This window comes from Pocillopora verrucosa, chromosome 14, assembly GCF_036669915.1.
Source record: "Pocillopora verrucosa isolate sample1 chromosome 14, ASM3666991v2, whole genome shotgun sequence".
Taxonomy (NCBI): domain Eukaryota; kingdom Metazoa; phylum Cnidaria; class Anthozoa; order Scleractinia; family Pocilloporidae; genus Pocillopora; species Pocillopora verrucosa.
Genome location: NC_089325.1, coordinates 6,091,598 through 6,224,328, shown reverse-complemented (window position 1 = coordinate 6,224,328; position 132,731 = coordinate 6,091,598). Strand labels below are relative to the sequence as shown.

General features: G+C 37.5%; 8 protein-coding genes and 1 pseudogene across 23 annotated transcripts; 5 read left to right on the top strand and 4 right to left on the bottom strand.

Annotated features, from left to right (window-relative positions):
- Positions 1-3,230: 3,230 nt before the first annotated feature.
- LOC131788533 (vascular endothelial growth factor receptor 2) lies at positions 3,231-25,777 on the bottom strand. The gene is made up of 23 exons (XM_059105616.2): positions 25,520-25,777; positions 20,655-20,951; positions 20,002-20,298; positions 19,074-19,373; positions 17,950-18,261; positions 16,847-16,990; positions 15,778-16,062; positions 14,177-14,509; positions 13,046-13,420; positions 11,862-12,212; positions 11,315-11,605; positions 10,620-10,949; positions 9,654-9,923; positions 8,804-9,088; positions 7,989-8,174; positions 7,629-7,736; positions 6,957-7,156; positions 6,209-6,331; positions 5,876-5,946; positions 5,749-5,789; positions 5,545-5,641; positions 5,257-5,362; positions 3,231-5,022 (listed from the first exon to the last, which is right to left on the bottom strand). Exons 1-23 carry the CDS (start codon positions 25,584-25,586, stop codon positions 4,402-4,404), a joined length of 5,490 nt encoding a protein of 1,829 aa, XP_058961599.2. The 5' UTR covers positions 25,587-25,777; the 3' UTR covers positions 3,231-4,401.
- Positions 25,778-31,805: 6,028 nt separating this feature from the next.
- On the top strand, positions 31,806-33,661 carry LOC131788535 (uncharacterized). The gene has a single exon (XM_059105619.2). The coding sequence runs from the start codon at positions 31,999-32,001 to the stop codon at positions 32,995-32,997; it is 999 nt and encodes a 332-aa protein (XP_058961602.2). The 5' UTR covers positions 31,806-31,998; the 3' UTR covers positions 32,998-33,661.
- Positions 33,662-34,478: 817 nt separating this feature from the next.
- LOC131788534 (zinc metalloproteinase nas-4-like) lies at positions 34,479-48,438 on the top strand. 2 transcript variants are annotated; one of them, XM_059105618.2, is made up of 10 exons: positions 34,479-34,811; positions 39,340-39,393; positions 42,302-42,445; positions 42,747-42,878; positions 43,564-43,680; positions 44,153-44,323; positions 44,763-44,898; positions 45,062-45,237; positions 45,614-45,693; positions 46,696-48,438. In XM_059105618.2, the coding sequence occupies exons 1-10, from the start codon at positions 34,706-34,708 to the stop codon at positions 46,885-46,887; spliced, it is 1,308 nt and encodes a 435-aa protein (XP_058961601.2). In that variant the 5' UTR covers positions 34,479-34,705; the 3' UTR covers positions 46,888-48,438. The 2 variants fall into 2 exon arrangements, with proteins under 2 accessions (XP_058961601.2, XP_058961600.2); XM_059105617.2 differs by lacking the exon at positions 34,479-34,811 and adding an exon at positions 39,037-39,250.
- A 6,437-nt stretch (positions 48,439-54,875) lies between these two features.
- On the top strand, positions 54,876-87,410 carry LOC131778283 (neuropeptide FF receptor 2-like). 9 transcript variants are annotated; one of them, XM_059094684.2, is made up of 3 exons: positions 54,876-55,037; positions 74,597-74,636; positions 86,171-87,410. In XM_059094684.2, the coding sequence occupies exon 3, from the start codon at positions 86,205-86,207 to the stop codon at positions 87,384-87,386; it is 1,182 nt and encodes a 393-aa protein (XP_058950667.2). In that variant the 5' UTR covers positions 54,876-55,037; positions 74,597-74,636; positions 86,171-86,204; the 3' UTR covers positions 87,387-87,410. The 9 variants fall into 9 exon arrangements, with proteins under 9 accessions (XP_058950667.2, XP_058950665.2, XP_058950669.2 ...); XM_059094682.2 differs by lacking the exon at positions 54,876-55,037 and adding an exon at positions 62,890-63,077; XM_059094686.2 differs by lacking the exon at positions 54,876-55,037 and adding an exon at positions 72,853-72,939.
- LOC131778284 (neuromedin-U receptor 2-like) lies at positions 67,893-69,331 on the top strand (annotated as a pseudogene).
- A 617-nt stretch (positions 87,411-88,027) lies between the features above and the next one.
- On the bottom strand, positions 88,028-114,328 carry LOC131778286 (substance-K receptor-like). Of its 7 annotated transcripts, none has more exons than XM_059094695.2 (5): positions 114,185-114,328; positions 105,585-105,673; positions 101,192-101,236; positions 89,240-90,317; positions 88,028-88,365 (listed from the first exon to the last, which is right to left on the bottom strand). In XM_059094695.2, the coding sequence occupies exon 4, from the start codon at positions 90,243-90,245 to the stop codon at positions 89,244-89,246; it is 1,002 nt and encodes a 333-aa protein (XP_058950678.2). In that variant the 5' UTR covers positions 90,246-90,317; positions 101,192-101,236; positions 105,585-105,673; positions 114,185-114,328; the 3' UTR covers positions 88,028-88,365; positions 89,240-89,243. The 7 variants fall into 7 exon arrangements, with proteins under 7 accessions (XP_058950678.2, XP_066017088.1, XP_066017089.1 ...); XM_066160991.1 differs by lacking the exons at positions 101,192-101,236; positions 105,585-105,673; positions 114,185-114,328 and adding exons at positions 93,918-93,995; positions 95,767-95,840; positions 96,194-96,437; XM_066160992.1 differs by lacking the exons at positions 105,585-105,673; positions 114,185-114,328 and adding an exon at positions 93,918-93,995 and having other exon boundaries at positions 101,192-101,210.
- LOC131778285 (MAP kinase-activated protein kinase 2-like) lies at positions 103,701-111,176 on the top strand. Its single transcript, XM_059094691.2, has 10 exons — positions 103,701-104,012; positions 106,265-106,404; positions 107,423-107,487; positions 107,639-107,718; positions 107,836-107,962; positions 108,840-108,915; positions 109,122-109,246; positions 109,865-109,950; positions 110,466-110,546; positions 110,972-111,176. Exons 1-10 carry the CDS (start codon positions 103,845-103,847, stop codon positions 111,080-111,082), a joined length of 1,059 nt encoding a protein of 352 aa, XP_058950674.2. The 5' UTR covers positions 103,701-103,844; the 3' UTR covers positions 111,083-111,176.
- Positions 114,329-114,549: 221 nt separating the features above from the next.
- LOC131778361 (substance-K receptor-like) lies at positions 114,550-115,978 on the bottom strand. The gene has a single exon (XM_059094785.2). It carries the CDS (start codon positions 115,861-115,863, stop codon positions 114,808-114,810), a length of 1,056 nt encoding a protein of 351 aa, XP_058950768.2. The 5' UTR covers positions 115,864-115,978; the 3' UTR covers positions 114,550-114,807.
- An 11,320-nt stretch (positions 115,979-127,298) lies between these two features.
- Positions 127,299-128,299, bottom strand: LOC131778281 (neuropeptide FF receptor 2-like). Its single transcript, XM_059094680.2, has one exon. The coding sequence runs from the start codon at positions 128,223-128,225 to the stop codon at positions 127,299-127,301; it is 927 nt and encodes a 308-aa protein (XP_058950663.1). The 5' UTR covers positions 128,226-128,299.
- Positions 128,300-132,731: the final 4,432 nt, after the last annotated feature.

Below are 132,731 nucleotides of genomic sequence, written 5' to 3'. Positions count from 1 at the left end.
TAACCGTAATTTCCGGCCGATTACCCGTAAGTAAACTGTTAATTTTTTTCTTGTTGCGGTTTATAGGAAGGTGCGGGTAATACGATAATTTTAAAGCTTCTATAAAGTTTTAAAACTCTAGGCAGAAAAAAACAGAGATGATAGGATTCATTGAAGATACTCTTCAAAAATCCTTTGTAATGGCTCATTTATTTCGCACAAATTGCTCATTATTATGATAGACTTTAATGCTCTCGATGAAAGCCGATGCAAATCGAAAACCTCGATAACAAAGCTTTCATCTTGTTTGTACTCTTACTTTCTTGCCTTGTCAATTTCACAGCTTGTTTCTTTGTTAAGTTCAAAAAACAATTCTCTCTTACTCGGAAAGTGAACTTGAAAATGAAAGAATCTAATTGTGAAAAAGCTGGCTTCAGAGCAATTTACGCGGAAAATTAATGATGCCGACATCATTTCGTGGCGCCGCATAGTTAATGCCCGGCAAAATATTCGACGCATCAGTGTAATTTTCTTAGCTAGTACTGCCTTGAGTTAAGGAGTATTTTCCCATTTCAAGCGATTTCTTCGACTCAGTAGACCTCGAGATATCGATTTTTTTTCGAGAACAGATTTTTACAAGTGGTATCGTTCTCAATGAAATAGGGAGGACACTAAATGATATAATGTCAACCACAGGCAGCCAAAGCTCCAGCTGCGAGATGATCATCTTGCGCAATAATAGTCGAAATACCTCACCTTACTTCCACAGCGAATCGCTGTGAAGTATTTTCATTGAGAATTTTATGAACAAACTCTTATAATTCTGCTATGACTGTTATTGCGTAAGATGATCATCTCACAGCTGGAGCTTGGGCCACTAGTGTGTCAACAAAAAAAATGAAGGAACTTTCTTTGAGTCGACGATTTTCTTTCGTTTTTGGGTGGGGGTTATCTGCCGGTGGGGGTAATTTGTTGAAATTTTTTTCTCGTTATTGCAAAAATTGACCGAAGACTGTTATCAGAAAAAAATATTAAACACAACGACTATATAAATACATTATTCAACAACGAACAGATATATCATAAAGTGAAAACTATTAGAAGCGTTAATCGTGAACTTGGTAGTTATGAAGTGATAGTTACTCGCTATCTTGCTTTTGATGACAAGCGTTATATGCATGAAGATGGCGTGACATGTTACGCTTCTGGACACTACTAAACTTTTCGTAAATCACGAGCTGGAGGCGAGAAATTCACATTACAGAATCGCGCCCATTGAAAAACGTCGCACGGGAAAATGCAAATAAGCTAGAAAAGAGAAAGAGAGCATGCGTAACTTCACGCAGGCCTGTCAATCCGACTGTCAATCATGTAATCCCCCGTGTACGCAGTGTTCGAAAGTATTGTTTCTTGTGCAGACAACCGAAACGTAGCGCTTTTCATCGAAGAAGAATAGACGTAATTAGTGGCGTTATCTTGATTAGGTTATATTGTTTAAAAATCGGTCAGATGTAAAATTAAATTACCTTTCAAATGCCGGGTTTTCAATTTGTGTTAAGACTCAAATCCGGCAGATTTGCGAGGTTCGACCATCAATTTCGCCAAGAAAGCAAAACATTACAGAAATATTCCTTTAAGTTAATTCCGTACTGCCCCATACTATCGTAAAACAAATCTGTTTTCCCAATGGTAATGTATTGTTTTTGTCACTCTATCCAAGAACTGAACGTATAATGTAGTGTGGGGCTGTGCGGAATTTTACCTTCCTTTTTGGCCCGTTATTGCCGTCAGTTTCAGATAACACGTCGGTAGTCTATTTACTTTTCGAAAAGCTCAAGTATACGTTGTAGATTCCCGCTCCACGTAGGTGCACGCTCACTTCCAACTCAGCTTTACCATAGCAACACTTCGTTTGCACACGTGACCAAACAAAGCCAATGAGCAACCTCGTTTCGGGATCCTTTACAATTGTTGTTTGGTAGCCATAGCGACAGATAAACAAGTAGAAATCTTGGTTCGTTTATTTATCTCGCTCATTAATCGCGTGTACACGACGACGTAAACTATGGCTTATGAAATCGGAAAAAAATACGAAGGTCTTCATGACGGTCGATGGTATATATGCACCATCTTAAGTCAAAAAGGCGACAGGTACAAGGTTACCTTCGATGGTTGGAGCCGACAGTTTGACACAGTTCTCAGCGCCGACTGTCTTCGCCCCTGTACACTGATTGACGTTCGCTCCAGAAAGCGTTGGAGACCCAGCGTGAATTTCAACAAGTTGCTGCCAGGCGACGAAGTTTTCATCAGCATCGAGGGCATCAGAAAACCGGCCGCGGTCAGAGTGGTGGATCCTTTTCTAGAACTCGTTACAGTGGAGTGCGGGAACGAAGAAATCATTGCTTCTTTCCGCGATGTACTACCACCGCCAGAACCCACTCCTGATACTGTCAAGAGGCAAACCTTTCGAGTTTTAAAGTGGGTTAAGAGGCTGCGGAGTGGGACAAAAAAACCTTTTTACTTCCATAAGTGACTTCCATTCGCTTCGAATTCCTCTCAAGAATATCACGGCTAAATCAAACATAACGAGATGAAAAGAAATGATCGCCTAATCTGTTGACCAAATTCTCCTCGTCAGTACCATAAAAAAAGAATGGAGAACAGTATGAAGAATATGCATACTGATCTGGGGCTGCAAGAGGGGAAAGGCTAGCACAGGGTGATCTCTGTTTCTTTATCTCCTCTTACCTCAGTTTTCTTGGTTATCGCATCAGAAATTTGAGTCCTGATATAATTTCTCTTTTCATATCAATGCAATGCATGTATAAACAAATATTCTTACTGTTTAGGAATGCTACGCGTCCTTAACCCTTTCACCCTAAAGCGTGATTAGCATCTAATTTCTCCTTACAATATCACCCTTGAATCCTAAAAAGGTCATGAGAACAAAGAAAATGATCTCTTACCAAAGAAGCTCTTGATTGCTCAACAACCTCTCCCTGTCAATACGTTTCCTTTCAGTTAAAGGAAATGTTTAGAGAACAGAAAGGAGAATATGCATACTGATATTAGGGTGCAAAGGATTAATTATGAAGCGGTCAGTTCTATCAGGACATAGCGAATCTAACAAACCATTCGTAAGGCCACCTAACCCACGTGAGAAATTGGAGAAGCTTTTCAACTTTGTTGGAAGGCTGGCGCAGTAAACCATTTCAGAGGAATTTTTATGGAGATAATAAAAACAAATAAAATAACAATAAGAACAAAACTTTATTAAGACCATTCACGCAGTGGTCTCGTAAAACTGTGACAAAATGAAATTAGTTCATGTAATAAATACGATATATTACATTATAATTTCTCACTAATTCTATCGTAAATTTTTTCTTGTAGGCCTCAGTTAACTGTAGAAACCTCTACACTTTTATCAGACAAAATCCCCGAGAGCGACATACCTCTTCCATTTTCCCCACCGCGCCTTCTTACTATCACTCCGCTCTCCTACTTTAAGAACTATCCTGGTATGCTACATTAAAAACTGGAGGTCTTTCATAGGATAGGAAGGCCTAAGTAAAACGAAACAAACCTGAAATTGAACAAAATATAGACAGCCTCCGTAAGTGGTCTTTGGTGATCAAAACCACTTTACGCTGCCTGGAGCCTGTCGAGCGAAACCATCTCCCCTTACCCACCACCCTCATGATCTGAGAAGTGATTCTACTAACTAATGCCCACCATATATTTGTTGCCTCTCTCTAACATAGAGTTTTATCAGCATAATTTACCTTCATTGATAATTTCATTTATTCCCATTATCAGTCTGTTTGACAGTGAATTAGAATTGTAAGAACTCAAATGCTGATCATGCCTGTAGCAAAATGTTTAAGCGAATAGATATTTCTGTGACATAATCAGAATAATCGCATTTCCACAGAATACCAAGTTACTCTGTCCAGAAATTTTCTTTTTAAGTCATTCAAATCTCAGAGAAGTAACATTGTATTCTGCAAAAAAGACAGAACTTGTTAATTATCTGTTTATATATTTATTGACTGAATAAATATTTGAATTTGATATAAGCTTTCTATAGCTATCGTAGTTTTTGTCTTTTGGAACAACCGCTAATACTTTGTAAAAGGCCAAAAGATCTGCAAGATCTTTGAACAGAAAACAAACACTTCTTAGACAACTGTGGACGTTTTTGAAATCTCTAATGTCGTCGGAAGTACGATTGTCGCGGTTGTCTCTTTGAAAATTACAAATTTGCTGTCATTCATTCAAAGTATTCTTTTTCTTTCTTAGACAGAGCAAATTTTTGCTGGGTCAAAACCAGTGCAGCTCTGAGTGGACCTACACACACTAGTATTGCTTGATTTCCCAAACATTTCGTGTACAATTATTTTATTTTATTGGTTATTTTCATTATGAATTCACGTATCTGTTGGAGGGTTGCCTTCCTCGAAGGCCAGCTTTTCCTCCTTTATAAGACACATCGTCCGAAGAAGGAATGAATTTCTGCCTTTCGTCTGCGCCTGGCGAGTTCTGGTCGCTGTAGTAGCCATCTTCTTGCATAGAAAGCGGCGAATTTCTCTGTTCGTATTCAGGTGGATACTCGAAAACTCCAGAGTTTCTCTCGCAAACGTCCTTATCTTCATCTTCAGAATGAAGCTGTTCCTTCTGGCTTATGAAGTCGTCATCATTTACCTGGCTCACACTTTCTTTGGGCTTCTCTTTCTCGAGAGTGTCTTTACGAGTTTTTTCCAACTCGCTGTCCTTGCGTCGGGCAACTCTCTCCTTTGGTGGGTCCTGGAGAATAAATTTCTGTTTTTCTTCATCCTTGGGGTTTTCTGGCTCAAAGATTTCCAGCTCAATGTCTTCTGTAGGGAGGGGTGGCAGCGGGGCGTGTTTTTCTTGTTCTGAAGTGGGGCTGCCTGGAAGTCTTATGAGGCTTTCACCTGGATCCAGATATTCATCGTCAAATGTTGGCTCGTTTAAGTCTGGGTCATCTTCTGCATTCTCAAGATCAAGGTAACCTTCGCCAGTCTGAGAGAGAGGTAAAGGGAATCCGTAAGAAAGAGAGTGGATGGAAGAACTCAGTTTGGATAAATTACGATGCAAAATTACCGCAAAGATGACTTGAAATTGGGGTCAAAAGTAAGCAACCAGGCACAGATAATTCCCTAAATAGCTGGAAAGGATTGAGGTCTTATTTTGTCTCTTATTTTGAGTCATGGAACTTGAAATCGCTTTTGAGGTCAAATTTTTAATAAAGCATACCTCTGAAGATCTCTCTTCCAACCGTTTATCAAGCTCAGCAGTAAGGTCCGTGAATGAAGGTCTGTCATCCGGGCTATGCAACCAACAATGGCACATTACTTCGTACCTGTGCAATATATGAATAATTGGATACAAATGTAAATATGACCAACTTCAGGAATAGATGGATAGATTGAATATATGGATGTATGAATGAGTGATGAAAAGTTAGAAATGTTTGGCGAAAAATAAGAATGTGCTCGAAAAAGCCTCATCAAAACTCTTTTCACTGATCAATGAAATACTTACATTTCATTTGGGCAATCCAATGGCTTCTCCATGCGATTTCCTTCCATCAAATACTGATAAACTTCGTTGGCCGGGAGACCTGGGTACGGACATCCACCTTAATGATAAAGAAGTACCCTTAGACGACAATTTTTTCAAAAAGAATTAAATGTAGGCACCGTATCTTTAACATGACATCGCCATCATTAAAACTGAAAAACTTACCAAGTGTAAACAGCTCCCACAACAAAACCCCAAAAGACCATCTACGAGAGAAAGAAACGCGAGACACGTTACCAAAGTTTACAGGGACAAGTAACTTTTAACTTTCACGATTATCTGTGTAACTTACACATCACTCTTATGCGTGTAGACGCGGTCAACCAAGGCTTCGATGGCCATCCATTTCACTGGGAGCAAGCCCTATGGACGAACAAAAAAACGAATGGTTACTTTAAATCAGGAGGAAAAGCGATGTTTTCATTGAGAGCGAGATTGAAAACCCAATAACGAAGGAGTGAGCGAATTGAACAGGGATAAGCTAATAATGAAAACAGCAACAACAAAAACAACAACACAAATCCAGTTTCCTTAAGAGGAAATACGATAGCTTTTGATCCATTTTGCATAAGGAGCCGTAGGACTTTAAAATATCAAATATCAAAAACAGCGGTGAGATTCTTACCGAGGTGGTCTTGACGTAATTCTCTTCTTTATAGATGTCCCTCGCCAATCCAAAGTCAGCCACTTTTAAAACATAATCCTCACCCACTAACACATTCCGAGCAGCAAGATCACGATGAACACACTGAAAAAAGGAATCAAAATTGAAACGTTAGTATTAAAATCTTTGAATGAAAAAGGTGAAGATGATTTCCAATTTTACGGGTGATTAGCCTCAATCGGGTTCTCCTTCAATGAAAGAACCAAAAAAACAAACAGGACGCGCGAATAACAAGGGATGTTGAGCAGATACCACAACTGTCAACCGCTTTCACTTTCGTCTCCGCTGACAGAGATCAGGCAACTACTCTTTCTTTCACGTTGATTGTGATAAAATTCCTTTACGGGAACAAAAAAACCCTCTAGAATTTGTCCCTCTCTCAATATTTGTATCACATAGCTCAGGAGTGACCAGGACAGAATTTCTCCTTACAACATCAATACACTATCAACCAGATGAGTGATGAAAATAAAGAAAAATATCAATTTGAGGATAATTGGGTTGATCCAATACTGAATCCTCTGAACTAACATTAGAGTTGTATGGTCAAAAGTAAGGAGAATTACAAATTTGATCTGGGAGTTATAGGGTTAAGTGCAGCTTACCCGTGAAGACCAATCTTCACTCGTGTTTCATCCGCAGGTCAAAACAATATTTATATCAAGTTATTTCTTTAATTGCTTCGTAGATTTAGGTATACCACACTCACTTTTCTTGAGGTAAGGAATTCCATTGCACGAGCGACTTGCAACGAACAGATGTAAAGATCAATCGTTGTGAATGTAACGTCAGCGTGTTCGGTAGGCGTACTCCATTTTGCTTCGAATATGTCTCGGCGTTTCCGCAAGAAATCCAGTAAGTTACCATGCGGACAATACTCTATTATGACCCAAAGATCTCTCTCGCGACCTAGGGAGAAGAATGTTGTTACTATTTGCTCTGTTTTAGAATAAAAGTAGATGCTACGGTCGATAGGTGAGAATATTAACTAAAGGGAAAAATGTCGTGTATCAGTAAAGCGTTACTCTGGTAAAACGTTTTCTGGCCGTAAATAAGTGACGATGCGGAACGCAATTAAGAAGGATCTTTTGAAAAGGTATTTCTTAATTGCGTTACGTAAAAAGTCTGGAAAATGTTAGGAATTTTTTTTGGACTGAAATATCAACGTTCTTTGAGTTGGTTTTCCAGTCCGCTTTCGCATAATATGAAAGCAACTTTTACATTAAAAGCAAAAATTTGATTACAATTCAGCTTATCCTCTAATAGAATCAGAAGAAGAAAAGAAAATTACCATTAGCGATGAAAATGTTACTAAGTGTTGTACGAAAGGGTGAAGCTAAACAACAAAAGTTGAATGAAGTTAAACCTAGCTTAAACGAACCTTTGGTGCATGCGCCAAGCAAGTTGACAATGTTTTTATGCTCGCCTATATGGATCAGAATCTTCAGTTCAGATGCCAAATCCCTATATTCAGCTTCCGTCGCAGAATCTGTAGAGACAATTGACAGGTTAGTGGAAAAATATTCTTGAAGAAAAGCATTTTTAATTAACAACAATAGTGAAGAACGAATACGAACTGTAAACCAGGGGCGGGTATGATTTTACAGCAGAGAAGGGGATACTGCACATTCGCGTCTGGCTGGGTTTTTATTGACCTACAGGGGTAGTTCTCCCCCTTAACACTGACTTCTTATGAGAAGCCGCTCAGTGTTCCTTTGTAAATACAGAATGATGAAGTTACCTTTAAGACTTTTCACTGCAACTGCTGTTACTCGTTTGTCATTCACATAAGGCCGACTCGTGGATCCAAATCTTGACCGTCTGCGTCCAGACTTCCGCTTGGTGCTACCGCGCGGGTCAAACGCCACGATACCAACCGCATGCGCAAGGAATACTTGGCCAAACGCACCAGATCCAAGGGGCTTCACTGTGAGAGAAAATGTAAGTAGCAAGTCAATTGTTGTGATTGTGTGTAAATGTCATGTTTTTTTTTTCGGTTTAAACTTGTCTCGCAACTGTTTGGGGACACAATTGGATGAAACTTTTCACAATGTGAAGCCAAAGAAATGAGCATTGCTGGCAAAGTTCTTGTGACAGGATTGCACAATCGAAATCAAGTCACATTTTTAGCGACGATTTTGGTAACGTTGCTATAATTGTTTTAACCCGCTGCTCCGTGAATTGTACGGGGAGCTACTCGACGAAGTGTCTCGCAAAACTTTGCCAAATGTTTTGTTGGGAACATAGAAATTGCTGTTCTGCTCTCGGCAAGTGGCTAGATCTTTTGTGCATTTATGCTTACTTTAAACCTAGCGACAAGGCACTACGTTGCGTGTTAACCGAGATAGGATATCAACGATGGCTTATCGTTTAAGAATTCATGCCTCTGAGAGGTGAAAAGTAATCTTCGTCATACTCACAAATGAAAATTCAAACACGAAAGAGGGGAGCAGTTAAATATTCGTTGATCACGTTCTTACGACTGTTATTAATGCTAACTCTAATAAAAATCCGTGCTACGAGTAAACGAAACGGGGATACACACTCTGTACTTACAAATTTCAAGGCGTTCCCTGGGAAATTCCCATTGAGCGTCGTATGGCAGTTTGCTTGTTTGTTCCAACAAGGATCTCTCTGGATCTAACTTCATAATATAATCAGGAGCAGGCGGAAGCGTGAAGATGTAAAATCCGCCGTATCGCTTCTTTCGCCGATAAAGAACCACAATGATAAATAGAAGGAACAAGATCACGAAACTGCTGACAGCGATAACAACGATCAAGGCAACTTTGGAGAACTCGCTTTCGTCCTTAAGGAGTTTGACAGCTCCGACTATGGGTTCTTGTGGAGAAATGAGAAAAAGATAGTGAAACTCACGAGGCCGATCCACTGGGGAGTTCTGGAGGGCCACTCCCTCCCCCCAGGGAAAGTCTGGAAGGCTACCCCCTTCCCCCGTATCATGCCAATGAGATTTTGGATCAGTTTTAGTATATGATCAATTGCGCACCTACCCCTCCCCTAACCCGACATTTCCCCTAACGTGCTATTAGTAGAATTTTATTAGGTTAGGGGAGGGTAGGTGCGCAGTTGCTGGGATGAACCGAATTATTTTACTACTTGCTGACACCAAAATTCTTGCAACAACAGGATTGCATGCTACTACTCGACTTGGGGTCTTTAAAATTTACTCATCTTTAAGTGTTCTTTACCTTATTTAGGCTCTGGCTAAAAAGAAAAAGAAAAGTGATTTTCTGTGTTATTTATACTAAAGTATGGACCATAAATTACTGGGTCCGTCCTTGAAACCTTGTTCAGTCGACATACAGCCTCTGATGAAAATTTGTATTCACTTAAACGCGGCACAAACTGATCTTAATGAGATAGTAATGAATTTAAAACAACTTACTAGAGGGCAAATCGTAAGTCTGATTTTTCCTTCCTTGAGAATTGGTTGCCACACATTGATATGATGCTTCGTCGCTCCCAACCGACACTTCAATGATATACACCGTCTGGTTGGCGAATCTTCTCGTAGCATCAGGTAGCAGCACAATTTGACCTTCGCTGTTGATTCTCTGCCAGGTCACGGTAGGAGGTGGGTTTCCAGTCACAGCACATTGCAGCTGGACATTTTCCTCAAATTGTGAGATCTCTGTCACGGATACAGTTGGCTCCTCTGCATGGACATCAAAATAAAAACATTCGGCTTCAAGTCGCAAGTCTAAACTAAGCTGTCCTCAACCGTCTACTTGAGCCCCTCACCCTTAGTTAGACTAACATCTAACTTCTCCTTACAAAATCAGCACTGAATCAACAAATGAAGGTCACGAGAATAAAGGAAATGATCAGCAAGTTTAGACACTTCTGATTGTTGAACAAATTCTCCTTGTCAGCACCATAGGAAATGTCAGAAGAACAGTAGGAAAAATATACCCAAAATATCTTAATGTATTAAGGCTAAAGAAAATTTTAACGTACCAATCAATCTATAATTCCTTTCCTTTCCCATGATAGGAAAACAAGGCAGAATTTAGACTGTTTTGGGAGGTTTGGATACTAAACTTTAAATGAACTCTTTAATTGTCTATGATCATGAATCATGAGCTAGAAAACCAGGGGTTGCAGTGGGTCAAACTTTTTCCATTGGCGGCTGCCGATGGTGTTAAAGGCGGCTGTACCGCAAGGAGTAACCTAAACACGAAAGCCTGCTCCTAAGCTGAAAAGACGGCGGTGTACCGCCTTTTAGCGAAACCCCTGAAAGCCTGTCATTCACTCATGCAATTGCAATAGGTCGTGTCATGTTTTTCAACACCTTCTGGGTCGAAGTCTTGCATGAATACAGAAATGTGACGAATTTTAGCTCTTTATTTACCCAAGATATTCAAGAACGTATCAGCAGATCCTGGACCTCTGACGTTCTCCACTGCGCACTGATAAACGCCTGTGTGATAAGAGTCGCTGACAGAGCAGATAAATATTCGCCAAACCCCGGGAATCGTTCCTCCACTCATTTCGTAGACACCCCTCTGCAGTTGACCGCAGTCGTCACTCTTGGTTTTCTGAATTTTTATTATTTCTCCGTTTCGTCTCCAAGTGACAGATGCCGGCAGAGGATTTGCAGTGACATTGCAGAATAATTCAACGCCTTGGCCTCCGAGTCTGGTTACATTAGGAGTGATGGAAACACTCGGCTTTGTCAGCTCTGCAAGGAAATTTCAAACGAAAGGAAATGTGAGAACTCCGCCGGTGTAAAGTTATCCTGTGCTGGGTTCTCGATCAGTTGATAATTGCATCTGAAAGTCGGAACGTTATGATTCTTTTATCTCCATTTTCACCATATATTTTGATAATGTTATATAAATTTTATGATATAAAATGGGAGATGGAAGAGACTACCAAAAGCTAAGAAGAGGGAGGGGGGAGGGGAGAAGATAGGAGTCACGATGAAACACGAAAGTAGCGTCAAACTATGTACACCTCTAAAGCTCTCAAATTTAATCTCTAACGTATCGTAACGCAACGTAGCATATTTCGAAGAGAGGAACTCTAACGTAACGTTTCACTCACCCTGCAACACCAAGTCAATGGACTTTGTCATGTTGAATCCATCACTAAGCTTCACGGCTGAACAGATGTAAAGACCAGCATCGTCGAGCGACGCATTAGTTATACGAAGCTCACTTATTTCTTTATCCTTCCTGACTGATCTACTTCTGAGGGTTTGTCCTCCTTTAAACCAGGATGGGAATTCTTTGAAGACACCAATATTGGCCTCACATGTTAATGTGATGTTATCACCAACATTGGCTGTCACAAGAGGATTGGGCTTGACATATAAATCTTGGTAGATTGGCACGTCTGAAACGCAGAAAAGACAATAGTTGAAAATCGAATTTCACATGTTATCTTCTCGCAGAGGGTGGATTCCACTCTGATTGAGCTCCACGAGTGAAGGAGTACTCTCCAGGACTTGGAGTTTTTTTTTTTAAGAACTTGGCTTGAAAAAGCCTAATCCGGCTGTAACAAATCGAAGAGTTCCCTAATTCCACAAAGGTTTCTTAGGTACGAAAGGTCTTAAATTTTCCATCAAATGAACACTGTAGTATTGACTGACCTCTTCGAATAAACGCGTACACCTTCGAGTCTTTCTTTCCACGGTCGGCGGGGTTTGTTGCGGTACACTTGAAAAACTTTCTATCGATGTGGCTTGGTACTATAAGAACGCTGGTATTAAGAGACCGTTGTTCTACCTTTCCAACAAAACTACTCGAGATTCTTATCCATTTTCCCGATGGTTGGCAATCAGAAGGTTCTTTGCATCCGATTTTGATATTCTGATATTTCCACGAGAAATTAGCTGCAGGATTACTGCGTTCGGTTGTGCACTTCAACTCCTCTTTTCTATTTTTGAAGACAGCAGGCTTTTCGAATCCGCTCTTAGTTTCTTTGATTAACTTCGGATGAACTAGAGATTGAAATATGGAACAATAACCGTCCGTTAAAACAAGTTTCAAGGAGGAGTTTTCAAAGGAGGCTGTTAGTATAGGGTGTACATGGCCCCGCTCAGTCAAGAGAATTTGTTAACTCACCACTATGACTAAGTGAATCAAGCGTGCCTTCAAATGCTATAGGGCATTCAAGCAGGACCCCTTGCTAAAAAACCAACACTTAAAATATTCATCAGTATGCATATTGTCCATGGGGTTCCCGGAACATTTCCTAGGGATATGGCATGGAGAATTGGAGAAGAAATGAAACACCTGTCACTCTCAGCATGGCTGTTACTCCGATGTTTGCAGTTCGCATTGGAATTTGAAGTGGTGCATTTTGCAGGGAGGAGAGGGGGGCACAACCCAGACAAAAACTCTCAGAGCAATGAAAGAGAACCAGCAACAAACTCAACCACATGTGACATCAGTTCCGGAAATCGAACTCAGATCACAGCCAGTGCTTACAACGCTGCGCTATCCCTGGTCCCCGCGCCACTGTTACAAGGTTCCACTGGGTAAGGACTACAACACATTGAGCGACAGTTCTATGTGACAAACCTGACAAACCGTTTCGTGCGCGACTCACGTCACCACTTCCATCATGGCACAAATTCAAATCAGATGAAATTTGTGCAACAAAAGCTTTGTCGCAGGGAGGAGGATTTTCACAAAGAAGACCATGCAACAAGAGGTGAATCATAGCAGAGGCTTAAAATAAGTTCAGTGATTTGTCCCTCAGTGCGTACTGCCTTAAGCCATCGATCTTTCGATCCCCCTGACATGAACCTGAATAATTCGTTAAGCTTACCTATAACTTGAAGCCGTGCATGCCGTTTTACTGGTTCATCCAAGTCATTGTTAACTACACAAGTGTAGTTATCGTCATCTTCCGGAAACCGGGTGTCCACGACATTTAACTTACTTAGCCATCTACCGCTTGTTTGGGAACTCCATAGTTGGCTTAAACACCTTCTCTCATCCCCCCACTCTGCTACAAACTTAGTTCCATCGATGGAGGAACAAATTCCAGTTTTTCCTTCGCATGTGGCGACTATTCTGTTCCCCTTCTGCCACTGTACCGTTGGAGGGGGGGAACCACTTACAGTGCAGCGGAATGTGACTCTAGAACGCTCTTCTACAGACCGGTGTTGTGGTGGACCGGCTATCCTTGCTGGTGAGGGAACTATGTAGCAAAAAAGATATCAAAGGAGTTAGCGATGCTATGATAATGAAATCACCTAGATATAAAGCTATATCTGTATGACTATGTGCATGACTTTGTGAAGTAAGAGATATCAAAGGAGTATGCGATGCTATGATAAAGAAATCACCTAGATATAAAGCAGGCAAGACATTTAATTGAAAATCTCTTGGCGACTGTTTTAATACGTTTGAATGCATGAGGAGTTCACCACAGTTTATATGTTAATTTTGAAATCTGTATGACATCTTTCTCAATGCTGTGATACGCTTCGCTTTCACACGCTGTCGTTAAATCTTATGCAGCTATTCGAATTCCACTTTTCTAGCGCTTTAAGTAGAAAAATCCCAGCTCTTGCTTTAACCCTATGTGATTCTAACCCATTGCATTTACAGAGCACGAGAGGGCGCTTTTCGACAGAGAGTCGTAAAACTAAATCCAAAGATATCACAGCGACCAAAGTAAAACTAAGTAAACTACCCAAAACGCGAGAAAACGCGGGTAACCAAGTCACGAAATTTACAGCTGATTGAAGGAGATGGTGGCGCGAGTTTTTTCTCGGACTAATCACAGAATGAAGTGAAGCAAAACCAAAGCAATCTCGGATTATTTTCGACACACAGTTTTGAAATATTGCTCTATCGATACGATCACACAATGACCAGCAGCTTATCTTATCCAATAGTCTTTTTATATTCCACGAAAGAGCGACAGAACCTGGCCACTAGGTTAATTTACCTGCCACATCGATGATGATACTAATGTTGGCGGTAGCATTGTATCCATTGCTTTTCCAGCAGAGATACTCCCCTCTGTCGCTTCGCTTCACATTTTTCAGTTCCAAAGTAACGTTTGTCTCCCAATGACCCGTTTTCAAGGGACGTGACGCTTGACGGATCACCATAGATGTATCTGTTATGTCCTGAGGAACTGTCGATCCTGGATTTATCTTAAACCACTTTACACCACCGTGATGATACCCACTGCAGACTACTGTGACGCTCTCATTTACCTCCAAAGGACCACGAATACAGGGAGGTATGGTTTGAACGTTAACATGTACCTGAAAGTCTGCAAAGAAAATATGAGAAAAAAAATCCATGAGAGTGCAATTACGGTCTGACATTATTCCTTGAATTTTATGATGTAGTTGGAGGAAGGCGTGCGCAGTCAGTTCCCCTTGTAAACCTTAACGGAAAGGAGGAGGATGGGGCTGGGAACAATCACAGACTGTGGGAGGGGTGGTTAGGTTATTGAAAAACGTTAGCTTCTTAACCTTGTTGATCTCTGTCCACCTTTAAAGCTTGGGGGAATATTCTACAAATGAGTTTGGATCCGTTTCTATAGTTACCAAACATAAAATTGCGTTAGATCCCCCATAATAGTCGAATTTAGTACAAAGTAAAAGGGGTACAAATATTTAAGAGTGAAAATTTTCGGGAAGAAGAAGAAGTGGGGGGAGGGGGGGGAGAGAGAGAGAGAGAGAGAAGAGGGATGGGGTTAAGGGGCGGCGGGGACCGAAAGGGATCGTACATTTTGTGTGTGTGAGGGTCAAGAATGCTTCTATCAAATAAATCCACATTTTTAAATTAAAAGCATGAAATTTGTCTGTAGTACATCCAGTCCTACCCAAAATTATCATCAAGGCAAGTCACCACAATATTTCACTTTGCATAAAATGTTGCTTGTTAAATGACACAAGAACCAATATCAATACATTAGCCGTGATTACACACACCTTGGGTTTGGGGCCTTACGGAGGGTAAATAGCTTGGGTTTGGTTAAACTCAGGTTTCATGTTACCCATGGGGATGCGGTTACACTGTAAAAGACTCCCTTCAGGGTCAGATATGATTAGATATGAGTTCACTGACCTGAAAAATTGGCAGGAAAAGTACAGAGCGACATGGATGTTACGAATCGAGAACTATTAAGCTAAATTTCAGTGATTCTCCTGCCTTTTATTCGACAGTCCTCCATAAATATAACAGTCCAGCAGTTTTTTGCGAGAAGACACCGAAGAAGGCGCGAAATTAGCCAAGCGCATCGGAGGTCACTTCAAAACACTGCAGGCGATTTCCTGTATATGCTACATTCTGCTTTATGATTGGTCAAGCAACCTCAGGAAGCAGATAAACCGAACTTTTCAGTTCAGGAACTGTCATGGGAAGTTCTTTTATTCTTTTTGACGTATCCATGGAAATAACCCTAGGGCAGTTTGGGTCTGGGGAAAGCGGTTACACACAAAAACGTCCTTGCCCGTGGGCAAACACTATTTACCCATGGGTAAAAAGGCCAGTGTAACCACGACTATTGTATTTGCTAAACATCATTCCTACCTATTGCCTTCCTAAGTTTCACTTCCTTTGGCTCAGGAACAACTTGTCCATTCTTTCCTAGAGCCTCGCATTTGAATGTCATCTTGTTACCAGTAAAGAGTATTGAGAAATTCTGGCCATCTTGTGTAACAGTTTTGTCTGACTGTGGAATCTCTTGAAAGTCCCCATCCTCTGAATATTTTCTGCTTAGCTTCACCTGTGTATTTCGATCATTGAGTTGGCAGTCCAATTGAAATACTGTTCCTGAGATGACATACGAGAGCCCAGAGCCACGAACAACCCATGCTGCAAAAAGACCAGTAATTTATTGAACCATAATGACATTTTCAACTTTCATCAGCAGATTAACATGTGGTTAACATTACTCACTCATTCAATGTTGCCTTAACTAAGCCAACATTAAATCTGGGAAACATTACTTGATTTTGAAGTTAAGTGTAATGAAAAAACTAAATATTATATGATTGGCATTTGAATGGTGATGAATCTTTTCATCCTGCCTTAATTCCTATGTGAGAAGGGTTGCAAAAATAATTATTATCTTTTACTGTGTCTGCACCTTCCTTCATTCCTCCTTAAAAATTAAATCTCCACAACAAATTGTAAGACTAAAACACTCTCAAATTAATTATATATTTACCAATAAATAAAGCACCAATTTATTTGAAGCTCCAACATTGCCCCCTCCCCCCCCTTTTTTCAGGGCAACCCACTGGCATTTGACCATCATATATGCCTGGGGGTGTGGAATTTGAATAAGGGGGGGGGGGGAGAGTAAGATGTTGATGCTTGGAAATTACTGATGCATAATGAGCTTGAGGTATCTGCTACATTGAAAACCTTGGAACAAGACAGGCCTAAGTTTTCATTTTATTTTTTTCACAGTTGCTCACTGTCCACTATTCACTATTTATCAAGAAATAAATAGAGATTGAATAGCACAGCCAGACCGACTGCTGCATTTGTGATTGAATACTAATACACATATAATGATAACTGCATCCATATGCACTTACATAAAGTCTAGAAACATCTAATGACAAACAACTACAGCAATTGTACAGCTTACACAGATTTGAAGTGCAGCGCTTTTCTTCCAGGCTCCATATCATCCACTGTGGACATAATTCCTTGATAGGGATCCCTTGTTTGCATACAAAGTAGCCACTTGGATCAGTGGGATCACCAAACTTTTCATTGGGCTCAAGACATTCTGGATGTAAAAGAAATGTAAACTATGCACTCAGTTAAAATTTGGCAGAATCTATACTGAAGGCCTTCTCAAAGCTGGTCATCAAAAGTGTTCAAAGCAATTTTTTTTGAGTAAAAACACCTGATAAAACTCTGAGTAATAATCTTTAATAAGTTTATTAGTAGTCCATCCAGGCGCTGACATGCTGCAACAGAAACTAAGAGCAGCTAATCCCAACCTGCCTGGAACATAAGCAGGTAATTTAGTGTTAACAACTGAGTTGAAAATGTAAATTGGCCACTGTAAAGTGTCCGGAGGCTGACATTTCAAGTGTTAGCCCTTTGTCAGAGTGATTGGAGGAATCATGGGTTGTGAGTGGGTTTAAATGCAGAAATGGAGCCACACTATTGGTGGGAATATGGTGACAAGAAAACAAGAATAAATAAGTTGAATGAAAAGCTCTTGTTGATACTGTGGGGATTGAGAGTGCTGATTTAGAAAATAAATTTTTGTTCTAGTGTTTTGCAGCTCTCTGAACTGCCTAGATGTAGGGAAAGGCTGCAAACTGCCATATGCTTTTTAGAATGATTATGGAGATTAAAGTGTCTAGTGAATGGTTTGGATGCATCCCTGTCATTTCTTTCTAAGTCTTGAAGGTGTTCTCAGAATCGGTCACCTAGTTGTCTTCCTGTTTCACCAATTTATAACTTTTTTTTTCTTTAGGAACTTACCCACTTTATTCATTTATAATATAAGCAGTCTGTTACCCATCTTTGCAAAATAAATAGTGATAGGACTGATTACAAACAAACCCAGACCCCTCAACTACAATATGTTCAAAACCCATGATATGCCCAACATCCATGGTACCACATGTTTTTTCCGGAAGCTATGATCAACATCTGAACCTGAACATAGCTGGCGAAGCTGGTCAGGACTTCAGAGAAAGTAAATAACTATAATAGCACTTTTAACAGTACCTTCAACAAATAACTCCCTTGTAATGTTGCTGGAATATCCTGGCTGTTGAGAGATTGTAACTACACAAGTGTAATTTGCTGCATCTACCCATGAAACTGTCTTCAGCATCAGAATATTTTCATTTAAGGGAAGGCCTTTTAGTGTTTTCCTTGATTGTAACTGTGTCTGGTGATTCTGAACTTTCCCCCCATTTTTCAACCATGTGATAGAGACTCCATTACCGGGCACCTGACAGGAGAAATTGAAACTCTGATCTCGAAGGACACTGGAAGTGAATGGGTACACTTGAGGCCAAGGACGTCTTTGATCACCTAACAAAGTGATGAAAATAAATATTTCTGTCTGATAATTTCCTGGTGGAAACATACATGTAATGTGACATCCTAAAAATTTGGAGGACTTTGAAAGGAAGTAATGCTTATCTAGGTATCTGGGTACTGTGATAAATTTGAAATAATTTTCAGAGATTATGATGAATTCTACCACCATTTTGGTTAAAGGAAATTACATAAGTTAAGGGACTTTGATGAAAGAGGGTCAGTAAGAGGTTAACCCCATACAACCTAACATCAGTATGCACTATCTCCATAATTTTCTTCATACTTTCCTATGGTACTGACAAAGAGAATCTGTTAATAATAATAATAATAATAACTTTATTTAAGTGTCAGTGTATTTTTGCACTGCTGTGCTAATTGGGGACACTGTAAATAAGGAAACAAATATCGTAAATGAACAGAAACTCGTTAAAAACCCCAACTGGTAGGAGGCAGACCAGTTGGCTATTTACAAAGCGTGCAGGAGTTGAATTTGGGGCCACCGAAGACAAATCCATCCAGTGGCAGGGAGGAGGACTTGAACCCGGGACCTCCGGCTTACAAGTGCAGCGCCCTAACCACTAGGCCATGCTCACCTCCTCAAAAGCTTTACTTGGGACCATTTCCTTTATTCTCTCATTATTCTCACAACCTTTAATGTTTGATTCAGTGGAGCTACCACTGTAAGGATAAATTAGATGCTTGTCACTCTCAGTGATAAATGGTTAAAATGGAGATCTTTTGTCACACCCTTCATTGTGGTAAAGACCCCCCTGAAATGTAAAATAACAAGATTATTTCATCACCTGTAAAGACAAGCAGGCTAGTAATTTCCTCTTTAATAGTCTTGTTTATACTTGGCAAGGTAGCCTTGCACATGTACAGACCGGCATCATCCAGTGACACACTTTTAAAATAAAATCTGTTTTTCCTTTGTGTTATAGATCTGTTATTTGGAAGAATTTCCTCTGCTGGATTTGTATCATCTTTCTTCTTCCATAAACTAGAGGAAGATGCTGTCTGGTCATTGGTTCTACAGTTGATTGTCAGAGGGTCTCCGACAAATAATCTCTGATACTGTCTCTTCTTTGCCATGAAGTTAAACTCTGAAATACAACCACTACATTAAGTAAATGATTCTCTTTCAACCAGAAACATTTTCATAGTCAGGGACAAAGACAGTAATTGTAACAGTAACATAGTTCATGTGACAACTAGGAGCTATTCAACACAGCACTTAAGTCATGCCAGTCCCTTGAGTGTAAGATCTTGTGTCTTATGAATAAAGGGGGAAGGTTTCTAAAGAAACTGTGGTGCTGTGTCAGTGGGAGAGTATAGCAGGTAATTTAGTGAAAACAACTGAGTTGAAAATGTAAATTGGCCACCATAGAGGGTAAAAAAGCTGATGTTTCAAGTGTTAGCCCTTTGGCTTTTTTTTGTAGAGATTTAGAAATATCACTGGCATGTTTGGAAATAAGAAACTCAAAGTTATCTTTGACAATATTGAACCCCGAGACTCTGTGATTAATACCTTGGATTCTCCTGACAAGTAGGGGAGCTTTAAATGTGCCACAATTAACAAAAGCCAATTCAATTCTGTCCGATTTCCAAAAGGACAAGATAATTGACCTGATTCTTAATAGGAGTAAAACAGTTTGTAACTGATCTGTCCATGGTACTAAATTTCCCCATAAGCTTCATAGTTTATTTTGCTATACAACATGACTTCTCTACCTGTAACTGAGAGCAATCCTGATTTGGCTCTATATCCCTTATATATGCTTAGTCCATGTGCAAACGTTGTACGGCATTCAAACAGGCCAGCTTGAGAAGATGTAACTGGTGACAGCTGAAGAGTGCTCACATATGTATCATTAAAGTTCTGTGATGTACTAGAAACTCTCTTTTTGTTTTTATACCATTCCACATTTTTTATGCCTTTTCCAGTTACAGTGCAAGTGAAGGTGACACTTTCTCCTTCTTTTGCTGTAGTATTTGTTGGAAGTATTGAAAATGAAGAAATGTATTTTCCTATGAAAGAATCAAATAAAAGATTACTGTGATTAACATTTCTTTTGAGGGGTTTTCCAATTGTTGCAGCCATTGTCGTCTTGTCCTTGGAAACAATGTGCATGATTGCGGGTCCCATTTACTGCACAATAATTTTTTATTTATCATGCAATATTTTGATTTTATCATGTGATAAATCTCATTTACTGCATGATAAATTAAACTTAAAAAGTGGATAGCCTGTCCTCTATGGGCCACTGTACCAGACACAGTTCAGCGCAGATTATGCTTCAATCATATGAAGTGCTTAAACTAAACTTTTATGCACATATTTATATTACAATTTGAGCTAGAGTCAAACTCTGAAATGGTTTAACCTGTTGTTGTTCCATTCATCACCCAAACTTTTTCTATCCGCATAGAAGTTGGTCCAACTTTGCAGGAATATTTTCCTTCATCAGTCTTTTCAACATTGTTGATGGTAAATATTTGTCCACTCTGTGTAACTTTGATTCCATCTGCAATCCTGTCAAAATCCTTTTTATCTTTTGTTTGTTTTAGAGAAACACTAACATAAGGATCATTCATTTGACAATCTAGATCAACAGAGTATCCAATTATAGCTACTATGTTGCTTGGTGTGTGACCATTTGCTAGGGAGTACTGGGATCCCCCTGAAAAAATAACAATAAACAATCAACTAAAAACGATCAACTATATAAAGATAACTAGCAGTTTCTTATGGAAAGTGAAGTGCTGCAAGGTTAATTCATTATACTGTGAGCCTGTAAAGTATGGCTTATTAGTTAAGGAAAGGAACCTAGGAATGGTTTAGTTATTATATAATGCTTTGTAAAAATAATTAAATCACAGAAAATATACAAAAGTACAAGAATAAAGTGTAAATATGTCAAAAACGTGTTATTTTCAAAGGATGTTTGTAATTTTTGGGGAAGGGTATGGATTTTTCACTTTCAAATGTTTGGATTCTCTTACCCCCATAGATACTCAAAGGTTTCCTCCACCCCCCACCCCCCCTCCTCCTCGCTCTCTGTAGTAGATAGCATGATAGCCTGAAACTTAGCAGAGAAAATGGGTGCTCCATCTCCACCAAGAACAACATATACACACGCATAGAAAACCCCTCAGCCTTTTTAAAAACAATACATGATACTTACTAATAAAAAAGATTGAAAAATAATGTCTAACAGTTCAAGAATAGGCCTCAAGGCAAAAATAATGATTACATAAACTCAAGCCCAGACCTATGCGCCACAGAAAGCCTCTCAAGATTAGTGTTGCTGCTTGCTCACTGTGGCGCCATTCACAGCAATTGCATAAATAATACTGATATATAAACAATAAGTGAAACTTGAGGAAATCGGTGTGCGTTTTGAGGAACAGATTAAGTCCAAGGACAAATATACAAGCATATTATCACCCAAAATAGAGGTTACAGTAAGGTATGGTATGGTAACTTTACTTATACAAGGTATTTCCTTCAGGTACATTTAAATTCAAGTAGAGAAAACTAACTACCTAACTAAACTAGAATCTAAGATAAAAAACTAAAATAATAAGATGAAAAGAAAACACCTGCTTTTCAAGGAGGCAGTGTGTAAAAATAACATATTGCCGAGTAAATCATTTCACTGAATTGAAATTCAGGTCCCTTAATTTTCCCTTAAATACAGTAGGGGGAGTCAATTGCCACACCTCCAGAGGCAAGCTGTTCCATAACACACTTCCACAATAGGATAGACTTCTTTTATAAAATTCAGTGCAGGGTTCTGGAACAGGAGCTTGTATTCATTCTCTTTAAGGTTATAGCTAGTTAAATCACAGCGACAAACAAAAAGTGAAGTCAGATATTCTGGAGCTGTGTTATTTATAGTGCTATACACCATTATTGCTTTACTAACTACGCGCTGATGGACAAGTTTCGACCACTTTAAACAGTGTTTATTATCTTTCACAAATTTAATCCCAGCCTACTGTTTGCTGCATGAAATGTTTTCTTTTGAGTGTTTTTTGGTTTGACTTAGTGAACAAACAAATATTTTCCTTCTTTTGTAACAGCCATAGAATGCATTTTCATCTTCAGTTAAGATTTTAATGAAGACTTACACTGTATCGTAGAGGATGTAAGGTTTGAAAATTAAGGAATATCACCTAGGTGACATTCTCAGATATCATCCAGTTTTAGCTAGGGGTCACTTGGTCATGTGATGCATTTAGACCAATAGGGCTCAGGCGAAAATATTTGATGGATCATAACAAAAGTTATAATGATGATGATTATGATACCCATGATTACGTCAAAAACCATCCCAGAAGTCTTAAGTAAAGAGGTTGCACTTATTGTAGTGGTTTCTGAAAAGGTGTTTGTTAAGATTAATTCTAATAGTTCATGATATAAAATTGCACTCGCAATGAAGAGTTCACTGGAAGGAGAATTATTTATGAGATCATGGGAGTGAAAGGGTGAAAAGAGTATACTACAGTTTTACCACTGACAAGAGATAAGTTGCAAACAGCTTATACATGTCATGTAGATTATTTGCACATGGTCACAAAATTTCACAACTTCTATTCTCTGGAGGGAACTGTCAAGATCATTCATTCTCCTTCTCTTTCTTCTATGAATAATTGCTGTTGAAATGTTTTTTTGAGCTGATTACATTCACAACTCAGATGTTATGCCGATCATCATGCTCTTACATGTACCACAAAGTAAGGGGTAACATGTTCTTTAGAGTTACCCAGTAATAAAGGAAAAACTTCTGACAGTATTTTTTTCCACAATTCATTAAGGTTCTGCTTGACAATTATGAGGACTGGCAGCTGGTGTGTTCATTATCTTATAAGTGATCCTATGGTTAAAGATAACAATCTCAGATTAATTAATAATGAACTTTTTCAACTCTTTCTGCAAGCAGTTTATTGTTCTGAAGTTAGAACCAGTAAATTAATTTTCTACCTCCAATTAAATTTTAATACCCAGTTCAAAATACAATTCTCACATCTGCATCTGAATTTGCAGAAAAAAATACATGAAACATGATTTTGTCACATGAATAACAGTTTGCCATATGAAAGGAACATATGACCCGGTTTTTAAAAAAATAAAACTGTCTTTTTTCCTAGACCATTACAACTGGGGTAATGTAATTTCATGAATATTTGTTGAAAGTCAATATACTATACATTCATTGCACATGTTTGCTTTGCTTTACAGCAAAAAGAAATTACTATTTGACTTGTTTTCAAAGGAGCTCTCATGAATATTTGCACTGATGACGTTGGTCAAATGCCAAACAATATATTCTAAGTAGCCTCCCCACAGGTACAGTAATTATTAAGAGCAATCTTAATTTCATCATAATTAAAAAAGAAATGTTCAAATTCACATATAAACCTTTATTTCAAAAGACGAAAACTTCTCCCTTTTGAAATTAGTGTTCAGTGTTGGCAATACAAGTGGGATATGAACAATAATTTTCATCCAAATCAGCTTAAATGTATTACTCCATGCTAATCAGAAATCATACTGAAAACCGAAGCAAAATGGTGCCAGGTAACATAAATGAAATTCTTCTTCATCTCCCTCAAACTATGCAGACATTTAAACCATAAGATGGAAAATACTACACTGTAAACCCGAGATTAACGTACTTGACAAATTATCAAAGAACACAAATTCTGTTATCATTAATGTTATTCATTTTCTTTTTTGAAAATACAATCAATAAGAAGTGTCATTAGTATATATGATTAAAATTCATTGAGTATTCTGCTAGCGTAATGCTGACAGGAAAAAAAAATATGTTACTCGAGTTTTGTTTGAATTATATGGGGGATGGAGGAGGAGGAGGAAAAATGAAAAAAACCCTATGGCCAATTGACGTAATTACTTCGAAATATTTGTTTTATTTTGATTAAAATAGAAGAATTCGCAAAAATTATAAATAATTATTGCGTAGTTGTGATATGAAAAGAAAATAACTGCCAGAGGCAGTTTCCTCTTCTCTTATTTTTGCCTTTAATTACTCATTGTAAACATTAGCTAAGAGGACAGGAGGTGCGTGTTTGCTAAGTTGCCATACGAAAATTCCGCGCAAGGGCACTTCATGACGGGTTTCATTTCAAGCGTTGTCGTGGTAATTACCTTCCAAATAGACAAGAACGAGATGTATGACAAGTTCTTAGAAAACATCGAAAAACACAAATAATTTGCTTATGCGTGAGATGTCAAAATCACTCACGTAAAATTTATCATGTGAGGATGTGAGCACGCAGCTACAGTCTCTCGACGTTAATAAAGTACCGCTTATATCTGCTACTGGGATCGTACTTATTTACATATCTTCGTGCTGAATAGTAATAGAAAAGCCGCTTTGTAGGATTTAACACGAGATAAAAATTATTACTGGCTAAAAAAAAAAAAAAAAAACCGACGGAAATATCACAATATTCTGCTACATTTAGAACTGTTAGGGAAATTTGTGTTCAGAATTATTAGTAGTGCTATCTAGGCCAAAGGTTCGTGAAACGTTTTGTGTTATTAGCATGTTATCTGTGCTATAATAATATGAATATGCATGTGTGGAATGTTGTAAAGCGTTGCTCAATTTACGAGGGAAGTGAAAACGTGCAAAGTTTGTCTAGTGCTGTAACGCAGATACTGAAAGTTTCAAAACAATTAATTGCAAATGGTGAGTGGCATTGTGAAATGGCTAGTACTGTCTAGATTCGTAGGAGAATCGAAAGCGGTGATAAAATATCCCTGCAAAAATAATCTATTATGAACTAGAGACAGCTGTGGTGCAGTAATTAGTTCACTGAGTAGATGGATGAATAATTAAAGAAATATGCTGTTATTGACATGAACTATGAAAGTAGCAACCCGTAAAAGTTTTTCCATTAGGCTCGGCATAGCACGACATTTCACGCCGATAGGAAAGTGAAATCGACGGCAAGGTTTGAAAACCAGAAATTAAAGGTAAAAGTGTTATGACGTTTGTAAATCATAATGAACTAACTTTATTCCTTAGTAATTTGCGTTAGCGTGAATAATAATTGCTTTTAATTTGCCGTATTAAACACGCGTTGAAATCCGTGCAGCCTCCGTTCGAATAGCATCAACTGCGGTGTAACCTTTCCATCATTGCATCTTTAACCGGTAACTGCATGTACACAATGCAAACTGCTGGGCAATTGAGCAATCAGCTGAACCACTCACCTCTAAACTGGACAAAGAAGAAAAGGGTAGCTAAATAAGACGCAATCTGCATCCGCAAACGTGCCATCGAGAAAATCGAAGCGAAGACTGAATTGAAACGGTTTTGAGTCCCTAGCTTTGGCGAGAATGAACCCACTAAGGCTTCATGCACTTTACAAGCGTTTTCCCAGTAGCTGAATCGAAATTCTCTCGTTGAACATTAGCGTTAGCGACGGCCAATACAATGTTGCCGCAGATAGAGATAATGACTAAACTTCAATGCACAATGGGAAACCACTCAATGGGCGCGGACGGAAGCAGAAACGTAAGTAAACACGTCACTGATTGCTTGATGTCAAGCATGTCAACGTGTTAGAGAGAGAGAAGAGCAAAGAAAAATGACATATCACAGGCAAGGTCACTTATAAACTTCCATCCTTACTGAATGTGTCTATCAGCATTTTAAAAATTCATGAGGTGAGGATCTTTTCGACTGAGCGATATTCCAGCAGGAACCAAGGAGCACGTATTACTCTTTATTGAACCGAGTGTTAATTTTCACATCTTGTCACGCAATCAGCGTAACGACCACACTCTTTGCCGCCGATTCTTGGAAAGTGTCCAGCAAGCGTGTCAGTGAAGGAAAAAAAATGAATAGTGAACAATCCTTTGAGATTAAAAATTTCACGAGATTGTTCCGCATTTAAAACTAATCTGTTGAGCCAGTGACTCTATCAACAGGAAGAGGGAAGTTCTCGAGGCTTACGTCCTGTATTTGAGGTTTTTCTTTGCCAATGGAAAAAAATCGGCAAACAATATCAGCTAATGCCACTTCCCGACGAAACTGAGAGGGTTAAGATATTACTAATCAATTAATTTTATTCACTTGGAGACTAAAAGAGAGGAAAGGAAAAAAAAAAGAAAGAAAAACAACCACAAATCAGAGTATCTGATCTTTATCGCGAAATGAGAAGTTAAAAACAAAGGATCTAAGTGTAGTTTCAGCGCGTTCAAGGCAATGCTGTTATGAGACTTCTGTTTAAAAATTTCAAAGAAAACAGACGGTAAGAAGGAAATCCGGGCACGTCTTTGAGTTTCAGGTTTCGGGGGCGATAATGGGACACCAAAATATGTCAATTTGATCGATAAAGAGCTGAAGCAAAACCACAGCTACCAAACTTGGTAGTGTGCACCAAAGAGTTTCAATCGAAATCTACGATTCCTTTATCTAGAAAGAGCTTATAATTATGAATTTCTAGCATTTTACTGGTGAGTTTAAGGAGCGGAGATAACAAGTACTGTTAGGCGGCAAGATGACTTTTAAACAACATTCCGATCGTCTGTCACTTGCTGCGCTTCAAGACCGTGGAACTTCTTTTGAAATAAATCAACTGATCAAACAATTTTTTCGGTTAGTCTGAATCAACATTTCGACAGATCTCCCTCTTCCATTTCAGACCAGTGGAAAATCGGTGCATTTTGACTCCTTTGTTCATTTTGGGAGAGGGTTGCTCGATATTAATAAAAGTGCACTTTCTTTATTATTCACAAGGCCCTCTTTCGATTAAAACCTCAAGCCTGGTTCAATGTATTGTGAAATGTTTCCAATTTTTCTTTTTTTCTGATCTGAATTTGCTTGCCCGACATCAGCGAGGTACGTGCAAAAATGTAAACCTCTGCGTCCCTTTAGTTTCAGCCCAGACTGAATCATATGAACACCTCCGCAAAAACTTTGAGACGGGTAGGGCAACACCAAGTGTTAAGACGGCCGCGTGTTGACCATATGGGCATGCTAAAACGGAAGGAGAAAATGTTCGAGATGCAGAAAGGGTCGAAAGAGGATTAATAACAAAACCATAATTAGGTTTATTTTTAAATGGGACCGATATTGACAAAATTTTTATTTTGACCGACCTGGCTTTCGAAACTCCGCCGAGACACTTCCTGTTTTGTATTGAATCGGTTTCGAAACTTGTATGTTTGCTTTGTAAAGATGATAGTTCCACGTGGGAAACTGATGAGGTGGGCTTAGCAATTGTCCATATGATTTAATCCGTTCACAGCTTTTGTTGTCGATTGTCGTATCAGATAAAAGAGAAGGATTACGACTGCTTTGTGACTGACTTTAACAAAGAAACGGAAGTTTTTCCAGAGTTCTTTTGAAAGTCAATCAGGTTGAGGGCTTGTAAACAATAAACACACCTTCTGTTTTTCTGAGAACCTTATTTTTGGACCGGATGAAACTAGCCGCCATTGTTTGAAATCTGTGAAAATTATACTCAAAGCTGAGGTTCTCGTGGGAACACATTTCATTTTGTTATTGGAAAATAACTTACATCATTTTCAGTTTTGATAAACGTCAATTTATCTTCAAAAAGTTGGACGGTCAACTTGGCGTCGATGTTGCCCTATTTCCGGGCTTCGACGTAAATAGGAGACCGTGTGAGTAGCCTACTAATGAGTCGAATTAATAATATTCATTTAAATTTGCCACCCTCATGACCATTTTTACCGTGCTTCTTGATCAGTTGTACATTCTATTTGACAGTGGCGATTGACGAATCCCTTGATCAATAAAGAAAATGAACCACAAAAGGAAACGCTTTTCATGAAAGTTTAATTAGTTACTTCGGCTTTGCTGGAAGACAAAGACTTAACCAAAAGTTCTTCTCACGCAACGAGAGGAAATAGAAGCTGGAATGTCTCGTTAGTGGTCTGTGAAAGATCGTGGCCAGTCACAGTCTCCTTGAGTAGCTCTCTCGCCTGTCTAATGCAGCCAACAGATATAATGCATATGATGTCGTACAACAGGGCCTAGTGGTCTCTGTTTTGGCGATGGCAAAAAAATATCTAAAGCAATAGACATCATTTAAATTGCACGATAAACGTGGATGAGTGGTGGGGGAGGCTATCAGTATTGCCTTACATGCACGTAAGAAGTATTTTCAAGCTCTTTTGCAGATCATTAGACAGACGTGGAATGTAGGACATTTCAGGCAGCTTGAGCCTTGACTTTTCTGAATGACCTAGAAGAAATAAAATACAGCGGAAGGTTGAGTCATATCCATAACTTAGGGATAATATCACCTGAGATATAATCTATGTCTTTTTTAAGAGGGTGTAGTGTAGGTATGTTGAGATAAAACAAACCCATATGGTCTGACAACCTCGTGGGTTGCAGTGTCACTTGGACATCATCTGTTTCTCAGCAGTTTATTAAGAACATGTGGGATGAGACGGCCGTGATATGTTGGGTTGGGCAGCTGAATTTTGTTACTGGCGCAATTTATCTTTAATGTACTGAGAAAATAAAACTTTGTTATTAGCCATGCAGGGTGCTGATAACTAAGAGGCAAAGGTTAGGCAATTAATGTAGTTATCTAATTAGAGTTAATGAAAAATTATGGAGTTTACCGCGTTTACAAAACCAGAGAGCAATTTATAAGTGAGTGCCAAAAGTAATCTTGAATTGCATAACATGTTGGTTTTGCTTTTCTGTGCTCTGTCAGATCAGACCAAACAGTTTAAACTAGCGCATCCTTCTCAATCAACCAGATGAAAAACTAAACCAATCGCAATTTAATCCCTCGCGTTTCACTGTGTTTCAGTACCGCTGTTCTGTCTGTTCTCGTTGGTACCCTGTGACACTTCCTTGTCAGGTCTTTCAGGCGAAATAACTATGCGTTTGGCTCTGCAACCTCGGTCAAAATGCGCTTTTTGGGCCGGCCATGGGGTCGATATTAGTGACTACCACAACAGACTTAGTGGTAAAAAAAAGGGAAGAGAAAGAGAACCACAAATAATCTTTACTTTGAAGAGAAATTGGTTGAATAGGGCAGTTTTCAACTGAGCAACGAAATGCCAAGTCGGAGTAATTACAATGGCCAATATGAACAAAGGTTCAAACAATCTTTAGCCGATGAAAAAAGTGCAACGAAACAAGCAAATTTCCTGAAACGCAGAAAAACGCGGGTGACTAAGTCACTATTGGTTTTCGTTTTGCGTTAGATTGGTTGAAAGAATAGCGCGCGATTTCTGGCACATTCACAGAGCGAGGTAAAGTGAAGGCAAAGCAGCAGCGGATTACACTCATTACTGAATTAAAAATTTCTCTAGGGTTTTTTCATTCGCAAGAGTGATTTATAATCATGTTGAGGGAGTAAAGACTGGCTCCATTACCAGCTGCTGTTCAGGAAATGATCCCGCTTCAAGAGACTCCATGAGCTCACACCCGTCTCCTGAAGAGATATTTTTATCGGAGAGGAACGAAGGACGTATTTGAGTTCAAGGGAATGACGAAAATCGAGCGCAAGGAATAGATGGAGTGCTTTTAAAGCAATATTTCAATGTAAGAGGGTTTTAACTACAAAGGAGACAAGTTATTTCTTTTTTTTTTATTTTTTATTTTTTGCCATCCGTCTCAAGTTTGAAGAATACTTTTCCAGTTCATCTGCTCTTTAGGTCAACTTAAAGCCTCATTGTCGATTGCGAGATTTAAAGGATCCCCAGCTTTGAATACTATTGCTCTAAACAGGAATAGGAAAACGCCACATCACAGTGTGTCAGTCAAATTTCCATGTCTGAACAGGCAGGAAAGCAAAGCCATCAGAATGAGTGCGGTTTAAGAAATTTGGTTTTTAGAAACATCGATATGCGTCAACTGAGTTATTCTTATCAGTTGATTTCCCAGCGACAGACTACCGAAGGCGACGCCCATCCTAAAAATTTCCTGTTCCAGTATAAAACGGAAAACGATTTAATTCATCGTTGTCGATAATGAATAATTATGCTCTATTACCACGGCCAGCCGTCTGGATATTTCAAGCTTTCTTTTTTTTACAAGGAATGAAGTTTAACCATGCTAGTGAAAGGATCTCTGTTGATGGAGACATTTAGAAAGCACTCTGCATTGCTTCCAACTGTGTTCAAACGTGTTGGAAAGTTAGGTTGTTAGTTTTGCCTTCAGCTTCTGAGAAAGATGTGGATTTCTTGATTTCTGACATCCTTCCGTCGAAATATGGGTGAAAAAAAAAAAGAATATATAGATTGATAAATAAACAAATAACAGAGTTATTTTGTCAAAATTGACAAATATCTAAGTTTTGGTGAATGTGATTTGTTAATTTGCTTCTATATTACAAGACGAAGATGTAAACTTGTCTACCAATCGCCCCAACCCCCACACCTGTTAAAAGAAAGTGTGCTAGCCAGACGAACCGTACAATAAAATTCAGAATGACTGGGTCTTTCGGTGTTTGTAGCGATTTAAAGCCGACGCCATAAAATCCAAATCAAACCTCTCCAACGCTCCGAGAGTGGTAAAATTGGACTATGCTACGTGGCTAAGCTGGATCAGCTGATGTTATGTATATTAAGCGTTCTTAGTGTATAATTTTAGACCTTATTGTATAGTCGTCAAGCTGTGGTACTTCAGTCGCGGCGTGACGATTTAAGTTATTACAATAACTCAAGTCCTTAGATCACTTGTACGGGTATCATGAAAGCGCATATCAATATGTTTTCGAGATATTTGGTTGGTTCATTTGCATAATATTTCAGAGGGAAAAAGTCAACGACAAATTAACACAATAAGATAAACAAGATACGTGTTGTGATTAGAATACACAAATGTTGATGTTCAGGTGAATGATGACTTTACCTATTTCAAGTTAACGGTACAGATCTATTTCGTATTAGTTTGAAATACATGACTCCAGTTAATTTTTGTAATAAAGACGAGAATAACTACAGAGTCATTATAAATAAGTCGTATTATATACATAAATTTAATGGATGGCGTCTTTGGGTAATATTTACGTGGCTTTTAACAAGCGCATTGTTCTTTCAAAGAGAGCACGATTGACCTATCGCACCTGTTAATTTTTTCCGGATCAAAATACTTTTTCTTTCAGAATCAATAAAAGATATTTGTCTTCAGAGTTCAAGGATGGAAGGTAGTGGTGATTTTTCGGTTTAAATGAGAAACATTTTATAATTGATATTTGTTTTGTTATATCGAAATAGGAATGGCCATGAATTTAGGTGAGTAGTTATGGAAACGTGAAGCTTTACCTGGAATGCATAGAAATTGTTTGGTTGGTTGATTTAGGTCTTTGAGCAGTTTCGGTTTAACAGATGAGGAAACTAATTCTTTTTGAAAAAAAAATGAATACTAATGATAGGGAAAAAAAATAACATCAAGGGAAATTGTAAGCCACGAAATCATATTTGTTAGCAAAATAAGGTTTCTTAAGCTGAAGAAATCTTTGTCAATCGAAAGGTGTTCAGTATTTTGATTAATGGACAACTGTCGCGTCTTACTGTACTAAAATTGTTCCAAAGGGGCTAAGGTTGCCTGGAAGCATTGGTATGAAAACAATAGATGTGAATTCACCATCAGGATATACTGTCTGAGCTTCGCGGAGTGTGGACTGCATTCGATATCAAACTGGTCTTAGACAGCAATTCTCGCTCGGAGTATATTTCGGTAAATTTATCAGATGGATGAAGTTCGTATGCCTTACCACATCGTTAATTTCTGGCTTTTGGACTTGACAGCAAGTTTCCTTGTATTTGTGAGCGCGTGGTACGGCAAAATAAAACGGCGAAGGATACAAACAGATGAAGTTGGCGATTATGTTATCACTGTAGTCAAAGAAAAGAAAGTAGGCGAAGGAGAAGAAACATCGAAGTCACTTTGTCAGGGATCATTACGTCGGCTTTTTCTGTATACGACGTATTTTGTAATGATGGCTGCCTCTGTTGTTCTCTTTGATTGTTATCCTTATTTTATGATATTTTTCCAACACGTAACAGTGATTTTCTGCATTTTGATAACATTTTTTCAATGGTTTCAACCTCGGTTGGCGATGTTTATTGGAGGGACTTTCTCTACACTCTGGCTTTTGAGCGGGGCCACGACATTTCGTTGGGTCCTAAATGATATTATAATCGCTTTTTTCGGGCTGCTTGTTGGATACTTGCACTTTAAAAATTTCCCATCGCTTCAGATGTTTCTGTGGCTGGCAGTGGTCTATGATGTCTGTCTGGTGAAAAACGTATATCTAGGTGTCCCTTCTCTGTTTAGCGCAGGGAAAGGGGAGACAAACTGTGAAACGGTTTTTTGCAAGGCGTTCGAACTCAGTGAAGCTTGGGAATTGCCAACTATTTTCACATTCAAATTAGGCCCGCGGGAGGAACACGTCTATCTTGGAGCTGGTGATATAATTATCGGCTGCATGGTATCGAACTTCTCTCAGATGTTTTTCAGGTCTTCAAAATACTTGTCTGCAACAGTTTTGACATACGCAGTAGCCATTGCTTCACTGAGCCAAGTCGGCGACGAGCCGTATCCAGCTCTTGTTACAATTGTTCCTCTCTGCAGCCTTCAGTTGGTCTTGTCCGCCATTCTTTCTCACAAAACCAGGATTTTGTTTTCTTTAAAGTGCTTGGATAGCGAAAGAGAGCGAGAAGGACATGACATGAATATTCTTCTTTGAATCTACAAGGTATTAACAGCCTCAGGTACTTACGTCAGAATACTTTGAGAATCGGCTTTCAAATAATACCGAATACGATTATGAAATAATTGCTTGCAAGGGTACGAGGAACTAATTGTGTGAGAATATGCGACAAAAATAAAAAAACACCGCCCAAGGGAAGATTTGAGATGAGTCGTGAAAAGGTTTGCCGCGGGTTTAATAAATGCTAAACCCCTTGCAGACCTCGCGCTGGCTAGCGTTGATCAATTAAGGCATGATACTTTCCCGCGGGCCAGCAGATGCTCCTGCCGAAGCCCTTATAATAGGAGTGTGCTCTCTGGCTAAGAAGAAAAACTTTTACACAAAATGATTAGGTTGTTGTAAACTCACGGTCAATAGGGAGAGAGAGAAAAGGTTACTTGTAGGGAGAACGTTCGTGCGCTCTTTTGCTCGTATTTCATGACGGACTAAAAAGGTTTTTAAAATCTTCAAAGTAAACAACTTGTGGGTTTGACTCTGTGGTAATCTTAATGTGTCACATTTCATTTTCTTCACACAAATTAATTTTTTTAACAGAACACAAACAAATTTGATTTTCCCAGCTTCTCAAGTGACAGCTGATTGATGGGATTTCATACTAATGACGACTTCTGATTTCACGGGACGATTAGCACTTGTAAACTTTCGGAAAATTCAAATAAAACTTTGACAAAGTGGCACGTACTAGTTATATTTATTCAGGGAAAAATTGGGAAAAATTATCTGCAGGTTGAAAAATCACCCAAATGAGAAGAACCTTAGAGTTGTCAAGGATAAACTATGGGGAAATAGTTTTACTTAGGGGTAGAGCGAGTTGAAGTAGCTGCCGCCGTGAAATGAGCAAGCCTTGTCCTTCGCATGTAGTCGTTCTTTGAAATGCCATGAAACGCGCCACTCAACAAAACGCTCACGTCCAAACCACAAGCCACATCTCCTTTCCCGATCATGGCCGGGGTTACATGTTTAAGAAATCCTGAAGTCTCTGGTATGGGAGAGGAGGGAGGGGGGTGATTTGCGTGACATCCCATCAATCACTGGCTACGAAGAAGACCTTTGAAATCTGGTCTCTTTCTCTACCCCAAAATGTTTCACTCCGAAGAAATTCATTCTCCCTTCCAAGCCACATGCTTTTTCGACGTTAACCAATAATTGCTTGGGTTCGATATGCAAGACACCATTTGCGCCAAATTCTTTAATTTCTGGCGGAGCGGAGGGGTGGGGGCGGGGAAGGGAGGTAAGAGTGATTTGATAGACATTTCGAAAAACGGCGGCAAAAAAGACTATCAAAATGGAGGCCTTTCTCATGCATGATTTTGACAGTGCTTGCATTGCTCGCGTGGCTATTTGATCTCTGACACTGTTTCAGCGTATTGCCCTATCGTTCCTGTGGGAGTTAACCTTATTAGGATGTTCGAAAATGAAAGTTATTTGACACCCAGCTGAATACCGTTGATGATTAACTTAGCGCAGAATACATTTCGGTTATACGTGTTTTGAAACCTGTTAGCCAGTAACATAAATCAGCTATGTTCGTCCCCGAAGCAAGATAATTTGTAGACGCAGAATGTCATGCTTTGTGATGTTGTTTTCAAACACACAGTAGGGAACAAATAATCAAGATTTCTGCCTGGATTTCTGTGAACTGAAGGATAAGGATTCTCAGCCATCAAGCTATCGGGCAGAAATTATGAACTCTGTAAACACAATCCTTCTCCTGATCGTGTACTTGATTCAGGTCTCTTTGGCGAATCGGTTTTTGTTGCCGTCTTTATCTTTACGACAGAGAACCCGAGGTAAGATACGATCCTTTTTCTCTTTTTTTAATGGGAAAAATTGTGAATTTAATCATGGCATTTGAAGGCGATTTTGGCGGAAAGTTTAGCATAAAGCCAGCAAAAGATTTGCTCTGCAGTTAAAAGCAAACAATCAGTTTATTGTATATGTATTTTAATTACTTATTCATTAGAATGGAATCATAGAGACTCCACAAAGAAGCTATAAAACGTTGTTATGTGTAGAGCAGTTACAACCTGACATTACTTGCGTGACGTGTAACTTGGGGTAGTGGATTTGCGTCACTCTTACATAATGTCATTCCCTCGTACGTGCGTAGGTGATTAAATTTTGAAAGACGATTATCGTGAGGGAGAGTAAGTAAGGGGCGAGCAAACTTTTCCCCTCTGTTACGTTTCACGCTGATTCTTACATTCACTTATCTTACTAACACCCTAAGTCGCTCTCACCTTGTTGGAACTGCGCGAAGAAGAACGGTAACTTTAGGCTAAATGGGCAACAAAGTCCCGTAGATTGTTAAGGAACAGCTCGAAAATACGACATATCAGAAAACAGAGACAAGACAGGCGATTTGATCGGCTTCACCCTCAGCATGCCGATCGGCCCAGTCATATGATATAAGAGGATACAATCGAATTTCGATTTCTCAGTCCAATCGCTAGTTTCTCGAAACTCCCGTTCCGTACAATTGTCTTTTTCTTCAGAATTTTCACTTAATATATATTCATTTGAAAAGTATACAAAAACTCATTAATATGAAAGTGTTCAATAAACCTGAAAAAAAGAGAAACTCTGGATGAGGTTGTCACAAATTCATCACTTGGTCCTTCCTCAGTTAAAAAAGGCCCTCAATTGAAACAGAATGGGAAGAGAGATTTATTTCCACTGTCGAAAGCCGAGCCTGAAACGTTGCGTTTCGAAACCATGTTTCAAATATGGCATTTTTATTCATACTTCCTGACTATCACGAATCAAATCGCCACTAAGGTCTCGGATATTTGTTCCTCATTACAAAAAGAAAAAGAAAAAGAAAACATACCTTTCAAGTTTTGATCACAAATTGCGTATCACAAAATTATTTAGTGTTTTGTAAGTTGATAAGTTAGTTAATATAGAATTAATTCGTTGATTTGCCTGGATCTTATATCTGTCATTCATCTGTCTTATCTATTTACCCATTTTTTTCTTTTTGGCATAATCGTGATGCAAGATTTTTAGCATTTGCAGCATGAAAATGTTTTTCCTCCTTTTGTGAGCTTTCCTCTTCCTGTGATTGTTGTTCTGGTTATTCTTCTCATTCTTTTCGTTATTATGATTGTTATTGTTATTATAATTATTATTATTATTATTATCGTCACTATTATCATTATTATGGGGATAGTATCACAGATTAGCTGGACAATTTCCAGTGACATCAACTGTTCAACTGTGACATCAATTATTACTTATAGTATTTAATGTTTACACAATATTTAATATTTATATTTAATTGATATCTAAAATAGTTCTATGTATGCATAATGTAAAGTATTTGTAAATTATGACCCGCCTTGTAATTCAGTTTCTACTGCAGAAGGCTGAATAAACGATCATCATCATCATCATCATCATCAAGCCACATCTTATGGACTTTTTTGTCTTAACTCTTTGACTCTTCTTTCTTCTTGTCAGATGTGTTAACATTTTCTTTAGAGTTTTTACCCCAGTAATTACATGTACTAGAGTAATATTTGTTCTCCTCGTAATTTCAAATCCTTCTGTACAGGTTTTGATGCTTCTCTCTTCTTTTCTATCAACATTTTAATTATAATTATTATTATTATTATTATTATCATTATTATTTTTATTATTTTTATTATTATCGTGGGCCTTGTCATTTGTTATTATAATTGCCCTTGTCACCATCATGATTGTAATTTTTCATTATTTTTATTGTTATTGTTATTATTATCATAATTATTATTATTATTATTATTATTATGGGCTTTGTCATTTGTTATTATAATTGCCCTTGTCACCATCATGATTAAAATTTTTCATTCTTTTTATTATTATTATTATTATTATTATTATTATTATTATTATCATCATCATCATCTCGTTCCAATCCTCTAAGGGAGCGCCCCGACAGGAGCCAGAGGACCGCTGACACCTCACTCAATTCATATTACTGATTGTCTGTAAACTGTTAATAAGACAGTTTTCTAGTTGGGCTCCAATTTCCTTTCTTCACAGGGAAAAAACGGCGATAGTAAGTTCATTTGCAGCGCTCGTAGGCTCGATCTTACTGATTATACTGAGTTTCTTAGGAGTGGGAGTAAACAATATAGAAAAGACGAGCAAAATTACTCACCCACGCTCAATTTATTAAGAAAAAAAGGAAAGAGTTCCTTAGGGAGATTTCAGGTAACCATGGATTAGTCCGCGACGTCATCGCAAGGACCTACGGGCATACGTGGGATTTACGAAAACGAGTTTACACCCACGTATGCACAGAGACAATCGTGGGTGGGATAAATTTTGCTATGAACCAGCTGCTAATGGCCTGAATTTCTACTCCTGTGTGGCATGAAAACTTACACACGTTCGATTTTACTGTCCATTCAAGTTACTGACATAGCTAAGTAAGCCACGACTCACTCTAAATTTCACGATTAAAGATTGACCGTAAAGTTGAAATGCTCTTTTTAAATTATAGCTTCGCGTATGTTCATGCACTAATTTACGGTTTCTCTAAATGATCAGGAAAACTTTGTGGTACTGATAATTGTCGTTAATTCAAAGCGGTGTTCGGTCCGCTGGATTTAATCGATCAAATTCCGTAATTTATTACTCAGTTGTGCCATGAAAACTTTCATAAAACCTTCATACGCTATTGATGACGTAATCCAACACCTCGCAAAAACTTGAAAATTAGCAAGTATTATATCTAGCAATTTACCATAATCTTCTTTCATAAGTGTGAAAGTCGAATGATGTCTTTTTTGTGCAGAAAAGAAATAAAACCGTTGCTTGGAAATGTTCGGCTTGTGTAGATTTTTGACCGACCGGTTTTTCCAGTTTTGTTCTTTGTTTGGCGAAGAAGCGTAAATTTACGTTGCTACTTATTAAGTAAGACAGAGAGGTTCTAATGACTTCTCGACATGAAAATGTTTTTCGTGAGAAAACGAGATACCTATAAATATATCTTCGAGATTAAAGGCCAGATTTCTTTGCTTAAGACGAGTATTAATTGCGGAAGTTGAAAATTAAATCGTCTCTTACTTACCACTCTCCAAGCGATGTGGCAACCATTTTTTGTTCGCATGACATCTCTCTCTTTGATTCTTCCGATTTTAAACTTGAGGATATGCTTAAGTATTGCACTCATTTCTTAAACTTTGATATTACTTGAAGTGATTTACATCGAAAATGATTTTTTTGACACCCAACTTCAAGATGAAATGTAAACAATTGGGGCTAAATGAAGAAAAAATGGTTAAAATTGCTTCATCATAGGTTTGCCAATATGAGATTTTACCATAAGATTTACACACACGCTTGTACTATCAACTTAATTTTTGACCAATTTTGATGTGATTTTAATGAACTAAAAGAGTAGATCTGCGAATCTCCCCCTTTTTTCTTTGCTTCTTTTTTCTTTACATGTTTTTTACAACTGATATTTTCCCAGTTGGTTATAAAGACTTCTCCTTCTTCAAAGCTGTTTTTTTTTTACTGAAGGTTTCCAGGCGGTTTTCGGAGAGGATTTTGTCGCAGTGATATTTTATCTTAAATCATTATTCTTTACCCAAATAAAGCAAAAGTTTAACAATATGTTATCGATGAGGAAACGTCACCGCTGATGCAGCTATGAGCAACTGTTTAAACTTTGCGGCATATTTGCACAAATTGTTTTTCCTCGACACATTTTGGACCACTTTTCAAGTATTGATTATAACCAGTCATAATTAATGCAATGTGTCAAATATCAGTGATGGAAAATTTTACGCTGCAATATTGCTAAGTTAGTGTTGTAAGCAGGAGGTGCATTACATTGGTTTTGGAAAAAACCTTGTGAAACGCAGAAGTAAATCCCCTAAGTTTACGCAGATTATTGCCGAAATTTTTTTACTCTCCATCCGCTCCTTCGAAACACGGGCGATTGAATTTACACGCCAAACAAATGGGATTGTTTTCATGTTTTGTTATGCAAATGAATTCGGATCAAAATTAGCATCAAAGAGGGAATTTGTAAATTTGAGGCCTTGTAGGCGCTTCGAGAAGATTCAAACGGAGCAAAGGGTTGTTTTGAAACGTTTTCTCTTGACATTTAATGTCGATGGAATTATGTGGAAAGGTTCTAGGATCTCGCTTGTTTTATTATGTTCATGTTCAATGTTGTTGCCGGTTTTAACGAACGAGGGGCTATTCGGAAAGAAGTCTCCGTTGAAAGCGGGTAAGTTGAGTAAAGGCACAGAAAACTGCCTAAAGACGTTCGTCTACGACTTATTTGAAAGTTCTAATTGTGAACATTCTTGATCTTAGGACAAGGATTTTACGACGAAAACCAGTATGATGATGGGTATGCTGAGTATACAGGTAAGAAATAAATTTTACAGTACATGTTGGATGATATTTGGGATGGAAGAAATAGGCAACAATCAGTAGTTATAACTCAGTGTTCTAATTGCATTCGTGCTCAAGATCAAACCAAGTTGAGATCAATGTATTTCACCTCCCTTCCGTGATCAAAAGATTTGAATAATTCTCGAGACTTTTTATTACATCCCAAATCTTTTGATAGGGAACTGGCTAGCTCTAATAAGAAAGGGAGAATTTGCATTTTACTAATATAAAAGCGAGCGGCTCCAGTGCAAACTTTATGCATGATTTATCCCGTCGCTACATCGTCAGTTCTTGCCCGCCGGATTCGAACTGATCTCCATCCCCTACGGAAACATTAGAGTTGTTAGAAGTACTCTTTGTAAGCTTACGTAGGCCCTTTTGTGAAGCTTCTAAGTTGCCTTACAGTATTTTACCGTAAAGACAGGAAATAGAGGCAAAATGTTTTGAGTTGTCGAGTTCATTTGCATCGGTTTTGTATGCAGCTGCCTTGCTGCGTTTTGTGATGAGAAGAATCGTATTTTGTTAATAATTAAAACATCAACTTTGGTGTTTTTTGCTTTCTCGGTGGTGTATAAAACTATCACAACGAGGCAACTGAATGTGTTTTCTTGCATTTATTCAGGTTGTTTCGAAACCAAAAAAATATGCCTTCGTTTGATTTCGGCGTGTGAAGATCATTTTATCGTAAGGTTGAACGTACGTGTTATTCTGAAAGCGATCGTTTGTTAGAATTGATGGGGCCCAAGTGTGAAATTTCCGAGTATTTTCTTCGTCGAAGGACGAAAATTACAAACAATTCATTCCGCGAATCCCTGCCGGTTGCTCTGAAAACAGTACATCGGAGCGATTCAAAATCAAGATTTTAATTTCCTTCGTGTTTCCATGCCTAACATTTCTCTTTCTTGCTTGTATCCCTCTGGGGCGAAACGCAAATGTTCATAAATTTTCCCTTTGTAAAGCGTAGTATGTTTAGCGACGTCAATGCATATTTTCCGCGTTTTACTTTCACCAATCTAAAGGCGGGTGATGCAAATTATAAGTTTAGACCAAAAGCTAAAATTTTGTACTGTGAATTCTTTTTTTAATTTTTCTCGTCTATTAATTTGATGCTTACAAGTCGTGTGGTCAACATGTTAAATTGTGGAAATTATTCGCTACAATCATGGCTCCAATTTCTATAGTTTTCAAATTCAGTGGTTTGCGTGGTTTTAAGTAATTTTAAGTTCTTAGTTGCATAAGGAACAAAGGAAGTAATCAGTCTGTTTTTTCTTTTATTCATCAACTGAGCAGCTTTTTCTGGAATTCATCTGCAATTCATTCAGACATGAACATCATATTTATGTCATGAAATTCTTAAATTTTAATAAAAGTGCCATTTTTGCCTCCTTTGTATTTCTAAAGACGGGAAACGTTCTCGCTGTATATGTGTATGGACTCATAATTTTGCCCGACCGGATAAAGGATTGCTCAGAATACTACTAATGAAAACGTTTTATAAGTTTTCACCTTTACGAGCGCCGTTTAACTGTTATAAGCATAGGCCAAAGTATGAGTGCCAAAGGTTTATGTTTTTAATAAGTAAGATTTATCAACGTCTTAGACAGAGAAAGCCACGGGCTTGATTTATTTATAAACATGGACTTACAGACAAAATAGTCACCCTCTTGTGTTATGGCAAATAAAGAATTTCGTTTTTCAGTTAATCATTTCAGCCGTCAACCGATCGTTTCCTAACTTTGGCGTCAGATATATCAATCTATATTTCCGGACTCCCTACCTTAAATTTGAGATGAGACGATCTTTTACGATCGGAACTCTCCTTTGTCGGCGGAAAAAGTGTTTAGGCGATTTATCATAGTCGCGCAGGTACAATCTACATAATCAGAGGCGAACTGCTCTTAACACTGCTTAAAAAAAAGTGAAATAAAATGGAAAATAATAATTAATTAGGCTTGCTGTTATCCCAACTACAGTCAAGAAACGCTCTGTACGCTTCATGGTTTCGCTTAAAAGGAAACTGCGCAAAAATATCAACATATTACAACAAAGGTTTTTACCTTTTTACGTCTTCCGTTTTATTTATTACCGCCTCCTTCTTTATCAGAGCACACGACGGTTCCTCTCGCAGATGTTTCAGTTCTGACCGACTTGAACAAAATTTTTTTTAATAGGTCTCGCTAACTAGACATCAAAAGGAATAGAAAGCGCCATGTAAGCTTGCAAAGCTAATAGCATAGTATAGGCGCGAAAAGCCAAATTATCAAAAACAATTTGTTCTGTACGTGCTTTTTTTTATTAGCTATAATGTTGTTTATTTACACGACAAAACTATCTTAGGAAGATCGCGGGTCCTATGGGAATCTAAAACCAGTGTATTCGGAAAAATTTTTAGGGCAAGCAAAGTGTGTTAAAGGTAAATCTCGTTAACACCCAAGCTTTTTTCTATAGTTAATCTAAGAGATCACAGAAGGGTCTGTGAACAGACATTGATTGTGAAGTAAATCTGAGAATACTGAATTACGTTCGAACTGGAGCAACTTTTCTCCTTTTTTATGTTTCTCGATTAAGATATGGATAAGATTTGGGCGTGAAAAGGGGGTTTATGTGATTATTATTTAAACTTCGAGCAGTCACTCTTCTCTGGTGAAGTCCGTGGTAGGAGTTAAAAAAAAAAAATCGGTGAAAAAACAGTGATGCTAGCGCGCCAGACCCGCACGGAGCGCTAACATCATTTTCTGAACCCACAGTTTGAAAATAGCATATTGCATTTTTGTTTTGTTTTAATGGATTTAAAAAACCCCATGACCTTCTTCTACATCTTTAGAGGGTCATGTATCGTGAACTACAACAGTAAATTGAAATTCATGCGTTTAATTCACAGGGGCTGAAAAACGGACTTATTCCGCAATGCAGCGGCGTCGAATGCAGATTCAAAATGTGATGCAAGACGAACCACTAGAGAGGAAGGAAAGCATAGAGGATGTTTTATTACGGGAGTTAACCAGAGGAGAACATGATAATCAGGGTAAATACTATCCTTTATCGCATGGAAATAGACCTGCGTAGATAGTATAATTATCTAGTGAGTCTCCTATTGGGATTTTCTTCCTATTTAAGCGGCTTATTGGTTCAGTATATAGCAACCCGTGAGAGCTGCTTCAGTGGTCCTTGCTCCATCAATCTGATGCCTAGTGTGAAATATGATTACACAAAAGCGAGGCATTCTCAATTTCTCAGCTAAGCTTTTTTTATTGCGAAAACTTTTTCACATGCCGTGATGGACTTTGATTCTTAAACTCTAAAACAGTTTAACTTCCATTTTGCAGAAACTTACGATGAAGAATATGCTAACAAGATAGAGAAGAGCGATAGAAGATTTTCAGACTTTGATAATGAAAGAAGAAAGGAGAGTTTTGATCAATTGCCAAAGAGAACATTCCTGTCTGATGAATTGAAAGGTAAGCGCATGAGTCTGAGTGCAGGCTACGGGTTAAAAAATATATTGAAAAGATCAAACCCATTCTTTGGTTTGTCAAACCACCTATAGGCGACAGCAGTTGAAATCTCATTGCGTCGTTTTGCGGAGCCGCATGTACAGTTTGGCATTCCTTTGTCAAAGCACACTGAGGTGTCCATTCCATTCTTCAAATTCGCTTTTGATTTGTTTATTTTCACTCACCACTGCTCCATTCTTGAAAAGCGATGCAATCAAGGAAATACGGTATATCTATAATTATGATCTATTTTATAAGACATGAGGTTAATCAAAAGCTTGGCAGGGCGTATTGCCCAGAATTAAGCATTTTTTCAGTATTCATGCTCATGTAATCCATTTGCAAAATCCACAAGGACATTTCTAGGGGAGGAGGGGGGGGGGGGTTTGGGGATTGGTGGTCGAAAATATAAGGTTGTATGGTTTCCCATGACAGTACTGTAGAACTGATCAGAATCTGCTTAACTGAGAAGTCAATTTGATAATATAAACAAATAGTTTACCAATGTGTGAAGTAATTACTGTATGTTGTTGATTTGCGGTTTGATGGAACCATCTATGGTAAATATATATGAAGTACGTTTCCATTTCCTTCACTCGTTATTCCGTACCTTTGTTAAATCCTTACCGGATCTTTTTTTTTTTAACAGAGCAAATTGAAGAAGGGGTTGGAGACGCCATTGATGATTTGGCTTTAAAGAGAGAAGAGGAGAAACTTAAAAAAGGACAGAAGAAGAGAAACTTTGATCATTTACCAGCTAATGGAGGTGGGCATTCATTGTAATTTTTGCAACATTTCATGTTCAAATACAAATTAGTTAGAATTGTTTTGCTAGTTTTCAGAAAGACTCTGCTTTGTCGCTTACTCGTTTTGGAAATGGTGCAAATCGATGTAACTTTAGAGGTGCCACTTTCAGCTAAAAAGTGGGCAAAGAATGTCGAAAAGACGACTTGTTTCCAGTTATGCAGATTGTTTAAATTTCAAATTTCTGTCCTCTCTTGTGTAATATCAAATATTTTACCAAAGGTCTAAAGTAATAATCCTATTGCCACTGTCGATGTTCACAGTCGGTGTTTAGCGATTATTTCAGATACCGAAAGGGGCAGCATTTATTGCAACATATGACATGCATGCAACATAGGAAATGGAAAGTCATCTTGTGATGGCTTTGCCCACTGTCTCACTTTTCAGTCACTGTTAGCGATTTCTTCACGGATTTTTCCCGTGTTTTCTCGCAGACCTTTTCGAAGAGGACATCGTCATGGATCGTCGCTTGCGTTCATGGGTGACTGGTCAGGTTGACAAGAGAGACGCCATCAATGACGTGTTTTATTTGTGGCCTACAACTATACAGGGTGGTAAAAGAATCGTCAGAGTACCCTACATGAAATCAGAAGAATTTAGCCTAGGTAAGAACAAAGTTTGGAGCCTTTTTGTGAATTAGTGAATTGACAGTTGATGCTTGGAGACCGCAGTTTTAAGGTTTAGCTGTAATTAGTAAGGACTATGTGGTGTCTGTCATAAAAACATTCTCCCCCTTTCATCACGGAGGTTTTGAAAAAAATAAAAAGTGCTTGCTGGTGAAATTTGGAACGTTGTTGGAGATTTCGGGCAACCCTTCGTGTTACTCTCGAGATAAAACCTGCAATTCTCTCAAACGATTTTAATCAGTCAGTCTCGAAGAGGCGATCTATACTTACAACTGTATGCTGCGCATCAGCGCTGAATTTTTCTTGAAGGTTCGTTAAAGAAATTAATTGTAGCTGTAAGTCATTATTTTCAAACTATTCGAATACAGTCTATACGTGCCTCATTTTTACTTTAAAAATGTTTTTTTTAATTTCGCAGACCCTACCAAGATGGAATGCTTAAATAAGGCAATTAATTCTTTCAACAAGTACACTTGTATACGTTACGAACCTCTGGCAGAGGACGCAAATGCAGACGAAGTGGATCACGCGCATTTTATAATAAATCAGACCATGTAAGTTAACTTATTCTTAAACTTAAACGTATCTATACAATAACTTCGTTTCATCGAGAAATTTCGATTCAATTTTGTGAAGGTCTCAATAATTATCTGTTAACATCTCAAAGATTGTTGACTGGGCTGAGAGTGACAGACGTTATTCTCTTTCTCTCTTCAGGTGTTACTCAAGTGTTGGAAGGCAAGGCGGGAGGCAGGACATATCCATTGGAAACGGATGCGAACGGGTCGGAACTTGCATTCACGAGATGATGCACACGATAGGCTTCATTCACGAACAGTCTCGACCCGACAGAGATAAATATGTCAGGGTCTACTATGACCACATAAAGCCAGGTGAGTGCGTTGACTATATCGACTAAGTTGAGGTGACGTAATGTTTGCCGCGCCGGGTTCTGAATTGGGAGGTCTGGGCAGGAGCGCTGAGCAGATCGCTGTGTCGCTTTCATACGTAATAAATACAATGACACACACTTTCCACCAAAGATTATATAAATGGGTACCAGCGAACTGCTGGGTTAACGTGGTAAGAATCTTCACCAGAAATTGCTATCAAGTGTTCACTAGCTTGTACTCAGCTGGCGGAGATTTCGAGTGGGAAATAGAAGTTATTTTGAGGGTTCCTGTTCTACCTTATGCATCCTTTTCAAGAAAAAGTATTACTTTACTGAGAGAATCTTTGGCTGAACATCGGCACTGTTTTCCTTACTAGGTTTAGAACATAACTTTGAGAAGTATACAGTAAGGGAAGTGAGAACGTTGCCTACAAATAGAGATTACTACGACTATGATGTAAGTTGAGTAATTTTATATCATCAGCTGAGTTGATAACGTAAATTGGCCACCTTTAAGAGTTCCAAAGCTGACGTTTAGAGCGTTAGCCCTTCGTCAGAGCAAAAAGCAAAGGGCCCTTCGCCCTGAAGAAGGGCTAACGCTCGAAACGTCAGCTTTCAAACTCTTAACAGTGGCCAATTTACGAAATCAACTTAGTTGATAATATCATATTACCTTGTTTTAGTCTCCTACCGACCCAGCGCCATCTAAGGATCTTTAGAAACTTACCCCCTTTATGTTGTAAATTGGTTTTAACATTGTTCCAGCCAATTAAGGTTTTGTTTGTTTTTGGATTAAGCTCTATCATGTGCTTTGATTTTGAGCTATGCTGGAAAATTTTCTGAGTTCATAACACTGATGATGCGTATGATGCGCGTACAATGTGTATGATGCGCGTACAATACGAATTGACCTTGATAAAAGTCCCAAAATCTGCGAGTAAACTTCATTCAGACTAATTAAGTTTACTCCAGAGAAATTTCTGTCACGATTTGGTACCAGAAGCGTCTTTCGGTTTACACAACAGTAGAATAAGCTATTAAAAAGATCTCAATTTAAACAGTGGGTTTAAAATTTTCGGAAACGAGAAAACCAGAACATTCTTATTATAATAATAAGAATTATAATAATAAGAATGTTCTGGTTTTCTAGTTTCCGAAAATTTTAAACCCACTATTTAAATTGAGATCTTTGTATCCGAATATCTTGAACGGTTTTTTTCTTTAATTTTTTATGTGTACACTCTTGTGATGCAGATCAAGTTCAAGGAAATATTTTGAAAACTGTTTTGGCATAGTTGTCGCCGAATTTTTCGATCTGTGTCACCGTTTGAGAAGTCAAACTTTTCAAGAATGATTGATGAGTGAACGATTAAACATTTTGTTTGTTTTGAAGTCAGGCCAAGGTAGTCAGTTAAGTGTCATTCACGTTTTATATTACTCGCTTTTTTTTTTCTTTCAGTCTGTTCTGCATTACAATAATCACGCATTTTCTAAGGACTACCATGATACGATTGAATCGAAAAAGAACCCAAACAGGAGGTTTGGTCAACGGGAAAGCTTCAGCAGACATGATATAAAACAAATTAATCAGTTGTATGGATGCGACGTTGAAAATCTTAACAATCTTCTCCAAGATGTTCCATTTAATTAGACAACTACTTCCGCAAAACGATCCTTCAAGTTCTTGATAACCTTGTAACTTTCAAGGTTTCACAAGTTATTCTCTTCTTTCACTCTCCTACAATTTTCCTTAATGTAGTTGAGCCAATTTAGTGCTGGACATCCACCATGCGTTTTTCTATTCTTATAACCTGTGCGCTGGATATTGCATTACAAATTCGAAGCTGTTAGAGCAGTTTTTAATTACAATTTAGTGTCGAAACCGCAGAAGCAATGTAACTACAACTACCAATGAGAACTCAAAACAAGCAACTTGATTGAAGCGCGGGAAAATGCGAGTGACCAAGTTGTTTGTTTTGCGTTTGATTGGTTGAGAAGTTGGCGCGAGTTTTCTAGACCAATCACAGAGTGAATTAAAGCAAAACCAAAGCAAAATCAGGATCACCTTTGATGCTTCATTGAAAACTGGTCTAACATGTTCATGATTTATGGGAGTCAAAAGTTTAAACAGGTCAGATGTTGCAATTTTCATGTGCTTAACTTAAATAACAATTGGGGTCGACCCAGTTAATAAAGTTTAAATCATTTACTCAATCTTTTAACTTAACAACTCAAATTTTTACTTTGGTCAAAGTGCAACGTACAAATACAAATCTAATAAATTGAACAGATATTCGGCACATGGAAAGTTCGACGTTTGAATCAAAGTCGCTCCACGGTCGAACTTCCCGTGAGCACATGTCAAGCTAGAAGCTTGAGCTGGGCCTTAAACGACTTGAAGGACCGTTTTTGCTCTTGTAGAAACCCAGGCCCGATACACATACTAATCGATCATGTGACTCTGTAACGCTTGTCACGCAATTTTAAATTTATTTTCAGAGTAAAGGGAATTTAGATAATAGTTTTTTACGGCTAACGAATGTTAAGCTACTGGTTATGTATGTAGAAGGTACATTGGATTTTTGTTACCGGTGCTCGGTATCCTTGCGTAGTGTTTTCTTTATTTCCAGATTTAAACGTCAATAATCACTGCAAAATGTGATCATTTGTACTCGAAAGGCGATTGAGAATTTATGAAGATTTACGGAAACTTTCGTATGGTACAAAGGTTGCATTTTGTTTATTTGTTATTGTTTTTTGTGGTGCTAGGTTAACACTCTCCAATACGTTCCCTCTAATTAATACGGTAAATGTTAGCAGCCAGCAACAATCGATTCTCCTTAAATGCTAATGAAAATCAGACAAGAAAAGAAAAAGAAAAAAATGAAATGCAAGTGGCAATGTCTAATTGCTACTAATGTAGTCACAAAGACGTTTTTTTGTGGCTTTGTTGGCTTTATTTTCAAACAAGAGTTAGTTGCTAGGAGTATATCACCCTGAGGGTAAAATGATATTTCATCGAATTCACTGGCTCATAAAAAAGTCTTTCACAAACGGGTTATCTAAATGTGACACACCAATATGGCTGACGTTTCACTGTTGAGGTCAATCAATGTAGATATGTGATAATTCAGTAATGGCTAATTTTGTCCGTCTTTGCTGCTGTGTTCAGATAGATAATAAAGACAGAGTTTCTTCATTACTCAGTCTTACATCATTGCTTACTTTTTACATTTCCCGCGAAAGAACAATTTCTCCGGCAAATTTTCTTTACAAAACCTCCTTGAAAATGGAGATAAAAAAAAAAAACAGAACAAGTTGAGCCAGTTTTCTAGCAAAGCATACTGCAATTTGCGATTCATGGTAGTAATACGCCCACCAAACTAATTTCAGTTTGAATTATCATTGATATAAATTTCTCTAATTATGTCCAAAACCTGCTTTTGTGTGTGTTGTTGATAAAGATCGGGTAAACCTGTGCTTTTAGGAAATATAATGTTTTTTTTCTTTCAGTTTCTGCTGATGTCATACAACATCACAAACATTACGCCCTCAATTCTTTGTTTTGTAACTATTTTCTCTGTTGGTGGGCGGTGGGCACATAAACTTGCGTTCGTACAAGCAGTTGGTAACATAGGAACGTAGCACGTAGCACGTTTGAAGTTTCTCAAGCGAAGAGACCCGAACGCACGTTTCTGCATGACTGCAGCCTTGAAATTCCAGCTCTGAGTTTGACTTCCGATTGTTTCCTGTCAGAAATACTGTCATAAAAATATTGTGGAAGTACACAATTGTTCGTTGATGGATGTGTTTGATTTCCGACTGTTGCATAGTAACAAAGATAACCCTACTCTCATACTGGCAGTATAAGAACAGAAAACTTCTTAAATTAGAGAAGATAACATTATGATAAAAGCTAAAACGGATTATTTGCACATTGCTACTCGAACTCTCAGTGTTCAAATGGATAACATTAAGCTTGGAGATTTTCATAGAACACCCCGCATATCTGAGTGAACAGTTCTCTTAAATTGTTCTTTTAACGATCACGAAATAGCATGTTGAAGACCTCGGTTGACTGAGAACTTCCCAAAGTGAAGCTCTGCGCAATTATACTGATCGAGCACAAAAACACTTCAGCTGAACCAGGTACCACTTTTCAGTCTCTGTAAGCCTGTTTAAATTGTTATAATTACAAAGAGATGTTTTTTCAAGAAACTCCATTTTTGTTCGCAGCCTGTAGTAGCACATATATTGAAAATTCTTTTGGGCTTTCGTGAACGGATTGAGCAAGTTGATTCATCATTTATTGTTCTCGCTTACTGCAACCTGGTGTTTTATACAGAAGTAAAATAATTCATTGGGGCCTCTGAGTTTTAGTATATTCTTAAACGGTTTGATCAGTGCAACCATAATTGACATAAGATAATTATTTCAGGCGGTCTCTATCGATCGAACTATTGTATTGTGTAAATTCCGATAAAAAGGTTGCCTCTGATCTTTGGAATGACAAGTAAACGTAAATTTCGTCGATTACAGAGTTCCCGTCTACCGCCCTTACTGTTAAAAGTAAGTTTTTTTTTTCCTGCTTGGTCCGTCATTTCCAAGCGTTCGTTTGTAAACATTCAATACATTTACTGCCTCCTTAGTACACAGAACTACAGCTTGAAGTTACGTAGATCATTAGCCACCAGCTTATGAAAACTGTACTTTGAAAGACAAAGTCCACTTAAACGAAAGGCATTTCATTCGCCCGCACATTATCAGTGAGCGTCATCCATCATTAGGCCATCGGCATGATCGCCATTTTATGGACTGTCCGAAAGTTCTTCCTCGGTTTGTAAGACCCTCAGGGTGTAATCAGGACACTGTATTATACAAGGATAATATCTCTCGTTACTTTGAAAATGAATACTACCTCAGAAGAACTGTCTTCAGAATCAAAATTAACTTAAAACCTTGTCCAAGCGAGTGAAACTAAACTATAGTGTTAAAAAAGAATTCCAATTTGGTCTGTTGCCATTTTTTACTGTTGAAGAAAAGTGCACGGTGCTGATTGGGTGGAGTTTTTGACGCTATTATCAAACCTTGATAGCGGATCAGCTGAAAGCTGAGCAGGCTTTGTTTAACGATTAACAATGACCTTATATGGCTAATTTGGAACAATGGCGGAAACAGTTTTAAAATACACGCGGGATTTTTCAAATTTCCGATTATCATACGAGCGGCAGATTTAAACCATCGGCAAAACTGATGATACGACAAATCCTCCCCGTGGGGGTGATTATGGTAGATTTTTTAGGATGCAAATAGTCACGGTGGGGTGGATGGCGGGCGACTGTAGCCTTCGTATCTGAAGTAAAGAAATGTCACCGTTTTTTCCTTTACATTGCTTAAAACTGGCGAAAGATATATTCAATTAGAAGCTCACTGTGCGATAAAAAGGTGATGAGAGCATGTGTAACCTGGTATTAACGTCCGAAGCCTACCACGCCGTTGAATCATGTAGAAGACTATCGTCATTTGCTCGATTGTTTAATGTGCGGGTATTCAAATTTCGCGCTGCGTGAATGAGATTTTGTTCCTGATGTGCACAAAGAGGTTCATATTCTCCTTCCTGTAACGTTTGAATTAAACCTGGTAATAACGACCGAAGCCTCGCGCGTCGTTAATTCATGTAGTTTTACGGGTATCTTTCTCTTTCCGTATTTCAATTCAACGAAAGGAATTAAAAACACAATGGCGAGTGGAAATAGTCGCACACGCTCGTCAATTTCTCCCATTCGACTCGACTGTTCAATCTGAGTATATTTAAATTTCGCGCTTCGTAAGCAAGAAAAACTGAATAATGTCCTCCCACGATTTTTTTGTGTTTACGACAAACCGACATCAAATTGATACCGCCGCCTGGTTAGCTCAATTGGGAGAGCGCCGGACTGCTGTGCGGGAGGTCGAGAGTTCAATACCGGCCGGACCAACACTCAGGGTCTTAAAATTAACTGAGAAGAATATGCTTCCTTTCTCAACATCAAGAAATGGTTAGATATTCTAGTCTTCTCGGATAGGGACGAATAAATGGAGGTCCCGTCTCCTGCAGGGTTAGGGGTAGGAGACGTTAATTTCCCACGCACGAGATTACTGTGTGATGGATGTCCTCCCCTGGGGTGGGATGGGGGGGAAAAGGTGAGGTCGTTACATGGACTAAAGCGGCTGCCAGAGGCGCCTGATTATGCTGACGTCCGATCTCAACCTTAGTAAAAATTGTAAGCGCATTGAGATTCTTAAATGCGTATTAAAGAACGTTCATTATTATTATTATTATTATTATACCTATTCATCCTTTTGTGTGATAGCAGGAGGTGAGATTTTTTTTCGCATAGTCATGTTCTGCTAGTTTCTTCCTTTTTTTTTTGCTCAACGGGTTACGTGTATTCAATCACATCACTGACGCTGTCAGATTCATCTACCAAATTTCAGGGCAATCGAATTTCCCGCTACGAGAGTTATCCTATTTTCTTAGTTTGCATAAAGCGCTGCGCAATCGCCTCCCATAGTTTGCTTACCGTAGCGTAAATGCATAAGCCCAGCAAAAACTTAACACGCGAAAAAAATCACATCCCTTGATTCGTTAAATGCCGCCTCGGTTGATTGAGAACAAACATAAAGTCCTAACGTCCGCTTTCTACAAAGGGAATATTTGGGAAAACTGTTGATAGCTTTATAATTTTCATAAAGATTGTTTGAATCTTTCGTAAAACTATGTAATCTCTCTCAAGCACGTCCTTTTTTTTCCTCCGAAAGAGAATATAGAACAAACGAGAAACAAAAAATTCGCAACTTCTCCATCGTGAGACTTGTGAGTAAAATATCACACTCTCGTCTTGCGTTTGACTGAAAACGAGAATAACTCTAAATAGATGACCTCTCAAAAACTAAAGATAATTTCCTCGATCAGTACATCTTGTGTCATCAACATAGTTGCAAGAATTCTGTGCTTTTGTGAAACAGGGATCCTCTTCTTTGGTAGACTTGTTGGTTCCAGAAAGTAAGCACTTCGTTAGAAAACAGCTGTGCGCCAGCGCCTGCCCCCTACGAAAATTTGGAGAAGCTGTTGACAGCTCCTTACTTTTAACAAAGATTGTTAAAATCCGCTGAAAAACTCTGACAGTTTTTAATGAGAGAGACCTACTTTTAAATAGGACCTGCTTTTTTTTGCAAAAGATAAATAAAAAAAACTCGCACCTTCTTCATTGTGAGACTTGTGAGAGAAAAATATCACACCCTCATCTTGCCACGCGTTTGATTGAAAACGAAAATAACTCAAATACATGCTCTCGCAAAAACTAGAAATCATTCCTTTGATCATTATATCTTGTATCATCAACATAGTTACACGAATTCGGCGCTTTTGCAAAGAAGGATCCTCGTGTTAGGTAAACATGCTGGTTCTAAAAATGATGAGCGCCTCGTTTGAAAACAGCTGTGCGCCAGAAACAAGGTCTTTAATCGCCTCGAGGCTCTCCACAGAAAACCGTCACTTTCGATTGTATTTAACACCAGTAGAGGCGACTTGACTTACATATAGAGAGAGGTCGTTTAAATGAGTCACTGCAACAGGGATAAATTTAATTATTTTTGAATTTGCGAACCTTTGGCTCGATGCGCTAAACTAGGGTCAAGTCTAACCCTGGGTACACCGATGGAGATTGATTTTACTAGTGCATATTTACACTACCCACTCCCACAGTGCAGCAAAATTGTCACTCCAATAATTTTCTCGATCAGTTACGAGCTTTTCCGCCTCCCTTCGGCCAAAGTCCCTCAGGACTACCAATTTCTCAGGACTTTTTGTTTGGAAAGTTGACCCGGAACAATGGGCCATTTCTTCTAGGAGAACCGGACATGACATTAAGAGAAAAAATCCATTTTGATTATTTGCAACCAACGGCCGAATTGATACGGTGCTATTGTTTGCCACAGGAAAAACTACACTAAAATTTTGAGGAAAAGAAGAAAGGAGATTTGAATGGAGCATTTTGATGAAAGGAAAAATAACCCAACGTCCGTCATCGCAGACGGACGCAAACAGTTCCTTTACAATCTCACTAAACAACCCTAGGGCGTATGTCTCACAATGAAAACTTTATTAATAGATTGGTTGGAGTGACATAGTCCTCAAAATTTCAAGCCTAGCAAGTGCAACTTTTGGTCACGGCCATTTCAGCCCAATTTTTTAGCGAAAACACAATGATTTTACTGCCTCTACACTAAGGAAAGAAGTTTCTATATCTGGATCTCACCTATCCTGGTGTGTGCTTGGTCTACCACAGCGTGGAGCCCCAGTCTCTAGTGGGTTTGTTTAACTATAACGCATCAGGCAATATTGCCTAAGAACACCTGTTTAACCAGACTTTAAACGCCGTACGCACATAGGCAATATTGATAATCACTTCTAGTGCATGGGCAGCCGTTCAAATCTTTATTATTTTATCTTTGTATTATTTTATAAACTGATTGTAGAAAATAAGATAAAGAATCATACAAGGAAAATCATCACGTTTCAGAAAATTATGGATGACAGAAAGAAAACGTCTGTCTTTCCAGTCTCATTAACACAGATTAACTATATACACACTGTAATCAACTTAATAAAATTTATCAAGCTAAGGAGTACGAAGTGCAAAATTTTCCTCTTTATCTATGTTTGTGTGAGTCTCAAAACCATTTTCGCTGGACTTGCCTTTAATTCTTAATAAAGTCTCTCGTTTCTTCTCTCAAATTCACCTGCATTGCGTTTGTTTGACATGAATTACTAAAGACGATCTATAATTATAATGCCTTTGCACCTGACGTGACGTGCGACACTTTCAAGGAATTAATAATGACATTTTATAGTCCAAGACACATTACTCCAGTCAATCCGTTGCACTAAGTTAAATTGTATCTGCAGTTTTTGTCGAGGTCGAGTCGTTTTTCACTTCACATTTGGAACCAAAATTTCTGAATAGAGATTTGTAATGCTGGTACATTCCTTTTCGATGTGCAGTTAAAGAACACCTAACGATATAATAGGATTGATTATCAACATCTTCAGACGATTTTAAGAGCGAAGTTTGATTAGAATAACACGTCGGCGTCCAAAAACTGGCAAATTAAAGCGGACCTAAAACGGGAACATGACAGTTCTGTTTGAATAAAATTTTTATTATTACCAAAGTTGCTGAACGTCATATATTAAAAACACGATAAATTTTGCAAGGTGTTTACCTTTTAGTAGGAATGAACGAAAAATATACTGAAAAATATGCTTGATTTTTAAAATTTTGAAAGTTTTTGGATTAAAAACGTACAACTTAACGTCTAAGTATCTGCTTTTCCTAGCGTTTTTCGCCGTCAATTGGACCTAAAAGAATGAATCGAAATTTTTACAATGTAGGTCAAAGGACTCATTTCGGTGTCTAATACGTATGTTAACATGTGAAGATATTCCTAAGAGACCCAATTCTCTCCATCGAGCGAAGCGGATAACATCCATTTGCGTCATTTGCATTAATTTCCACATGGAACTGACAGCTGCAAGCATTTTTTTAAAATTTATTTTCATAATAAGGTTTCGTTCATAACGACAGGTCGATTTGGGAAGCTTAATCCATTGCTTGGAGCTAGCGATCAACTTAAAACTTGTGTCATACGCGCGTGGTAGAAACAGAAAACCGTTACCTTGAAGAAGGCATGGAATTTGTTCAATTTTCATGTTCTTAACCTGGACTGCATTGTTGACTAACTTCACTTTTGGAAAAGGTGAGTCGCAGACGGCGAATCATTTTTTATACTTCGATTCACTTATGAGTACAACTTCATTTATATATCTCTCCTATTCTATTTTACTGATACAAAAACAGTTAAAGTTACAACAACTAGCAAAGACTAAGTCAAAATCCGACATTCAATATCTACCCATGATTGGAACTCAGTTTTGAAAAATTAAAGGGTATTTAACGAAAGTTTTTTTAGCGTTTCTTATTCAGAAAATTGGATATTAGATGCAAAACGACCAGAAACTTCGGCAAATACGAATTACTTCATTTAAAATAGTTACATTCCCATCTCTCCTCTCTCAATAACATTTAAGCATGACACTATGTTATGTTCAATTTTTCCGCGTTTTACTAGGCGGAAATTTGATCTTTCTGCATCGTACGGAAGCACATTTTAACCGCTCTCAATCATATCTGAAAAATTATTTTTACAAGAGAACAGTACTGACATATGGTAAAGAATAGTTACAATTTTTTGTTGTATATTCGTCCATAAACATAGCTCATCTATCAAAAGTTAAAATCGCGTATTGTGCAAGTCTAAGAGAAAGTTATTAGCACAAACATGTTCAATGAATAGTTTTAAGGTACTCACCTCAATAGCAGGTGACATCTGTCGACCGTTAAATTGCCGATTATTTCGATATTTGTGGTTTGGGAAATATAGAGTTTGACATTTTTAATCTAAGTTTACTATTTCCTGGAAAAAGTCGAATTGTCCAATGTATACTGAATTTATTCATACATCACCCCATGTATGAATCTGTTGCGTGATGCCAGACAAAGATGGCTTGTCTCAATTGAAATTAGCATAAATTCCCTCTTTCTATAATAATCGGTCTAAATAACCAAAGGCGATCGTGTAAACTCAAGTAGGAAAAATCTGAATTTTCAAGGACTTGTATAATGAAGAAAGAGAAAAAAGGTTTATAGAGAAGAATAAATTTTTTTTTATGACTTATCGATCATGAAATAGAAAAGGAACTTGAGAAAAATTTGCGTATAGCTTTTATTAATGGCTTTTGTTCTCTCCCCTAAAATAATATCGAAATGCTCTCTACAAAAGACAAGTGATGCTCTATGCTACCAATTTTTGATCTTGTTTCCACATTTTTTTAAATTATTTTTTTTTTTAGCGTTTTTGGGAGGGAGAGGCCTGGAGCTATTTATCTAGGGCCTTATTATACAAAAAGTTAGGAATTTAAAATATAACAGCGGTAACAGCGACGTCAACAAAAACAATAAAAAACTTTACTCAAATTTGTCTTGTCCCAAGCATTTTATGTGTTAACCTCCTTTATCTCAGCTGAAATCATGAGGAAATATCTGAGCGCGGAATTGAGAGATATAAAATTATCCTGAATTCCTGTTATCAGATAGGCAAAAATCCGCAAATGAAGGCAGTATTAATTTTCCTCCATTTTCCCTGGGCTAGTTAAGTTACGCGGAACCTATAATTTCTCTTTTTTTTTTTTTTTTTTTTTTTTACAAGAAAGCACACCAAAAGTAGAATTATAGGGAAAAAAGGATCTAGCAACCGTTTCCTCATAGACTCCTGTCCTTAAAAAGACCGTAAAAAATGAAATAGAGGCAATGCATAATTCAAGGCACGAATAAAATTTATTGGATGTCTTACCACCTTGATGTACTACGAGCCTGCTGCTTAATGTTCCTACATGATTTTAAAAACCTAAATGCTGTAATGTTTCCGTGATGGCTAAAAGGTTCCAAGGATTCTGTCATCGATTATAAAACGACGATGTAATGCCACTTTCTGAGTGGCCTTGAGTTGTTTTCCTTCATCGGAAGCAGTATTGCTATGGTTGTCAGCGTTTAACTTCCCGAACTGATTATTTCATGAATGCTTGAGTAAAAACCAGGCAAATCATAATTTACCCTTCGTTAAGTGTAAGATGAAAAGTTCAGGATGAAGACTATAACACACACGATGCTTCGCAAAGGAAGTCTTACAAGTTTCACCACAATATTCTGTATTTTTAGTCTTGCATTTCCTTGATTGTTAATTCCATATTATACATATGCACGTACTTACTTCGTTTCAAGGCGCCAATGAAACACATTTAACGAAAGATGAGTCGTAATCGATAGAAAATAAGTCCACAGGAGCTTTACTCGAACAGTTTGGTCTCTACGTAATTGCAAAAAATAGCACGATTTAATTTATCGCCTGCCTAAATAAAGTACTCTCTACGTCGTTGAAAACGCGAATGAGACCAGTCGACAGTTAAAAGACAACTATCTGATAACAACTCGAATGGTAAACAGGGCCTTAAGAGCGACGCTGAATAAGTTCCCTGAAAAATGCAAGCCTCTTTAACTCAGGCAAAACCCCATCTCTTGAAGCTGTTTTTGAAACAATTTCACTCTTTTTTACTGGAACTTTTTCTTGAATTTATGTTCAGTTCTTCGCCTCAGATACAAAACAAATAGGTAACGACTGTTGAAAATTCGTCCATGCATAAGTTTGCTAACGATTGTTTTGATCGTTTTCAAATTAAACTATCTGTGAATGAAGACTAATACAATTGCATATCTATAACCATAGAGACTTAATGACTCAGAAATGGCCCCTGAATCACACAAACGTTTTTCCGAAGTTTTATTTCTTTAATAATAATGAAGTTAGAAATTACTGAGCTGTTTTTTCAGTGGCATATCATCACCTCAATGAGAACTTAACGAATTTCCCAGTGTCAACCCTGAAAATTCGAGCACCTTTCGAAGAATTAGCACAAGCTGGAAAAATAGAGTGAGATATATTATTAATTAAGTCATTTGGGTCTTATAGAAAGACCCCATAATACAGCTTCTGCGTATCTATCTTGCTGTCATCTTGAACAAAACCATTACTAGGTTAAAATAATGGGGGAAAAATGTATTGTTGTCTTCTGGTCTAAAAGTGCGCATAAATATGTTTTTTAAAACTCCTACGGGGTGCTTGAAGCCATGCTAAATGTTTCCTCGTGCAAAAATTTGTAAGGATGATTTATCATAAGACCGGAAAAACGTTGTACTTTTTGGCTAACTTGTGGTGAACAACAGCCGTAGGAAGAAAAATGAACGATATTACAAGAATAGCAACTTTTCACATAATTTCGAGCCATTATAACTTGTTGATCTAACGGTGCGTGAGACAAGACCAGACGACAGCTCAATAAACTATGAGTAATATGCAAACGGAAGGAAGCACATTTCAGATAGTGTGTATGGCTGAAAACACAAATCTTAGCCATATCTGCAGCACTCCATATATAATTTATTTGAACTACAATGTCGATGAATAATTAACAACTGTCATGTTAAAAATATTTATCAACAAATTTTAAGTATTTGGCATATCAGCGTAAAATTAAATCGCATTTGTTTAATCTGTTGTCCTCATTGTCAACTTCAATTTGTATATTTTAGCTCTGAAGCCCTTGAGGTTTGAGCAGATCGTTGTATTGCGTTTCCTGGACGTCCGTGAATTTTTATGGTCCCTTGTGGCTTTCGCGCAAAGATGGAGCTGTATAAATATTCCTAGTAAAATTCCGAAATGAAAATCGTCCCAGTATTTGCTCAAAGACTTCTCGAGGGCCAGAGCAATCTTTCAAACTAAAATTCCGTGGACAGGTTGATGAAATGAAAGTCCTTTGAAATTAGAGAAATAACTTTCAAAACCACAAACCACAGTTTGCAACATTCCTAACGTACAAAGGAACAAAATCAATTGAAATACTATCTTGATAATTTAACCGTGAGGCGCTTGAACATACTAGACAAAATAAAAAACAGGTAATTAAGTGTTCAAACAACTGAGTTGAAAATGTAAATTGGTCACCGTAACGCGTAAAAAAGATGTAAGTTTCGCGTGTTAGCCTTCTTCGCCACATCTTGAAGCCGGGGACCGAAAAAAATCACACCTTTGTTGGATGCCACGCCCGCGGGAAAAGACAAACGGACCAAAGAAAAAGTGATAACAAACGCGCCTCTGACCTAAAACCTCGAAACAACCTGGCTTTTAGCAGTATTTCATTCTACCCAAAACATTTCCAGATTCTTATGTAGTTTGACATTTTATAATCAAGTCTGGTCCGTAGCAAGATCTGTTTTTCCTTTTTAACTAGTGAATTACGCGCTATGCGCAAGAGCGCGTTCTAGGATACGCGTGGGGAATCGCATCTCGCTCGCTCGATGGGCGATTCCTGTAAATTTTTTTCGCTTTTAGGCCTCTTTGAGTGCATTTCGACCTTAGTTTTGGCGGAGCAATAAACAAACGAATTGGCGACCTTTGTGCTACTAAGAATAGTGGTGGGGTTTGTGAAAGAATGCCAATGACAATCTTAAAAGAGTGTTTTTTTTCGTTTTAGTTTCAACAAGCGGCGCCAGCGACTCCGGAAGGCTGAAAGGCCAAAGATTTCACACTGAAATAACAGAACAACCTTCGTTTTTCATGTAAAATTGCTAATTTACAAGCCTTTAACTGGAAAACCATCCGACCGATTCACTTGAAAAATAGAGTTCCTGCGACCGCGCACGGAGTATACAGATTTTCCAAAGCTTTTTCTGTTATGGCGTGAGATGATGGGAAACAACCGATCATTTGTTTCGTATCGTGTGTTTTCGGTGTGAAGCAACCAAAAGATGGCGGCGACTGAAGAAATGACCAGCTCTAATACGAAAATCAAATAACACTTAAACCCAAACAATTTTAGCTACCGATTTTTAGTGAATTTTATCGAACAATTTTCGTTTTGTGAAGTTTCAAGAGATTTGAAGATTCAAAATACGGATTACCGTCCTAAAAATGCGAACCGTTATACACCACAAAATGATAAATTAGGCCTGAAATGAAATTCTATCTTGTATCTGTTATTGATTATACGTTGCCTCGCCACGTGACTAAAATCTTACCCAGGCGGGATGATCCAATCAATGACGGTGGCAGTCTTGGCTTAGTTATATCACTCAGAAACTCTGCTTTGTAACATGATTAAAATAAAAAAACTCGCACCTTCTTCGTTGCAAGGACTTGTGAGAAGAAAAAATTATCCACACCATCATCTTGCCACGCGTTTCGATTGAAAACGTAAAATAACTCAAATACATTTGCTCTCCGCAAAAACTACGAAATCATTTGCGTTTGATTCAGTATAATCTTGTATCATACAAATAGTTACACGAATTCGGGCGCTTTGCAAAGAAGGACCTCGGGTTAGGTGTGACACCATGCGGTTCCTAAAAAATGATGAGCGGCCTACGTTTTGTGAAAACAGCTGTGCGCCAGAAACAAGGTCTTTAATCGCATCGAGGCTCTCCACAGAAAACCGTCACTTTCGATTGTATTTGACATCAGTAGTAAGACCAAAAATATATTTGTACGTTGACAAAACTGACGGTAAAAACCAGGCGACTGACTTAAATATAGAGAGAGGTGGTTTAAATGAGTCACTGCAATACGGATAATTTAATTAGTTCTGAATTTGGCGAACCTTTGGCTCTATCGATGCGCTAAACGAGGGTCAAGTCTACCCCTGGGTACACCGATGGAGATTGATTTTATAGTCATATTTACACTACCCACTCCCCCAGTGCAGCAAAATTGTCACTCCGATAATTTTCTCGATCAGTTACGAGCTTTTCCGCCTCCCTTCGGCCAAAGTCCTTCAGGATACCAATTACTCAGGACTTTTTTTGGAAAAGTTGACCCGGAACAATGGGCCATTTCTTGATACGAATGAGAACTCAAAAAAGTGGTCAATGAATTGGGTCCAAATAAACATCCAAGTGACGAATGATTTTTTCATGTCCTTTTTACAACTACTCGTTTCAGTAGTGTTCTTAGCTGCGAGGATCTCTTAATTTCGGCTCTCCACCGCAGGCAAATATATGAATTTTCACATATCTAAAATCATCACTGGTAAAACATGTTCATGATGTATGGGAGTCAAAAGTTTAAACAGGGCAGGAGTCGCAATTTTCATGTGCTTAACTTAATAACAATTGGTGTCCACCCAGTTAATAAAGTTTAAATCATTTCAAGTACTCAATCTTTTAACTTAACAACTCAAATTTTTGCTTTGGTCAAAGTGCACGTACAACATACAAATCTAAATTGAACAGATATTCGGCACATGGAAAGTTCGACGTTTGAATCAAAGTCGCTCCACCGGGCGAACTTCCCGTGAGCACATGTCAAGCTAGAAGCTAGAGCTGGGCCTAAACGACTTGAAGTGACCGTTTTTTGCTCTTATAGAAAACCAGGCCTGATACACATACTCATCGATCATGTGACTCTGTAACGCTTGTCAAGCAATTTTAAATTTATTTTCAGAGTAAGGGAATTTAAATAATAGTTTTTTACGGCTAAAGAATATTAAGTACTGGTTATGTATGTAGAAGGTACACTGGATTTTTGTCACCGGTGCTCGGTATCCTTGCGTAGGTTTTTTCTTCGGTTTCCAGATTTAAAACGTGAATAATTACTGCAAAATGTGATCATTTGTACTCGAAAGGCGACTGAGAATTTATGAAGATTTACGGAAACTTTCTTATGGTACAAAGGTTGCATTTTTATATTTTTATTGTTTTTTTTTTTTTGGTGCTAGGTTTGAAAACTCTCCGATACGTTCCGTCTAATTAATACGGTAAATGTTAGCTGCCAGAAACAATCGATTCTCCTTAAATGGAGAATGATGTATCTGATGCTAATGAAAATCAAACAGGAAAAGAGAAGGAAAAATATGAAATGCAAGTGGCAATGTCTAATTGCTACTAATGTAGTCACAAAGACGTTTATTTGCGGCTTTGTTGACTTTATTTTCAAACAAGAGTTAGTTGCTAGGAGTATGTCACCCTGAGGGTAACATGATATTTCATCGAATTCACTGGCTCGTAAAAAAGTCTTTCACAAACGGGTTATCTAAATTTAACACACCAATATGGCTGACGTTTCACTGTTGAGGTCAATCAATATATATATGTGATAATTCAGTAATGGCTGTCTGTCTTTGATGACAGCAGCTGTGTTCAGATAGATAATTAAGACAGAGTTTCTTCAATACTCAGTCTTACATCATTGCTTACTTTTTACATTTCCCGCGAAAGAACAATTTCTCCAGCAAATTTCTTTACAAAACCTCCTTGACAATGGAGATAAAAAAAAAAAAAACAGAACAAGTTGAGCCAGTTTTCTAGCAAAGCATACTGCAATTTGCGATTCATGGTAGTAATACGCCCACCAACCTAATTTCGGTTTGAATTATCATCGATATAAATTTCTCTAATTATGTCCAAAACCTGCTTTTGTGTGTATTGTTGATAAAGATCGGGTAAACCTGTGCTTTTAGGAAATATAATGTTTTTTTTCTTTAAGTTTCTGCTGATGTCATACAACATCACAAACATTACGCCCTCGATTCTTTGTTTTGTAACTATTTTCTCTATTGGTGGGCGATGGGCACATAAACTTGCGTTCGTACAAGCAGTTGGTAACATAGGAACGTAGCACGTAGCACGTTTGAAGTTTCTCAAGCGAAGAAACCCGAACGCACGTTGCTGCATGACCGCAGCCTTGAAATTCCAGCTCTGAGTTTGACTTCCGATTGTTTACTGTCAGAATACTGTCATAAAAATATTGTGGAAGTACACAATTGTTCGTGATGGATAATATGTTTGATTTCCGACTGTTGCATGGTAACAAAGATAACCCTACTCTCATCCTGGCAGTATAAGAACAGAAAACTTCTTAATTAGGGAAGATAACATTATGATAACAACTAAAACGGATTATTTGCACATTGCTACTCGAACTCTCAGTGTTCAAATGGATAACATTAAGCTTCGTGTCACTTTGGAGATTTTCATAGAACACCCCGCATATCTGAGTGAACAGTTCTCTTAAATTGTTCTTTTAACGATCACGAAATAGCATGTTGAAGACCTCGGTTGACTGAGAACTTCCCAAAGTGAAGCTCTGCGCAATTATACTGACTGAGCACAAAAAACACTTCAGCTGAACCAGGTACCACTTTTCAGTCTCTGTAAGCCTGTTTAAATTGTTATAATTACAAAGAGATGTTTTTTCAAGAAACCTCATTTCTGTTCGCAGCCTGTAGTAGCACATATATTGAAAATTCTTTTGGGCTTTCGTGAACGGATTGAGCAAGTTGATTCAACATTTGTTATTCTCGCATACTGCAACCTGGTGTTTTATACAAAAGTAAAATAATTCAATGGTTCCTCCGAGTTTTAGTATATTCTTAAACGGTTTGATCAGTGCAACCATAATTGACATAAGATAATTATGTCAGGCGGTCTCTATCGATCGAACTATTGTATTGTGTAAATTCCGATAAAAAGGTTGGCTCTCCTCTCTTTGGAATGACAAGTAAACGTAAATTTTTTTCGATTACAGAGTTCCCGTCTACCGCTTTTACTGTTAAAAGTAGGTTTTTTTTTTCCTGCTCGGTCCGTCATTTCCAAGCGTTCGTTTGTGAACATTCAATATATTTACTGCCTCCTTAGTACACAGAACTACAGCTTAAAGTTACGTAGATCATTAGCCACCAGCTTATGAAAACTGTCCTTTGAAAGACAAAGTCCACTTAAACGAAAGGCATTTCATGCGCCCGCACATTATCAGTGAGCGTCATCCATCATTAGGCCATCGGCATGATCGCTATTTTATGGACTGTCCGAAAGTTCTTCCTCAGTTTGTCAGACCCTCAGGATGTAATCAGGACACTGTATTATACAAGGATAATGTCTCTCGTTACTTTGAAAATGAATACTACCTTAGAAGAACTGTATTCAGAATTAAAATTAACTTGAAACCTGTCCAAGCGAGTGAAACTAAACTATAGTGTTAAAAAAGAATTCCAATTTGGTCTGTTGCCATTTTTTACTGTTGAAGAAAAGTGCACGGTGCTAATTGGATGGAGTTTTTGACGCTATTATCAAACCGCGAACTATTTGTGTAAACTATCTTTCTGTCAGCTGTAATCACATTGTGACCGTCAGATTCATCTTGATAAGTGCACGACACAAACGGAAATGTTATGATTACGAATTTAAGTTGTATTCGACTCTATAAGAGGCTGAATGATTACCGCGGACTAAAGCTATTTAAAAAAAAAAAAAAAAAAAAAAAAAAATATTTCAGAATTGTGTTTTCCGCTGCACCAGCAGTTTGCTAATATTTTTGCTTCGAATTCCTCGATGTGGAACATTCAACATATTTCTAGGTCTGGCCCGAATTAACCTTGACATCGCTGTGACCTTTACCGATATTCCAACATTTCTATTCTTAACTTTAATATAAAACCAAATTTTAAATCCATGCCTGAATCACATGACTAAATGATCACGATGAATTTCGGCTAAGCGCACGCAACTGCGTCACTTCGTGACAATCTGTTTGCATGTTAAGGGTGATTACGGGATTCTAGACAGTGTGTAATATCTTTACTTATCCGACAGTCAAGATCACATACACGATAGCGAAAGAGATCACGAAATAGCCATTAAGCGATTATGTAAACGTTCACGGCCATTATCAGGATTGCCCATACCTTGTTAGTAGTGACCGCTATCACCTAAATGAATACTTTTACGTCTATCCTCGCCAGGTTGAATCTTCAGGGTCTCTCTCCTCCACGCTCCTGGAAAGAGAGAGAGGGAGGCATTAGGTACGAGTTTGTCTTTGTTCCTCTAACCTGAGCGGAACGGGGATGCAAGTGATCAAAAGAGAATATGTCCCATCATTTTTTCTTCACGTGATACAAATTATCATGCGTGCTGTATTTGCTTGAGAATATAATCACGTCCTCTCCAACGTTAAGGTGATTCCTCGCTTATTGCAACGCGCATCGTGTACTGTGCATACAAACCACGAACTCAGGGGAATGAGCGCGCGCCATTCCAAGAACACGGTATTGTTTTTCAATAAATGGACCAGGTAAAGAGGTACGATGCCCTTTGGCTCTTGAACGAGCACGGTGTCGAACATTTTGTATTGCATAATTTTGTTGTACAAAATATCCCCTTTAATAAGGGAAATTTTAAAAAAAAACCACGGTGGACAAAAAACTTAAAGTGTGCATGAAGCCTGTTACTCGATGGTACAAATTATGACCTTGTAAGCAACGACTCGAGGTACGTTTGGAGTTGATGTCATTTTTAATTATATATCAAATTGTTCCATACTCTTGAGACTTTCAACCTATAAATTTTTTTCAAGTGTTACTTTAAAAACACCCTTGCTTTCACCTTTCTTAAAATGTATTGTGAATCGATGAAATGACGCGCGTGATTAGTTCCAGCACAGGCATAAATAGGGTAGTTTGGCCCATCATATATCCTAAACAAGCCGGTGACCTATCTCTTTAATTGTATTTTCAAAACAGACATTGATAGGGAACATTTAAGGGAAAGTTTGAAAAAAAAATTTGGAATTTTTTTTTTTTTTTATGGAATCACCTTAAAAACACTGCTCAAAAAGCTGCTCAAAGTTTGTCTTTGAAAGGATGCTATCGACACGTAATGACCTATTTGTCATTATTCGTCTTTTTTAAAAGAAATGTTAGCCTAAGTGCGATTTTTCCATAAATTTATCGCAAATTTAAGAACGTGTATCTTATGATTCAGTTTTGATACTGAAAAAAAAAACGGACAAAAAAAGGTTTCTTAGATATGACCCACATGTTAATCTGAAGTGTTATAACATGAAAGCTGATTTTCGGTGGTTTTTTTTTTTTTTCGCTTCGGACAAAGGAAAAATGAAGATGTTCGGTTTTGAGGTTATGGAGAAGAAAGAAAGTTTCGAAAAATGAAATAAACATGTTTCAAAACGGCTGCTGTCAGAATTTAAAGAATAAATTTTTCCGTTATCGTGCTAAAAGCCGGCAAGTTTTGTTGATGTTTGTCGAGATAATTATCACGGTAAAAGATGACTGCTTTACCTTCTAAGTCAGAGACTTAGTTACCTGGGTGGCAGCTGTATCTGTTCATTCCAAATAAGATTCTTAATACTAGCCAGTTTTGATAAATAAGTCACCATTTGGCAAAATACACCTTAGTTTTATTTTGGCTCTTTGTCTTAATATGAGCGCTAAACCGAACTAATCTGCCAACTAATGCAAATTCACTTCGGTCGGTTTTAAACGTAATATCTTTTCTTTCCAGTAATACAACGTTGAATTGGTATTCTTTTGTTTAAAAAAGAAAACAAAGAATAAAAGGAAAAACGGGCTTTTTTTTTTGCAATATCAAAGAACGTTGTAAAAATTAGTTTTTACTTTTAGGAAGAGCTTTGCTTTCGTTTTATGTAAAAATTTGTTTTAAAAGTCTGTAATTAGCTCAGCTCCTCATTTGCACGTGCCAGACATTAAAAAGAAATAAATTTTTTGTTTTGAGTATTTTTTATGACTTCTTTGAGCGGTTTCATGTCATAAGGCATAAGGATTAAAGTTACGGTAGCAGACACTAAGTGAAAATTAATAAATCTTTGGCAATTCGACCAAACGAGAAATACGCAAATATTTTTCTGGTTTTACTGACGTGTGGAGAATGATTGAAAATGACTTCTTAAGGAAATTCGAGGCAAGTGAAAAGATCAAAAGTTTGATGCAATATCCGCTTAATTTTTTTTTTTTTTTTTTATCCGCTTAATAAAATGACTCTTATAAGTAAACATTCATACCCTAAATTCGTGCTTTTTCTCCATAGTTACTCTCCCCTGGACTCAGCGCTTTTTCAGAGTTGGACCATGGAAATAGTTCGACTTGATCGATCTAATCAAAGTAACCAATTAATTTGTTGCCTTGCAAGTTATGATCGCTGCCTTTTAGAGAGTTTCTCTTTTAACCCGCAGCTGATAAAATGCAACAATCATGAGATCAAGTCAAGTATTCCAAAAAGCTTTTGTAACTGCCGACTGACAGATGGAAAACTTATAACGACAGATGATTCGTGCACCTTTATTTGGAGTTTTTCTTTCAATTTTAATTTGTAAACAATTGAGTATTGTTTTCACGCTCTGTCGCCACTGAAAAATGTTGAAATTTTAATGGGGAAACACGTGGAGACTTTGTAAAGTCAGAAGGGCTATTTCATGAAAAATAAAGCTATTAAGTTTCGTTGTGAAAATAACTTTTTGTTTCAGACATCGAAATCTACGGCCACAACTCGAACAGTTTGATTAAAAAATTGCAAATTACTGATTGAAGTTACCCACTGAAGACTGTCTCGAAATATATCATTGTTTTTTTAATCATTCATTAAAAACCTTAGCCGCATTTATAGCCGTCCATAAAAGCTTTTAGTCGTCGTATATAGTAATCCACAATGGCAAAAGAGGGTTGGGAAACTCAGTCCCTGCTCTCTTAGGGCAGTAATAAGAGGAGTGCTGGTGAACGATATTTTGTGTACTTAAGTCCCGACAAAATAAACGAGACGGAAAAAAAGTTTACATATTGGCGCACATCTGCGCCAGGAAAATTTATCTCAATGCGGACACAGTTTTCCGCGCGATCTCTTGATTAATGTTCATGTTAACCTCCTTTACAATTTCCACTATCTTTTAAAATCTTCTAGAATGAAATTTCATCCTTACTAAATTACCAGAGAGTGTGAGAAGACAAAACTAATTAAACAGGTTTTCACATCAAATTGTTTGGGGTAGAATACTATTTGCACATCACATCAACATTTCACTGACAATACCCATCCCTTTTTGCTTCAAGCGTTGCAAATTAATGACGATTTTAAAATCACACTTGTTTGATGCGCAACTCTTGCAGAAACAGGCAGAATGTCTATTTTGTTAACAGAAGTTTTTGAAGGACTGCCCTCTAAAGTTACGTTTGCGAAGGGCGCAGTCAGATATCTTCATTAACGTCTCAGTTCAAGGTGAAGGTTTGTCATTTATGGGACATACGTCCATCCGTCGCCTATTCTTCTTTTTGACATCAAAGCAATCGATCTTGTGCCGCCTCCGCACATAACAAGTTAAATATAAACGTAACAGCACCAAAAAATTGATTTTAACTTCACTTTGTTGATGAAGGCAGTTGATCTGATTTGCTGCAGCTCTAGATCGTATAAAACACAAATAATACCGAATATATCGGGCGAAGTGCTACCAGAATGACTGCAAACTCGACAATTCATATGTGGAATTTGACGATCAATGCTAGCACCCGGTTTCCGTCAAATTCGACACCAAATGCGCCACCGTTCGCAGGAGTGCCTAAACTGTACGTTATCCTTGGTACGATATTCTTCTCCTTAATTATCGTGGCTGGTTTGTTGGGAATGCTCTTATAGTAGCGACACTTTCTCGTTGGCGGGAAATGAGAACACCATGCAATTTACTAAATCGCAAACATCTGTGCCGCAGACTTGGGAGTTTGTGTTCTTGCGGCACCACTAAGGATCATCGAAATTTATCATGGTTGGCCTTTCGGTGATGTGCTGTGTCAAATATTTTACCCCTCCAAGATGTTTTCGTATGTGTCTCAGTAGTCACACAGACCGTGATCGCTATGGAGAGGCATCGGAGCCATTGTCTCGCCCTTCAAGCCGACACGTACTCTCCGACGCGTCAGTATGGTAGTTCCAGCAGTGTGGGTGGCATGTTATGTGACAGCCGGTGTTCCGATGATACTTTTCATCAAGGTCACTTTGTTCCCGATGGGAAGTTCTATTGTTTTTCCAGTTTTCTCCAATAAAGGTGACAGAATCGCGTACGAGATGTATCTGGTGATTTTGTTCATAACTTACCACTAGTGGTTCAGAGTCTGGCATACTTTGACATCATCCAGTTTACTCAGAGCAAAAGACGAAATCGAGGCGAGAAGTGAATCCTTTCTGCCGAACTCTTCCATGAGGGAAAACGATAAATGATCGCCTCCGACAGAAAAAGCACCTGGTTAGGATTCTAGTGGTGTTGATGTGGCTTTCCAAATTTGCTATCTTGCTCGTGGTGTGATCATGTACTGACTGAATTTAGCCCAGAAACAAAGTCGAAGCCAGACTTCAACTATGTAAACCTTATTACATTGGCGAGGTACTACATCAAGCACGTGATCAACCCAGTAATCTTTTAGCGATGAGCAAGATTTTCGTTCCGGTTGCTTAAACATTTGTTCATCGGGAGGCAAACAATTGCAGTTCATGCGAGGCAGCCGTTATTCGAGTAGTCGTCAAGCTACCATGCGAAGCTCTGCGCGGACATTACCGGTGTCCGATGAGGATGATTTCCGGAGCAGGAGATAACATTTCAGATCACCTAACGAAAACATGCATAGATAAAAATATTCTTGGCAAGAACCAGCTCTCTTCAGAGTTGGCAAGCTATGTTATTGAAAGCTAGACTAATGTCCGTTTTATTGACATTTCTTCTTAGTGATCAAGCAACTTCGGAGAAGCCGTGCTAGTCTCTAACCAGGAAAACTAATTGTAGTGATTTTCACAGTTACTTAAGTCTAAAGGGAATATAAATGGACGATAAACCAGCTTGAGAATTTGAGCGAGCGTTAGCTATAGGCTGTAGTAGCCGATCGATCTACAATTTGTAACTATTATTGTTAATAACATATGTAAAGAAGGCGATCAAGCTCCACGAACTGATTGATAAATCTTTAATCAAAACGTTAGAGAACAACATTGTATTGGCCTACAAATCCATAGGGTTATCAAAATAGATCGGTGATTTTCACTGAAACATTCGGGGAGTAAAAAATGCAGAATTCAAAATCTTTTATTATCCAAAATGATGATGGGAACGCGAAAGTGACGAGTAGAATTTAAATTTGGGCCGTTTTCAAAGTATCAGGATTGATTGTTTAAGAGAACAAATGGTTAAGAAAATTTGCATGTGTATGATTGCTTAGTTATAAATTAAAAAAACAAAAAATTTTCGCCAACGACAACTCATTACTTCTAGAAAAGTTTTTGTGTCTTCAAAACTGTCTGAGACAATTCAAATGTGAGGAGAAACCACTTAACTCCTCAACAACGTTGTAAGCGTTCAGAAAAATTGAAGATCAGAACAATCAGCAGGAGAGTAACACCAGGAGCCCACAGGTTCCTGGTAACGCATTTATAACAAGTCAGTTGGGAAGAACCGTTCTCAAAATCGACTTATTATACAGGTATTGGGAATTTAGAATTGTAAATTTGCGTAATATATACCTACCCAACGTCTTTAAAAATCAAGGATATTACTCTGATATTGATCTGAACTGCTCACGGTTTAGGAAACATAAAGGAATGATTCGAATTGAGACTCACATGTTAATCTAAGTTTATCACATTAAAATTTGTTTAAAACTGTTCATGTTCCAGTGTCAGAACTGATAAAATCTAAAACAAATCTTATTCACCCACGGATATTTTTTGACATTGTTTGTAAAAGCTTTATTTTAGTGTATCTCAGAAAATTAGCCGTTTTTTTATGTCAACAACTGTCTTTTGAATTGGTTAAATTTTCGATGAGACTGCAGTGTGCAAATGTTACACAAGTAATTTAAATCGACGAGTCATATGCGATCAAAAGGTCCGAGTTTGTAGAGCTGCTGACTGTCACCTGCTGTAGTTGTAGCTCAAGCGAAATAATCTAAAAACATTTTCATTCCACGCTTGGATAACAAAATAGCCACATTAAAAAAATGTGCTTTTGTTTGTTCTTTTCTTTCTTTCTTCTTATTTTCTTTCTTTCTCTTATCTCTATCTTTAGAAGAATCAACTCATTCAGAGATCTATGTCTTTCTTCATTTTTTTACTTGTAATAGTATCTCTTCATCAATCGTGACACCATAGTCGTGCATATGACGAAATAGGTCATCTTTGGCCATGCAAAACTTCCAAAAAAACGCATCAGCAACAACAATAGCAATCAAATCAACAACAACAGCAATATTTGGGATTTGATCCGTCTCCATCCCACGTAAAATCGATGGAATACTAATAAATTTGCAGTTTGCTATATCTTATTACAATTAAAAGAGATAAAGTTTACGCTCACTGATCTTTGGATTCCGAGATGATAATTTAAAGTTTCCTTGTTGTTCGTTATAAATGTTTCATAAATTTGCTTCTAAATCAGTGGTGGTAAATGTAGACATTTTTTAAGTATTTGTATTCATCTCTTGATATTTCTCCTAAAAGATGAATCGATGTTTTAGCGCAAATTAACAGTATGTATAATTTTGTTTATTTGATTTTGTTTTGTTGGTTTTTTTTCGGTTCGCCCGTGACTTCTGCTTTGGTGGTACCTCCCGAAATATGATTTGTCGAGGCTATAGATAATGAAATCATTATCTAATCAGGTTTTTTAGGAAGTTTATCACGCCAAACTAAATTACTGAACTCTTTGAGAAACTTTTGCGTTTTAGTAGCACGAATTCGCCCTATTTTGACTACCTTGCAACTATGTAAACAGAGGACCGAGAGGTCGAATGCCTGAAACATTATACCTATAGTTTGCCTGTCTTGGACCGGGATTCACTCAAAATCAAAACGAATTTAACATCTGCCATTCCCCAAACTTACAATTTTGTCATATAGTTCCCAAGTTTTACAACTCTAAACACCAATTACATTGTTAGATAAGTTCAGTTTGATCGAAATTTACACTGATTCATCAAAATTTGTACAAAGTATAGTAGCTAGCAGTATACACTGCAAGACCATTCCGGAAATTCAATTTATACATGAGTTCTCAGTGATGCTTCAACTGAAATATCACGCTCACACCTCAGGAGTTTCACAAATGAGAGCTGAAAGTATTTTTTACGTTGTTAGCTGAGCGTGCGTGGATGACTTCTGATTCCTAGTCCAGCTCAGTTTTAAACAAGTTAACCATGGCATTCCAAATATCCCTTGAAGTTAATTTTATGTCTTTTTTTAAATGTCGTTAACTCGTTACGGGTGTCCTCGGGTGAATTCTGATTGATTCTGAAGTAATATCTTCCCGTATCCTGGTAACAAACTTCCTGAGGAAAACAGTTTATTGTAGAATTGCTTACGCGTAGGGGTTACTGCAGTTCATCTGCCAAACTGATTACCTCTGTTCGCAAAGGTTTCTCGTTGGCCTTGTTTTTGTTCATCTGTATTCTTCATCTTTGTATTTAACTCTACGTGAAACTTAGATAATGCCTGTTCGCTTCACAGGAAATATGTCCGCCAAAGGGCCGTCCTACTATAGTAACTGTATTAGTTTGGAAAACATTTACCAACATGGTACATCGTGTTTGAATACTATGAACAAAAATAATTTTTGTGCGTGTAATCTAAAGTGGTGAGAAACACACAGCGTCTACCAATTTTCTGTGGACCACCCAGCACCGTTCAAAAGAGATTGACGAAGGAAATGTCAAAAAAATTCTATCCAAGCAAGAAAACAATTTATTAAAAGATAAGAAACGCAGCGTGCGCTTTGAGGAAAAATATTGGATTCAAACTCCTGTGGAACAGTATCAAAACATGCAGAGCTTTCGTCCCCACAGAATGCAAATAAAAAGACGAAAGCTAGTCACTTTTAATCCCTTGTTTAAAATTGCGCTTAGATATGTACCGCAGAAAGGTTTAATTTCACGGATTTCATTTAAGTGTTAAGTTGCGGTGGAAACCGAGCCGCGGTTACAGTTTGAGTTCATCCCTCGTTCAATTAAAGAATCGAGAGCAGCAGATGTTGTCAAACACAATTATCAATCAGTGGGGGTATTTATTGAGGACATTTTCAAGTTTTGATGAGTTTCCTGTGTTTGCGAGCACTGAAGAAGGACAACCTGGACGATCACCCAGCTTTTCGGTTGAGTTCGTCGTTGGGAAATTTTTCAGAAATAGGAAAAAAATCTACTAAGAAATTTGAAGAAAACAAGGTACAGTTATATCCCCATTTCTTCATAACAAAAAATAGTGTTTCGTGGAGCTTTCTTGGGCAGATTCATATATATTGCATATAACCTGTTCTCCCACAAATCCAAAATTGAAGGTGAGAAACAGTGAGGAATGCTCAGTGCTTAGCAATGGTTCTTCGCATGGAGACCCAGCGAAAGGCAGAATTATGCACTGTTCAAAACCACAAAAACACAAAACTCCGCTCGAACTCACATGTATTCTAGGATCACCCCAAGTGGTATCAATAATATTCTACTCTTTTTCTCTGATATTCTCACGAGTAAATGCATCTCCTTCTCTGTCTTTACAACAGCAGCTCATTAATATATTATTAAGTTCATTTTATAGCCGTTTTGGTACTCAAATCAATAGTGTTCAAGGGAAGACGTGGATTTTCTAACACCTCAAAAAATCACTAAATGTTAACTTGGCAAAGTGATTGATATATCTTGCACCTGAGATCGAGCTATAACCAAACACAATTCATATTGGCATCATTACCGAAACAAATAGATAAGAAGCAATGACTAAATGCCATACTAACCGACATCAAAAAGTTTGTTCAAAAGTAAATTAAAAAGGAATATTGTTATTGAAAAACTTAATGAAAATTTCCCTTTTTCAATTTTGAGATTTAAGTATGAGATCACAAGTGCAAAAACTGTAGATGAAAGCGTTAATATAATGGAAGGCAACACATCTCAAACGAAAGAATCACAGAAAAGAAAGAAAAATATATGATTAGTTCGACACTTTCATTATCCCAAATTCATGATACACCTTGTTTAAGTTTCAGATTCCTTGTTTCTTGTATTTATGTTAAGATTCTTTTACTTGCTAAGATAATTCTTCCGTTTAATGGCGACTTTTCATTTGCACAAATCTACTGGAATTAGGAGGCATTTGATACAATCCTGTAAAGCACACAGTGTTTACATAGAGCGAGTTGAGTGGGGCAAATAAAAAAAAATGAAACAAAGCTGTAGCGATTTTAAAATATCGTGTCACGGATGTCTCAGGGATTGGCCTTTATGTCAAGTTTGAAATAAAAAGTCAGAGGAAATAAAAAATAATAGAAAGTCATTTTAAATGAAACGAATAGGAAAGGCAGAGTTGATAAACTGTTGAGTTTACTTAGGGATCTCTGCTTTGTACTTTCAATATAAACTATTCGGCGGCGGCGAAAATTGAATGAGGCAGGTATGTTTCATTGAAAAAGTTTACCTTGCTAGATAATTAGATACACAACTATTCATTGACTGGTGGTGTGATTCCCGGCTTTAATCACAATGAGATTATGGTCTATAGTTCGAAATAAAATAGATTTTTCAGCAGTTGTAGTCCTAGGTGTTGCGCCAGTGTTTTTGTCATGTTGTTGCATACCATATGTAACTCAAATGACGTCGCTGAAATGTTGACAATCTTTTGTTCAGATGAAATATCAGTAACCCGTTAAGTTTTTGCCACGAAACCAGGCCCTATCTTCTGCCAAAACTGCGCGTCGCTATCTACTGCATGTATGCTGTATTTCACAACAGGCGGAAACCGAGTATTTGTTCGTTCTCCGGGTACAGCACAGTCATATCGAAAGTCGTTCTTGTAATAATCATGTTGTCATTCTCTTTTTTATATCTTCAGCTTACTGATTTGGACTCAACTTTAATCCAGAATACACGAGGTGAGTAGTCTTCTTACGGTCTTGCGCAATGGGCTTTCCCGGCTTTCCTGAAAAGAAAACGTATCTTATCGAATAGATTTGATATCGTCCATTAAGGTACAATAATAAGAGCACAAAAAATGAAAACTTTAGTCCAATTCTCGTTTTTTATGTAAATGCCAAAATTATAAGGGCACGTATGAATAGGATCAGCTTAATTCCCATCAAATTAAAGTGGCTAATAATCCCGCAACAACTGAAATTGTCTCAAAACTTCATCTTGCGACCGTCGCTAAACTTCTTTTAGAGCTGGAGCATGAATTTCGAAGGCAATCGTCGCAGTTTTTTCTGATTTATGTAAGAAGTGAAAATTTTCCAAAGTTATATATGTATCTAATTGAGTAAACAGACAAATTTATCAGAAGATGAGAGAACCGAGTCTTACGTGCGAAATCTTTGTCCAGTTAATGAAACATGAATCTGATGCAACTTGAAAATGACTTGTAAATTAAATGGCACCACACGGTTCTGAACGGCTGATTGCTGCCTTTGTGATACAGATCACAGACAGAGATAAAATAAAACAGCACTATCTTACAACGAAACAATAATTTTCTTATTATTTTAAAAAAGCGTAAATTAGAATCTCTGACACCTCATTCAACATGCAAATTGACCAAACTGGTATTCACTGTCAATCCCTCCAACATTTTCAACCATATGAATGATAACTGTGTCGGCAGTGTAAACTCCCCATAAAGGTGAGGAGATGAAGAATTCTTTTTAGCTTGACCTATCTTGCTTAGACCATAGTTAATGGCTCTTCAGCGAGAAATATCGACATGATTTTAAATATGATAACTTAACTAAACAAATTACGATTTGTGGAAAATGGAAATAGAACTGACGCAGGTGCAGAATTCAATCTTATTTCCCTGGAGTAACTTCGAACTCCACTGAAAATTTTTAAAGTTATTTTCATTGAAGGTCGATTGGGTTAGAGCGATTTTTCATAAAGTGAATACTTAATCATTCGTTCGAGCATGGTGCTCTATCAATTTAACCTGGTGACATGAAACTGTTAAAAAATATGCGGTCAGACGACTTTTAACCGGAGGGCGCTAAATCAAATGAAAACAGTTCTGTTGGATAATTCAACAAGGAAAGATTGAAAACGACTGCGTGCTCTAGAATTTTAAAAACATATTCCAGACTTTTGAATTCCGAGCTTTGGCAAGTCAAATGTTTCGTATCCTTGTCTCCAATTGAAAAACTTTTGATCGACCAAGTATTTCGTGGGCAGATTTAATTTGTCAAACTTGAGACGCGTTTATTGTTGAAGATCGTAAGCGTTTTAGTGTGGTTAACAGCAAATATGTGAAGTTAAACAGTAGTAACACGGTCTCGGTGTTTAGAGCTAGTCTCATTGATTTTCGTTAACATTAACTGAATTTGATTGTGATGCAATATGAGAATGCAATATACGATAACTCATTTTAGTCAGTTTGAAAACAAATCGCAAGTTTGATGGGACAGATGACAATTAATTTCTGCTGTTTCAATCACATGTTGATCACGATGCACGGACTAAGACAATATTAAGAAAATACAGGAATGTAATAGAGAAAAAGTCAATATCCTATTTGATATATATTTAGAAGATCCAATATTTGTGACTCAGACTGCAAAATCAGAATCGAAGGTGTGTATTCGTAAACGTTTCAATTCAAAAAGTCATTGTGATCTGAAAAAAATACAACAAAATAATTCGACTCGGGTAATAACACAGCTTTCGTGGTTGGAGACTTGCCATGCATTAAAAGTATGTTGTTTTCTCAAATAAATCAAAACAAAATAAAAACAAAAAAGAAAGAAGATAAAGATATAACAACAAATAGAGATGGAAATCAAGTTCTATTTTATCTATAGTCACTGATTAAATTACTGTTTTACCGGTCGAAGAACCGTAACATTTACAAACTAATGGGATATTATTTTACCTGAAATTCTATCTCTATACGATTTATTAGAATTTCGGTATTTAAATTTGGTACCACTGCACGTAGACAGAAAGTGAAATTAAAAATCAGTGATTAGTTCTCTACGTGGGCGTTTTATTCTGCTACATGAAATGTACTCTCATTCGCTTAAAAAAGTCAGTAAGTCAACCAGCAGTACGCACTGAAATTGTGTCATACATAATTCTCATTTGTCTACGTTTATGAAGTTTTTAAGCTGAAGTTGGCTAAATTTGACAGATGTTACAGGTATGTAATGTGCCACTGATGATCAAAAACTAAAAAACTAAATTGAAAGCTGTTTCAATTAGTTTATCCGTTATTCTCCCTATTGTGTACCCTTCTTACGTAAGAATAAATTTTCACGATGTAACAATACCATATTGAATTGGTTTGACTAGTGTTGTTTCTTCAAATCTTTAGGCATCTAATAATACTTTTACTCTAAGAGCTAGGAGGAGAAAAATTCGCCGAAAGTTTCACTTTTCAACTGATACTCTTCAATGAACACTGGCTAATAACGTTTCCAGTTTTAAAAGTAGATTTTATTAATGATATATTGGATTAGGCCAAGATAATATCCTGGATATTCTATTCATTAAGCTTGTATTCCGTGGGCTAAATTTGTAGATTTTTCTTAATGAAATATGTGCTGTGGACACTTCCTTTTTATTTACAAAAACATATCGAACTATATAAAGTAGGTTTTTAATGATTAAAATCCAAATCTCACAAACCGGCTCTTGCGAAAAAAAGGTCTTTTGACATTATATTATCGCATATTGTTCACTTAAAAGTTTTGAACTTCCAACAGGGAAAAATACAAAATTCTGCGTGAAAACATCTGACCTGTTTAAAATGAATAAAAGAAGGATTCGTAAGGTCTCTATAAAGTAATAGTTAAACCATACCGGCCGACACATTATCTAAAATAAATGAAAACCATTTTATTGAATGTTCAGAGTTCGTCTCATTGCTCATAATCCTTTCAAACAGAGTGGAGCTGATCGTAAGGTGGCAAGAAAGAATTTCATTTTCCATTATTTCTCGCTTATTATTTAAAAAGCAATACAGGAAACCCAAAACTGTGAAAACTTAATTTTGCTAATTCCTTGAAAACCTCAGATCACGCAACAGAAAAATCGACAGAAAATGGTGGGAACTAGCAACAAAATTCCACTTGTGTTGTTGTACTGAACGAAGGACTTAGCTCTGTGTCCAAGGGAAAGAGTTCTTTCTACATAATTTCCACTCAGAAACATCACAGCACGGGATAAGAGTCTGTGAACTCTCTAATTTGCTTTGTACGATAGCTAAATTTCCTTGTGGCGTCTGCGCGGAGCCTATCGCACTTTTCGCCGGAACTTTACACTACCTAAAGTGATTTATATGATAAAATCACAGACTTCTCCGTAACGACTGTATCCTTAAGGCATTCTTCTCTGCAATTATTTCCGAGATGTTGAGTTAATCCTACTCATAGTATCTGACAGTGGAACTTCGCAAAAACGACCATAGTTTTCCATCTGGTAATCAATTTCCACTAAGACTGGCATAAACTTGGTTACGTGATACTGTTGGTCGTCCAATTATTACTTGTCACATTTGCGTAATACCAATGATTACTTTTGATTGAATATTATTTCCAGCTCATACGCTTAATCGGAAGATATCTGTTTGCTTCATGTTTTTAGCCGAAGGAAAAATTTATAGCTGAACTTAACGCATAAACTTTACTAGAGCAACGGAGCCTCCTTAAAAGACATCGCTTTCATTTGCGATTTCTTAAGTGGTGGATTCGAACTCTTAAACTTAGGTAAGTACCCTGATACTTTCAATACGTATACTTTCAAACTATTAAAAAAATTATCTGACATGTTAAAGAAAGTTAATATGTCACCAAAAAACGCGACGAGACATGACATCGTCTCATAGCAGTCGCAGCAATCGGTGCACAAAATTCATGTGGCAATAATTGGTGCACAAACACATAGGTATTCTAGTTATGGCATTTAGCTTACAACGCACCAAGAAATCCATTTTGGAAAATTCGAGGACTTAAAACTTATCTTCCCAGCCTCAAGTATCATTTATTATTTCTTATAAGCCGCTTAACCTCAAACTCGTAAATATTCAGTTCTCACAATGTAATTACGATTCCTCTTGTAAAAAACCAAAAGTATCCTAGAACCTTTTTCACTATGATTAGAAAAGGGAGGAGGCTCTCTTTAAGGCAGCTGTCAACAACTGGTATGTGAATTTACATATTTCGGGAATGGGTTAACACTGTAATTTTTTCAATTAGACAGGGAATAACAAGGGCATTATTGCTTAATTCCATTATATTTTGGTACATTCGCAAATCCATCAAATGTAAGGTCCATGACAGAAGTGTAGTAAGTTTGAAGAGGCGTCTTTTATTTTATGTTCAAACTGGGAATCATCTGAAAAATGTTAACAGAGGGAAAGGGAGATAAACGTTGGCGGATAAATAACAACGATTATGAGTGGGTCTGAATTTGAGCGGAGCGGAAAATACAAACGATAAATAATTAGAAATTAAGAGTTTTCATTGGGACTCAAAGCAGAGCAAGGTGTCCTTTTTCACTCAAACGAAATTAGATACAGTTTTGATTAAAAATTCAAAATAGATCACAGACAACTGACCTAAGATAACTGAAGCCTTTTTCTAATCAAATCATTGTTCCGCGAAGTGAAATGAATAAATTACGTACATCGTTACTGCAATTTGACAAATAATTTTTTTGGCAAATCCTTAGCGGCAGTGGTGATAGCACACTAAGGAATACAGATAACATGCGCTCAAAAAAAGGGGATTTTTCAAAAGTAAGGCGGTAATAAATAGCGAAAAAATTAAAGAGAAGAGAAAGAAATAGAAAAAGTTGATCTGTTTTATTGCAACAACTGTTGTATTTATCGGAAAACCTGTGATATGCTATCAACAGTGCCTAATTCAAAGAGAATTCAAAACTAAAATCAGTTAATTCTGTGAGTATATCCTCCTTCTTGACGTGTCTAAAAAAACTAGAATTTTCATGAAATGAAGTTATTTTAATCCCAACGAAGAGAAGTGATAAGAGCTGTGATACAAATTCGCCGAAAAAATTGTACGTTATTTCGTGTAATAATATTTTCATACCCCAGTAATCCTTGGGGTGCCATTTTGACTATCTTGTAACTAACCAAAGATTACCGCCTTGTTTTATCTTCCATTGAAAGCGATAATCGCTTAATTTCATGTTCATCAAAAAACTGGTTGATCCATATTCACCATTCTCTTCAGTTATAGAGAGGGATCGCGTTTGAGCAGTTCTGTTTGCTTCCTCGGCATCTGTTCTCTTCCAGTTCGCAATCAAATTACAGAGTGAGTTTTATTTTAACAAGTAACATGAATGAGAACAGCGTTTGAGGAATGTATGTAAATTGAATAAGCGACTAAACGAAATGGTTTGAAATTTTAGATTTATAAATAGCAACTGTTTTCTTTGGTCGGCCACAAAGCAGATGGTATTACGTTAGATGTGAATAACACCCAGATGAAAGGTAAATATTTTTTTAAATTCAACATGGATTTCTTCGTTAACGAATGTAATTATTTGGAGTTTGCTTGATGCCGTAGACCAGATAAACATATACGATACTATCATTGTTTAAAATGATCGAATTTTTGGGCTGCAAAGGTCCTCGCCCGCTAATTGGTCGAGAACAGTTGTTGGTTAAATGAAGGCAGATATCGAGAGCGACGTTATATCACGCTTTATTAACGCAGGCAAGTGAAGATAAAATATTATACGTGCATTGGTTAGAGTGAGTCATGTTCATCTTGCTAGGCGATCATTCCGGCTGCACGAACGCTATGAAAAAGCTGGCAGTTCTAACTGGAGTAGCGGGAAGAGATCAGTTCGACTCAAATGCAAAAAATGGACGCAAAAATGACTCTCAGTTTCTTAGTTATAGAAAGTACGAAGAAAAGAGATAAAAAATCAGCAGTGAAGTCAACCGAAAAGAAAGTTTAGATTACGTAAAATTCCGTAAAATTATGAGGATATTCCGGTTGTCTTTATAGCGGCCCATTTCACTATTTACATATAGAATCTACGGTTAACATGTGTAATTTTATTTAACATCGCAATCATTACATAGAGAAGCTACATGTATTACATAGCTCAGTGAAATCCAAAACGTTTGGATTGCATAACAAAAACAAGGCCTGCAAGTCAACACAGAAATCATGGATGAAAAAAAAAAAAAAAAATTCCAAGAGCAAATTTGGGGTTTCATAGCTATATGAAGCTAGACTTTTTCAGGAGACAGTTAATATCTTCAGTTGAGGACAATTGTGGCATCTCTAGTTATGGCGTAATAAAAGGTTTTCGCATATCTCACCAATTATGTTCATTGAAAAACAAGTACACCAATTACCTTCAAAAGGCATTGTTGATTTAAGCAAGTCATGACTGTTTTTGAATTTTCCTATTGTTTACTCAGCTTTTTGTGGTATAACTGCTTTATTGTCTTTTTATACAATCAGTGTACACGGAATACTTATTGAATTGATCAGGACGGTGCAGATGTGAATTGTTAATTCAAAATGCATTGTGTAGGCTTGATAGGGCTCCAGGTGTCTGTCATAGCTGTTTCACCAATGGTAGCACGCGATCAGCTGACATCTATATTAGCAAGTCGATATCAAAGCTGCTTATGTGACACAGTTGTCAACGAAAGAGGACTCGCGCTTGTGGGAACAGCTCAGTTGAGGTTGTCGCAATTGGACTTGATATTTTAGTGAGTGTTCTTCAAATTTAGTTTGTGGCCGTTGCAAAGACCTACACTTAATTCCTGTTAATTCCTACGAACCTATTATAAGACTGATTGTCTTCAATGACGATGAATTTATGAGATCGCAGAAAGAAACACTACCACCAAGTTAGTCTCGACTCATATGCCGTCGTTGTTGTGTAAGTACACTGGACAGAAAAACTAAGGTAGAACTTTTCAAGAACTTTTTATTGCTCACTACAAACGATGTCTTTTCATTCCTTGAAATCCTTCACCTTCTTAAATCAAGCTATACGACAACAGAAATGTTTTTTAAAAGAACAGATACTGCATGAAAGAGCCTAAAGTCACAGTTTTGGAGCATGAAGGCATCTTCGTCGTGCGTCACTGACTTGCTAACTGCAGAGTGTAGCGACAACAATTTCTATAGGCTCGAAAGACGTCATGCAGTTTAAAGCGATTTGTTCTTTGCTTAATATGCTGAAACGCAGCATAATACTCAGCATGAATTGACGTACGTAGCTTTTATTTCTAAGGTTTTAATTTTGTTGTAGTGGAGATCCATGTTAAAAGAATAACACTACTGTGACTTTGTAAGGTTAAATTGTGAAAGTAAATGGAAAGTCAAGATTTAAAGAACCTAGTGCTTCTGAGAAAGGAAAAGCTCTTGATCAGTGTTTCACTAAATTTCCCTTCTTGGAGGGAAAGAAAACCGAAATTTATAGTTCAGTACAACTTGTTACAATTATTATTATTTTTTGCAGTAAACTTATAATTCAGTGTCCCAAACTAACTGGCTCGTTTCTTCGCTTCGAGGTGTTGGAAACAAACGGTAGAAAATAATGGTTCGTGTTGAATCTAATTTCATTCCTTGTTTGTTTTGTTTCACACATTATTTGAGCAATATGCTCAAAGCATTTTACAGAGTGATTTGTTTTGATTTACCATAATTATGAACAAAGGCGATCTCTCGATACGACTGGCATAGCGTGGTTAAATAAGGCATGAGAATGCGTTAGGAATGGATCGGCAATGGTCAATGAAAGGAAGAAAGTGGTTTGTAATTATTTACCTAAAATCTTCTTCGATTTTGGGAGCTGTCACAAAACCAAAGGAAGCCCACTAAGTCCACTAAGACTTACACAGTGGCAGCTTTAATTTGAGGGCATCCATTGGATGGAGAAATTATCCCATGGATCTGTCTGAGATAGAAGTATCCCTTAACTTATGATAAACATAAAGGCTTTTATCCACATTTTGAAGCTCTGGGACCAATCTCAAACGGATAGAGTTAACATAAATATATAAATGGAGAATTTTATTATTTTAAGTGTCATTTGGCTGGCTATACATGTCAGTTCTGCATGGATGTTTTGCCCACTCGTCTGTCCAGGATTTAATGTATATACATTTGGTACGTCCTTCATATATGAGTTCATATCCGATCGGGTTTTCATATACTTTATATTCGACATAGTTATATGTGTTTCGGTGGATGTTAATCAATCGGAAATTTTTATTTTGGACTGTTCACTTCTAATTTGCTTTCAAAATTTGCCAGACTTATCCAACTGATTTTTAAGTCTAACGGCAGGCTAATGCAACACTAATCGCGTCAATAACTGTTATTGCTGAGGATTTTTTTAAGCTTTGGATCTCATCTAACACCTGACACAATATCATTTTTGTATTTCCTTTCTTTTGCATAAAATACAGACAATAATTACGCAGTAATGTAATACTGCACCACTAAATAATACTTATTTCCAATCAGTCCAACATCAAATGAAGATCAAAAGCTATATCAACGAAATCTTGCATAACTTAACAAAAACAGTTTTAGATGGAAATAGTAGTAACAGGATCTACACAGAGGAAAAATTCAATCACTGTGATACAATTGTCTTTTTTCATAATCATCTCGCAAAAGCAGAACGCAAACTTCAGTCGTCTCGTGAGAAGAGAAGTTTACGAGCGTGTATTGAGCGTATAAATTAAGCATGAGCCTTGCTTTGATCGCTGAAATGTCATTTTCTTGCTAAGGATAAAAAAGTCATCAATCATTAGAGAGTATTATTATCACAGAGCGTACAGAGTTTAGCTTACCAGTTATATAACGGCAGGCTCTGTGCTACAAAGTTAACTCGTAAATTATCGACTTGTAACAGATCAATGCCTCTGCCTCAACGAAAAGCCCTTGTGGTCGGTCATTCCTCTCCACTAGGAAAGCGGTCAATTGTTCAGCAAAGGAGTCCAGAATTTCGTATATTAAGCGTTTTTCAGAACCTCGTCAGATTCAAAATATGAAAGATATCAGCGAAATGTTTGTAGCTTTTTCAGATTGCAATCGATGTTTTTCTCCAGACAAAGCTTTTATTTTTGTCTGGTCTTACTACTTCCGCGTTGCAAAATTAACCACGGCAATTCGTTTCATCTGTCTGTCAATAGACTTATGCTGAATTTTTAGAGTCTGAACTTGATTGCGAGCTAAGAAACTAATCAAACTTAGTCAGAGCTTGTTGAGATTATGAACATGATGTCTTTGGCAGTTTGTCTGCGACAAACAAAGCAATTATTTTTCATAAAAAAACTGGTTTTCTAAAAACAACTATGCTGTTTACACTAATCTCCTTATGCTGAGGTGCTTTAAGATACGGATTTTTATTAGCTGATTAATTCAAAGTCTAAAGATACAAAAATATTAAACTAAGCCAGACGTAAAGGCGTCGAAAAAGAGCTAAAAACTACAGTTCAACAATCCTTCGATTGTCAAGAAAAAACATAATCTTTTTCGGATCCGGTGCCGCAGGATGTTTGGTCTAAATCTTTACTTAAAAAAAATAACTTTCACATGATGGTAAAAACAATATCTAATCGCATCAGCATGAAATATGAATTTTGAACGAACACTCTTCAGTGAATATTGGGGTAATAAAGGAACAAAAGAGATGCCAAGCTCTCCATTATTTATAACGGTTTAAATCTCGAAGGATATTTGCACCTTTGCTCGAAAATTCCTTTCTAGTGCTCAGCACAGCAAACTTTTTAAGGTACTGCGAAAGAAATGTCAAGGTTATAAATATTTTTCTTGTAAATCGATTAAAATGTTAAATATACCACATGCAGGGTTTGTTTCCCTCAAAAGTAAACCATTAAGCGGTTTGCTCCACACGTAATAGAACATAGTACAACCCAGTAATTACCTTGAGGGTAATGGACAAAAAAAAAATAACATTTAAGTACTGAGTTTATCATATCATATGCTGTGATTTTTGCACGAATGCAAATGAAAGAAAAACACAGGCGTCTTAAGACTACGTAAACTTCAATTAATTGGGTATTCAGTTCGAGGGCAAAATTGGGAACACCAGCTATTTATTTCTTGTTTTCTTTTTATTTTTTCATCTAGGTAGGATCAGTAAAAATATAGCTTGCAATTTAATTTAAATATACACTAATGCACCTCACAGTTGGGGGTGAATAACTCCTACAGGGAGGTTCACTGTCGAAACTCGTTTTGTTTTTTTACTCAAACGATTGGCACATTTTAGATCAGTCCGGATGATTATCTAACTGGCTTTTTCTTGACGTGATTGAGTCATTTGCATGTACGCGCTGATGACTTGACGAAAATACTATATCAGACAAAAGTAACGTGAGAACCAGGGATCTGCCCATATTTACACAGTTCAGGCGGAGTCGAGAGGATGTATAAAATTCAGTTCAAGGAGACAAAACGGGTACATGTTTTGTATTTTCGTCAGGCTTGAGATCAGTAAGGCATCAAGAAGGTAATTTAAAACATTATGAACAATTTTTGGTGAATTGACTTTCTAAAATTATCAAATTAAACATTTATGTCGGAATGCGAGTCAAAAATATCAAGGGAAGTAAGTGTATGCCACAACACAACCTGTGCTCGTGTTTTAGTATAAAGTTACCCGCAAACGTAGAAATGGCTGGCTAACCGCTAACGTCCGACAGCACACACCCTCTTAGGCTCTTCGTTCCGGCTTGTGCAAAAAAAGCGAAAATTGTTGGGCGTCTACTGTACTGTCTTAATTTATCTAAGAGCATACTGGCCGAGTGTTTTCTTCACTGAATGTATACATTTCTTGCTCCTTCATCGTCCCACCGATTCAAACCAAAGACGAAATCGATGGACAAGTTAAAGTCGATGAAGTTCAATTTCCATTCTAGGACTCAAATTTGACAGCGTTCAGTTTAAAGGAAAGCCAGGATTTTCAGTGAGCCATATAGATGAAATTTATGGGAACCGCTTTGAATTTGAACAAAGAGACTACAGACAGTTAATCAAGAAATCGGTGACAAATTTGTAGCGACTCTGCAAATTATCGTCAAAGTCTTACATAGCACTTACGCACATGAACGCAAAAACCACGCATGCGAGAGGGCAGACACGCAAACATGCGTGGCCTCTCGCTCACGCGTGGAGGTCAGCAAAATGAATGGCCTTTCATGCAAGCGTACTTCCGCTGGTTTACAACGCTGACTCACCCTCCTTGATAAAAAGCCAGACAGATCGGTAACATGAATGGCCAATGGCTTTTCATCTTAATCACTATTCACTATTGACACAGGCCTATTAAATTGTACGCTAAACATGTCAATCTCCTCTTCTGTCAACTAACAATTTAGAGCAAATACAAAGCATTAAAATTGAAAACTGTATAAATAATTTTCCAGCTAACAACAGTAAATTGTACTTTTTTGCAGTTATTCTGGAGTGAATTTAGCCATCCTGGACGCTATGAACAACCTAACTGGGTACAGATTCCCGCCAACGGCGAACACATCTGTGTATTCTCCGACGCCAAATGCTACTCAGCTGGTACCAACAAACCAAAAGTCACCGAGTGGGAATTTCATAAATGTGGTTTATGCTAGCTTGTTTGCGTTCGTTATCACAGCTGGTGTAATAGGCAATATCCTAGTTATTGCCACTATTGCAGCCAGGCGGAGTATGAGGACGCCGTGTAATCTATTCATTACAAACATCGCCCTCGCAGACTTTCTTGTGGCTTTGATCCTTAGCCCGCTACGTATGGCCGAGTTGTTTATCGGTTGGCCACTGGGTGAATTTTTTTGTCGCTTCCTGGCGCCCTTCCAGGAGGTGATTGTATGTGTTTCGGCTGTCACGCATACCGTGATAGCTCTGGAAAGACACCGCGGCATCGTGACGCCATTTAAGCCCAAACTGAATGTTTCAACAGCCAAGATTGCCATAGCGATCATTTGGAGCGCATGCTTTTTGACAATAGGCTTACCGCTGGCCTTAGTTTTGAAGGAGGTAGAAGATAAAGGTAAAAAATATTGCAAAGCCTTTTGGCCCTCGATCCATGGTCGCCAAGTTTATGAAGTGTTCCTCGTCACAGCTTTCATACTGGTACCTCTTATAATGCAAACTGTCACTTACATCAAAATTGTTGCAACCATGAAGAAAGAGGACGCTTCTACGCAAACTATTACACGAAGTGGAACTGTGGAACAACGAAGAAATCAGATCCGAAAGAAGGCACATTTAGTTAAAATGCTGGTCATTTTAGTGGCTGTCTTTCAAGTCTGTTTTATTCCGCGGGGAATCTTCATGCTAGTTTATGAGTTCGCTAGTGCATCCTACAAGGAAGCAAACAGGGATGGTATGATGATTGGCAACGTCTCAACAATTCTCATATTTTATATCAAACACGTTTTAAACCCATTTATTTTATTTGCGATGAGTACTGAGTTTCGAAAAAACTGCTTCCCCCGGAGACTTTGCAGAAATGAGTCGGACTTTGCTTCAAGCATGTCGCGATATATGTCTAAGAACTCTCGAACTCAAGTGTCACGCAATAGCGAGATATTTGAAGAAAAAGAAATGAGTAACTTATGTGACAGCAGCTCGCCAGATGTGCTCGAAGGAAAAAGAGAAAAAGTAGTTTTCGTCTAGATTGTGAAACTAGCAGACATAGAATGAAAACGACTACTTCATGTCCGGCTCTACAGGTTTGGTCACGTTTAGTTGTCACTTATCGGGTCTTTTTTTTTTTTTAAAGGGGAAGATGGAACTTCCCAAGCTATCCCACAAAAACAGTCAAACGTCTGCGCAAGTACGGGCGTTGTGATGACAAGGTGACGTGAAGACAACCAAGTTGTCTCACACAGTTTACAATTAATCACACAAGCCAAATAGTGGGCCGGCTAACGTTAATTGCCTCGCGCATGACTGACGTTTGACCGCTGTGTTAAACTACTCCAACCTCAGATATATATGGCAGCTCTCCGGGCTCTCAATTTTGGGACTCCTGGTTTAGGACAGGTGTCTATTTTAGTGAGAAAGCTTGAAATAATCAGCAGCTATACGAGATACTTTAATAAGCTGTTGTACGTTGTACGGTAATGGCCGTGTAGATACGCTTTCGATCTAGAGCTATTGACATTTATCATATTTTAAGACTGGGATGTTAAAAATTGACGATTTTTCTTCAGAGAAAGCGTTTTTTTTTTCTTCAACGTTAAATTAAGCTATGGCCCTATCTGATACAATGTATCCTTCAGATATATTTGAATGTTGCTAATTATCTCAGCTGCTCAATAAATGAGTTTGTTGCCTGCTCCTACAATAAATGCATGATTCCGAACTAAATCTTGTTATCAAGACCTGATTCTAACGTTTTGGAAACTCCCAATAACTAAGTAAATAGTGAATGTGCTGATTGGAAACGCAAGAGTTAACAGAAATTAAGTTCAGTCTGCTTTTCTCACAAACGTGAAACCGTCATGAGTCCTTCATTCATTTCTTGGACGCTACGAGCATATCCGGCTCCACTGGTCTATCGCTGAAATGTAGTTCCAGAAGTGAAACCAAAGTTCAGCAGGTTTTCATCAGTTGCTACTCGCTAGTTTTGGTCGTGGTGAATGTGACAAACCTGCCAAAGATAAATTCATATCCGTTAATCAGCCCCTGTAAAAAGTAGAACCCATAACATGTGTGATGATAAAAGACGCTGTGGCTTCACGGTTCCAGTAAGGAGCTGGACGTCGGTTGAGAGCCGTCATCATAACGAAGGTTCTATCTCAGCAGAAAAGCGAGATATTATTTTTCAAAGATGTTCTTGTTTCATGATATTACGATTGACTCACCACCGTTGGGGCCCGGCCATTATCTATCACTTGAGTGTGGGGCGGGGGGGGGGGGGGGGTCGGAGGAGGATCGCATGGTTTTTAGGGGGACGGAGCGGGATCAGTCGTAGTTAGCAAAGTTTAAAGGGGGAAATGTAGAACATTGACCGCCAATAAGGGGGATTACTAGAATACTACTGGCTATCGGAAGAGATGAGGTAGTTTTAATGCGACACAACGAAAACCCTCCCACCGCCCCCACCCCGCGATAAAAATGGTTGTCCCCGTATTGTCAATGATATAATAAAAATAAAATAAATAAATAACTTTATTTAAGTGTCAGTGTATTTTAGCACTGCTGTGCTAATTGGGGACACTGTAAATAAGGAAACAAATATCGTAAATGAACAGAAACTCGTTAAAAACCCCAACTGGTATGAGGCAGACCAGTTGGCTATTTACAAAGCGTGCAGGAGTTGAATTCGGGGCCACCGAAGACAAATCCATCCAGTGGCAGGGAGGAGGACTTGAACCCGGGACCTCCGGCTTACAAGTGCAGCGCCCTAACCACTAGGCCACGCTCGCCTCCTCAATAATGAATACGATTTCGAAAAAAATTAACTCAGCCCGTTAAGTCGACTGAATAATAAGGTAGGTGTGGCTCGTGTGCTGAATACCTACCCGCCTACTCACTTGGTGGACAACACATGTAGCCACAATTATAGCGGAACTCTGCACTCGTACCAAAGATGATGAATGGGTTGATCACGTGTTTAAGGTAATACACAATCAGAGTTATTGTGATGGCGTAATGGAAATCGAGGTTCTCTTTCAGGCCACCGCCGAATTCCCACAATAGCATGGTAAATACACGAGGAATGGAACATATGTAGAATGCGCAAACAAGCAGGATTAACGTTTTAAGCACGCGAGCTCTGCTTTGCGCAAGTTTAACTGCGCGAATTTCCACGAACTCGTCTTTCCTGACAGCCGTAATTTCTAAGTTAACTACTTTAACGATTTGTGAATAGGCATACGTCTGAATGACCAAGGGTATAAAGACAAATATGATGACTAGGTAAAGTATAAAAAGTTGACGAGAAAGATCCGATGGCCACGAAACATTGCAAACTTGGTGTCCATGCTCGACGCTTTCCTTCACCACAAAAGCCACAGGAAGCCCACTTGCAATGTAGCAGGTTAGCCAAATGATTCCAATAACTTGCTTTGTTCGCTGAATGGTGAGCTTTTCTTTAAATGGCTGGACTATTCCACGGTATCGTTCCAGCGCAATGAAGGTGTGTGTGACTACAGAAACGCATACAATCACGTCTTGCAGAGGCGCTAAGAAATGACACAAGAAATTCCCGAGCGGCCAGCCATGGTACATTTCTACAAAGCGAAGTGGAGCTATAATAACAGCAACTAAGAGATCGGAAACGGCGATATTTATGATCAAGTAGTTACTAGAGGTCTTTAGGTTACGCTGGCGTTGGAATAGCGTTCCAATAACGGCTAAATTTCCCAAAACACCAAACACTATTACAACGGTAAGAAGTGCTACAATAATGGCGCTATATTCGTCTGTACCATAGAATCCAAGTGAACCCATATTTTCCTGAACCGTCGAGGTATTATTTGTATTAGAAGAGTCTGGTGTTGAACTGTTCATTAAATCCATGGTCATCCCTACAAATCGTACAAGGAGGCGTTTGGAATAAGGTGGCGCTGGTTTCTACCTTGAACCTTGCTTTACTTCCTGTAGGAAGATGTATCAAATGCATGAAAGCAAATCCGTATTTGGCGAAAATGGCCTATAGAAGATTTCCCTACTAGCCTTGGCTCCTAAGCTAATGCAGAAGCTACATCCATCATCTACAATGAAACAGATGTTCTTTACCAACCTTGTTTTTTCTCAGCGGTAAATAATTCTTCCTTAGATCAAGCTCAACTGAGTGATTTGACCAACGGAGTTTCAGTCAATTGATTTAAAAAGTTCGATTATCTGCCTTAAAGCATAAAAAACCCTTATGGCTATCTCCGATCCAGCTCGTACGAGTAAACTTGCATAACAAATCACTTATCTCGAAAACCTGATGAATGGTCTTTTAACAACATGACAAGTGGACTAAAAAACAGCAATCTTTGGGTTTATCTTGCACACTTTTTGACATTTTATTTGAAAAGGCACAGATTTCTTTGACGATATATATTGGATCTGAGAAAATATAAAAGCTGTAATTTAAACAAAGCAGCCCCCGCAGAATTACTTCTATTATGACAAGCTAACAATTATGGCCTGTTAATCTCTTCTCACGCGGAAATTATGTCGGAATCGAAGTAAGTACAAAGGCATTAAAGTATTACCACTTTCAACAACACCATCACAGAATAAAGAAAGAATAAGGACCGTGCTGTACTGTTTGTGAATAAAAAAAATTAGATAAGTAAATAGAGTCATTACATTAATATGAAATTACAGTAAATTGTGAAATGTTTTGATCAAAAACCTAAAATGAATTAGAGTTAGAATAAAATTTTTTCCACCTTTTGCCGAAAACAAGACCGAAAACAAAAAAAACCCATGCACTTTTGCGATCTTCTTTACTGTAATAGCAATATATTGTGTATTGAAGTGTTTTTACATCCACTACCGACTAACTATCCGTGGATATCGTGAACAATGCACAGAATCTGTTTGGGGAGGGCAATCGAACTTTCGGTAATCATGGCAATTAAACTTTATTGACATGATGCAACTCAAACCACGGATCGAGTATGATTGAACTCCCTTTATCTCCAACTGAGAATTTTTAAAACTCCTTTATTCAAATTTCTGCCCTGAAGATCAAGATGAGTTGTTGATGATACTGAAGTTGCGTTTGACCAGGCCGTTTCCCCCAAAGAGTTTCGCATGCTACAGAAAGAACCCCCAAAATGTATTTCTTTCAGTGGTAACTACAAGAGGAAGCTAAAGGTGTTAATGAACTGGTGTTTGGATCTTACAAACCCATTAATGGAACAGAATCGAGCGACTGTTTTCTGCGAGTTGCGGGATACCAAAGAATCGAACTAACTTACTACTAAACACAATCCATCATGTGATGTTCGACAGAATTCGATGCTCAAACAAATTCCAACAGCTCCTTTTTTTCTGAGAGTTCGATTATTAAACCAAAACTAATCAAACGAAAATCGAATTCAATCGAACAGCTAAAATTGATGTCCACTGTTATCAAGCCTAAAAAAACAGGTGCACGTAACAATAAAAGCAATTTTCTCATCGGTATTTAGATACTTTTGAACATCTCATTGAATCTGTTAATTTCGCAACAAAAGCTGATGAACCTTAGCCTCGAACGGAAACTCCCAGAAACATTTATTAAATAACTTCCTTGTCTTCATGACTTCATTGAGTCACCTTCTATTCTGGAGCTGGTTCACGCTTCAAAATTTTCGTCTGTTTCCATGTCAAAATCGCCTTGTATTAACTTAACTTTGCACTTCTACAGACAACTTAACTTTGCCTGCAGCCCTTGGGCCGGAGGGGTGTAGCCGTACTCTTGTTAGTTTAGGAGCAGCCAAATCAGATTATCGCGTTAAATGAAGATTACGTACATATCTCCAAAGACAGCCTTTTCTGAAAATCAAACGAAGTTCATTACCTAACACATATTACCAAGCGAGAGTTCGGAAATCGAAGGGTTGATCGAGAGCCCAATTACGTTCGATGATATTTAAATACTCAGCTCGTTTGAAATGATGAAATCCATGTTTTGAATTTAATTTCTTCTGAATTACAAATTATCTTTTCGATTTTGTTCGACTGCCTAGCTACCCCGGGATGCATCACGTGCGTGCTTCTGATGCAAATATTTGTCCTTTTAAAACAATGCTGTCACAACGGTCTGTTTTCCTTTTCACGTGGAGCAAGACCTTTGGTCGAGAGAGACTGACATCTCTCCTGGCTTCCTTTTCTCGCTCCTACGACCGTGGGAGGGAGAAGGAGAGAGAAAACAGACTGCAACATACTTAAATCCCGCAACTTTTTTCAGTCGGCTTTCTCGTTCAAGGAAAGAAGGAAAGTATTTGACTACAAACAACTAAAATCTGGCTAACTTGAAAGAAATCATATCGGTATAAAAGTTTTACCTTGGGAATGTTTGAGAAAATGCTAAAGCCGTCAACCGTGGACTGAAATCTTCTCCAGTGTGTTATTATGTGATAGAAGCACTAGCTAACATGAAGAGCGACCAGACTGAAATTAGTTGACTGCAAACATGGCTTCAATTAGACAAAGCTTCAACTATAAATAATGCATAACTCTATAACCTAAGAGGATCTTTTTAATTCCCACGTCGTTATGACTCTTTTCACAGCTTCAATTGGAAAATAAATCCTGCTAACTGCTAAGGCTCCTTAGAGTCGGACGTTTTTTATTTTTTCAGAACGCTATTAATAGCCAGGCTTTGTCTGTACGTGTAAGATAATAAGTCTTTACGGTTTCTTGTACATGAATTAGACCATTATCTGCCGATGGGTTTCGTGGTCATCGATTCTTTTGAACTATTAATCATTAAGCAGGTTCTCCTAATGAAGGAACCCGCAAATTTGCTGCAATAAATCTTTTTGGCAAGCAGCAGAGCACGGTCGTGTTTGACAGCGTTCATTAAAGTACCGCAGAAGTCAGAATATTCCGTGACACTTGTCTACTGAAAAATAATTTTTTTCTGAATGGAATTACCCAATCTTTTGAAAAAGGATTTTAGAAAGGTCTAGAATTGAAAATAGCGGTTTCCACTTCAATTCGATACTATTTGTTACAGCTGTACTGAACTCAGCTCGAGCCATTGTCAGTTCTTATTTTAATCCTCGCAGGCGAAATTTTTAACAACCCTGTATATGTCGTGAAAACATTTCTTCGAAAATATTATCGCTGAAGCAAAGTCTAATAATAGCCAAGGTTAAGGTAGTAAATAAACAAAACAATCGATACTGCATATTCTCAGTCAAACACGTGCTGTGCATGATGCTGAGTGACATCTGAGTTATGAATGATCTTATTGCAAGGTACAAATGGTTTTGCCAAGTTAGAAACTTTATCAAAGGGAACTCAGAAGAACTACCACACATTTCCCTTCCGCTTACGAGGAAATGAACTCACCAGTTCTAATAGATATCGAATTACAAGTTGTGAAGCCAATTTTTTTCAAGCGGGCGGAGTGAGAAACTAACCAAGATACAGCGCAAGACAGAGAGAACACTGGCCATGCGAGCATCATGTTTTAGCTGATTAAAACTGATTATAAAACTTTAAATAGTATATATTTTTCCAATATCATCCTTTTTATGGGCTAACCTCGTTTTCCCGATGATTCTTTCAGCTCATTCTCCTATATTTCACGTCCAGTTCGGCAGTTCGGCAGTTCGGTTAACCCTGGAGAAATGAAACGAAAGTAAACACTGTATAGTGCTCTTGGCAAGTACAACGCGACCTGAGCAAATCTCTCGAACTGAGCTTATGTCAACTAATACACGCTGTAAGTGGGCAAACAAGTCGTGTAGCTCATAGAAATTCAGTAAACGGTAAATAAAAAACAGCCGGCTGAAATAGTTCACCTCGTGTCAAACTTGCTTGAGACGCTACACATCTCCAGGTTACTGAGCTAACATTCTGACATTGTTTCAATCAAAAATTGAATAGAGATGCATTTTAAAAGGATAGACCCACATTTTAGAATTTTCTTTACTTCCCGCCAGCTATGGGAATTAAAAACCTTTTTTTTCATACCTTTTCGTTCGGTACGGTTGCGAAGGAGTCCTAAATAAAACTGGTGTAGAAAACGCTTGCTGAGTTCGACTTTTTGTAAAGCGCTCGCCTAAAAGCGGGCTGGGCGAGTTTCTACTTTTTACATCAGTGTGCGAATTGGAGGCGTGCAAAATGATTGTTTTGCTTGATTCAGGTTGTTTACTTACATATGACCGTTTGAAGTGGTAAAATATGACATCGATGTTTTTACGGCACAGATCACGAAATTCACAACTGGAAAGAAGTCATGATGAGGAGTAGAACGGTGAGAGAAGACTGAAGCCAAGAATACAGACAACTTTATATAAAGACTAAGTTTAATTGTGCCCTTTCATCTTTTGCTAAAAGCGAAAGAATTAAAAGTTTAATTTTGAGCATCCTGCGATTAATGGAACGAAATGGCAGATAGCTAAGTTAGATAATTATAGACACAATTTACCCCTTGGTGTTCATAGATCGTTTGTTCTGCACGTACGTAAAGTTGTAGTTTGGAAGCGAAATTGTATCAAAGCTAGACGCTACTCTATACTGTGACGCAGTCCTTATTAATGCCTGAGGTGAAATCGGAACTGTTAAAAAAAAAAATTTAACGTCCCTCAAATTGAGGACCTGTAATAGCAGATAAGATAACCGGTTGATCAGAATGTTTCCTTAAATTGCCTACAGTGTAGAATATCTTGCGTTTAAATCTCTAGTTGGGCTGTGAACTGGGTCATTGGACCTTTTTATAATCTTGTAAGGAGTTGCATGGTTACGATACGTGTCTTCTCAGCTTCCAACGCTCAGAATTAAACTGTTGTTCTTTCTTTAATAACCGCCCACACGCACACAGCAAGCTTACTTGGCCACGTCAATTTGACCAAGGGAAAAATTAACATTTACCATCATGAAAGAATTTGATTTTTTTTCAGCTTAAGAGGAGCATTTTGAGCGAAGAATCAAAATTATTGCGTTTGTTAAGGTAGATTGGTTAGAAGATTCAGTTAAATGCTAAGGGGTTTCTCTGGCCACCGTCATTAATGTATACACATTTGTATTTTTAATAACATTACAAAGTCCGATGACGACATTTTTGTTTTATAGGCGGAAGGAAAATTTTTATATTTACAGCTGGTTCAGTTCCTTTTTTATGCCCTTCCTTTATCTTTCATTCTCCCTGACAATTTTTTGTTTATATAATTTCTGAACATCTCTTGAATTAATTTTAGGATCGAGCAAAAATTGGGCCGTTCTCAAATCTAGCCGAATCACGCTTATAAATTAGCACGTACATATTTATTTGTTTATTTTGCAGATATCGAATGAAGAGTGCGAAGATTTGAAACCTTTCACCAACATCTCTTTTATCCTCAACTAAATTTTAGGGCACAGAATGAATTTCAAAAGAGTAATTTGTTACCTGGTTTATTCCCGACTTTCCCAGGTGAAAATGTGCATTCAGTTTAATGAAGTTTGATCAAGCACGAGCAGCTGCTGAATGTATCCAAAAAAGACGAGTTCACTTCATTGAATTTATAAATCTTAAAAAAATCGTTCATATCTTTAAAAGAAAGACATGAACACAAACCTGGAGAAACTTTCATACCCGAAAGATCTTTTCTTCGAGTTGAATTGAGAACTTTAATGAAAACTGTTCTTATTTTGATAAAAGCAAGAACTGGGTTGACATTGTGTTAAAATTAACATATCCAAAGTGACATATCAGACTGTCCGGATATAAATTCTGCATGGGACAATAAGACATACTGATGTTAAGAGGACAATAGCAAATCTACTCATAAAGTAAAATTTCCGACTGGTTCTAAAACCTACAAAGTATACATTACTTTTATATATTCGAGGCTGCCAGCGGTGACAACGGCTTCAAACGTTTTCCGTCCCCACACTGCAAGATTAAGTAATTGGGTGAACCTTCTCGAAAGAGTCTGCACAGCGCGTTATCCAAACGTCACTAGACGGCCATGTAGTTAGTTTAATACAGCTGACGATTTTAAATTTGAATATCCAAAGCTAACAGTGAGGTGTTCACTTTTTTAATATCATTCCTCCTCCGCAGTCTGGCTGGTAAAATACCTAAATAGCCTCAGGCGTGGTGTATTTTGTCTCTGAATCCCCATAAAAAACGTTTTGTTTACCCGGTCGGAAACAATGCAAGAACATTTCAAGTAAATTCAAAGGAACGCTTGCTTAAATCTCTTAACGGTAACTCCAATTCTGCCTTTGTTCCCTAATCTCAAAGTATAAAGTTTGGTTGGGTTTATCCCGACAGCAAAGGCCAGCTGCATGTAGGGAGCTTGTATGTCGACAGAAATGAACTATATATGCTTGGAGATACTTGTAAGAACAAGAAATTGCGAATTTTTCGATTTCTATTTTCCAAACAACAGAAAATCTCTTTCGTTTTTATCTCATTACAAACAGTCTTCTATTTTAGGCTAAAAGTTTGGGAAAGTTATTTGCAAACCTTATCAACCTTTTAGTGCCAAGATAATGTCCAAAACACATCTCCGTGCTGTCTGCGGCTTTACCTATGTAAAAATTTAGCCCGAAGATATTTGTGTTGAACCAAAACTGCCGCCTAAAGATGGCATTTTCGTTCCTTCTCATGACCGTCTTATTTCATAGAGTATTAAAATCATGTATTGTTCATCCAAATCTGGCCCTCTGAGGGACAAAATGTTTTCCACTATGGATGCAATACAAAAATTCAAGATCGACCCCGATAAGGAGGAATGATTTTAAAATATCTTGCCTTGATATATAAGATCAGGCTAACATTGATCGAAAAATAGGAAACTTGCCCCAAGAGTGCATGAAATGAGATTTTACTAAAGTGTTCCTACTCTTATTCATTCACCAAATATAAACAAGGTAATTTTATTATCATCACTTAACATATTTCATTTCAAGTTGCTCGGAAATGTACAAAGCTCTCGAAACATTCCAGTTTTGCCCCAAATAGGATCCGAGACCACAAATCATTTTCAAAGAGCACAAATTTGGATTTCTTTCTTTGGTCAGACTACCGGCTATTTTAAGTCTTCTAAAGATCTCGTCCACTGAGTCAGCATAATTAATTACTGGGTCAAAGTCTTTGCATCTCACTGTTAGATCTGAGGAAAAACCTTAGTCAAGTCTTCAACATCTTTCGCTTACCATTTGCAAATTTATGCCTGCACAATAATTTTATTCCCTCACCACTCAGTAACAGTTAGTCACAAGCGTTACTATTTTCCACAGCACATTCGTCCGATATAAGTTCAGTTATATAGAATTACTCATAATTCATGTATCAGTGAAAAAAAAAAAAAAAAAAAAAATCGTGAAAAATCAAGGGTGGGGGTGGGGAGGGGGGGGGGCCTTGAACACCCTCCTTTGCTATTTAAAGTTAGACTGCAAATAACCCTTAGGGCTATGTCTGTTATTCACCCGTGATATAACCACGTACGAACCGTTAAAAGCACAATTTGCGTCATCAACTGTCTAACTTGATAAATGCACAATTTTTCCAACCGTTGATATGTCTCATGCAATTTTAAGAAACAAAAGTCTGCCTATCAATTTAAGATGGAGTTGAAATGTTAAGCACAAAATGAGAATAATCTTACTCCACGTATCATTAATGCTTGCGGAATAGATCTAGAGATATTTTGTAATGAGTGTAAATTTTTCCATATTCATAAGAACCGCAATTTGACACTGAAACTTATATGTTGCCATAAAACATACCTGTAATTGTGTGGGGAAAATGAAACTGATAAACGGAAGGTTACGTTGAATTAGAAATGCAATTAAGTTGTTAAGCTTCATACAAATAACTGTGTTTCGCAAGACTATAAAGATAATGTTAGTAAATCTTTTCTTAATGACATGCAATTACGTGCGTACTGCATCACTGAAAACGTTACAATGAAGAACAGAACACGTCGCGGTACATCCAGGTAGCTTGAATCACGAAATGAAAGTGTTAACGTTGAATGCATGGCATGTGTGATTTGGCTGGATTTTGTGTGAAAGCGTAAGTTGGAGCTAAGAAAATATGGCCTTAATAACACCCACAGGCTATAATAGCATAAACTTCCTGGCCTGACTCTGAGCAGGCCGATTCATGAATCTTTCTACATGTTAAATTGTTACCCTGAGATTACTAGTGTTTGTATTATTAGTACCTAAGTGGAAGCGATGAAGTGATCCCAGTATCAGTCTTCTCGAGTCCTTCACCTGTGCTCGCCTTGTATAGCAATTTAGTCCGATCCGTTCGATTGATATTGCGGTGTTCATGCAGTTAAACACGCGTCATCACCAATAAAGCTGAGAGCGCCCATAAGCAATATGAAGTGAATCCTGTGTTCTGACTGGCTATCTGTGCGGGCAATATGGGCCTATCTTGCCCGCTCGAGATTGCCCGCTTTAATCCCGTACAGAACAAAGAATTGCGTGGAGCGGACTTACAAAGTTTAAAATTTTCGGACAATGTTAGACGATGGAATCGTAACTAGCGGTAGACATAGTCAAAATAAAGGAAAAATTATCAAGTCATTCTTGATTCTTATTGAAACGACATCTTTTTGTTGTATAAAAGAATCCTTCACTAACCAAGCTTGATCGATCAAGATGGCTCTACATAGCCCGGTTCCTTTAATACGACTTAGTGAACACCGACTTCTCGGTCCATAATATCGCGAAAGGAGAATTCGGCCTATATTCATCAGCTATCTTGACCTCACGCTTGGTTAATTACGCATATTTTTACGGGTACCTTTAAAGTTTTCGGCATTTCATGATATACAGTAAATGTGCTTGACTGGTTGCATGTATGTGCAGTACTGTATTGAATAAATGTCGACCGGAAATCAATATAAAATAACTGTTTGAGTGAAATGAAGATTGCATGTTTTACTCTGTTGGAGAGTGACTCTGATAGATTAAATATCAAGTGAGTGCCTGAATTTAAAGCTTCTGTAGATGCCATGTCTGAAATAAGTAAAGCTGTGAGTTAACACTCGGTAAACCTTCACCCGGCTTTTAACAAAGGTCAATTTTCTAAGCTAATTATCATGACACGCGTTCTATCTATGCACGTTAAAGTATTTTGAAAATCATTTCCTCATCCGAACGACTTAGGGATTTTGAAATCATCTGATTTAAAACGGTCATACTTATCTTTTTGATAACAAGGGTTTTGAATGATACAGCGTCCCACATTCTTGCTGACTCTCAAAACATGTCTTCTTTTATAATTAATTTTGCTGTTGAAAACTCACTGAGGTATTACATCGGTAATAAAATAAGATACAATGCTACTTTAATAAATGGTTAAGTGCTTTTTCTTCTAAAGGCATAGCATATCCCTCAGTTATTCAAACGTCTGTCACTGATCAGCATTTTCTAATTTTGACCATCGCGTTTTGTAAAATTACCAGTGGAAAAACTCTACAACAAGGGAACACCGGTGATCGAAGCGGGCTCCAGAGAGAGTCCTGTGAATGTCCGCTCAACAGGTCCAAGAGTATAACAATGGCCTTATATGGTTATCCTAACGTAGCGCTAATTTGATTAAAATGTATGCCGACTAAGCGCGTTAACTTGCACCTGATTCAATTTTTGGACTTTACAAGCTGTTTGACCCAACACGGTCATACACAGGAAAGACTAAATGGATAGCGCTCACCATTGAATTTAATCAGCAGGTTTATTTAACAATTTTGGGCATGCATCATGTCGAATTAGCGTAATATCTGATATTTGGTCAGCACGAATTCCATTTTTGTTCAATTTCTGAATTACAAACCTCTCCAGACATCTTAAAAACTTCGATTTCGAATAAATGATTTATTTGATGATTTTGTCCAACATGTGTGGGAGTTTATTTGTGTTTTTGGGAAGAAAAGCAGTAAGGAAAAGTTTCCAAACAAGTAAATTAAGTTTGTTTTGACGCCACCTTTGTTCTGGCGACTTTCTTCTTACAAATATTGCTGCTATTGCATTCATAACGCAAGTGGAAAATTGCTGAAAGGCGTTACTGCAGGCAATCAACTGATAATATCAAGAAAAATGAAGGAAAACTACTGGAAAGTTCTAAATCGGTTTCTCTGGCTATCGAGCGCTTCCAAATAACTCAGAAAGGAAATGAATGTCTGAGTATTTATGGTTAGACAATAATCTTCTTTCAAAAATAACCTGCATTCGCGAAAAGGCTTTTACTTCAAGAGAATTGTTATTGTTTTTTTTTCCAAGCTCATTGTATTAAATTTGGTTTTCAGGTTAATCCCAGTATTAGAAGTCTGACAAGTGAAAATTAGCTCATGAGATCGCAGAAGCTTTGGGGAATAGCCTGTCAGAGACATTCTTCAAGTTAAAGTCAGCGTCAACCAGAATCATAGATCGGTTTGATTTTAAATTGAATACACTTTAGATTTACAGTTATCAAGAATTTCTATTTCCCTGATATTGGCTCAGTTATCAGCTTTCAAATGCTCTCAGGGTTTTAAATTGAGTGAGTTTAGTTTTCCATCCTTTTTATCCAACTCTACAATCCAGATCGCTCCGGGAAAGCTTTATATTTGATTATCTCCGAACCAGAAAAGCCGTGAAAATAGTGTTGAAATTTACAAAAAACGCCAAAACTCTAATTCAATTACTTTCTCTTAATTCAATTATGAATAAAACCCGATGTAGCCCGACTTACTGTTTTAATCCTCGCCCAAGTTGTTTCTTGATGATTTCTAGTGGATAAGTATTACAGGTGACTTGCCATACAATGCAAATCTGAAGGATTAAGAAAAGGTAACTAAACCAAAATCTAACCCGTGCCTCCTACTTACCTAAGGCGCCTCAAAGCTCTCCGATTTGTTTCTTTCCAAATAGATCTAACAAGAAGACAAATAAAAGGAAGGAAACGTAAAGAATGGATTTTTTAAAAATATAACGATAGTGTTTTTCTTCACTTGTTATTAACACCTACGCAGAGAATTATAAAACTGCTGAAAAAGTGAGTATAGAGTTTAATATTTAATGTTACAACTATGATTGCAGCTGGTAAGTATGCAAATAATCTTGTTTCCGTAAATTTCTAGTGGCGCTTTAGGCCAAAATTTTTTGGTGGACCAATCTAGAGATCAAATGGACAAATAATAAGATGTTCTTCTTACACGGAAATTAACCTACGTTTAATCTTGATTGGGAATTGAACTTCTCGTGTGAAATTTATTGTTTACTTAATGCTTGTAGAGCGAGTCTCCGTCAATGATAGCACTATTTGTTAATCGTTAACGGGTACATGAATCCTACCGCATCTGCTAGTACCCAATACCATAACCACACTTTGCATTTGATAAGGTTTTATGCTAATTTTTTCCACTTATATTGATTGCACAAAGCACAGTTCTTACTTTGGTGAATTTCTTTTGTACTACCAATTAATATCTTTAGCTTCGAAAAGGAAACCAGTTTGATCAGATAAAATTAAGCGTTAACTCTTTGTTTGACTGACAAAGTTTTATAGAAAAACAAGACAATTCGTGAATTTGTTTTAACTTTTTAATTCTTTTGAGATCGGCCACAACTATCAGATTTGATATTTGCCTTTATTGACTGACTTTGAGGGCCGATCGCTATTATCTAAGTCAGTGATAAAGTCTATGAAACGCAAGAGCTTAAGACTGAAAATTTCGACCAAAAGTGCTTCTCCCCTCCTCTCAATTTTTTGTTTACTTATTTAGGTGAACTTGTTTATGACCAAACAAGAATTTTTATTGTAGAAAAACAAGTTTTGGAAAAAATTGACGACAGAATTGTTTTTAAACCAGGATGTTTATACCGTTATCCGATTATACGGAATCAAAAATGGTTTATGCGACAACATAGATATGTTACTGCCAGTTGTCACAATTATATTTTCATAAAAATAACAACCCCTTATACCTAACGCCTATACCAAAATCAATTCGAGATATTGCAGAATTTTGAAAATAAAACTAACCTGCTAATTGACCCGGCGTGCCATTATGAACTATTCGGCAAAATGTTTTTTTTTTTATTTGAGCACTTTCCTATCACATTTCAGGGTCCCTCAAACTTCAAACTTGTCTGTCGTGTTCCCTCAGTAGTTAAGATACAATATAGTATCTTAAAGGCTGACGCAAAAACAAAACACTTTGTTAAGTGTCTGGGAAAATAACCCCCGTCGGGAAACCGACACATTCACTGGGGGATGCTTAGGGCTTGCGGGCCCGAACACGCCGGAAATGGATCTTTCAGAGCCAGAAATAAATGGATTAGGAAACCTATCAGTAACAGTACCTATCAGTAACAGAATAGGAATTTAGCTGAAAGTAAAAGATGGGTCAAAGCCGTGGGAGGAGACGGCGCGATGAAACGCCGCGGAGTATACAGGAGAATATAGAGAGTGCAAAAGAGAGCAAAAAACATGGAAAATGTTAGGGACACAAAATCACCGCGAAAGTAGACACTCGCAGAAAAAATGCTTCGCACGAGCTGCCACAGCGAGCAATAATGTCAGTTATGCTTAATAGCATTGGTTTCTTTCAGCTATCAATAACTGAATCTACCCTTGAGTAGCCTCTGAGAGTCTCCTGAACTCTAAGAGTCTGAGAGCCAAATTTAAATATGGTAAGTGACCGAGGGTATTATTGTATCCTAAATATAAATAGCACCATACGTTTCTATTCAGAGTTGCGGATGTATGGCGTAACATACCGTTCAAAAATCAGTCAGGGTATTTTCCCTATCGAAAAATTAATTTTCGTGTCGGAAATCAATCGGATGTCCTTTTTCAAGGTTTGTTTTCCATTGTAATACAATGGAATTATAGGCCGAGGTCCAAGCTTTGAAGTTGTCTTTTGATAAAGAGACAACTTCTCAGTTACAATATTCTAGCGATGGACTTTGAATAAACGACCCTTAAAAAATCATTTTGAACATTTCCATTTTTATATTCTGTAATCTTATCTTGAAAAGTTTAAGTTATTGACGCATGCCAAACAAAGGTCGAGGCAACCGGAAATAGCAGTGTTTACATGTTAATTTTTGCGGTCCGACGTGCAGCTATTTGCCAGACAGAACTTCAAAGCCGACATATTTTCCCTCCAAAGCGGTTCTGGTCAATAACATTCACTCAAGACAACAAATCCTGCAACAATTCATCAAAAAGAAATTTGTTCCGTTTATTCCAATCTATTCAACGATATTTCTGAGTGGGTTGGCCAATTTTTTTAAAATTTGCTTACCGTTCTACTCAACTTTCCTGTCTATTGCGAAATATCATGCAACTTCCGGCACCTAAAATAGATGTGTTTCTGACCCAGTCTTTTAGGTTGTTGCTCGAAATTAAACATGGCGGCTTGGTAATTTTTCACGGGCTCTGCATATTTTAGTTCATCGTTCTCGCTAGCTAGAGTGATAGCGATAGTTATCGTCTTGTACGAACTCTTATAGTGTTTTTACAAGCATTAAGTCATGTCATCGAGTAATAAGTTGTTGTTTAAGTTACCTCCGCCACTAAAAGCGAAGACCACTCTCATTACAAACGACTATGACCTCTCGCAAAGGGTCTTAGGTGTGGGAATTAATGGCAAAGTTGTAGAGTGTTTTGAGAAGAAATCAGGAAAACAATACGCCTTAAAGGTGAGTAAAACTACCATGATTAACCACCATTAACTGAGTCAACGTTGTCAGGATTTGTTGTTCTTAGCATTGAAAATGCACGTTTTCTCAGGCGATCTTAATTGTGATGTTGAAAATCAATCGTGTAGGCGATGCGGTTAACTTATTTTACACACCGTATGTTCTCCATTTCCTTGCATCCGATCGTTTATTTCTTCGCTAATTCTTTTTCGGTGCATTGAACGGGAACTTTGTTCGATTCGGATTACGTAAGTCTTGTAGTCTTTCCATTACATGCAGCTTGTTAAAAAACTTCATATTTCGGCAGTTTCCCGTCAGATTATTTTCACTTACATGCATGAATGTACATAGTAACGAAAGTCACCGTCGGGTTGTTTTTCCTTATCCATGCATATGAATTGGAACTAGAAAATTGTGCGACTTCAGAAATCTTCGAGAACAAGGCAGAACCCTTGTTAACAGCAATGTAGCCTTCATAGGATTGATTAGAGTAATTGTTCATATTGCACGTACAGTGCCACAGTGTCAAAAAATTGCATGCACCGTAAAAATGATATCCGTCGCATTTTTTAACAGTTTTGTGTGGGACTAAGTCCTGAAGGGTGGCCAGAACCTCTGACACAATTTACAAATATTTGAATCTGGTGATTCTTGTGTGCAAATTTCGGTAAAATTTCCGCACAGCCCCATACTACATTATGCATTCAGTTCTTGGATAGAGAAAACAATGTCAAAAAACAATATATTGCAATTGGGAAAACAGATTTGTTTTACAATAGTATGGGGCTGTGCAAAAATTTTACCCGAATTTCTTATAATTATTTGCAAGATGTCATTTTATTTAATCTACACTGGTATGCTCTTGAACTAGTTTAAAGTTAACCTGACCTACATTGGTCCTCAAGCTTTGTGCTATTTTCTTAAGTTCATGTAGCTTCTAGTTAATGAGTATAAAGCTATTTAATATTCTCATTAGATGGATATTATATAGTCATTGAAATATATGATATAAGTATATTGAAGTATAAATATAAAAATACAGCTGCATTTGGTTGAGTGATATAGGTATGATGTGATTTTTTTACGTAAGACAGGAACAGGGAAAGGTGCAGGGTGTGAAATTGATTTTTTTTTTTCTGATAGCCACTTGGCTCCTAAATTATTCAAAGTGGTAGCCAATTCAAAAAAAGTTGGTTGCCATTTTCAAAGACAAACAAACCCTTTTTTTTACGCTGTCATTGTTCTAGAAATTAAGTTCAGTTAACGTGTTACAAAGTTGACAATAGAATGGATGATATGCAACGTTCAAGCTCACCTAAATCCATCCTAATTCTATTTATCGATTGAGATGCATGTGTTGCGTTTTGGAAACAAACTTAATGAGGAAGTTTGCCACTGATTTATCTTTGCAAATCTTTTTAATTTACTATTTCTCTAGGTAAGGTTATGATGAAACATTCTAGTCACCAATTTGGCAACTAATTTTCAGGATTTGGTCGCCAAAGTAAAAAATTGAGTCACATTGGTGCCTGTATTAGGCGCAATTTCACGCCCTGGTGGTTGTGTACTCACCTTTATAAGATGGTCACCTCCACAAACTGATATAATTGTTCTTGTCATTCCCTGCTGTTTTACTATGACAGTACTTTTCACTGGGTCTTCTGAATACAACCAAAATGAACTGATTAGTCATTACAGGAAATGAACAATGATTCCAGCAACCAGTTGTTTCATTGGCACCAATCAATGCTAAGGATTGTGTATGTGTCATGCCTGTATATTTGGGCAGTATATGTTGTGTGTGCTTTTTGTTGTCACTTATTTCTCAGAGTTAACTGTTAAATAAAAAAAACCAATGGCTAGATAGTTTCTCAATAATTTGGATTATTTGGTAACATGACTTTGTATCATTCAATTGTTTGTAAACATGCTGGTAAGTAAAATGGGACTCCTGCTTCATGGTTGTCAATCATTCATCATTACAAACCAAATTGTTCTCCATTCAGTGCTATTGCCATTACCTATTATCTTTATTGCGATGAAATATATCTGTTTCCTTGTTTGCTAGTCACAAAAAGTTCGTATTCTTGTTACCTGTTTGCTGGATAGACACCTCTTTTGACCTTGGTTGCCAGTTCTGAAAATTCACTCTCGGATAAGCTGTGTTCAATTGTTATGAGGATATAAATTTCAATTCTGCGTGATTATCTACATTTTATCAAAACTCTAACTAGTCTTTTGATATTTTGAAGGTTCTACAGGACAATGCAAAAGCTCGGCGTGAGGTGGAACTTCATTGGAAGGCAACAGGATGCCCTTATATTGTTGGTATCAAGGATGTTTATGAAAACAAGTATGCCAGGAGTGATTGCTTACTGGTCATCATGGAATGGTAATTTTTTTCATTTCAAGGATCAAAATTGAAGAATTCCAAACCCTAAAGATATTAGAGACTTTGAAACTTTTGCTTTTTTTAGAAGATGTCCTAAAAGTTTTTTTTCTAAATTGATAGATACTAGTATACTAATTGGTGGTTTGAATGCATATTGCTTATATATAAAGGTTTCTTTATTTATTTATTTATTTTATTAAGGAGGCCTCCTTGATATAAGCCTCATGGTTTCTGGGGGCCCCCTTGCCATCTATTAAAAATTTGTTTTTAAAAAAGTAAAAAGTACTGTAAACTTATTAATTTTGTGATATAAACACCTTTCTTTTTAGGAATGGCGAATAGGATTTGTATTGTATTGTATAACTTTTGGTAATCATTATTTTGTTTTGTGGCAGTTTTCAAATTTGAGGACTTAACTGTTGACCATTGTTAGAGTTTCTTTGCTGAGTGGTTATCATTATTTTGTTTTGTGGCAGTTTTCAAATTTGAGGACTTAACTGTTGACCATTGTTAGAGTTTCTTTGCTGAGTGGGTAAAAACTAAATAACACTCACACATATATGATGAGTGTGTTTCTACAAAACAGCAGGCAACCTTCTTTCTCATATTAGGCTACTGAGCAAAGCATCAGATAACAAATACAGTCTTTTTAATTAACCCATAATTTTTATGATATCAAGCCAATTTTGCAAAGTTATTTTTTTATCTGAGAATTGGAAACTTAAATGAAAAATTGAATCGGAAAATTTGAATTGAAGTCAAAGCTTGAAGGTTTTTAAAATTTATTTGGATTTTTTGCTAATTATTTTGGTGGCCTAATTATACACATATGTATGAGAGTCATCCCAAGGAGATATTGTTGCAATTTTAAAATACAGTGTTCCTCAAATGAAAGGAAAATTCACAGTTTGATGGCTCTCTGCTTGATAAGCCTTCACATATGCATACGATGTGAGAGGATTCGAGCGACTCAGCCTCCTGATTTGCATTTTCACACTGAATAATTGTTTTCTTGTAGCATGACTGGTGGAGAGCTGTTTGAGAGAATTCAACAGAGGGGTGATTCTCCGTTTACCGAGAGAGGTAGGTGTGACAAAGTGCAGATTTATTGGTGATTTCATGCTACAGGAAAGAATAAGTCACAGCATCAGTGTTCTTAAAACTACAAATTGTTGTAAGTTGAAAGTGCTGATAGTGTACAATTTATTGAGATGTTTCCCACTTGCTTTTTCAGAGGCAGCTGCCATTGTGCGGCAGGTCACTATAGCCATTGCTCATCTTCACTCACTTAACATCGCGCATCGGGACCTGAAGGTACAGTGTACCATAATATGTACTGATCTAACATTTAACATAAAGCATATTGTGAATAACACACTTTGAACCCCATTGGTATTCACTTCATTTACACTTTTTTTTTTTTTTTTACAGCCTGAGAACTTGTTGTATTTAGATCGAACTCACAATGCTCTGCTCAAGCTGACAGATTTTGGTTTTGCCAAGGAAACAACAACTGGCTTGGATCTTAAAACTCCTTGTTACACTCCTTACTATGTTGGTAAGTTTGATCCCTAAAAGCCCTGAACATCCTCGTACTGAACTCCCATGAGTGACCAAGACGGAATTTCTCCTTACAATATCAATACAATATCAAGGAGACAAGTGATGAGAAAAAGAAAATTATCAGTTAGGGGATTATTACTATCCAATACAAAATTCTCTTTATTAACATCATAAGAATTTTATGGCAGGCCAGTTGGGAGAATTACTAATAAGATCTTAAGTGTGAAAGGGTTAATATCATAGATTATCTGTGTTCCTTGGAGACTAAGGTAGTATTTTCATCTAAAAGTTTAAATCCGGTCACTTCATAATTTACAAAGTCTTTACTTGATGTACAATTATATGCGTGTAGCCAGTGCACTGTTTATGACTTTCCAAGTTTACTATCGGTAAGCAACAATTTTGTTGTAAGAGAGATTAAGAAGTAGCTTCACTTCGGCCAAAAACGAACAGAACGTGTTTTCTGCCTTTCCACTGTTTTTTTGCCAATTAATTGAATTTAAACTCGTTCTGTTCAGAAGGGAAATCAATAGTATCGCGAGAAAGATTTCGGTATAACCCCATGCTTCATTGTACGTGACCGTGAAAGCAGTTATGCAGTTATTTCATTAATGAAAACAATGGTGGAAGTGACAGTTAACCTTTTGGACTTATGCTTTGCTTGAGAATAATATGCGGTTAAATGGAAATCTTTCGTCTCGTCTCAAGAAGCCAGTTCCTTGCCTCGGGGGAGAAAAATTTAATAGCTGTGAGCATCTTCAACTTCTGAGTATTGTCACAGACATAAAACGTGGGATACTGTTAATTTACATGTAAGTAAGGGCACAATTAGCGACTACTAATTGTCACTTTTCTTGGTCCACCACATTCAGCACCTGAAGTGTTAGGCCCAGAGAGTTATGACAAGATGTGTGATTTGTGGTCATTAGGAGTCATTATGTACATTCTGTAAGTATTTTTTAGATGAATTTTTCTCTGGATATGATAGCTTATGCTAATACAGTTTGAAACAGGAAAAAAGATTTCGAATTATTAAAAAATTGAATCACAATATATGCTTTTAACTTCGTTTGAGATATTGCGACATCCATTGAGGTACACGTACATTAAAGGTTGCGCCTTATTAAGTTTGTCTGTCTTTTGTTTATTTGTAGCCTTTGTGGGTTTCCGCCTTTCTATAGCAATCACGGAGCAGCCATTTCTCCTGGAATGCGGAAGCGGATTAGACAAGGCCAGTATGACTTCCCTAACCCAGAGTGGAGCAGGGTGTCTACACAAGGTATGGATGGGAATAACGTTTTACTCACCCGTTTTTCCTTTACTTTTAAAAAGCCCTCATCGAAGACTAGAACATTCGAGAATAGCTGTTTAGTATAGTTACGTAATGCTTAACTAGCCAAGAATACCAGACACCTTAACCACCCCTCCCCACCTTATGAGGATCGTCGCTCCAATCAGGCCCTCACTGTTACGGTCTATTACCACTGAGCATGAGCGTTTCTTTTTTCGCGGGAAAGTATGAGTCTTTGAGCAACGCGAATGAGAGGTCTGCTAGGGGTCTGGCGCGGAAAACTCTCCCCGGCGCGTCTCAAAACTTCCCGTGGGCGGAAAAGACGCGCGTTCTGGAGCGCATATAATCAGCACTTGCTTGCAAGCTGGTCCAGTGTATGTTACATTGTTACCTATAGGGTTGGGAAACTGTTTTTTAAAGCAAATCAGGAAAGTCATTTAATAAATAAAAAAGAATACTTTAGAGTTTTAAATTTGAAAAACGAAATAAGCACACTACTTCGAGTCAGAGCTCCCCTAGTGACTTTCGCGAAACTCAAGTTAACGTTATAAATGTGTCATAGTCGTTATTTACTTTTAAAATGTGTGAACAATTTTTTTGCAACAGCTAAGGAATTAATAAGAGGCCTTCTAAGGACAGATCCGCAGAACAGGTTCACTGTGGAGCAAGTTATGAACAATCCTTGGATTAAGGTATGTTAAGAAGACTACTTTTATGCTATGGAAACTCGTCTGTTTTGCTCTGACTTTGTGCCCTTTTCTCTCAAAGTGAGTCACCAAGGGCCTGGGTAACCTGCCGGCATATCAATTAATGATGTGAACTTCTTTACAGCAATAATACATCTAAGACAAGAAATTATAATCTCTAGATCTAAGACTGTTTGCCCTCCTACTTCGTCGGCTCACACCATTATTTACAACTAAGCGAGGAAGGGCAAAGCAAGTGTGCAAGAACGCTTACTTGATCTGAGAGGAAATTTTGCGTCTCTTTTAGCGACTTAGAGTTGCATAATGGCTTTCGCTAAACCTTCATGTGGACGATACTTCAGTGCTGAGACATTTCATCACCTCGAGTAGCGACATAAAGTTGTGATTTCGAAGTCATCGTTTCGGTTTTTTTTTCTTAAAAATACGCTCGAGAGTTTCCAATGGCTTGCAGACAACTGATTTCATTTAATTTTTAAGATTTATTTTTTTTCTTTCTACAGGCTTACACAGAGGTTCCATCCACACCACTGCACACGGCAGCTGTTTTGAGGGAAGAGGAAGAAAACTGGCAAGATGTCAAGGTAAGGAGTTCTTTGTCATGTGAAGAAGTTCTTTATCTCAACCGATCGTAATACTTCATAGGAGAACTTTGCGTGACAGCCATAAAAGCCATGACCAGTACGAAATGCATTTGGAGTGGTATAGAGTCGTAGTGTTAGACAAGTCCCCACTACAATTTCTTGGTGTTATCGATAGCCTTAATAACAAGAGTAAATTTTGGTATTGATGAAATTTGATCTACGAGGATTTTGAGATGTGGCGATTGTTCTTCGCGCAACATCACCCAACGGAGATGAACGAGGGAACTAGAGTGGTTTGAGTCCTGTCTTCCTTTTCTTGTGTCCTAATTCAATAATAGGTGTCCAAGTTGTCAATGAAACTATCAGTCTAACTAAAAGGCATCTAATCTTGCATTCACGAATGAGTTCTATTTTCTGGTTTTCAGGATGAGATGACAAATGCCTTAGCCTCCATGAGATTTGAGCCTGACAAGGTGACCAAGCTAAAAGATGTTGGCAAGTCAAGTAACGCATTGTTAAAACGAAGAAAGAAGTGATCTTCAACACGGAAGGAATGCACAGTTCATGTAAAAACTAGTTCCATTTGGAAGAAACAGATGTCTAATAAAGGTCGCCCGTTTTCCTTTTAAATTCGCGCCGAAAATATTCCCAAAAAACACATTTATTACATTGCTTCGTAAATTGTTGTGTTATATCTGTGATTGATCGTTGCTAAGTTACTTTTCTTGTTTTTAACCAATTAGCGATGACGGGAAAGACGAGCATGCAACGAGAGGTCAGCGGTTGAGCGAATGTTCTTTTTCAGAGAGGTAGAGAGCAGAAGTATCGCTGCCTCTGTTGATTTAATTGCTGTGTTCAACTCAACCTCTAGCTTTGCTGATTTTCATTTCACCAGTTTATGATTACTTTCTGAGAAAAAGGAACGAAATAAAAAAGAAAGAAATAAGAAAGAAACGAAAAGAAAAACTATAAGCTTTTTATCTGCACCAACTGGTATGAACCGGAAGTGTATCGTCAAACCTGACTTAGTTATCTCTTTTAAACACTCTTCATTACTTCACTCGTTTCCTCTCCTTCAGAAAAAATTAAGCGAAACGCTGTTAATATAATTGCATCTCATTCATTTAATTTACAATCCTGGTCGAGAGTCCTTTCGGTACGTACTCAATACATTACCTATACATATTTATGTGCTGTTAGGGCCCTAACAATGGTTACACTCCCTCCCTTTCCAGAACCAATGTTGTCAGCAATCAAAGAGGATAAAATCAATATTGTCCGGGGGAAGGAGGGGAGGAAAATGACGTGATAAAGACGCGTTATTTTCCCTTGCGTTTGTGTAGTGTCCGAAGACTCTTGGCCATGATTGAATTTTTTTTTTGTAACTATTACTTAATGATGTTGAAAGAAATGAATATTTATATATTTAGGAAGGGTGCTTTAATTGGTAAAATTCGTAGTGTTTTGCCTTTTCGGTCTATCGATAGCAAATTGTCCCATTTCATCCAGTTATCATAATTCAACAGAATCCAGACTTGATGTTTTGTTAATCAGCATGTTGCACGCTTGCCCGATATTTGTGGATGTTTTCCCTGAATAAAGTTAAAGAAAAAACTGAAAGGAAAGGCATTGAAGCTTTATTAACATCAGTTGTCATCGCGAAGAATTTTTAGAAGTTAAGTTCTTTATCTCAGTCTTTCCACCCTAATATCGGTAAACGTATTCGTCATACTGTTTTCGATACATTTACATTAGATGCCAGTCGTTATTACGGGCAAAAGGGTTAATTAAAAAATTGGAATTGAACTGATCAAAATGATTCGCAGAACCGAATGTTTATCACTTTTAATGAAAGTGACCTGCTGTGAACAGATTTCTGACACCTATGCGAGTGAACTTTTTCTGAGCACACTTCAAATACACCGAAAATAACTTGTACATAGTTGTTAACTACGACTGGTAGAGTGGCAGCTTCTCACTCGTGCACCAACTTTTGTGAAACTCTAACACCCAAGATCTGAATTTTAATTCTCTCCTCTAGCTGCTACACATTTTCCTATGAATTAGTTATGAGAATTTGTTGTCAGATCATGATAGAAACTCCTACCAGCTAAGTTGGAACACAAGTTGATCATTTCTGGGGGTTAAGGAGTTGATTAGATAATATATCAGGGACCTTAAGCAAACCACAACGGCGACGACAACGAGGACCAGGCAAAACAAAATATCTAATGTGCAGAAAAATAACTTATCACGTGCGTTTTAAAACTATGTACATTTCTTAGCCGTCCTCTGCAAAACAACAACGTGAAAACACCAAATGCATCAAATGTTGCGTCGTATCCGTGCGGAAACCGCGACAGAAAATTATTTTTATTTCCATTTGGAACTCAACGTTGCTTATTTGCGTATGCTGAAGTTGACGTGTGGCGGGACGCGTGCGGCCATTTCCGAAATTCTAGCTTAAAAACTGAAATTCATTTTTTTATCGACGTCATCCATAGCGTTGCCGTCATGACTGATTAAAGTCCCTTTTGATGAATGGCTTAATACTTTTCTTGAACCTGCATAAAAGCCTATTAAAGGCATTGAAAAAACTCATTATCAGTGATTTGACCACACTTTTAACTGTAATTTGTGTTTTAGTAGTTTTGTTTTTCGAAGCTTTCTGTTTGATGAGTTAAATTGCAGTGTACCTATTGTAATCAATTCTTTGTCAATTTAATGTTATCTATTGCAGACTTTCCAGATTTGTGGTCGGATATGAGGTGTGAGATTACTGAACCTCAATAAAATTGTTATGATAGATAAGCTGATTGCAGCGGGTGTAAATATATTTTAAGCAGTTATCAGATGAAGTCGAGCAAGATATCATGAATTATTAATGCCGAGGTGTGAGTTATCTGCCAAAGTCGGAGGCTGAGACAGATAACACAGACAGGACAGTTCTCTCTGAGTTTGCTAAAGTCTGAGAACACTACACGAACGAGGACCTAGTCCGGGTTTGGAAAGACTTTGAACTCAACATAATAACCCAATATTGGTTTATGATGTAAACTTCACACGCTACTGTATATTGACTGAATGCTCTCGATCAATCATCAGTGTTTTCATGGTAACTCAAATATATAATATTAAGGGTTTGCGCCACTACTCTTGGCGCGATCTACGCGGAACGTGATATAATTCAAAAGTGAATCTCGCCGGTGGTCAGAATGTGAACCATTTTGGGTGGTTGGAGAAAAATTAAGGAAAGGGCCCGGAGTTTCACATGCTTCAATCTCGGCTTACGATCACCACCACTCTGAGCCATCATGAATAACTTTTGTTCATCATTTCTTTTAGTCTGTTCTTACATTTCTTTACTATGCATTGTAAGGAAATTTAGCGGTAAAACTATCACAACTTACCCTCTTTAAAACAGGCCTTACCGTTGTTTTGCAAACGCGCGCTCGAAACCATCTACAGCTAAGCCTCCGTAAGATTAAGCTAAACGCTGATTTTTCTAAAAAGTGTTGAGAACGCTTGTAGCTAATCCTGGTAATCTTTTGTTTACCCCAGTTAAACCAACCGATAAAATAATCATGAGGTCCAGTTATTTTCTACAGCTGCACTCTAAATTAGTTTTGAACACTCACCCTCTTACGTTAGTGTTTGCATCGCCAGTTGGTAAAAGGAAATGGTACGATTAATCACAGCAGCGAACACGCGCGTGTTTCATGTTCGTCAACGAGATCGGGGAAGCTATTTCAAAAATTTACTTCGTTGAAAGGTAACTTACTATGAGATAACTTTTCCCCACCCACCCACGAATCTGCTGCCACGTGTTTTACCAGCTGGAAGTTCGTAAACTCTGGTTCATTTTCAGTGGAAATTTTCCGTCAAAGAGTGATACGTGTTGGAGAGGAATGTTTTCACAGAGACGACTCCATACTTGAACTTAGATATATGTTGACACTGCACACGCTATGTTTTGTTTTAATGTTTACTTTTTGTGGTCCATTCTTCATCTTAGTACTTGTATATGTCGGGTAGATTTTAATTACCTCGACAGATATATGTAAATCTCCCAAGCCAAAAATTCGCTTCGCTTTCTCTCAGAATGCAATGGTTATATCACAAAGTAATGGGAGATGTCTCGTGCAAAATTTATTGCTACTCTAGGCTTTCTTTCAAAAATCTCAGGAGAAAAAAGAAAATTGTAGACACTGATGTTTTAAAATTGACCCCAACTCAAATGTTTGTCTTTGTAGTGGTTTCGTTAAAGTTTCGCCTCAACATTAATAGGCTGTTTTTGTTCAGCTTCCATGAAGGGAGTACTCAGAGTTGATTTACGAGTTAAGAACACGCTTTTGAACATAGGAAAATTCCACTTTCCTACGTTGGTTAATCTACACGGAAATCGAGTGCGAAAATCTGTACTTACAGTGAACAATATTATCGGGTTGATGGCATGTTTGGCATAATATAGCGCCATGAAAAAAAGATCGATCCTTCCAAAAAATGGATGGGTCGTTAGCTCGCGCGCGAATTCGTAAAGGAGCATTAACACACCTCTTGGTATGTAACAAATTTGAAATAGTATCATCATAAGTATTGTCACCCGAATGAGCTTACGTTTTTTGCTCTTTCTTTTAACGCTTCCTCTCGTGGAGCCACTGAAAGATCTCTCTAATCCTTTGCGCCTTAGACAGTGAACTACACGAGAATATGCGTATGTCTGGAGGAGGAGTGGCAATATTATGAAAAAGATCACCAAGTAAGACTCATAGATTTGTCGAGTAATGTCTGATGTAAACGTTGCCAAGCATCGTGGTGTTCCTTGAATAGTATGCAAGTTGCAATGTAATGCAATTGGTAGTCCTGTGCTCAGGTATGAGACAATCCAAATGGAAACGGAGGCGATTGTTATCGTTCTCAATGTTAGCTTAGGTTTGAACGGTGTCAAGACAGCTCTGTGTCTCTCCCACGCGATCAAAGTGTAAGTTAGCACCGACACCACGACGAAAACATCTTGAGTTGGTGCAAGAATCTGGCAGGCTAGTTCTCCAAGAGGCCATCCGTGGTACACTTCAACAATCCGCATAGGTGCTCCAATGAGAACCACACAGAGGTCAGCAGATGCGTTGTTGACGATCAGATAGTTACACGGTGTTCTCATTTCTGGCCAACGGAGCGCGGTGTAAATCAACATTAAATTTCCGATTAAACCCACACTTATGATAGCAGTGAACAATGGTGGAGCAAGCTCTGTATAGCTGGATATCGAGTCAAATTGAGTTACGTTTTGCGGGTGCGTAAAATTTCCTCCCTGCATTCTGGTTGTGCGTCGAGCGAACTCAACCGGTGACTTTTAACGCCAGAGGGAACTGTCCAACAAGCAGAATGATGTGCTGATATAAGTTCTTTATCTAACAACCATGCATCTTGTATTTGCAGCTGTGTGTCACCACCTGCCCATTCAACACAAAGAGAATCATTTGATCAGTGTAATGCTTGTCAAAAACATAAGAGACGAAATTAAAGTGGCGCACCTCAATTATTATTTCTATTGGCTTAAAACTGTTCCATAGATCTTTGACACTTTTAATCAATCAAAATTGAGTCTCGGTGGCTGAAAAAATGTCTAGTTGTGTGTTTTAAAACAATCCATTTTGTGCAGCGGCACATTTGTCTCTGTTAGAGACATTGAGTCCGTAAAAAAAAGAAAATTTATTCTGCTGCGTATCCTGAAATACATACTGCAAATCGTAAGAAATTACCCACAGCTCAACTGAATAGCCAGTGTATCGTTGACTAAAATGGTCCTCGCCATGTTTGCGTTGGATTATTGTTCTGATCAGCAAACATGTTATCCAAGATTTGTTCCCATGCAGAAAGTAGAAAATTTAAATTATCCTCATGTTCGCTTTTTAACCTTTCTGAGAAAAATGTAGCAGAACATGGAGCTCCTCTTCCACAATAAATTAGGAAAAAATAAATTAGGTAAAAAAATTCTTTGGACTTCAATGTATCACGTATTTCCGTCCATTTAACTGGTCATAAAGCCATCATGTCTTGATCCAACATTGAGATCTGAATAAAAGGTTATGAAAATGGGATTTGTACTCTCTAGATTCCGCCATCCCTTTACATTTCTACTCAAGAAGAAGAGCTATTTTACGTTTCTTACTTTGAGGCCATGTCAAAATTCGTGTACATCATCGGACTGCTATCATTTCAGTACCTTGATTGGAAACTAACAAGGTTAAATTATTTTGTCCCTGCATATGGATTTATTCGCGTTTCATGATAAATGAAAAGAAACAATTATGATCATTAGAATTTTGCAATCTAAATTGTTTTTCGCTATTTCACGAACTTTGAGCAAACTTCAGTCTTAACGTGATTTAGTATGCAAAGAGCTTTTTCATTTCTACCGGAAAGGCGGCAAATTCATTTACCTCCGTAGACTGATAGCAGAAGTATCCGGAGCGTCTGTGTGGAGATATATCATTCTATTTCTGTAAATCTATCATTTCATTACACGAAATCAAAAAGAGAACGAGATCTATCTGAAAAATGCCACATCAAGAGGAAATTATCGTCATGTTTTACGTATCTGTAAAGAAACCTTGAAAAAAAAACGTTTGGTCGCTAATTACTAAATTCGACAAATCCTTGCAATAAGTGCTTATCCTGCGTTTACGGAATTTGGCCAAATAAAGATAAAATTTATTGCTCCCTAGCCGAATCAATTGTTCACGGCTTTTGTCATGTGTCACATGTTGGAAACACATAAAGCATTCTTTAATATTTAAGGCATTGTAAATATTTTACAGGGCAAACAATGTTGTCTTTGCACTTTTTTTGACTGACAGGCAAATGAGGTTATCCGCAAACAAAGAAGCCCACGCGAAACAAATGAAAGGTTTTGAAAGGCGACGAACTTCAATCTTGTTTTTCTCGTATGCTCCTCGATCGCTGTTTGAAGTTTCTACTTGATTTGAATTAAACATATAACTTCAGTCATTAACTCAGGGAAAAGCTAAAAGGCGCGATGTTCCAAAAACGTCGACAACATAAAAATAATAATAATAATAAAAAATAGGTATTTAAAATGAAGCTACAATTCCAAATGAGGAAAGGATATTGCTAGGCCAGGTCATTACAGTCCGAATAAGTACCTTGAGCGATTTGGCATTTGTCGAATTCACCAGTTGATAATTTTGACCCCTGAATTGTAACGATATAGTAAAAATGCAAGAAAAAAGCTTACGTTGAGGCAAGTTATCTCAGACTCGATTTATCGAGTTATTTCCCCGCTGTTTCATCTTTCACTATCCATACAAATAAAAATAAAGTAACAGCAGATCAAGAAATGTATAAAAAACATTTCCTTCACGATAATTTTAGATTCCAAAAAATCGGAAGCACTTAAGCAAAGGAAAATAAGAAAATTTTCAAGCAAATCTTTGCAAAAAAGATATTTTAGTTTTACTTACCCTGAGGCAAGTGTTGTTGAAGAATCGTCTGACTCAGTCTAGAAAAAATAGCTACGTTCAGTATCTGGATATATTCACGGTAAATATACGGACTATAGGGTCTGTGGGCAAATGCATGAGATACGATCTGATAAGTGTATATTTTGGTGGTGTAGGGTTCTTAAGAGGTTTTGAAGTCTCCAATCAACACAAAGCATGTATTGCAGGGTGTCCAAGAGCTACCATATAAATATCTCGCAAAATGCGGCTGACAGCTTAAAGCACCAGCACAGGTGACTGAGACACCTCGCAGCTCAACAAAATTTTACCCAAGCACGTACGATAACAAGAAAATTGAGGGGCTGGTAATCCTTGTCTGAAGGCGGTAATTAATGGCAAAAAAAAGGCAAAATAATCTGCAGGAAAACTGCCAAGACTTACCATCGTTGAAGAACGAGCACTTCTGTCATAGACCCGAAACGAGGGGAACGTTCCTTTTCACAAAGGAAGGGCCATTACTTATTTGGTATGAAAATTTGGCGGGAGGTTTGTTTTGCAGATTGGTTCCTATTTGCGTCTTAAAATTTTAGATGGGATTAACTAAATTTTTTTAAATTTCATTTTCGAGAAGCAGAACATGATTAACCGTTTAACTCCCAGAAGTGACTAACATATATCTTTTCCCTTTGATATCCGTACATAAACCAGCAAACAGGTTGTGAGCATAGTCAAACTTATCAGTTGAAGCTGTTATCTTGATCTAACACCAAATTCTCGTTACCATTTTAAAAGGAGATGTTTAGCAGCTTAAGGAGAGGTCTCACATCCAGACCTTAGGAGTTTATGTGTTATAATCAAGGAAGGACGTATAATTTTCTCAGATATTATAATTGTTTAGTGGCAAAGCGCACTGTACCAGTACTTCTCACATCAAAGACCTCGTTAAACTTATGCGGATCAAGGATCATTCGTAAAAATTGAGACCCGAAAATATTTCATGCTCTACGAATTGGGGTGATATTCCGTTTGAAAAAGTTTCTTTTTTCCAATCACGGAAAGGAATTTTACAAGTCGTGCTATAGAAAAGGATGACGAAAAGTGTGTGTCCTAAAGGATGAAACATGTGAAGTACTTGAAAAGGTTCAGAAACCAAGCCGGGGTTTTTTTAAAACTCTCCCTCACCCTGGTCTGCATCAAAATTTATCAGGTTAGAAAGAGCTTCGTTTTTTGTTCTTCATCTGTCTACAGGGTCAAAATTTGCAACAGTTGACGAGGGAAGGATATCGTTACATGAAACTTGTTTTTAGTTCCCCCGCAGCCCCCCGCCCGCTCTCCCCTTCCCTGCCCCACCCTCCCCTCCGGCTCCCTTCTCTCATTAGACTCGAATTGTAAGCCCAGAATCATATTTAATAACTAAAAAATTAATAAACTATGATAAACCACAACATCCTATAGTTATATTGATATCGACGCTAACAAGAAAAGCCTGGATCTATCACAAATACGCTGAAGAAAGAGGTAAACTTAATCTCAATTTTTCGCCTTTTTTTTTCTTTTCTTTTCTTTTTCCGTGGTTTGATGGCCTCTCTTTCCTTAGAGTTGAAGCCTTCCGAAAAAAAATTTCTTAACAAGCGATCGAACATCACAGCCGTTTACAAACATGAAATTAAACTGATTGGAAAATACATCAGTCCTAAATAAACCTGCATGGGAGTTTTGCTTTTTTACAGAGAAGACGAGAAAATAAAAGATGCAATTAGAGAGCCATGCTTCGGTCCATTAAAATTACAACAAGCAGTCAGCTGCCGCCGCTGCTTTGGAACACAATGAAACTCAATGGGACTTAGACAACGTTAAAATTTTTGTAAAACTTCATTTATCAAAGAGACGAGAAAACAAAACAGCCGGGGAATATTTTCCGGGGCTATTTTTTTCTTTTTCCGCGGTAGATATTTCTTATCGTTTAATTTTCCTCCATAGCGTTATCAATCTATGAATATTTAACTCTTACATAAAAATACCTGCTATCTCGAGATTTAACAAGAGAGCTCCTACCCAAGAAAAAGATTATTTTCCTGATGACCGGTTTGCTTATTTTCCGTACATTTTACGTAGTTGAAAACAAATGATAAGCGTTTTTCAAATGACTCGCTGTCCCAACGAAGAGGTTGCGGATAATGCGCCCAAACCAAACAGACAAGTGGGAAAAAACAAAATCAACGGACAGTGTGAACTAGTGACTGGCTGGTGAAAATTGGGGTAAATATCAGGGCGGAGCGAATCAATTTAGCAAATGTAAATCATACATGTTTCCTGAGCATATACTCGGATTATTAAATTTGCTCAAAAATACATTATCATGTTTATTTTAGCGCGAAACTTGTTTTGAAGCAATTTTTCATGTTTAGTGACAAGAACAAAGTCGAGAAACGTACCGCAGTACTTTTAAATGTTTATCCAGCGACATTTTAAAATAATAACCCACCTCAGCCAAAATGACACCTTATACTTTCTGTTTTTTAATGTTTCCACAATCCCTGAATTTTGAATTTTGTAGTAGTGTCGATAAGGACGAGTGAAGAGGCGTTTGACTCTTCAACATTTCCTTCCAAGGAGTGGCAATAAAGGAACTTCTCCCTACAAATATCAATAAACTTTATAGCAGATAAGAGGTGATACAAAACATATATATATTTGATTCATACATATTAAACCGGTGGATATTATTCGATTTCGCAGAAAATTCGCAGATAATTTCCTTGTACAATATTTAGGTCTTGGGAAAAGCTTAGTCACAATATTATAGCGTCATAGAGATGTTTAAATTACATAAAAAATCTTAAAATAAACTGAGAACGTGGACAGTTAAGGATGCAGAAGGCTGGAATGGACGGCAATGATAAACTGTGGCAAATGATAAATTTCTCAAGATGGAATTATCCTGTTGTACGTCGCACTAGAATAATTTCTTGTCATTTCTAGGAATCTAAAATCAAAGCGCTTATTTACGATAGATCCAAAAAACTGGTGGCGAAACACTTTACACTTAAGGCGCCCAGGTGTCTCGGGAAAGAAGCGCGGAAGAAAGCCTTAGTTTTCGCTTCTTGTTGCACGTATTTACCGAAAAAAAGATGGCCACGTTTTAAAATTATTTTTGCAAACGTTCTTTTCCTCTTAAGTTCTAAAACTAATACCGTACTCCTCCTTTTGAAAATGCACTAAAATTCTAATTTGATTTTTTTGTGATTTTTTTTTTTGTTTCTTACGGAAGTGTTAAATAATTCAGAAATGTTATATTTTCTTTGTGTTCTCTGTTTTTCATTTAATTAACACTTTACCAAAGCAAACTCGTCAATCGTGAAAGGAATCTAAAGGCTTCCAGACCGGCAACGTGTTATTATCCTGTTCTTCAAACGAGGCAGCTTAAATTCTGAATCTATGACAGTTATCAATCATATAAATTATCCTTAAGTTTCTCTTTCGCTTCAAATGTTTCTTACCGCAGTGATCAATAATTCAAAAACATTATTTTGTGTCTATCCGCTGGTCATTTAATTAACACTTTTCAAACGCAGTAAGCCAATCATTTATGATATCTATAGCCGTCCTGGTCGGTAACGTGTTATTACGTTGTACACAACGAGGAAAGTTAATGCTGCAGGAATAACAATTGCTGAATCAGTTAAGACATCTTCTAAGGTTGTCCGGCCACCCTCACATGAAAAGCCAACAAGAAAAGCTTTTCCCGCGAAGGCGTTACTTTGGTAAGGAAATAATCTTTTTACAGTTTTATTTCTATCAGTGGATTTATTCGAAATTCTTTAATTACTTTTAACATTCTTCGCTTGAAAGAAATGCGGACCCCTCGTAATTTTTTTTTAATTACAAAAAATCGCCATCGTGGACGTCGTGGTCTTGTAATCAACACTTCAAGAAAGTAAACTGACCAATAGCTATAGTTAAACGAATCTGGAGCTTTTCCGATCAGTAAGGTGTTATTTTCTTATTTGTGCAGCAAGGTAGATTAACGCTCACTAATTGAAAATCACAGATTCTTAAGTTTAAGTCATCCTCGGGGGCTGTATTTCATCAGATGGCACGTTATCAGGAAATGGTGTTTCCACAAGGGCCATTTTTAGCCATTGCAACGGCTCTGTACAGTTTTATATCTTTTGGTGGATTCATTGGAAATTTGTTGATTATCGTAACGATCCTTCGCTGGAAAGAAATGCGAACTCCGTGTAATTTTTTAATCATGAACATCGCCATTGCCGATCTCGCTGTTGCCTTTGTAGCAGCGCCTTTGCGCATTTTGGAAATTTATTATCACTGGCCTTTTGGAGAGTTTATGTGCAAGTTTTTGATCCCACTTCAGGATGTGTTTGTTTGTGTTTCCGTTGTTACTCACACGACCATAGCTTTGGAGAGATACAGAGCAATTGTGAAACCCATGATGAAAAAAATAACATTGACTGTTACTAGAGCCGTGATTTGTGTCACTTGGTTTAGCTGTTATTTCGCCACAGCTCTACCCATTGCAGTCATCTCTGGCATACAACCGTACAACGGTAAAATGTTCTGCGTAATCAACTTTCCGTCGACAACATTTCGTCAATTCTTTCAAGTCTACCTGGTTGTCGTTTTCATTGTTTTGCCTATAAGCGTTCAAATCTGGGCGTATGTTTGCATGGGCCAAAAAGTAAGCGAAAATATTTTTCTCCGTTTCGCGGCTCAGGAAAGCAAAGGTGATGCACTCGAAGATGACAATCATAAAACTGACCAGGTGAAAAATATTCCACATGATCGACGAGAAACTCTTCGATGGCAAAAGAGATCCTTCGACCTGGCCCGCGATAAACGAAGAAACAGTCTTGTTAGGACCCTCATCATACTGGTTGTTGTTTTTCAAGTTTGTTATATTCCGCGTGGGATATTGATGACTATACGAGAATTTAGTGATCTCTCTGATAGTCGGGTATTCATGTACATGGATGTGTTTGCATTGATACTATATTATATGAAGCATGTCCTCAATCCGTTGATTATATTTTCCAGTAGCAGCGATTTTAGATCGCATTTGAGAAAAACATGATTATTAGTTTATCATATATTCTCGCACGTGTAGGATTCAGGTTTGACGCGTCATATGACCAATGCAAATATGCCGCAGCTAAACCTGGGGAATGCCAAGTTTTACAATCCATCAAATTTCTTTGCTCGCGCGCGACTGGTCTAGACGCATCGTGTATCCGAAAATTCCTCAGCTAAAACAGGGAAATATCCCAGAATGTACTCCACGTGATATTCCTCAATTTTCAAACCTTACGTCCATTACGATAAGTCTTCGTTTAAAATCTAGTCGGCAAGACGAGAGAGCATTTTGTGTTTGTTACAGAAGAGGGACATGTTTCTTTTTTCATTAAGTCGTACCTGTTTTTTCATTAAGTCTGAAAAGTTACCATCCCACGCAGCAAAGAGTAAGGTGTTAGTGAAATTTTTCCCCGTGCGTTAATTGCAAAATATTTAAAGGATAATGAACACAATAGCCTCCATTTGATGCGAAAATGTGGTTATGTATTTGTCCTTGGACATTATTCACTCCTCGAAGCTCACTGACTTGAGCTTCGCTTTCCGGGAAACTTTCCTTTCTCAAAACGAACAATGTCCGCTAAGTAATAACCAAGTAAATTTGGCGTAAGTGGGGGCTTTAGTTTAGCTGAACAGTTGAGCTATGAATAGAAAAGAAAACTCAGTCACTGAAAAGTCGACACAAATCTTGTAAATGACCAGCTTTGGCTTAAAAGTCTTGAAATGGTGCGAAAAGCCAATCACAGCGCTAGAACCCAAACTTGGAGAAGGACAGGCCGTTGGTAATACCATGAAGATTTTTATGTGAACATGTAGACGAGCTCAACGCTAGCGTAGTAGTCGCACCACTGGATTGTCATCACGTTTCCTCACGGTCAGTGCTATATTAATTGCAAGAAGTTGAGGAATTGCATATTTACTGTCCGTCATAGTTTTTACGAAGAACATTAAAACTGCTCCTAAATAACTGACAGAAACAAATCGTTTCCTTACCCCTGAATGCTGTAATTTATAACGTTGATGTAGAATGAGGGAAGCCAATATCAGTGGAATGTCCAAGATTCCGTAATGTCTCCAATTTCACTTCATCGCCTGTCTTTCCTCTTTTTTGTCTGTCTCCAAGCTTACGGTAACTATGATTAACGTAGTCTATTTACAAAAAAAACCCGACTTTGCAAAGTCATTTAGTAAAGAGCACCGATTACAGTGAACGTCCAAAGAATGTCAGATATATTATTGCCATTACTGCTGTTTATTATCGTTATCATTATGATTATTTGGCATTTTTTGAAATCGCGGGACATACCTATAACGTTTTGCTCAAACCAAGACGAGATGAAGAGAATAACGTGAATATCGACGCCATCGATGATGCAGAAGATACAACTAGCTTTGCCTGAAATACACTGTTATAATTACTTTACGACCAATTTCCTCCGAAAGACCTTTGTCCTGGTCTAGGTGAGATAAATTTCTGTGCGATGGCAAACTTCGGAACAGCGAAGAGTATAGTTCCAAGAAAAGTTCAAATTGCAAGTTGTCGTATTTGGCAAGGAATTTTGATGCAAATCATTGCAAAAATGCGCAAACTTGATCTAGAACCATTGCTTTGGTTACAACACAATAGCCATTTCCATCCCATACAATAAGTAAATTTACGCAGTTCAGCGACCTTTATAACAAGAACTCTGTCATCCATAAAATGTAAAGCTTCGTTTTACAAACTAGGCCTGTTTTTTCATTTGTTTGGTGAGCCAGATTAAAAGAAATGAGAATCCTATCTCTCAAGTTTTGATCAAACAATTTGGATTTAGTTTTATGAAAGAAAAGGATTCAAGAAAGGTTTTCGCATCGACATAATTATGACCATCGTACAGTGCAAGTCAAATAAGAGAACTCGAACTGATTGAGAAAACACGGGACTTGAACAATTAGACAAGTTGATGTGTTTCTTACTAGTGACGAAATCTTCCAAGGATCATTTGCTATGACAAAAAGATAAGATGAAGAGCACTGCTAATAAAATCCAATAATAAAACAGGTTTTTGTCACAACAGCTGGTAATTTAAATCAGCTCAAGTATTGACTTAATGGTATACCGTAATTAACTCATCAAAACAACAACCGTTGAGCAGGGAGTTTAAATACCTTGTTAAAAGCTTTCATAATGTACAGGTCCTTTGGTGTGTCGAGTATCTAACCTACTTGTTGCATGGGGAATTAACGAGGCGCCAAACAGACTCTCGCAAACTAAGTTTGCATAACTAATTATAAAATAATGCTCTCCCAATTAGGCAATAACAACAACCATATTTGAAAAGTCTTTAGAAGTAGTTGTTATTGAAAGATATGATAATTAATCTTGTTTTGTTTTGAATGTCGCTCATTTTGACCAATAATTCTGACCATCTGTTTAAGGATTAAGGTGTTAATGCACTTTGATGTGAAAGGTTTTTTCTATCCTGAATAGAAATTGATCTCGTGCAACAAAAAGTTAAATGAAAGGGGAGACTTTTGTAGCCATTACATTATTTTTTTTCTCTGTGTAGCCTCAGCTCTGACATAAAACTAATAAACCGTCAAGATATTTAAGAACAACTAACTAAACTAACTAACTAAACTTTCTTTATTACATCAGCCCTAAAAATGATCCTTGAAAGTTGTAAAATAATAATAAGGAAATTAATTTAAAGAAGAAAAAACACGGAAGGGTCATTTAAATCTTTGTCTCCTTCGTGAAAGTTCCCAGAATGATTTATTTAAAAGAAAAAAGCTCCCGAGAGTAACAACATTACATGTACAAACATCAGAGCAGGTGTTTTATAATGCACAAAAATTTCTCAAATTTCCACTTCAACACATTTCAAGTATCTTTTACGCCTTTGCACGTCAAACTAAGTGTGAGCAAGGCTTGCTCTTTCTCAATGTAACATCTCCCCTCGCGATTGTTCTTGGTCCACTTTTATGGATGATACCAACATAAGTTAATTTGAAATATAAATGTTCGGATATCTTCATCATTTTGTTTGAGGAACATAAAAACAATAAATAAATATTTTTTTTATTGCATGCAAAATTGTTCCTGTTATTCAACTATGAACACCCGTGATTTGATTCAATATCATACCTTCCTTTTTTTCGCAGTGATAGAATTTAACGGCAAATCGATTCTCCACTTATTGCGCAAGGTTTCTATAGCATGTTAATTTATGTTTATCGGAGCGGAATCGTTGCGTGTTCCTCACCGCATTAATATTTGCGCGATAGACCCAAAGGGCGTTTTTTGTTTAATTACCTGACACTACTTTTTAAGTTTCTGCTCAGTTCCTTATAACGTCATTCAAGGTCATAAAGGAGAGAAGTTTGCAATGAGAGACAGATTAGCGTAGACTAGGGCGAGAGCGGATTCCCGATATCATTATGGAAATTTTCCGTCGAATTCTACCAAAACTGTTGAGCTGACCGGCCTTGAGAATGTAGATAATTACTATCGAAAATACTGTTTAATTTCAAATTTTCCAGACTGAATGACTAGTTAACAGAGAAATGAATGATGCTAGTTAGTTGACCAATCATTGCGAGTACAGTTATTCTTTCAGCAAATTCAAGTAGTAAGGCTGAAATTTCAGCCCAATTTTGTCCTTGTTCTTTAAAATATGATTAACATTAGGAACTCTTTTTCTGTCATAAATTACAGTAATACCTCGTTTATTCCTATGAGGTTCTTATAACAGCTACTTCATTGCAGTCAGAGGAGAACTTAAAATAACACTACAAACTACATCATTTTACTGATAAACGAACACGAATCGAACGAATTATAAGGCTTTTTTGAGTTGTCGTTTAGTTAGTACAAACCGCTTTCAAAGTATGTAGTGCCTACTGATGTACTACAAGAATTCCATCTTATTCCAGCTTAATCCGTCTGGGAAAACAAAAAAACCATAACAACAGCAAAAATTTGTAGGCGCCGCATTAAATCTTCAAGCGGCGTCTAAATATTTTTTCCTTTATTTCTGCTGCATTGTTCAGCTCAAGGTGACAAAGACTAGAGTAATTGAATGTTCGAGTTTAAAAGTTTTCTATTTTTGTTTTGATTGATTGACTTTTTTGTTGGTTTTTTTTTTAATTTTCATCACAATTAGGAATGCAAAAATGGCATGCATCTTTTCCCAGTTCGGGAGAAAAAGACAGATTACTTTCAACAGCAAAATCGAAACTCGCTGCTTGTGCTCCAAAGAATAACAGGGTTTATCATATGTTTGATATAGTAGGCGAAAAGAGAAATTACGTCGGAATACCAGTAAAACTGGTTTTCCTCCATCGCTTCGTCGCCTTCAAATTCTCTTATCAGCATCAACACACCTCGAGGAATTGAACAACACTGGAAAACTGCTACAAGAGACACCAAGACTTTGACCAAGCGAATCTTTTTCTTGCTTCGTTCAAGGATATCTTTCCTGATCGAGTTCTTCTTGGTAAGTCGGTCCAGTTCACGGTTGGCAACCATGAACACGTTTACGTAACACCATGACTGGATGAATAAAGGTACTGCGATGAACACTATTACGAGGTAAAATTCGTACACGCGGCGGACTTCATCGGATGGGAACTCCGGAATGCAGTATACTTTCCCGTCGGGTTCTTGATAGAGATCAAGCATAACAGCTTGAGGCAAAGCGGCGCTTATATAGCAGGCTAACCAAATGACAGCTACCGTGATCTTTGCCATCTTCCAGCTCATTCGCTCTTTAAACGGCTGCACGATTGCGCGGTATCTCTCCAAAGCGATGGCTGTGTGTGTCATCACCGAAACACTGACGAAGAGTTCTTGAATGGAAGCGAGGAAATTGCACATGAAACTGCCAAAAGGCCAACCGATGTAATTCTCAATAATCCGCTGAGGGGCAGCAATGAGAGCCATGCCAAGATCGGCCACAGCGATGCTGAGGATCAACGAATAACATGGGGCTCTTAACTGCTGGCGACCGATGATCGCGATCACGATCAGTAAGTTCCCTGGAAAACCAGTGGCTATTACAAACGAAAAAAGTACTGTGGGTAATACTGCTGGCTGGTCTTCGGAATTCGTCGAGTTACTGTCGGGTAAAGACGAATTCACATCCATGCTGGGGTCCCGCTCTGCGTTTCAAACACTGAAACAACTGGGCTTTCAATCGCACTGTTCTTCAATGCTCGAAGACCAACAGCTTCGCGTTTTCGTGGCGGAAACTATTCACAACGGTGTCGTCAATTCATCAACAAAGGATTGAATAGAAAGCGATTGAAATCGATCTTTTAAATGCGTAAATTCATTGTAATGCTCCGATAAACGACTTCCGAGTTTTTGCGGCGATAGTCTGTTTTCTTGCCGACGCGAAATAACAATCTTAGGCACATTATCAGGCGCACGCAGAGAGCGTCAAATTTTTCAAAAATCAATGTCAATATACTGGATGGATTTAATAATTTCAAATTCCAAACAGTAGATCTACCGGTTTATGAAATTGAAAACGAAAATACGTCGGCGGAATAATTACTTTGTGAGATCATTGTTATTGTGAGGAGAACAATTACTTCGCGATTTGCCTAAAAGCTTTTTCCGTGACTTCCATTGTTTTGAAAGCAGGAGGCTGTTTACATGGGTGAACCATCGTGGAGGAGATCTCACCGTTGCTAACGAAAAAAAGAACGCAGCCCATTAGGTTATTACTAGCTTGGAGACTGCAAAAAAAAAATGTGGTGATCTGCAAATGCAATGAAGGTTAATAGCAGCAAAAATAATCTTAATGAGTTTTAGGTACCTTATTTTGTACGATCCACTTTAAAAATCTTTGACACTTCAGGGTTGGAGATAGATTACAGAAACAGTTGAATTAAATTTTCAGCTTGATCACGCAAAGAACATAAATAAAATTTCATGCACTAGACATTTATTCATTTACGCCGCGAATCCCAGCAGGTTGTTATTTTAACCACTTGATTTTGTTTTCCAATAAAGTAATCAGCTTGTTTAAAATTTAATATAACAAACGATGCCAGCGGATTTAAAACCTTACCTCTCACATATATGACAGAAGTTTAGAATTTAAACTGCGACCCCAAACCCTTGGATGTGTTGCTGAAAAAGAAAGATGAAATTCAACTTGAATGATTTTTTATCGAAATTTAAAACGAATCGTTGCTAAGCTGCTCGGTAAAACTAAGCCATGAAAACTAATTTACTTAGTTCCGTCATATACATAAAATATTAGGTATTCAGTCATCAGTATATTATGTGTGAATGTTAAGTTTAGAGAACCAAAGAATATGTTGTAAGGACGTCCGAAATGATTGGAAAATTTTTTTTTATGAAACATTTTGGCACACGTGCGCGTATATCATGCTGAAACCTGTCGACCTTGATCTTTTGGGGTGTTTTTATTTCTCTTCAAAATACAAAGGGAATTAAATCAATGAATTTTTTCATTTAATTCTTCAACCATTGCACGTATATTTTCAATTATTTCCCAGTGACTGTGACTGACGAAAGAATCGCTAACCCCCTGCGCCCACCGAATCCCCCTTATCGGATAAAAACGCTTACTCAGGAAATTGCTTTAGGAATAAACAAAATTGGAATATAGGAAAAAGAAAAATTCTAAGAAAGATTTGTACTTCAAATCCGAAAAAAAAAACAGATCAAAGGCTCTTGTTCATTCCAAGAAATTTAAATTTCCTAAAATAGATGTGAAATGGTTGATAAGTCGCAAAGAATGTCCCAACTTAAACGATTCAATTTTGTTTTACTTCCTATTGTTTGTTTGCAAACACGTTTTAAAGCCAGTTCTGTATCAGTAGTAGTCGTGCTTTTACCTTTTTTTCACTAGTATACAAGAATTCGAAGTGATCCGAATGACCCGCCATGAGGAAAAAAGCACTAAGGTTAACGCACGGGCACGCGCGCGTGTCATGCATGACACGGCACGCTAAGCGAGTTACAAATTTGCAAATATGCGCATATTTATTAGGCAAAACAAGGACAGACAAGATTAGGTGTTTGGGTTTGTGTTTCAAACAGTGTGCTATATGACACAAACATATCCACTAAAAAGGTGACCAGAGGAGACAAGCATATCAGCTAGAGACCCTTAATACCAAATTCTCCGATAATTTAAAGAAAATGTAAAGCACTTGAAAGGAAAATTCATTGTGATAATGACCGTTGCGCGTCTAAAGCCAAATCAGTCAGCCACCATCCGAGATTGTTCCAAAGTCTTTGATTGCAGGTTTCCCCAAACCATTGAACCCGATTACAACGTGGTTTTTTTTCGTTACTCAGTAATAATCATTCATAATCTTTCATTAATTTTAATTTTAGTTGCTTTTTCTGTGATTTTCCGAGAGTGATGGGGTTGTGTACTCAATCAGTTGAAGCCGCATCACTTAAAGTGCAATTTTACCTCGGGGTTTGTCGGTGCAGCTTTGGATTGTAAAAATATCACAGTGGTGACCAATATAGAAACTAGAATCCCTGCTATGCAATCGGCAAAGACAAAATGAAACAACCAGAAAATAAATTAATAAATTGTACGAAAAATAATAAAAATCGGAATGTATGCATTTGCGTTTGCAAAATGGCTGGACTTATTTTCTTCGTTCATACACCCTCTCAAAAACGGCGTAAAACGAATCTAGTTTTGTTTTTTTTTCTTATTCTCCAGTATTTTGTATGCCTGTTTATTTTCTTATATATATTGATTACAATGAACCTTTTTTTGATTCTGATAACGGGGGGTTTGGAGATATTTTTAGAAAAAAAATCTCTTAACGTTTCGGTAAAATTGTGACACCAAATTAACGACATAACATCAATCACGGCTAAATGGTAGCTCTTTGCTAGCTTGGCTACTATTTATTTTATAAAAACTTCTGAAATTCCAGTTCACCTGAGTTGCCGCTTTGCTGTTCACAATCAGGGCATCACCGACTTCGAGACTTCGGAAAATAATTCTCACCTGAACCTTTTTTTACTAGTCTTTACTTCAATAAATCTCTTATCATAACCAAAAAATTGGCGATATTTAGACGCCTTCTTAGTATTTTCATAGCAGCACTACCAAGTTCTTGAATGATGATGATAAAAAGTCGACAAAAGTGCATTTAAAAAAAATCACTGATCTTGATAAGAAGCGAGATGGTGTGCGATTCGCCTTTGTATGCTTTTCCATTCATTGTTGAGTTCTTACCATTTTCCCCTGGCTTTGAACTGTACAATGAGGAGGCCATCGTGGAACGAAAGTTTTCGGCACCTAGGCCTCCACAAAAAAAACACAGATGACAAATATAGGCGCGCTTTTGTACCAAGTTTAACTTTCTACGAAGCGCTCGAAAACCGCCTAGAGAAATTGGTGTTATGTACTATATGTACCACTGATTTTAAAATAAATTAAACCCAAATAAATTGGTGGAAATATCTACTTAATCGAAATGTATTGTCTATATCTATACAATACTCAACTAAAAATTACCGCTCCAAACACGAAAAGGCAAATAGAGCAAAGTAAGATCCGGTTTTTGAGGAATATTTAAATACGATGAAGTCATTATCAGTGTTCTATTTCGACCCGAGTTTACGGATTAATTACGCTCGAAAACAAGAAGTACGCTCTTTTCAGTTGATTAGTTGCTGCAATATTTCTGTTGTTTCGATACGAATGAGTGTGCACAACATTCAACACCCACTATCGAACATTTAAATTTTGATGTCTTCCTGATTAGTAGAGGCTTTCATTTGCAAACACTGACGTTGTAAACAAGTCTTCTTCTTATCTTTTGTAGCCGTATCGACATCTACATGAAATAAAAATGCAGACTTGTTCTGTGGCACTGTCTGTCTCACTTTGTTATGCTTGTCGTAGCTTCTCGGCACGCACTTTGTAATAAAAAAGTTGTGGCTCTATGTAGAGACCACTTTGTAAAAAAAAAACAAAGAAACAAACTGTCACTCTTTGTAATAAACTTGGTCTAGACGGTCGGAGAGCACGAAGACCCAATACTAGCCATCATCCTTGCCAATGATAATAAAAGTAACAAGAGTAATTATGTACATGAAAAAATTACGGGCTTCTGATCGGCTAAAAACGAGTGCATTCTCATGTCACACGAGTGCAAAGTTATAAAACAGTGCAAACTGCAAATCGCGCGCGCACGCTTCAAAATTTGGTCCGTCTCGACTTTCTTTGATGTTTTTTCATGTACATTATTAACAAGTACTTACATGATTTCTCTTGCAATTTGATGTAACAAGCACTTGTAAATTTTTCAAAAACTACAAATTGCACTTGCCCCTACAGGCTTGTGCAATTTTATTGTCTTTGGAAAATTTATTCATGCTTATTAACACCAAATTGCACTCGAAATTATCGGTTAATACCCATACAAAGTGCGACAGGTCTTACAAAGTGCGACAATTTTATTACAAAGCGCGACAGAGCACTGTACCAGCTGGTGAAAAAACTGAAATTACAGCATAGCTACCCAAGATCAACTTAACCTAGAGCTACTATAACTGTTTTCAAAGCAGACGGAGAGAGCAGTTGCTAGAACAAAAAATTATCTTTCAAATCGGAAGTCATAATTCCCAAGGTATCCT

What these genes read in the sequence shown, in the direction of transcription:
- LOC131788534 (XM_059105617.2), top strand. Translation starts at nt 39,142, where the DNA reads ATGTGGAAAGGTTCTAGGATCTCGCTTGTTTTATTATGTTCATGTTCA. An exon ending in AGGAGAACATGATAATCAGG is followed by an intron (nt 42,446 to 42,746) that starts GTAAATACTATC and finishes TCCATTTTGCAG; the next exon opens with AAACTTACGATGAAGAATAT. An exon ending in GAGATTACTACGACTATGAT is followed by an intron (nt 45,694 to 46,695) that starts GTAAGTTGAGTA and finishes TTTTTCTTTCAG; the next exon opens with TCTGTTCTGCATTACAATAA.
- LOC131788533 (XM_059105616.2), bottom strand. Translation starts at nt 25,586, where the DNA reads ATGGCACGTTTGCGGATGCAGATTGCGTCTTATTTAGCTACCCTTTTC. An exon ending in GATGAATGGAACAACAACAG is followed by an intron (nt 20,299 to 20,654) that starts GTTAAACCATTT and finishes ATTCTTTCATAG; the next exon opens with GAAAATACATTTCTTCATTT. An exon ending in TAGCCTGCTTGTCTTTACAG is followed by an intron (nt 18,262 to 19,073) that starts GTGATGAAATAA and finishes TCACTTTGTTAG; the next exon opens with GTGATCAAAGACGTCCTTGG.
- LOC131778281 (XM_059094680.2), bottom strand. Translation starts at nt 128,225, where the DNA reads ATGGATGTGAATTCGTCTTTACCCGACAGTAACTCGACGAATTCCGAA.
- LOC131778283 (XM_059094681.2), top strand. Translation starts at nt 81,246, where the DNA reads ATGCATTGTGTAGGCTTGATAGGGCTCCAGGTGTCTGTCATAGCTGTT. An exon ending in CAATTGGACTTGATATTTTA is followed by an intron (nt 81,440 to 86,170) that starts GTGAGTGTTCTT and finishes ACTTTTTTGCAG; the next exon opens with TTATTCTGGAGTGAATTTAG.
- LOC131788535 (XM_059105619.2), top strand. Translation starts at nt 31,999, where the DNA reads ATGGATGAAGTTCGTATGCCTTACCACATCGTTAATTTCTGGCTTTTG.
- LOC131778286 (XM_059094695.2), bottom strand. Translation starts at nt 90,245, where the DNA reads ATGACCATGGATTTAATGAACAGTTCAACACCAGACTCTTCTAATACA.
- LOC131778285 (XM_059094691.2), top strand. Translation starts at nt 103,845, where the DNA reads ATGTCATCGAGTAATAAGTTGTTGTTTAAGTTACCTCCGCCACTAAAA. An exon ending in GAAAACAATACGCCTTAAAG is followed by an intron (nt 104,013 to 106,264) that starts GTGAGTAAAACT and finishes GATATTTTGAAG; the next exon opens with GTTCTACAGGACAATGCAAA. An exon ending in TTACTGGTCATCATGGAATG is followed by an intron (nt 106,405 to 107,422) that starts GTAATTTTTTTC and finishes GTTTTCTTGTAG; the next exon opens with CATGACTGGTGGAGAGCTGT.
- LOC131778361 (XM_059094785.2), bottom strand. Translation starts at nt 115,863, where the DNA reads ATGCAGGGAGGAAATTTTACGCACCCGCAAAACGTAACTCAATTTGAC.